The sequence below is a fragment of the Vidua macroura genome, chromosome Z (genome assembly GCF_024509145.1).
Source record: "Vidua macroura isolate BioBank_ID:100142 chromosome Z, ASM2450914v1, whole genome shotgun sequence".
NCBI lineage: Eukaryota > Metazoa > Chordata > Aves > Passeriformes > Viduidae > Vidua > Vidua macroura.
Window position 1 is genome coordinate 72922435 of NC_071611.1, and position 142187 is coordinate 73064621.

The 142187-nt window shown below is 44.6% G+C and overlaps 5 protein-coding genes and 3 long non-coding RNA genes across 8 annotated transcripts in view; 5 read left to right on the top strand and 3 right to left on the bottom strand.

The window, feature by feature from the left end:
• LOC128822338 (serine/threonine-protein kinase PAK 3-like) overlaps positions 1-4171 on the bottom strand; it is a 12572-nt gene extending 8401 nt beyond the window's left edge. Inside the window, exons 1-3 of the mRNA XM_054004032.1 lie at positions 4151-4171; positions 1332-1444; positions 540-657 (exon numbers count right to left, since the gene is read on the bottom strand). Coding sequence (XP_053860007.1) covers positions 540-657; positions 1332-1444; positions 4151-4171 — 252 coding nt within the window. The remainder of the gene's footprint in view (positions 1-539; positions 658-1331; positions 1445-4150) is intronic.
• A 12727-nt stretch (positions 4172-16898) lies between these two features.
• Positions 16899-17979, top strand: LOC128822339 (golgin subfamily A member 6-like protein 22). The gene is made up of 3 exons (XM_054004034.1): positions 16899-17056; positions 17335-17787; positions 17950-17979. The coding sequence occupies exons 1-3, from the start codon at positions 16967-16969 to the stop codon at positions 17977-17979; spliced, it is 573 nt and encodes a 190-aa protein (XP_053860009.1). The 5' UTR covers positions 16899-16966.
• A 647-nt stretch (positions 17980-18626) lies between these two features.
• Positions 18627-19865, top strand: LOC128822263 (uncharacterized). The gene is made up of 3 exons (XR_008441423.1): positions 18627-18744; positions 19051-19114; positions 19822-19865. It is a non-coding gene; the product is annotated as an uncharacterized LOC128822263 (long non-coding RNA).
• Positions 19866-20559: 694 nt separating this feature from the next.
• Positions 20560-22415, top strand: LOC128822340 (serine/threonine-protein kinase PAK 3-like; the record flags this gene model as incomplete). The annotated part of the gene is made up of 4 exons (XM_054004035.1): positions 20560-20571; positions 20621-20733; positions 21362-21479; positions 22323-22415. Coding segments are annotated over exons 1-4 (336 nt in total), but the record flags the coding sequence as incomplete, so codon positions are not given.
• A 6749-nt stretch (positions 22416-29164) lies between these two features.
• On the bottom strand, positions 29165-30066 carry LOC128821815 (uncharacterized). The gene is made up of 2 exons (XR_008441242.1): positions 29548-30066; positions 29165-29311 (listed from the first exon to the last, which is right to left on the bottom strand). It is a non-coding gene; the product is annotated as an uncharacterized LOC128821815 (long non-coding RNA).
• Positions 30067-30547: 481 nt separating this feature from the next.
• Positions 30548-52799, top strand: LOC128821814 (3'-5' RNA helicase YTHDC2-like). Its single transcript, XM_054003139.1, has 25 exons — positions 30548-30636; positions 31009-31202; positions 32816-33015; positions 33600-33766; positions 35508-35610; positions 36827-36983; positions 39164-39271; positions 40365-40513; positions 40895-41030; positions 41387-41513; positions 42494-42559; positions 43329-43507; positions 43659-43755; positions 43832-43919; positions 44020-44100; positions 45057-45139; positions 46024-46129; positions 46265-46384; positions 46739-47011; positions 47508-47634; positions 48082-48287; positions 48975-49170; positions 50277-50386; positions 51840-52129; positions 52529-52799. Exons 1-25 carry the CDS (start codon positions 30548-30550, stop codon positions 52797-52799), a joined length of 3723 nt encoding a protein of 1240 aa, XP_053859114.1.
• A 31366-nt stretch (positions 52800-84165) lies between these two features.
• On the top strand, positions 84166-95163 carry LOC128822341 (serine/threonine-protein kinase PAK 3-like). The gene is made up of 11 exons (XM_054004036.1): positions 84166-84226; positions 85455-85540; positions 86172-86246; positions 87633-87774; positions 89854-89917; positions 90719-90767; positions 92049-92158; positions 92930-93047; positions 93878-93977; positions 94406-94602; positions 94933-95163. Exons 1-11 carry the CDS (start codon positions 84166-84168, stop codon positions 95161-95163), a joined length of 1233 nt encoding a protein of 410 aa, XP_053860011.1.
• A 19294-nt stretch (positions 95164-114457) lies between these two features.
• Positions 114458-115939, bottom strand: LOC128822534 (uncharacterized). The gene is made up of 3 exons (XR_008441478.1): positions 115886-115939; positions 114896-115001; positions 114458-114760 (listed from the first exon to the last, which is right to left on the bottom strand). It is a non-coding gene; the product is annotated as an uncharacterized LOC128822534 (long non-coding RNA).
• Positions 115940-142187: the final 26248 nt, after the last annotated feature.

Below are 142187 nucleotides of genomic sequence, written 5' to 3' on the forward strand. Positions count from 1 at the left end.
AAGGAAGAAAAAGTCCCTCCCTTTGGTGTGAAGTGGATCACTTTGGGGTGGGAGGCTGCATGACAAAGGTTTTGTTGCTGGCCTCAGCACAGACTTGGAAGTATCACAACAGTCACCTTCCTGAAGCAAAGAGCATTTTGGCTGCACTAGTGTCCTTTTCAGTTAAGGACTGAGAGAAATGAGTCTCTCTTTTTTCTTTGCTGATCATTTCAAATGCTGCCACCAGCACCTTTGCTTTTACAGGCAAGGAATGCAGTGCAGACAGGCTCGAGGCAAATGTTTAGAGAGGCAAGGTGGAGAACAGCAAATACAAATACACAAGAGAGAATGACAATACAACAGCAGAAGGTAAGAGTACAGGAACAGAGTACAATGAGTGCAGGGTCACTGGCAGGCATTTCACTTGAGATGCTTTTGCTTGCCCACAGCATACCAGCAACACAGAAACAAAGCTTGGCACATGAAATCACTCCAGGTCGGAGCCCTGTTTCCCAGACAGTCCTGCCCAAGCCCTGGGCAGCACAGGTGGGATTGCTGACCTCCCGACTGATGGCTGCCATCTCGTCTTCAGACAGGTGGGTCTCGCTGATGACATCGCTCAGAGTGCCTCCGTCCATGTACTCCATGACCAGCCAGAGCTGCCCATCCACAAGGTAGCTGAAAGAAGGAAACAAGGGGTGGAGATGAACGTGCTTGTTTGAAAACAACAACATTGCTGTTAGAAAACCACAAGGGTTGTTTCCGGGTGCCTTTGTGACAAGGACAGAATAAAAGGAATAGACATTCCCTCTCAGCTGTGCCTTGTTTGCAATCTGTGCCGTCTCAAGGAGAAAGGTACAGCTGTGAAAAAGGAGATGTCTTAGATGGCCAGCAAGTGAAAAGTGCGGTTTAGTAACAGCCTAGATAAAAAACCTGTCACACGTGCTATTTCTGGAAATAAACACCTTATCTTCCTGGCATGCACAGCAATGGAAAAGGGACATGAATCCAAGGGAAATCCTCTCTAGGATGGTTTATCAGAACTTAAAGGTGCTGAAAAAATTTGAAAAACTCAAGCCTCAAAACAATGTGGAGGCATTGAAGTTATAGGGTATGGAATTAGTCAGATAGGGCTGATCCAGGTTTTTGAAAAATTTTCAAACTGCATTTGCCAGGGTTGTTTAATGCAGACAAAATGCACTCTCTTCCCATCCACTGGAGAGAAGTAGAGAAATAATAATTAACTAATAATTACCAGGTCTATTTTCTGCCAGTGACCAAAGTGGGTTTTTAACTTTGCATGCTTGCAGTATGTAAACAAACATCGCTGGGATAAAACAACAACCACTCACCTCTTTAAATAATTCACAATGTTTGGGTGCTTATTCATTTTCATGACCATGAGTTCATGAAAGGTTACTTCCTTCCTGATCAGTCCTTGAAGATTTATTTTCTTTATGGCCACCTAAAATGACATTGAAAATCAATAACATTAAAAGCTGGTGGCATGAGAACAACTTCTCATATGGAGTGAGTGCTTTTGGAATAACACTGCCAAACTGTGCCAAACTGCCTTGTGATTAGACATCGGAATGGGAACAGAGTTCCAACAGCCCATTTCTCTGCTCCTTGGGGCCAGTTACAGGACACGTGGCCACTGACATTTTGCCTTGACCATTTGGTAACAGTGATTTCTCAACTATCACCCACAAAGCTCTGAGCACACTCCCTGCTGCTTTGTATGGGATTCAGAAGAAGTAATCCATGCCTTAATACTCTGTGGATACATCTTGGGCTATGGGCAGGGCTGAGGGCTTTTAGGGATGCCATGCAGATCTCTCCCTACATGCAGTTCCCCAGTGCAGCACTGCAGGTTGCTAAGGAACTACCAGTAACTTTCAGATGCATTTGCTGGCAGCCAGAAGTGAGAATTCTGAAGCTGTAGCTCCAAAGAGCAGTGAGATGCTCAAAGGCACCACCTTTGTTTTAGCAATGGGGAGCGAGTGAGCGCGTCCTTCTCTGAAAGGAACCACTGCCCTCTGTGCCTTCCTTCTGTCAGCTGAGAAGGACAAAGACTGTCCCAGCTGCAATTTGCACACTGGCACCAGTCTGTGCTTCTTGTGCCCTTTCAGCACAGCTCTATGCAAAGCTCCAGCCCCAGTTTACCAAAACACAGGGGAGAGCCTTTGAGTGCAGCAGAGTCTGTGGCAGCTGTTGACATTTACCTGTCCTCCTGTGGCATTGTTGAGTGCTCTACAAACATCTCCAAAAGTCCTAGAAACAAAATAGTAGCAAAGAAAGGAGAAGCCATTTAGATCTTGCAGTGAAAGCCAGCCCACAGAGATCTCTGCTGTAAATGCCTAAGACCTGCAGGACACTGGAAGCATGGACATGTCTTTGGCAATGCCTTCTGACCACACTTACAAATTCTGATCAGCACTGACAATCTAACCGCAGCGTCTGAATATGTTTGCAGCTTGTCTGACTTCACACGTGATGGATATTCCACCAGCAGGACACCTGGTGCATAGTTTTGTAAAAATAACATTGGTTGGACTCATGCACTGCCAATATTTTCCAGTTCAATATATTTTATAATGGGATTTTCCATCTTCACCATTCTCCCTGAGGGAAACAAAATGCAAGATGCTCACTTTAAAGCAGAGATCCCAGCTTCCAGGAGATACAAAAGGCAGCCCCACTGTCTGGAGCTCTGAGCCCTTTGTGGTCAGCTGGCTGACAACAAGAACAATAATAGGAACATGAACAACAACAAGAAGACAGGCAGCTCCGCAGCACAAGTGGCTGGCACAGAGACTGATTTTCTAGAGTCCTTTGAAGAGAGAAAGCTCTTGAGAGCAGATACACAGGGAAGTACAGGGAGATACATTCAGAGAAGACAGATACCAGAAGAGAACAGCTACTAAGGCAAGTAAGTTTGTCATCTAAAAACATTTAGGAGAGCTTGAAATAAGGGAGCCTTTCTTTTCTTGGGAACAAACACTGTGAGATTCAACAAAAGGTTTCCTACTTGCTAAGATGAAATGCACCTTGATATCTAGAATCCATTCCTCTGAACAGATGCCAAGTTCAGAACAGGAGGAATATTGCCAAGTGTTCCCATCTTCTCCACCTTGCAGCAGTTTGCCAGAAGAATGCATCTGTGTTTGTAAACCAGAGCAGCTCATGCTCTAACCAATCCCAATGGGGCTTTCAGGACCAGGACCCTCACTCTTTATGAGCAGGGTGAGTTCAAAGATGCCCTTGCCTGTACCCCACGTGAAGAACCACACTGCTTCTCTTCACCCTGACAGCAGGCATCAGTCACTCCCATTGGACTCGCCCTCTCGGCACCACACACGTCCCCATCTTCCCAACTCGGCACGGCAGGCAAGGGCAGAGAGGACAGCAGTGCTCCTCAGGTGCCAGTGTGACACAGACAGCTGCCCAGAGGAGATGCTGACCCTCTCGTGGGCCCAGGCCATGCGACGCAGAAGCCGGCCCAGACAAGGGGCTGCTGGCTCAGGCAGCTCCGCGCTGCAGCGGCTGGGCGGCGTCGGGACTCTCCCGGCTAAGGAAGGCTCCAGCCTCTGCAGTCCCACCAGCCCTCAGGGCCAGGGCAGCTACCACAACAAGGCTGGCAAAGCCCAAGCATGAGCACTGACAGGCACTGATGGGAAGAAGCCAGAGCGAGCCTTTTTGTCCCAAGACGTGATGGCAGACACAGCATCAACTAGGCTCTGTTCTCAACCCTACCAGGTCTTATCTGAGAGCACAGCACTGGCAGCTGTTACGGGCAAGAAGCAGAATAAATGCCATGTGCTGCAGAATCACAAAGGGCTTGATGTCTTCTCCTAGAGACTGATCTGAGCAGGGGTTGTGACAACGGCTAGGACTCAAGCAGTCGCAGCCTTCTGCTGATCCAGGAGCAATCCCTGCTTCTGCCTTTGGCACAGAGAGAAGCCCAGGCAAGCTCCAGCCAGTCCAAGCTGCCCTCAGAGGTAGCAGGAACACCCAGAGCGCTCTCTCGCTGCCTCAGAGCACTGCCAGCACTTCCTGCAGGGAGTCCTAAATGTCCCTGTGACACCAAACTGAGGAGGACCATCTGGTACAGCTGTGCTGACACGTGCACACGACACTGTCCCTCAGGTAAGAAAGGCACCAGACGTACTCTGTTGCTCCAGGGAGGCATCGTCGATCTCCTGTTGCTGAGCAGCAGCTGGGTCAGCGTGGGAGGTGAACCAAGTGCCCCGGCTCCACTTCTCCGGCTGGGGAGCAAAGGCTCCTTGGGACGGCGCTGCTGCTGCTGCAGCAGGTTCAGTGACAGAGCCTGTGTAAATCTGAGACAAGAAACGAGTTTGTGTCAGGAAGGTGGCTGGCAGAGAGTGCCCAGAGATCCCTTTTCAAATGCAAGCCCTTAGGAAGCTGCTGTCAGCCACATGCAGAGCTCTTCAACTGGACTGGTTTGGATGTCCACTTGTGAAACCACACGGTCAAAACCAAAGGCTGGTTTTACTCGAGTTCATAGCCAGTTTCATGTTCTGAAGGATGACTGCAGCAACGACCACTCCACTTCCTCCCAAGGACTCCTTCCCCCCTTCTAGGCCTGCAGATGCCTTGCACTCCTCGTTCTAACATTCTTCCTCCTTCCGAGGAATTCTCTTTTCCTGCACCAGCCTCGGGATGTGCTTATCTTCGGAAATACCCCTGTTCCTAAGAGACTTAGAATTTTATTCCGACCAAATATCAGGACATTTCCTAAGAAGATGTGGCTGTACAATTAGAACGACAATTTAAAATTGTGGGTGCTGTATTTGAAGTCAAAGGGGCAACTTTGTGGTGGGGGAGCTGCGTGGGCCCAAAGGACCCAGGGGTGCCGGTCAAGAGCAGCTGAAGGTGGGCCAGCGCGTGGCCAGGGAGCCAGGAAGGCCAAGGGCGTCCTGGCCTGTGTCAGCAAGAGTGGGGCAGCAGGAGCGGGGCAGGGAGCGTCCCCCTGGGCTGGGCAGCGCTGCGGCCACAGCTGGGAGTGCTGTGCCCAGTTGTGGGCCCCTGTGAGCAGAAAGTCCTTGAGGGGCTGGAGCGTGTGCAGAGGAGGACACGGGAGCTGGGGAAGGCTGTGGAGCGCAAGGCCAAAGAGGAGGTGCTGAGGGAGCTTTAGCCTGGACAACGGGAGGCTCGTCAGGGCCCTTCAGGCACACTTCCATAGATCCATAGAGGACAGCGCTCACCCCAAGGCCTGCTTCCCTGCCAAACATCCCCGCTCTGCATCCAAGTGCTTTAGCCACCTGAGCAGGTGACACTTCCAATTTGTGGTTTCTTGGCTTGCTAGGAGGAGAAGCCCTGTAGTAAATGTTCTGCTCCGGGGACTCCCTGGGTTCCCAGCCAGTCCGGGGAGTGATCCTCAACTGACCGGTCCGTAGGGAGGGGTAGGTGAAACCCGGATAACTCCACCAGACAAAGACGAGACGTCTCCCGAGCAGTAGGATCCGAGAGGTTTATTGTCAGGAGAAAGAAGGAGCGGGAGGAGAAGGCAAGGAACAGCAACACTCTCAGAGGGTAACTGGCTCCGGGAGCCCAGAACAAAGGCGGGACCGAGAACGTAAGGGCAGAGGGTTAGGAGCGGCTAGGGTACAAATCAACCAATGGGTAACGGGTAGAGGGGAGGAGACGGGATGGGGTGACATACAATGAACCAATCGGGATACAGGAGAGGAGTGGCATTCCAACAGGGTCCAATGGGGTTAACAGAACAGAGGAACTTTCTAGAACCGGGGAGTGTGTTAACCTTTGACGGGCAGCTTCAACTGGGGAGGGGAGCAACAGGCGATTGACAATTTCTCTATACCGAGGCCGCCTCACAAGGGAGAGCGGGGACCCCTCCCACAACTCCCCCTTTTTGGTTTATTAAAAAAACATTTCCCATTGTTCTAGATAACAATTTCTTAAAGATGGTTAAAGCAACAGAAATTAAGAAAATTATAATCAAAACCCAAACTAAACCTTTAACAATCGGAATGGCCCACCCAGGAACACCCCACTGGGAGAAGATCTTGTTCACAGCGTCCTCAGCCCCAGTTTCAGTCTTTAAGTCCTTTACCAACCCCTGGATCCGCTGGATGCTGGCTTGGATGGATGTGCTCCTCGATGACAAATTGAAACAGCACATCCCCTCAAAGTCCTCGCAACTGTGGCCATGGGCGAGCAGCAGAAAGTCGATGGCCGCTCTATTTTGTAAGGTGGCATGCCTGGTGGTCTCTTCTTCCGCCAAGAGATCTGATAAGGCGGCAGAGGTAGCATTGGCCTGCTTACTCACCCAACACCCTAAGTGAGAAATCTCACCGAGAGCCTTTGCTGCCGCATAGCACGGTAGAAAGATGGATGCGGCGACCCTCTTTCCTTTGCCCCAATCATAAATTTCTGAGTCGCAATTTGGGTCGAATTTCCCATAGGATCTTTTTTGGCGTGCCGATTGACTTCCCCTTTTCCAATCAAGAATTTGTGTCTTGTTGGGGGTTAGGGTAGTAAGCCTGCCAAGGCTACAGGGACCCCCTTTGATCTTAGAGGGGATCCCCGCCCACACCCTGTCCCCACAGATCAAAAACACACCCCGAGGGAGCTCCTTAGGTTATGGGTAGGACTTGGACAGTACTGGGCTCGTATAGTTGCACCACTCATTAATATATTTTTTATCAGTTGGTGTGACCTCTTTGATGTTATGCTCTATTTTTCCTTGAGGGGCCTTAGTATAAAACCTAATGCAAAAGTGAGCCCTCGTGGACCCCAGTAGGTCCAATTCCTGGGGTTCCTGTGGTGCCTGCGGTAGTGTCCTTATCCAACTCCCCCAGGAGTCCGCCGAGTTGGGTTTCATAGCTGTGAGTGGAAAATCGTTTTCCGACAGGGGGACTCCCACCAGGCATGTAGACAACGGGTTGTCTACGCCTCCCAGGGCCATGGAGTGTTGTTCCTGCCCGATGGACTTTGCCAGCGTGACCCAGACGTTCTCTTTGGGCTGTGGTACGATCCAGCTTCCTGCCAGGTGGAGCCACACAATGGTGAAGAGTGCTGCTGCAGGAAGCCGGTCACTGCGGGGTGTTCTGGCTGCTGTGACTGCCATTCTGGGTGGCCCAAAGTCTAATAAATAGATAGATAAAGGAAATGAGGATAGTGACCCCTTTGAATCCCCATCCTCCCCCGTGTAAATCAAAATAGTAACAAAACAGGAAAACAAAATCGGGTCAGGTATGAGGGAAGAAGGGGTGAGGAAAGTGGTAGGACGGGAAAGGGTGAGGGATGGTAGGGGATGGGGTCAGAGAGTAAACAGTCCAAGCCAGCGGGAAGTGTCTGTTAGTTATTAGGGTCCTGACGGCGGTGCTGACTGGTCTGGTCTTCTTCCTCTTCCTTCGACTCCACGCGACGGTGGTTTCTGATGGAGCTGGCGTCTCGGGGGAGTGTTCCGGGGGTTGGCTTTCTGTAGGGATGTCCTCCCGGTACGGTTTGATGAATTTCCCTGGGATCCACCTGGGGCCCTGTTCTGTTGAAACACATCCATACCCTCTCCCCCACGTTATTAGAGGGTATGGACCTTTGATAACTTTGGACTCAGGGTCTTTCACAAGCACAGGAGGTCTCTCCTTCAACTGCGCCCTGGTGTTGTTATGGAAATGGCGCAGGATCGGGGGGTTTGGCTCGCGGTCCGAACAGTTCATGAAATTGAGAACGTACAGGGCCTTGCACAACCTCTCTACAGGGCTCGTGGTGATGGCCAAATCGTTTTGTTGTTCTAATAATTTCTTAATCTCCTGGTGTTTTCGTTCCACGATTGACTGCCCTGTAGGGTTGTGTGGAATTCCGGTAACATGGTCAATGTCCCATAGTTGCACAAATTCCATGAACGGTTTGGACACAAACCCTGGTCTGTTATCAGTTTTGATGGTTTTTGGGACACCCAGAGTGTAGAAAGCCATATACAGATGTTTGATAATGTCTTTGGTTTTTTCCCCCGTATGTGTGGAAGCGAACACTGCCCCCGAGAATGTGTCCACCGACACGTGGATATATTTGAGCCGCCCGAAAGAAGGAAAGTGAGTGATATCTGTCTGCCAGATGTCCAATGCCACCAGTCCCCGGGGGTTAACCCCCGTCGCTACTGATGGTAATGCGTGGGACTGGCAGTTGGGGCAGGTGGCTAAGATGGCTCGCGCCTGCTCCTTAGAGATCTTAAATTGGCGGCATAGCGCTGGAGCATTCTGATGGTAAAAGGCGTGGCTCATCTTAGCCTGCATATGAACATCTGGCAGGGCGGGTGCCAAAGCTGCTGGGTTCGCGGTGTTAGCTAACATGGCCAGAGTGTCCGCTCTCCGGTTGCCCTCGGTGATATCTCCCGGCAGGTCTGTGTGTGACCTAACATGCAAAATATGATAAGGTTGCTCTCGGTGGGAGATCAGCCAAATTAGTTCTGAGAGCAAGCTATAGAGCATTTTGTTTTGAATTTCTTTGAGCAGGGCATGTTCGGCCCGCTCTGCTATCCTGGCTACATATGCCGAATCAGTTACCAGATTGAAAGGTTGTTGGAATTTTTTGAAGGCTCTCACAACCGCTGCAAGTTCAGCGATTTGGGGGCAACCCTGAACTATTTGGACGTCAGATTCCCACTTCTGACTGTCCGGGTCCTTCCAAGTGATTACTGATTTGTGGGATCTTCCCGACCCATCAGTGAACACCATGAGAGCGCCTTTTAGTGGTGTTTTGCTCTTGAAAATTTTTGGAGCCAGATATAAAGTGTCTTTAAATAATTTGTGCTTGGGATAGTGTATAAGAATTTGACCGGGGTAGCTGTCAAGTGATATTTGTAAGTATTCATTTGTTTGTAGAAGAAAGTCCAATTGGTCCAGATTTAGAGGTAGATAAATGCATGTTGGGTCACACCCTGTGAGGGTCCGGAGGCGCTGGCGGGCCTTAATAATCAGTTTTGACATTAACTCTGGAAAGGTGGTGACTGTCTTTGCAGGCTGGTGGGGGAGGAACAGCCACTCGATAACGAGGAGTGGGTCCCTCTGGCTGTTGTCCCACTGGAATAATAGGGCGTGTAAGTTTGGGGACTTACCCAGGATGGCACACTGGATTGGGAGGGACCGCACGACCCGATGTGCCTGGCGGGACTTGATAGCAGCTGCGACTCTCTCCAAGGCCTCACGGGCATCCGGTGTGAGATGGCGTGGGGATGCCAGGTCACCATCGCCTTTCAGCAGGTGGAAGAGTGGCGACAGCTCCTCTGTGGTGAGTCCCAGGAGAGGTCGGATCCAGGTGATGGTACCGCAAAGCTGCTGCAAATCCCGCAGGGTCCGTGGGTCGTCCTTGATGATAAGAGACTGGGGCGCGACGGTCCTTCCCGTGATCAAGAAGCCCAGGTATTTCCAGGGGGACGACAGCTGGATCTTGCCCTCCGCGATCTGAAAGCCCGCATCCTTAACAGCTTTGATTGTCTTGTCCAAGGCTGCTTGTAGGTAGGTGGTACTGGCAGTGCAAATTAAAATGTCATCCATATAATGTAAAATAATGGCTTCGGGAAAGAGGCGCCGAATTGGGGAAAGGACCTGTGCCACAAAGGTCTGGCAGAGCACTGGGGAATTTTTCATTCCCTGGGGCAGAGTGGTCCATTGGTATCGTTTGTACGGCTCGCCTCGGTTGATAGAGGGAACCGAGAATGCGAACCTGGGAGCATCTCCGGGGTATAACGGGATGTTGAAAAAGCAATCCTTGATATCAAGGATTGCGAGCTGCCAATCCCGGGGCAGCATAGAGGGAGAGGGAAGGCCCGGTTGCAAGGGGCCCATGTCCTCAATAACATCGTTAACCCTGCGTAGGTCTTGGAGCAGGCGCCACCCGTCCTTGCCGGGTTTTTTAATAACAAAGACAGGCGTGTTCCAGGGGCTGGTGGAAGGTATTAAATGCCCCAAGTGCACCTGCTCCTCTACTAGTTCATTGAGCGCCTTAAGCTTTTCTATTGGCAAGGGCCACTGGTCCACCCACACCGGTGTATCAGTTTTCCAATTAAGTGGTGGGGAGGTGCGCTCCGCAGTGGCCCAGACTAAAAATCCCACACAGGGCTAGGGATGTCGAGACGGGCACCCCATTGGGACAAAACGTCCCTGCCTAATAATTTGATGTTGGATGGGACTACAAAAGGCCGAATTGTGGCAATCTGGCCCTCCGGCCCCTCTACACACACGAGGTGCTTACTGCGTTGGGAATTGACAGCTCCTCCCACGCCGGAGATTGTGCCACAAGGGGACACCAACTCCCAGTCGCGCGGCCACTCTGCCTGAGGGACGATGGTAACGTCTGCACCGGTGTCTGCCATCAGGTCCATGGAGATGTTTTTCCCCTGAAAAATAAATGAGGTTTTAATAATGGGTCTCTGTTTAGTGACATTCTGTATTAAAAAGGCAGAAGGGTCCTGTTGAAATGGAAAGTCCGGTGAAAGATCGTGGTCGTCTTCTTCTTGGCGGCTATGAAGAATGTAGCACAGGGCTAAAGGAGACCCTTTTGGCAGAGAGAACGGAGGGTGATGGCAAACCACGGAGACGTTGAGCTCCGCCCCCGGCTCGAAGTAGACGACCTCCGGGATGACAGTGAGGTCGTCCGGCGTGCTGATGGAGTCCCCGATGAACAGCACTGTGACAGGGTGGTCGCAGTATGGTGGCGGCAGGAATCCTACCGGGACACGGACCAAGTCCTCATCCGGAAACATGATGTGGATGGAACTCCGGAGGACTTGGCGGCGGGCGCTGTTCAGTTGTTTAGTCCGTCTGAGGAGCCGGAGCCCGTCCTCCTGGCTGCGGATGTCCGGAGAAACGTGCCGTTGGGGCAGTGGTTCTCCGGGAGCGATGGCAGCGCAGGACGCTGGGACGGGCCATTTGTTGTCGTAGCGCGGCCCCTCAGCGCGCTCCGCCTCCCGTTTCCCGGCCGATGATAACGGGGATTCCGGTAAGGTGGTCTCGGGGAGGGGTTGTAATGAGGGTAGGACCTCTCTAGCGGCCAGTGTGGGCAATTGGCTTGTATGTGGCCCAGCTGGCCGCAGCCAAAGCAACGCGTATTCATGAGGTCCACCATCACCTCCCCCACACCTCTGCTCACCGCAAATGCCACAGTCTGTTCCATCGACGCGGCTTTCGTGCACGCCTCGACCATCTTGGCGATGGTCGGCTCCGGATCCTGGGGGAGAGCTCGCAGGATCTTCTTTGTCTCCGGGTTGGCGTTGGTCAAGGCCATCTTGCGCAGCAGTTCTTCTCGGGCCTCGACGTTCTCGATCTGCCGGTCTATAGCCTCCTTTAGCCTGTCTATAAACTTAATAAAAGTCTCATCAGGGCCCTGGAGGATGGATGTAAAGTTCTGGAGGGGGATGGTTCCGTCGGGGATTTTTAGTAGGGCCTCCTTCCCGGCTTCCCGGATGTCAGCTAGCAAGTTGTCGGGAAGGAGGATCTGATCTTCCGGTTTACTAAATTCCCCTTCCCCTGCCAGTGCCTCCAGGCCCTCGGCGCCATCTCCCAGCACCTCCTTAAGGTCATATTTTGTCAAAATAGGTTTTATTAACTTTTCCCAATGGATCTCCCACAGAAGAAATTCTGTGGGAGACAGCAGAGCCTTCGCTATATAGTGAAGGTCATGCTGTACTAGGGTATGTCCAGTGAAAGTAAGGTCCAGTACGTTTTTGAAAAAAGGGGAATTTCTCCCGTAGTCTTTAGCTGCCTTCCTCAACTCCTTCACCTCCGCATATGGCAGTTGTTCCCACTGTGGTTCCTTCCCCCTCTTAAACCTGACTGGTGCCGCAATTGGGCCTAGATCCCTGGCGAGATCTAGGTCCCCATCCCTGATAGCCTTGGCCCTTATCCGGGCCCAGCCCTCCCCCGGCTTGGTTGTTGGCCGGGGGTCGTCACTGTCCTCATCCTCTTCCAAGGATGAGGCAGGACGGGCTAGGGCCCGAAGCCTCTCCCTTGCCGGTGGGTCCTGGTTATGGGAGACCCTGCAGGCCAAGATGACCTGCTTCCGGCAAGGCCTACTTCCGGTTCCGGTAGCATGGGAACCGGAAGTGGCAGGAGAGGGGGCGTGGCCTGACCCACCCACTGGGGCGTGGCCTTCCGGCAGGCCTGTCCCACCCACCAGGGGCCCGCCCAGGGGTGTGGCTAGGGAGGCAGGATGGGAGGGTCCCGACGTCACCGAAATCGACGCAGTTAGGGAGGCGGGACCCGACGCAGGGGCGGCAACCAATGAAGGGGGCGGAGATGGTAAAGTGGCGGGAACCGGAGGGGTTGAGGAGGAGGAGGCGCCATTTTGTGTTCCAGGGCGATCGGCCACGAGGCCGCCGCCATTTTGAGGTGGTGTTAAAACAGAACTGGAACTGGGAGTAAAACTGGGGTTGGGGACATGAGGATCGAGGGAATGGATAGGGCTCGTGCTGGGGTGGCCAGTCCCAGCACAAGAGAAGGACAGAGTGGAACGGGAGGCAGCAGGGAGACGGTAGCAGCCCTGTGCCTCATTTTGGCAGGATCTATCTCCCGTTCCACCCTTAGGGGAAATGGGGTTAGGAGCGAGGGGGGCGGAATAAGGGGTAGGAAAACTGGGGCCTGAACTTTCCCCTTTTTGTTTAACTAAATTAAAAATAACATCATAAATAGGAAAAAATCTCCCGACCCAAAAATTCCCAGAAACTTGTAGATCATAAATATAACACCCAACTTTTCCCCAGAATGAAATGGAAAGGACGTCCTCAGTAGAGGCATCTGGAAAATGATCAAAAATAAAATTAACAAAAGATTTAAGGACCCGCTTATTAAAAGAAACATTCCCCAACCGAAGGGTAGCTTTAACTTGGGAATAAAAGTCTCGTCTTGCAGGGGAGAGGCGGTTACCCATCTCCTCGCTGCAGAAGAGAATCCCCACCAGAGCAAAGGAAAAAGGAAAAGAGAAGAGCCTGCGTCGGCTGCTCTCCTCGAGCAGCTGCACTCACCAAACCACGACGCGGCGAAAGGAAAAGCTGAGGTGGGGTGGTGGAGCTCTGCTGGTGTCGTGGAATCCGGGGCTTCCCTTGAAGCTGCAGGGTTGGATGTCCACGACTTGTCAGCAGGTCCAGGAGATAGGAGTCTTCTTAGAACAGAAGAACAGCTACTCCTGGGATTGGCGGCGAACGGTGCTGTAGTCCCGCAGCGCAGGGTCACAGATCCTCACGCGGCAGGAGACGCTCGCCGGAGACCGGGGCAGCGATCACCGTGTTCGAGGCACCAATTGTAGTAAAAGTTCTGCTCCGGGGACTTCCTGGGTTCCCAGCCAGTCCGGGGAGTGATCCACGGCTGACCGGTCTGCAGGGAGGGGTAGGTGAAACCCGGATAACTCCACCAGACAAAGACGAGACGTCTCCCGAGCAGTAGGATCCGAGAGGTTTATTGTCAGGAGAAAGAAGGAGCGGGAGGAGAAGGCAAGGAACAGCAACACTCTCGGAGGGTAACTGGCTCCGGGAGCCCAGAACAAAGCCGGGACCGAGAATATAAGGGCAGAGGGTTAGGAGTGGCTAGGGTACAAATCAACCAATGGGTAACGGGTAGAGGGGAGGAGACGGGATGGGGTGACATACAATGAACCAATCGGGATACAGGAGAGGAGTGGCATTCCAACAGGGTCCAATGGGGTTAACAGAACAGAGGAACTTTCTAGAACCGGGGAGTGTGTTAACCTTTGACGGGCAGCTTCAACTGGGGAGGGGAGCAACAGGCGACTGACAATTTCTCTATACCGAGGCCGCCTCCCAAGGGAGAGCGGGGACCCCTCCCACAAAGCCCTGCTGATTTTCTTTCTTCCCAGCAAGCAAAGATGCTTCTGCACAAGCTTTCCTGCCCTTTTCCTGCACCGAATGGGATTCTGATCCACTTTTACTTTTCCATGTCTGCCGCAGCACTAGCAAAGGCCTTGCTGGCTATTTCCTACTTTTCCATTTCACAGCTTTCAAGAGCTAAAAGCTCCCTTGTGCAGAGGCACTGTGCCTTGCAGATAGCAGCCAGGGAGGACTATCAAATTCCTAGGCAAACAGAGTTCTCTTGAATTAGCCCATTTTAATCTGGTCGGAGTGACTTAGAATGCCATTGCTAAGAATGCTGATGATTTCTCCTTCGAGGAGGTGGTTGTAGATGCGAGGAGAAAGGAGGTTCTAAACCATAGGTAACGGCCTGTCCCTCATGTTTCTCTCTTGCCACAGATGACAGAAGCAGCAGCAGTCTCCGCCCCGGCTCCCTCTGCTCCTGGAGAAGAAGCCAAAGAGGAGCAAAAGGAGCAAGACGACCACGAGCCTGCAGCTGTGGTCACAGCAGAGCCTGATGGCTCCAAGGGAGTAAGTGCCAGTTGTGGGTGGTGCTGTCTTTAGTGCAAGGCAGAGCTGCAAGTTTCTGAGCAGCCAGCACTTGCTGTTGCTGGCTGAGGATGCTGAGTGCTGGAATCCCGCAGGACGCGGCCATTTCCTGCAGGCAGGGACAGCTAGAAATTGGCCTTTGGCCTGTCACCTTCAGGCACCCAAGAGCTGGGGGCTGCGGCTCAGCTTCTGCCTGCTTGGCTCAGTGAAGCTCTGTCTCTGGGCTTCTGCAGGGCCGTGGCCAAGGGCACAGGTGCTCGTGCTGGAGGTCACAGGGCTTTCTTTGGTTGTTTTCCCTTTGTGCAAAGGTGTGTTTGGCTTGTGGAAGTGTTCTGCAGTTTTCTGCAGCAGTCCTTCACTTGTACAGTCTCTTTTGGCTTTTGATAAGCTGCAAGGAGACGATTGCATTGTCCATGAAGCTGGGGCAGGCCATTCTTGTGGGGTGTGGCCAAAGAAAGCAAGTGCCTTGTAGGGAAGGCTTCTTGTCAGGCAAAAAGCAGAAGGGGCGAGTTTCTGTGGATGCGTTTTGGATGAAGCCTGCAGCTTTGGAAATGGCATTAGTGCCTCGCGTGGGGGTGAAGCTGCAAGTCCTTGACTGCTGTCTTGTGTTGCTGAGAAGAGGAAGGACATCTTGGAATTGTGGCTGCTGTCTTTGAAGTCAAAGGGGCAACTTTGTGGTGGGGGAGCTGCGTGGGCCCAAAGGACCCAGGGGTGCCGGTCAAGAGCAGCTGAAGGTGGGCCAGCGCGTGGCCAGGGAGCCAAGAAGGCCAAGGGCGTCCTGGCCTGTGTCAGCAAGAGTGGGGCAGCAGGAGCAGGGCAGTGAGCGTCCCCCTGGGCTGGGCAGCGCTGCGGCCACAGCTGGGAGTGCTGTGCCCAGTTGTGGGCCCCTGTGAAGCAGAAAGTCCTTGAGGGGCTGGAGCGTGTGCAGAGGAGGACACGGGAGCTGGGGAAGGCTGTGGAGCGCAAGGCCAAGGAGGAGGTGCTGAGGGAGCTTTAGCCTGGACAACGGGAGGCTCGTCAGGGCCCTTCAGGCACACTTCCATAGATCCATAGAGGACAGTGCTCACCACAAATGCTATTTTTTCTGCAAATATCCTCTCACAGCATCCAAGTGCTTTTGACACTTTATTTGTTGACTCTTTCATCTTGTGGTTTCTTCCTTTGTTATGAGGAGATTTCCTGTTCAGTTTCTCACTTTTCAGCAGGGCAAGGCTATTTTCCTCCATCTTTTCTGCCCTTTTCCATCACTTGTCAAGATTCTGCTAGGTTTTTCTTATGTAAGGTGACATTTCTGGAGGATGCAGTATTTTTGCATGAGAACACATTGTTTGGGGCAGTGAGCTTGGTGCAGAAGGAGCTGTTCTGCTGCCAGGCCAGTCAACAGGGCCTTGCACTTTGCGTTCATATTGACAGTACCTCTGCTTTTTTGCAGCCCAGGGAATCAGTAAATGTGGTGTTTTGGAAATTGAGCAGGAAATCAATGCTCTTGCATTCCAGCTGGTCCTCAGAGATCAGAGGAGCTGGAAGGGGCTGGGCTTTATTTCTGATTACAGCCCCTTTAGCACTCTCGGTGTCATCAAGTCCAAGAGAAGCACTTGGCTGAGCACAGATGCTGCAAGAGTGCCATTCCCAGTGCAATGCTCTGGATCTGATTGCATTCCATAAGGACCTAAATGCTCCAGATTCCCCGGGAGTGTGGTTTATTGAAGCAATAGGAGAACAATCTCAGGAGTGCTGCTGATCAGGGCAATGGCTACCAAGTGTGTGTAGCAACAGAAATGATAGGAAAGAGAGATTATAAGAGTGAGTTCTATCTTTCTCTCTATCTGTATCTATCTATCTATCTATCTATCTATCTATCTATCTATCTAATCTATCATTTGCATAATTGTATCTTCTTGGCTCTGGTCCAAAGCAGTTGGAGGTGCAAAGTTCACCTAAAGCATCCCTTTCAGGAGAGGATTAGAGACACGTTCTGTTGACCGATTCTGAGCAGGCAGAGCTGTTTCCCCCTCCAGATATGGTGGGGTTTTTTTTTCCCCTCAGAGCTGTTTTCCTCCTCTAGCCTCTTCTTCCTGAAGCCCCCAGTTAATTCTTTAATTTTCTGCCTGTCCCAGAGAGGTGGAAGAATTCCATGTTTTAGGTGGTGAAGAGAACATGAACTCCAGAAGTGTCTCTCATAAAGGGTGAGCTCACCCAGGAAGCCACCTGCAGAGCAAGGATGGAGCTGTGGGACTGGGCTGGGTGTCAGTCACTACTGAAAGACAAACAGGACATGGCAGGAGCAGAGGGAGGCCCTCACCAGACCCTTGAGAAATGCCACACCTTCCCTGTCAGCTGCCTGAGAGGCTGATGGAGCTTCAGCCCCAGATGGCCCCTGATTGTAGTGCCAGGGTCACTTTGGAATCTGTGCCTCCCCACGGGCAGAGAATGACCCAGGAGAGCAGCAGCACAGTGCTCGGGGAACGTGTGAGCCCATCAGTCCTTGAGTCTTAGCCCACAAATGTCCTATGGAAAGTTGAAACCCATCTTCTCTTGCTTTCTGTGCAGATCCTTCCAGAGAAAGAGCAGGAGCAGATTGCCTTATCAGAGATGCCATGCCAGACTCAGGGAGAGCTGAGAGCCCGAGAGCAGGAAGAGCAGCTCAGGCAGCAGGTGGAAGAGCCACAGGAGAATGGCCAGGTAAGCCTGACTCGCCAGGTGTCAGAGGGAAAGGGCAGGAAGAGGGGCATAAAACAGAGCTCTTGGGACTGAGGAGGCCAGGAGTCCCAGAGGCACTGAAAGCACAGAGCCTTGGAATCTGCAGAGATCAGCACTGGGACAAGAGGGTTCCATTGGAAGCAGGTGTGGGTAGGGAAGCAGAAAGAAGGGGCTGAATAAATGTGATTTTGAGGCTGCAAGAGGAAAAAGCTGAGCCTTATGGCAGCTCCCAGTCACTTGCTCTGCATTTGTGTGTACAGAGCATCAAGGCAGAGCCACAAGCAGAGCTGCCCGAAGCTCAGAGTGCCATCACAGAAGTGAAGAAGAGGAACCAGGAAGAGACAAGAAGAATTCAAAAGGAGATGAATCTCCATCAGCAGAGGGGTGATCAACAAAACCAGGTGACTGAAAGAGTGGCAGTCACTCCACTTGTGAAAGATCCTCTCTCTCGTATTTTAGAGAAATTGAAGGAACAGCTGGACACAGACTTTCAGAAAGCTCACGCTAAGATCATGGCAAGGGAGAAGAGGCAGGAGGAAGAAATGAAAATCATCAGAGAAAAACTTAATCCCCTCCCTCAGGCTCTACAAAAGCAAGTGAGTGAAAGAGGGATAGCCACTGCAGTCACCAAACTGGTGGTTTCTGCCCTTCTGGCCTTCCCAGTGCAGAGCAGCAGGGAGCGGGGTGATGCCTCTGAGTGCCATCCTGCTCTAGTGTGTATCAAAGTCACTCAGAAGGACATTTCCTGGTGTGCTGAATCTCAGCTGCTGCCCTGGACAGTGGGACTTGTCCTTTGGCCTTTTGGCCAGCAGTCATCCAAATTGATTCCTGCTGGCCTGTTCCTGCTCTCCTTGTTTCTTGAGGTGTTTTTACAGAGGAATATGGTGACCCAGATGGAGGATTGAAACAAGCTGTCTGTATCCCTTGTAAATCTGTTCTTTCCTCACAGTCAGTGACTCTTGACTGACAGGGACAAGCTGTAGTCTCTGACTGCTTTGTTCTGTTTGACTCGAGGTGCAAGTGTTGACGTCTCACCGGGCAGCCGGCAAAGACTTCCGGCAAATGAGTGGCACTGAAGAGCCCCGAGGCGAGCGTGAGGCACAGGAACTGTCCCCACCTAAGGTGCTACAGGTTGAGCATGACCTGAAGATGGTGCAGGAAAAGAGGACACAGTGGGGGGAGGCCGAACACTTGAACAAGGAGCTGCAAGTGTATCTGAAGCCCTTGGAGGGGGAAAGGAATCCTTGAGAGGAAGTAGAATGGTCATTGTGGCAGTGATCCTTCAGAAAATCCATGAAAATGGACCATGAATCTGGCCATCCACTCGAGTAGAACTAGCCTTTGGTTTTGACCCATCCAGTCTGAGAAGTGGACATCAGAAAAAACCCACTTAAGAGCGCTTCATGTTGCTGACAGCACCTTCCTAAGGGCTTGCATTTGAAATGGAATCTCAGGCTAATCTCTGCCAGCCACCTTTCTGACATAAACTCATTTCTTGTCCCAGATCTACAAGGGCTTTGTCACCAAACCTGATGCAGCAGCAGCATGGTCTAAAGGAGCCTTTGCTCTCCACCCTGAGAAGCGGAGCCGGGGCGGTTTGTTCATCTCCAGTGCTGACCCAGCTGCTGCTCAGCAACAGGAGATCAAGGATGACTCCCTGGAGCTACGGAGTACGTCTGCTGTATTTCTTGTCTGAGGGACAGTCTATTGTGTGCAGATGTCAGCATAGCTGTACCAAATGCTTTTCCTGAGTTTGGTGTCCCAGGGACATTTAGAGACATTTCCCCACAGGAACTGCTGTAGAAAAGCAGTCTCTGTGCTGGCCACCTGTGCTGCAGAGCTGTCTGCCTGGTTGTTGTTGTTACCCAGCCGAACACAAAGGGTTCAAAGCTTCAGGCTCTGGGTCTGCCTTTTGAATCTCCTGGAAGCTGGGATCTCTGCTTTAAAGTGAGCATCTTGCATTTTGTTTCCCTCAGGGAAAATAGTGAACATGGAAAATCCTGTGATGAAATACACGGAACTGGAACATATTGGCAGAGGGTGAGTCCAACCACAGTTACTTCTATATAACCATGGGCCAGGTGTTTTTCTGGTGGAATATCTATGCAGTGTGAAGTCAGAACAGCTGCAAACAGACATCTATCCCCATGTTCAGACACTGGGGATAGATTGTCCCATCTCTCAGTGCTGCTCCGAATTTGTGAGTGTGCCCAGAAGGCATTGTCAGACACACCTCCATGCTGCCAAGTTCCTGCCTGCAGCAAGGAACAGGACCTGGAAGATTTCCTTGTCTCACAAGTGTGGGACAGTTCTGTGTTAATTTCCTGAGCATTTTTGTATATCTCCAAATCATACAGCCACACTAATAAAAGGGGAAGAAACGTGCTTGCCTGAAAGAGCAACCTACTCCCTGATAGCTGTCAGATAACAGTTCTCAGGAACATTTCTTTCCAAAAGATTGCTGAAGGAAATACTCCATGGTCAGGATAAAAACTGCACAGTTTAGAACCTGAAACCCAAGATGAAAGAAGGAGATCTCCTTAGGAGCTGAGGCAGTAAACGGCAACATTTCAGGGACAGGCCCAGTGCCCATGCACTTGAGAGGAAAATGCATCATCTGCCTTCGGGCAGAGCCCGCCTGCATCCAGCAGGTTTTAGGCATTTGCAGCAGAGATCTCCTCTGTGGACTGGCTTTCACTGCAAGATCTAAATGTCTTCTCCTTTCTTTGCTGCTTTTTTGTTTCTAGGACTTTTGGAGATGTTTGCATAGCACTTGACAATGCCACAGGAGAAGAGGTAAATGTCAACATCTCCCGCAGGTCCTCTGGTGTGAGCAGCTGTGGCTGGAGCTTTGAGTAGAGCTGTGCTGAAAAGGCACAAGAAGCACAGACTGCTACCAGCCTGCAAAATACATTTGGGACAGTCTTTGTCCTTCTCAGCTGCCAGAAGGAAGGCAAGGAGGGCAGCAGTTCCTTTCAGAGAAGGATGTGCTCATTCGCTCTCCATTGCTAAAACAAAGGTGGTGCCTTTGAGCATCTCACTGCTCTTTGGGGCTACGGCTTCAGAGTCCTGAATTCTCACTTCTGCTTGCCAGCAAATGTATCTGAAAGTTACTGGTAGTTCCTTAGCCACCTGCAGTGCTGCACTTGGCAACTGCACGTAGGGAGAGACCTGCACGGCATCCCTAAAAGCCCTAAGTCCTGCCCATAGCCCAAGATGTATCCACAGAGTATTAAGGCATGGATTACTTCTTCTGAATCCCAGACAAAGCAGCAGGGAGTGTGCTCAGAGCTTTGTGGGTGATAGTTGAGACACCACAGTTACCAAGTGGACAAGGCAAAACCTCAGTGGCCACGTGTCCTGTAAGTGGCCTCCAAGGGAGCAGAGAAATGGGCTGTTGCAATGTCAGTTCCTAATTACTGCAATGCCCAATCACAAGGCAGTTTGGCACAGCTCGGCTGTGGCATTGCAAAATCACTCGCTCCATGTGCCTTGCGGTCTTGTGCTGCCAACTTCTCAAGTTACTCATTTTCAATGTCATTTTAGGTGGCCATAAAGAAAATAAATCTCCAAGAACTGAGGAAGAAGGAACTAAAAGTCAATGAACTCATGCTCATGAAGCCAAATAAGAATCCCAACCTGGTCAACTATTTAGACAGGTGAGTTGTTGTGAATGTTTGTTTACATATTGCAAACATGCAAGGTAAAATTCCACTTTGTTCACTGGCAGAAAATAGAGCTGTGATTATTGGTTAAATATTACTGCTCTGCTCATCTCCAGTGGATGGGAAGAGAGTGCATCTTGTCTGCATGAGTCTTCCCTGGTACACAGAGTTTGAAAATGATTCAAAAACCTGCATCTGTCATATCTTACTGAATCAATAGCCTGTAAGTTCACAGCCACCACATTGTTTTGGGGCTTGATTTTTTTCAAGAGTCCTCTTACGTCCAGATAAACTAACATGGATTTCCCTTGGATTGTGTCCCCTCTTTTCCATTACTTTGCATGCCAGGAAGATTAGGTGCTTATTTCCAGAAACACGCAGTTTGACAGGTTTTTGATCTGTTCCTAACCTGCAGTTTTTACTTGCTGGCAATTGAAGACATCTCCTTTTTTCACAGCTGTGCCTTTCTTCTTGAGACAGATTGCAAACAATGCACAGCCTAGAGGGAATGTCTATTCCTTTAATTCTGTCCTAGTCACAAAGGGACTTGGAAACAAGAATCAATCAAGAAAACAACCTAGCCATGCATGTTTATCTCCATGCTCTTGTTTCCTTCTTTCAGCTACCTTGTGGATGGGCAGCTCTGGCTGGTCATGGAGTACATGGATGGAGGCACTCTGAGCGATGTCATCAGCGAGACCTACCTGTCTGAAGACGAGATGGCAGCCATCAGTCGGGAGGTCAGCAATCCCACCTGTGCTGCCCAGGGCTTGGGCAGGATTGTCTGGGAAACAGGGCTCCGACCTGGAGTGATTTCATGTGCCAAGCTTTGTTTCTGTGTTGCTGGTATGCTATGGGCAAGTAAAAGCCTCTCAAGTGAAATGCCTGCCAGTGCCCCTGCACTCACAGTACTCAGTTCTTGTACTCATATCTCCTGCTGTTGTATTCTCGCTCTGTCTCTTGTATTTGTATTTGCTGTTCTCCACCTTGCCTCCCTAAACTTTTATCTCCAGCCTGTCTGCACTGCATTCCTTGCCTGTAAAAGCAAAGGTGCTGGTGGCAGCATTTGAAATGATCAGCAAAGAAAAAAGACTCATTTCTCTCAGTCCTCAACTGAAAAGGACAGTAGTGCAGCCAAAATGCTCTTTGCTTCAGGAAGGTGACTGTTGTGATACTTCCAAGTCTGTGCTGAGGCCAGCAACAAAACCTTTGTCATGCAGCCTCCCACCCAAAGTGATCCACTTCACACCAAAGGGAGGGACTTTTTCTTCCTTGGCAAAACCCTCACTTGTCCTCTGCATGGAGAAAGCACATCCACAGCAGCAGCAGCCATGCTGGCTGGTTTGCAGGGGACAGTCTACAACAACAGCAGCTGCTGTTGCTCTTTCAAAGGCTGACATGCCTTTCCTTAGAAAGGTCCTGCTCTGCAAGTGGTGGAGCAGCAAGCTCTTCCTCACAATCGCACTCTGTTCTGCCATTACTCACCATTCCCCTGCAGAGGCAATCTGTAGAGCTGTTTCCTTTCTTGTGTAATGAAATCACATCGCTAATTTTTGCCCTCCTGTTTCTGTTTTCTCTCTCAGTGCCTGCAAGGCCTGGATTTTCTTCACTCGAACCATGTGATCCACCGAGATGTGAAGAGCAGCAACATCCTTCTCAGGACCGACGGCTCTGTCAAGCTGGGTCAGTGTATTCTTGGTCAGGTGCAGCATTCCAGGGACGTGGGCTGTGGGGCTGCTTTGAGTGACTGCCAGCTCCCCAAAAATGGTGCTGGTGGCAGTGCAGGGAACCCTGCCACAAACTGTGGGCACAGTTGCAACATGCACAGAAGTATGACAAGGAACAAGGACTCAAGAGAACAGCTTCATGTGGTTTTTTGGGGCATTGCCCCAGTTTTGTGGATTCTTCCTTCCATTTTGGGATATCGCACCTCCGTTTTGGGGGTCTCCACCCAGCGACTTTGGCTTCCACTCCTTCCACTTTGGGGCCCCCCTTTAATTTTGTGCACCCCATCCCCATGTTCCACACATGCCCAGCGTCCCCAGTGTGCACTGAATGGCCAGCAAGGGACTGGGGAATGCTGGGACCCACAGTGATGTCAGCCATCCCTCCTGGTTACACACAGGACTCCTCGGCCCTTTTTGGGCTGCCCTGGAGTGCCAAGGCCACGGTGAGGAAATGTCTTTGCTGCCATGCTGTGCAGGATCTTGCTTGGCTCATTATGGCCTCATGTCCCCTGTGAAAAGAAGTGATACAGCACCAGCACCAATCTGTGTTATCTCTAACTGGAAACAGCTATTCTGAAACAGTCTACAACAGCATTTCAGTTTACATAACACATTATGTTTCTTACTCCATCATGTCACATGATTAATTTGGGTGAACTAAGTTTTTTCCTAACCTATTTCTGTGTTTGAAAAAAAGACCTTGTTATTAAGGACATATGAGTTTCCCTCATAGCATCAGGTATTACTCCTTTCCTATTAATGAAGTCTTTGAAGATATCCAGTTCATGCCACAAAACATCTTGATCTTCCTTGTTGCTGTCAGGGATTAATGAATATATAAATCCAGCAAAGTTATCACACTTGTTGCACAGTGCCTTTAAAGTACATTAACTGATGGCAACAGTTCTAATTGTTAATATTTATTGTACCTTGATTATGTAAGTCATTACAAGGTAAAGAGTTCCTCTGGCATTTTATTAACTGAAACTGCTTGCAAGTTAAGCATGCATACACTCACTGGTCTCATATGGTCTCAGTCTCTGCAGATTTCCAAATTACATCGCTCACATTAGTTCTTGCTGGATGACCAGGGCACTGTAGTATGGAGCCAACACACTTCCATACTCTTCCAAGGCATTTAAAGCAGAAAATATTGCACCTATCCTTTCAGATGCTATCTGCTAAGCCTCACAGTTGGCCAGTTCTCACAATTTTTAAACTAATCTCCCACTTCTCGTCTAATCTAGATAACACTTTATCTTTTGTTCTCATCTTAGATGCATGCTGCACACACTAGCTTTCTTTCTGGATCAGAAATTCACCCATTCCTTATCTTCTCCCTGCTCATTGTGAACAATTTTTGGTTTGGTTGAATTGAATTTTTCCTGCTATCTTTTCCTTCTGGGCATCAGCTGTAGTTAACTTTTTTTTGCATTTGTACCAGTCCTAAGAAAACCTGGTGCAATGGTTTCTGACTTTCCCTGATAACAAAGCAAAGAATGTGAATTGCAGATGGCAAAACCCCCACATTTAAAAGACAAACTATGCTGTGCAGCAGAAAGTACAATTCCGCCTGAAGCATCCCTGGTGGGAGGGGTATGTGGTGCCTAGAAAGTTGTGAGGAGGGCAAGGAGTGAGAGTTCTGTACTGCTGTGAGTAGCAAAATAGATTTGATATTTCTCAAAAGAAATATTAAAAAAGTTTGTATGGTTTCTGTTTAAGACTGGGGGCTTTAACTGTCAAGCCGTTGGGTATTTCTCTTCTTATGTAAGTTAAATAAATCTTTCGTTTTTCAATATAATTTATATTGCACAATATAAATTTTCCATAATGCCCTGATTTCTAAATTCAAATAAGCATATACAAGACAGTCAATGCCAACGTTAATAACAATGCTGTAGCACTACTAGCTGCACTTAATCTCCAACATTGATATACCTAAAATCAGACATCTCTGAAAGATGAGCAAGAGACACCTGATTTCCAGAGATGCTGGACTTTCCGGAGTTTTCACCAAATCAACAGCACACCTAAGTTCTTGTGATCTCTGAAAGTCAAGTCTACCTCAAATCAGATGTTGAACAATAGAAAAAGAAAAGCACTGTAAACCTCTCCAAATTTACCTAGAAGTGGTTTTGCAGTAGAAAACAGCTGAAGTCACTGCATAAAAAGATGCCAAATGACCAAAATCAACTGACCAAAAAAATGGAAGAACTTCCTTCTAGATAACATTCAGCCCTAGCATTTTCAATTAATCTCTTTCAAAACCCACTAACAAAACAGTAAGTTAATTTGCAAGCAGAAGTTTTAATTTAATAATATTCCTTTGAGCAAGGTAGCCAGGGTGTGCAATGCAGGACTTTCTCAGCATCCAGAGCCCAACTGTCCAGAATACCATCTCTTTCAATTTCCTAAATACTACATCCAGCCCTTTTCACACACTTGCTAAAAAGTTCCCTGTTGCTCCATGAGGTTCTGGTTAATAGACATGTCAGGGTTATCCGAGTGACACTGTCACCCAGCACAGATGGGTTCTCTTGGGGATATTGGCAGAGTGAGGATAGCACTAAACCATAGGTACAATTCAAACTTTGTTTTCTTCACAGGATGTTATGATTGATACAGAAGAGAATTTATTATTAGAATGGCACAGGATTTCTACAAGCAGAGTCAACATAGTACAATCTGTAACTAGCACGGTAGGGAATTTATAATACAATTTAACTTATAATTTCTCATCACCTGAATCTCTGCAGCTCAGGTCAGATCCCAATCCATGGTTTGCTGTATCAGTATTACAATGACAATCTCGAGGGGCTGGGGAGCCAGAAGTTGCAGGGGCTGCCTGGGAAGTCAGAGCAGGGCCTGGCAGCCAGGACCACCCAGCCATGGCAGCCAGATCAGCCCAGGGTATCAGACACTTCCCTGGGACAACAAAGGGCAGGCTGGGACACGGGACCAGGGTGGAGCTGGCTTGGCCACCAGGCACTCACATAACGTGACTCTGCACACGTATACCAAGCTACTAAGATGCAGGTATGCTCAGATCTGAATCTGTGCCTAGCCTATATAAAGCATGCCCAGGTAATATAAGGGCTAAATAGAAGTAATTTCCTATGTGAACCTACTTCTTCTTTTTATTTTTTTTTTTTTATTTTTTTTTTTTTAGGGAAATGAAATTAAAAACATAATTTATTTTCTATAATGCAACTTACAAACCACATATTTTTTGATGTTGCTGTAAGATAGATGGGAGAGTTAGGTATTCTAATTGCTGCCACTGCTTAGGTATTCAGACTGAAGATCTTTATGTACACTATGATCAAAAGCAATGCCTGATGGTGTCAAAAGAGAGATTATACCGTGTTTCAGTTGGCTTCAGATAAAGACCATCTTTGTTTACTGACCTTCACTGTAAAAAGATTTTAAGTAACAGACATATAATGTGAGTTCAAATTAATGTTATAGAAAACATCACTGTGTACAGCAAACTGCATCTGCTGCTAACAGAGTAATGGTTTAGCTAGGAAATTGCTAGGTTAAATTCTCATCAAAATCTTGTGTCTGAAGTCAGTGTATTACCCTCTTCACATTAGTTTGTTTAGATCCACTTCTCATCACAGATCTATGATTTAAAGCTCCATCTAGAAATATAAGTCTTGTGCAGCCTTTGCTGTGGAATTCTTAGCAAGTAGAGCTGTTTGAAAACTCTTACAACAGTATATTCAAAAGAATTTTTTTTTTCAATCTAGGATTAAAATACTTTAGAGAGAATATTAGTTTTTAGATAGAATATTAATGCCTCTTTTGAGAAGCTTCCTAATAATTTTTCACCTTTATAAATGCTCAACCACCTTGTAAAACTGTTCTGAAAAGTGTACTTTTTTGTGATGATGATGATTAGTAGAAATGAGAACAGATTTGCCCCTTTTTCCAAAAATATCCTAAACTGCTCTCCTACGCAGACAGGTTCCTATTCCTGGATCTTACATAAGGATCCACATTTTGGATACAGAAAGTTAGAAGTTCATTTCCTCATTTCTTGTATATACATGTAAACAAAGATATTGAATAGTCCCACTATTTTTTTGCCAAAGTATGTTATTTGAAGCTGTATTTCTGTTAACAAAATACCACTTTGGTCAAAAAAAGTGGGGGCACATGTCAAGATAAATGGTCTTTTTGTAAACTGTGACTAGGAGGTAACCTCAAAACCTTTTGCTGCAAGCTACTGATGACTGCGATAGGTAAATGTGTTCTGTGCTCCAGAAAATTTCTGCAACATAGGTTTTGTTTTCATCAAAATATTTCAGTGAAACAGTATTCTAGTAGGAAATTACATTCTGGATAAATTAATCTCCCTAGGGAGCACATCAGTTCCCGTTTCAGCAAAGACACAAGCACATGAATGACGGGGATGAAATCCTTCTGCCTTCAGTCGACTCCTAAGCTCACAAGACATGGGATCCCTGCAGTTTTCATGCTGCCTTGATAACATGTTGTAGACACAGAAAGATCTGCTAGCACAGGATCATTCAACTCTCCCTCCTGTCCTCTGTCATTTGCTCACCCTGGAAACTAGAGTTTCTCAATTTAGGAGTGAGGAGTAGTGGAGAAAGCTGTGGGAAGACCTGGGGCATATCTGACCCTGTTGGGAATCACGCTCTTCCCAGCCTTCGTCCTGGAGTCGTTGCTGAACTCTCTGGATGCCTTGAGGGCACTGAAGGGTTGCGGCTCAGTTCAGTTCAGCAGTGATGTGGGAAATGGATTTGTAGAGACAAAGACCAAGTTCTGCACTGTGGCAAGTGAGCACCTGAGAGAGGTTGTTTTACAAGGACAGAACTGATCAAAAGGCTTTTTCCTTGATGTCTCAAAAATCAATAAGAACTGAAGTAAGGGAAGTGGAAAAGACAGAGAAGTAAGGAATGATGTGTCAGTAGATGATAGGAGAGGTTCCAGAAATGGGGCAGAGGCAATCACCCGCATCAGCAGCCAAAGGTCTGGGGAACTATCAATGGATCAGCGTATCCAGGAGTGTGCAGTAGAGCAAGAAATGCCCATTTTCACTGCAGTTAATTTATTAAACAAATATCTCTCAACAGAATTTGACATCAGTCTTACTTCCCTAAATGTGTATAAATACATAACTTACTTCATGGCAACATTAATGATCACAGCAGCCAACAGCTGTCTGCTTACAAATTTACTATAATGCTTAAACCCCTACATACTGGAATTCCTTTTTTTTTTTTTTTTTCTTTTTTAATAATCAAGGAACTGAAAAGAGAACTAAATCTTGTGCTCTTTCATTAACTTGGTCTTGAAGAATTGGCTCACCAGTGATCCTTGCATCATATTTCAACAGCTAAGAAGTCTTACAGCACTTAAAATCTTTAAAAAATCCCAAACAAACAAAAAACAGAAAGACTAATTATTTTGCAGCCAAACCTGACACAATCGAACACAGTACAGAATTGATAATACTGTTTCACTCACTTCCTTTGCAGTTCTTTTTCTGGTAGAACTGGCATCTTTTGTGGAACATAAGAGTGTTTACAAGAGAGAAAATGTTCTGCAAACTGAAAAGAAGCCAGCAAAAGTGCCTCTAGGGAGGGTAAAATAAGAATACCTAATTGTATTTAAACATGCAGATGTATTTTTGCATAAAACTGTGCTGCTTCTTAATTCTTCTTATAAAAAATACATGGGTATTTGGACATATGTTAATACAAGGAAATCATTCTTATTCCAGGGGTTATTTGTTTTGAGTCAACATTAGCCCGAAGGTATTTCTGAGGCCAATCATGAAAACAGAATTTTTAAATCCTTACAGATTGTTATTTTTAATATGAAAAACCACAGCTAGTGATTTTTATTAAGAGAATACGTATAAAGAATAAAACCTCCATGTCTAAGAGCCTGGGTAAGCACAATTCTTTGCTTATTCATATGCTGAGTGCAGACTGCAACTCAGTATTTAGCAGGCCTGCAGGAGGCAGTGCGTGCCTGACCACACTCTCCTCTTTTTTCACCCTTCTAATAGCATTGGACAGTCAAAAAAGCAGTGAAGAAGAAAGGCATGTATTAAGGAATTTGTTATGCAGGATGCACTCAGGCTTGACGCCAGTCTCAGCCATGTAGATGAGACTTAACCCAACAGTTAGTTATCTCTGTGCCCTGCTGTATTTACAGGATTGCAAACTGAGAGCAGAATTGAACCTGAGGAATCATTTTTCAGAATCATGGGGCTTTTTGTCTATAGAAAGGCAAGATGATGCTGTTAAGAGGCAAAAACTGTTAAGAGATCTGGGTTCATAATTAAATATTTCTGATGTGACTCTTTCAAATTAGTTATGAACTCTCATTTTTTACTCTTGATCCCAAGGATGATAAGAGGAATGCTCATCTTATTCAGCTGAAGTGTTTAATTTTCCATAATAACTGTGATCTGCTTTGCGGTGGCAGTACTGAATGTCACAAAAACAGCTATGAGGACCTAGCATTATGTACTTTGATTGAAGATACACAGTCAGATAGCTGAACTGAAAACTGAAAAAAAGTTTAAAAATAACCTTAGAACAGATCAATTGTTCCGCTCCAGTGTGATCTCTCAGTGCAGAATTATGCTGAAGTTAGTCTTGTAAAAGCTTTGGTAGAGGTGGCTTAAGAGCTGTTTTTCAGTCAGCTGCATCAGACAGTGAGTGTTTATCTTCTATTTATTTAATTGCTCACTTCAGTTCACAACTGAGGATGTTTGTTCAAACGGAGGAGTAGTTTGTTCTTCTTCCAAGTACTCTCCTTCTGACCGATGATGTTTCCAAAGCAGCAGCCTTCAATCCCGAGCCCTGTGTCAAGCCCAAGAGGATTGGGTTTAGTTTCTACCTCGTGTCCTCAGCGTGGAGTCAAAGGACAGCAGGAAAAGACGATCCAAAACCAAGGGCAAGTAACACTTTACAGAGTGAGGAGGCCGAGGGCCGAGATGACCCTCACCACAGCTACGTTTAATACCATGAATTAAAGCACGTGATTTATGACCGGACAGGGCACCAGTGCCACGTTTTGGCCACAGCCATACACATACCTCGGTACTAGGCAGGCTTGGCCCTACCGTCGGGAAAAGAGCCAATTTCCTTCCCTTCGGGCCGACGGGGCTGTGGGTGACTCCACGCAGGCCCCGCCCGCCGCCAGCGTCGCCCCTCGGGCCGAGCAGCTGCGGCCCCCGATCCGTGTGGGGCCGTGTGGGGCCGTGTCGGGGCCATGTCGCGACACAGGCGGGTTCTGCGGCGGCAGCCCGGCGGGGCTGCGGGGGACTGGGCTGCCGGCGCCGCGGGGCGCGCCCGGGCCGAGGCCCTCAGGGAGGTCGGCGTGGACGAGGTGGTGGAAATGGCGGTGCAGCTCGCCCTGGAGCGGTTCCGGAGCGGGGACGAGGCGGGTGCGCGGCACAGCCCGGCCCGGGGGCAGCCTGCGGCTGTTGGGAGGGCGCTGGCAGCGGGTCAGGGAGGGGATCCTGCCCCTCTGCCCGGCCCTAGTGAGGCACGGCTGGGGTGCTGTGTCCGGCTCTGGGCTCCCCAGCACAGAGACAGGGAGCCACTGCAGGGGTCCGGCAGAGACCACCGAGATGAGATGAGAGGTCTGGAGCATCTCTTATCAGGAGAGGTGTGGGAGTTGGTCCTGTTAAGCCTAGAGGAGACCGAGAGGGGATCTCACTAATGCATACGAAGATCTTCAAGATGAGTCCCAGGAAGGCGGTGCAGACTTTTTGGTGGCAGGACAAGGAGCAGTGGCCATAACTTAAAACACAAGAAGTTCCACCTGAACATGAGGGAGAACTTCTTTCCTTTGCGAGTGGCAGAGCACTGAAACTGCTGCCCAGGGAAAGTGCTGAGTTTGCCCCTCTGGAGACATCCCAAACCCTAGATGTGTTCCTCTGTCAGCTGCTCCAGGTGACCCTGCAGGGGGTTGCACTGGCTGGTCTCCCTTCCAATCCTAGCAATTCTGTGGTTCTGTAACACTGAGTTGTCAAGATTAGTGCCTGTTGCATTGTTACTGTTTTCTCATTATTATTTATCATTCTTCTAGAGATGGAATTTCCTTCTAGCTTCACTAGTACTGAAAGAGCATTTGTTCACCGGCTCTGTCAGTCTCTTGGACTGGTATCTAAAAGCAAAGGGTGAGTCAGGGTACAATTTTCAGTTTTTTGGTGCAGACCAATAGAATTTCAAGACTAATGATAACCTGACTGATGTTTTCAACATACTCAACTGTGTTGCAAGGAATAGTATTAGAGAAAAAAGTGTAAAAGAGAAATGAGCATCTGTGTTCATTGCTGTATGCATGCTTGGAAAAGCTTGTGACATGCCTTTTGGGACAGCTTGCTTTTATACTTTGTGGATTTAATGGCTCCATTAAAAAAGCTTCTCACTGTGATTTCTGGTTTTTTTTTTCCCAAAGATTTTGCATAGCATCTCCTACCTTGACAGATCAAAGTCAACCTAGAGTAGGTTCCTTTTTCCTAAAGTATGTTTTCTTCTCCCGCTGACAGAAAAGGAGCCAATCGCTACCTGACTGTAAGGAAGAAGGATGTATCAGAGGCACACGCAGGCATGACTTGTGGCTTGGCTCTCCGTACGAAACACGCTGTTCGGAGTCTGATTCAGCGCTTTCCCGTCACAAATAAGGAAGGCACGGAACTCCTGCCAAGGACAGAGCGAGGAAATGCCTGTGCTGTTGAATCTGGTACGTTGGGCGTGTGTTCTGCTTTGGACTTGTCCATCGCCACCACTTGGAAAAACCACCTGCAGCCCAAAGACAAAAGAAACCTCTTTCTGTTCTGTCCCCTCTCGTGTCCTAACAGACACCTTCTTGCAAACGCATTAATTTTCCTTACTTTTAAGGTCTTTTGGAACTGGTGCTGTGAGGAACTTGGGAAGTCATATCATGCACATGGTGATGTCCACCTTGTGTTGTGTTACTTTAGAATCTTTGAGGCAGTTCCAGCCAAACCTTTTTGGAAGCACATTTTGAAATGTGGCTCCATAAAAGTTCTGTGAGGTGGGATTGAAGAGTCAGTGTTCCCCTGCTGCTGTAAGAATACCCATATGAGAAAATGAAGTTGTCTGTTCTGCTTGTAGAAATTAATGTCCTTGATAAGTGAAGAATTTTAATTTTTATTTCTTCATCTCTACAAAATAGATTTGGTCCTGAAGAGACTACTGTCCAGACTTCTTGATTTCTTGAATATGGAAGAGTTCACTGAAAGACAAACTTCTGATAAAATGTTGGGTTTTTTTTTTAAAAAAAGCAAGGTTTTAATCTAGATTATTGCTTTAGCAGCTACAAGTGGAAGAGTTACAGTGTGTTTCTGTGTGCAGAGATGGGTGTAGTGAACAGAAAACACTTGTACCAATATGCCTTGTTTAATGGCATGGTTCTGATAGGTGGTGTCTGTTCTTGAAGTGCTTCCTTTGCTGTTCTTTCCAATTGTTTCAGTTGTTTAATAGGATTGTTTAATGAACAGAGGGAAGCTATAATGCAAGGACTGAAATGCAATGTCTTAGGAATGTAAGGGATAAGTTAATGAGCAGTCTAATATTTGCCTTTCTCCGCATCTCAAGAATGTATTTTTAGTTCTCCCGATCTCTTAGTCTGTGTTTGTCTTGGTACAACAGAGGTTGAAATTTAGTATATGAATCTGTTACTGACATTAAATATGTATCCTTGACTTTACAGCAAGCTTTTCATTCTTCTGGAAGATAATTCTCAAGGAATTAGAGAGTAGCACTTGCAATGATGGATGTGAAGTAGCTGCCTCAGAAGATGTGCCCGTTTGTTGGCTACTTAGGCACTGCTTTGTAACACATCACACTGCTGTGTGGGGGCCAGGACTCTTGATACAGCATGCTTGCATTAGTATGATTTCAGGCAAAGGCATGGAATAGCTTCAAGGCTTACCCCTGGAAGTGTGTATTTCTAGGGAGAACTGCAGGTGTGAAATGTGGGCGCAGATACAAGGGCCACCAAAATCCACCGGGCTGTGTTCTCTGGTTTAGTTTCTGTTTCTCCTTTTGCTCTTTGTGGGCTTTTTTGACTTGGAGCAATGCTCTGGAAGAGTCTGGTTTTGTTCAAAATACCTATGAAAGTAATAACTGTTTTGAAAGATATTTATTTCAAGCACTGCAGGAGGACATGTTGCTATAAATATGACTTCTAAATGTGTGATGGGTTTGTCACTTTACCCACAGGGATGCATCAAAAGTCAGCAATGTTAATTTTTCAGTACAGTTTTTGAGCAGTGTTTTTGTGACCTTCCTCTGTATCTGCATAAATAAACTTTTACCTTGTCTTCACAGAAAACAAAGAAGTAAACAAGATAACTTTTCGACTTAATGATGGTATCCCCCAGGTCCCAGTGGAAAGAGGGGAATCAGAGTTTGATTCCTTCAGGCAGTCACTACCAGTTCTTGAAAAACAGGAAGAAATTGTCCAAATAATAAAGGACAATAAAATTGTTTTGATCATAGGAGAGACTGGATCAGGAAAAACTACGCAAGTATGTTTCTTCAATTAAATAAAAACTGTAACAGTATTTATGACAATTGTGTAATATTTGTGATACAGGATATTTTGATGCTATTTTAAGGCTTTCCTTTTCCTGTATGATTGAAAATCTTGTTCCAATTCACTTTCTTGCTTTTGAAACACTAAGCCAGTAGATAGGTACTAAAAGCAAAAATGATTCCTCACAATTTTCTGGTAGATACAATTTTTTCATTAAAACAATACAAAATATTGAAGGGAAAGTATCTGTGATGTTTGTATAGGCCTTTTTCTTCTAAGGTAGTTCTGTTCTTAGTACCCAGAGTATTTTTTGTGTTAAAATGAGAGATTATCTACCGGAGTTTTATTTTAGATTTCTCTGAAGCAGGAGGGAGACACTGCAAGTTTTTTCTTTAAAAAAAGCCTAAAGAGTTTATACGTAGAAATTTATTTTCCACTGCTTCGGGTATGCTTGCCATGATAATCCTAATGAAAAGTCTTTTGCAATGTGTAATACTGAGATGCAGTTAAATTGTTTCCCTGTGCTAACTAAGCTGTGACTTTCTCAAAAAGTAAATTTGAGCCACTTCTTTACAGATTCCTCAATTTATCCTTGATGACTGCTACAAGAATGGAACTGCCTGTCGTGTGTTCTGTACTCAGCCCAGACGTTTAGCAGCTGTTGCTGTGGCTGAAAGAGTGGCAGCAGAAAGAAGAGAGAAGATTGGCCAGACAATTGGTTACCAGATCCGGTTAGAAAGCAGGTACTAATGGTATTTCTGAGTGCCAGTTGATCTTGTGTTGGTCTTGTGCATCTTGTGCACAGGTAAACTGCAGTGTGTTTGGGTTGCAGCCTCCCAGGTGGGATATGTTACTGCAGGTAAGGAATACGTAAGAGGGAAAAGGATGGCTTTCTTGCTGTGTTTTGCAGTTTCATGTAGTAGGTTGTCTTATAGAACTGAATCTCAGGTATTTTCTGTTGACTTCTTCTGCGGAGTGTATGCATGGAAATCCTTGTCTGATTTTCAGATCAAGTCTACACTTTTTTTATTTTTTTTTCTTCCCCCCTCTCTACTTGTAACAAGTGTGGATCCAAAAGTTCCGCAAGCTTTGAAGGTAGGTGTGAAGACCAGCATGCTGTAAGAAATGTTATGTAGTGTGAGTTGATAGGAGTCATAAAAGGGAAAACAACAAAATTGGAAAGTGACTGATGGAGATGAGCATTATTTATTAGTCTAGTTTGGGCTAAATTTACTCTTCTTCAGCTTCTGTGTTTAAAACATGAAGTGAAGTAAAAGTAGAGATTTCAGTATCACTTGATGAATTTGTCTGTAAAGCAGAGCATGAATGGATTGTGTGGGGTTTTTACATCTTTGCACCGTGTAGCCAAATGACATTTCAGGGAAGGGCCAGCAGTTGGGATATGAGTGACCAGAAGATGGCAAAAGGTTGTGTTGCTTGAGTGAACAAAGATAACACACAGCTGATGAAAATGAATGCGCTTGAACAACAAAGCCGCAGTAAGAATTCAAATGTGTGTACGAAAGCTCACAAGGATATAAAGAGATTAGAAGAGCTGGTGAAGATGTATCGCCAATAAGCTGGATAATTAATATATGGAAGTACTATGCTGGCAGAAGAAGAGCAAAGTCAGGTGAAAATGGAAGAATTGCTGGAAGCAGTGCAGGAAATCCAGCTTGAGAGGAATCAATACAATTGCTGCAGAGAAACACTAAAAGGGAGAAATAACAATATTTTGAGCTGTGGACAAAAAAAAAATCTGGAATGGAGATGTTTAGAGGTGTTTATAGTAAGACAGAAGTACAATTTTTAAGGTTTTCTTTTAGGATGGCAGTACCAGAGGGAGTAGTGACAATTGCTGTTTTTTATTGGGACAGCTTCCCTCAGTATAGAATTGTAACATTTCAGTAGTTTGAGCTTCTGAAGGAGCAGAGGATGAAGCAGATGACTTTGTGATTTAGTCAGCTGTACTGTATTGTGTCCTCAAGGCAAGGCTTTGGGAGCTGTGGGGAGGCTTCTGTGAGGAGGTGCCAGAAGCCTCTCCCGTGTGTGACAGAGCCGGTGCCAGCCAAGACAGACCTGCCTGTGGCCGAGGCTGAGCCCATCTGTGATGGTGGCAGTGCCTCTGGGACAGTGGGGAACAGGGGAGGAAAAGCTGCACAACAGAGGCAGCAGTTCAAGAAGAGCAGTGAGAGCATGCAGAATTTCTTCATGCTTCTCTTTTACTTCCTTATTTATTAAAATCTGAATCTTATTTTTTCAATTAATCTGTTGTCCAAAGTTTTGGGGCGCAAGCACTACAAATTGTTAGGAAATGTGCGGGAAAAGGCACCGGTTAAAAACAAGTGGTGTGCAGGAGTCTTTTGGGGAGAGAACTGTAATTCCTCTTGTGGTCAGCAGCTGCTTTAATTTTTGATCCCTGGAAAGCTAGCTGCCTTTAAATGGTGCAAAGCCCCTGAGCTGTCTGTGTGATGTGTTCCATAGGGTTTCTCCAAAGACACTGGTAACATTCTGCACTAATGACATGCTCCTTGGCACGCTGATGGCAGGAGACAGCACCCTCTCCACCGTGACCTATGTTATTGTGGTGAGCATCCTGTGGTCTTTCATGTGGGGTGGGGCAATATGTATTGCCTTGGAAAATGAGGTCCTCATTTGTTTTATTTAGATTTGCTGAGCACTTCAGGTGTTTTTGTTTGGTAGAAGATGAATCAGCTTCAGAGACTTTCTGAGTCCTTAGAGTAGCATGATTGTTTTGTGGAGTTTGGTGTTTTTCTGCGTGTTTGTGTTTTTTCCTGTAAGCAATCCTGTAAGCAATAAAAGTATTTTATTTTCATGGCAATGATTAATTGTGGAATCAGGAGGAGTGGAGAAAGACAGAAGTGTAAATTTTTTGGAACTTCCCCTGTCAGCAGCAAATCCTTAGGGAGGCTTACATGGATGTGGTTCAATGTGATTGTCTCAGAATTCCTGTTATCATTTGTTTTAGCAATAGCAGGTTTTCAGTCCATTTGTTTGCCCAGAGTTTTCTAGATAATGTGGAGTCTAATGGCTAACAAATGATTCAGATGTGTTCATTTATGAGTATGCTAATATTCCTATTGTGGAACTTAATAAGGAAGGGGAACTAGAATGCTTATGGCAAGATTGAAGTCCTGAAGATTAAAAGGTAAGTTTAGGTGCCTGCCTGTTTACCAAAGTTAAAAAGGCATGAGAATGATCTATACATTCTTGATGTCAGCCTACAAGCCTTGTATTTTGAGTCCTTGTTTCCTTCATTCATAATAGAAATCAAAACAGAAGAATGACAAAGATGATGAATCAGTTAGGTGCCTTAATTTATAGGCTTTGTGTGGCTTTGACTTGTCTAAGCAATCTGTCTGTTTTTCTGATTATGTGGTGTCATCCATTTCTTTAAATGCTCATCAGTGGTGAAGTGAGAATTTATGAAAATAAGATTTGTAGGATTTGTGGTTTGTGGCGTTTTCTTGAAATTTGGCTTCAAATACAAAATCAGAGAGGTCTCAGATATTCACTTTAGCCTCTAAAGTTAAGGTGTGTACAGCTTCAGCATGGCAACGCACTCAGCGCTGATAAAAACTTTTTGAAGTGGTTTTTTTTTTGCTTATGGATAGTTTTTAAATAAAACCCTATTACTTAAACTAGACTTACACATTTTAAGGCCTCTGTAATGTGCCACCAAATCATGTATTTTATTTTTTTAGAAAAGTTTGTTTTTGTCAGAAGTTGTGATCCTGAATCTATGATGGCTTTTTATCTCTTTTTTTTTCCTTTTGTTGCAGGATGAAGTACATGAGAGGGATAGGTTCAGCGACTTCTTGCTAATAAAACTGAGAGATGTGCTGCAAAACCAGCATCATTTAAAACTAATTCTTTCTGGTGCTGCTGTAGATACAAATCTCTTTATTAGGTATTTTGGAAGCTGCCCAGTAATACATAGTAAGTCTTGATCTTAACTCTTAAATCTGAGTATACCTGCCCTGAGACTCAGAGATCTTAGTAAACTGTAGCAAACTATTCTGAGTAAAGGCAGGTGCTGAATACACTGAGAGTTCCAGGAATCCTTGTTCTTTGTGTATTCAGGTTTCTTGTTTCTTGACTATTTGCACCTCGTTCAGAGTGAAGTGTTTTAGTCACTGGGAGTTCTGTACATGCAGGTACATCCTGCCCCCCTCCACTGTTAATTGAAGAAGTAGGAAGAGGTTATTGAAGTGCTGTCTTCATGCTGATACAGGACTTAGGAGCTACATGAGTGTGATACATATGAATACATTCCAGTAGAATCTCACTCTTCAGGCTTGGTGAAGGTTGTTACTGGTTACTGGATGAAACACAGCTAACTGTGTTTCATCAGTTCAGAAATACAGGCTCAGGCAGATTGGGTTTCACATGAAAAAAGAATGACATGATTCTTTGATTTAAAGAAAATTAGTAGCCCTTCATCTAGGTGAATATTCAGAAAAGGCATCCAGTTTCTCTTCGTTTGTGTTCAGACTCAGTTACCTGCAGTTAGATTACATTCAAATGCAAAGAAAAGTTACCATTATTGCTGTTTTAACTTCATGTGACTGATCTTTAGTAGAGGCAAAATATAAATGTGTGGGAGATGGGGGGTTTTTGTGGGTTTGCGTTTTTTTCCCCACGCTCCTGGCTTGAAGGTTTTCTGCATGGGCGACCTGCTCTGGCACCTTGCAATCCTCTTACTTTTTCAAAAATAATGTCCCAAGTTTAATGTAAGCTGTTAAGCTTACATTACTTTACTTAATGTAAAGTAGCTTTTAAGAGAAATGCTTTATTTGACAATCAGGTAGATGCTCTGCATATCAGCCTTTTTAAAAAAAATCTCAACAATTTTAGGAAGTGGGATTGCTTACTGGTTTATTTTATCAAATGTTTGTGAGAGGAAACCTCTTTTTCCTAATTTTTTTTTTACAGATGGAAGTGTTTAGTTCCCAGTTTTGAATTTCTGCCTAGTAAAATAAGACTTGCAACTTGTTGGAGACAGGAATCTGGAAATTACACATGCTTTCATGTTTTCTGAATTTTTTTTGCAAGCGAGAGCCTCAGTTGTGATTGTTGTGTGGCTTTCCAGTTTACTCTTTTTGCAGCTTCCTGTTCTTTCAGATCGGTCAATTTGTGTTGGAAATTCTGATGGCAATCTCTCCAGTTTACCACAGTGCTTGTGCTGGTTATGTAACAGGCCAATAACAATTGAAAAGATGGTTTCCCCCCCTTTTTTTTTTTTTTTTTTTTCTTTTTTTGAGAATTTAAGAACTAAAAGAAGCATCTTTGTCTGTTCATGTAATGTAAAAGGTTTGATTCTCCTTCAGCATTATGGCTGACAAAATCCTGACCACAGAAACCAACATTTTGTAGCTGTGGATTGCTGTAGTACACAGAGCTTGTGCTTCCTCTGTGGCAGCTTCTAAAAGTGTGTGAATTGTGGATTGTTCCTTCTGAAGGAAAATGCAGAGTGATCCTGAGTCAGCTTAAGGGACAAGAAATCAAAATGCAGAGATTTGAATTCTTCATGCAAAAAAGCATCCTTTAATGTCCACAGATAAGGTCTAGAAAACAGTCTTGTTGAAAAAGAAATCAGGATAAATTATGAGAAGGGAGAGGCCACTGGGATGTCTCATCTGTCAAGAAGTATTCAGTAAAGAAAGCTCAGCTTTGCTGAATAAGTTGAGGACATGGAGATAAGAATCTCTTCTCACATACTTCTGATGAAAAGAAAGTAGTTCAGTGCAAAGATGTACTGTCTCCGTGTGGAACCTTGCAAAAAGCTGTATTAATTGCTTATTAATTCATGAAATTTTAAATCCAGGTGGCAGACTTACATGGTGAGTTCTTGTTTGTAACCCTAAACAAAAACGGCTGTTCTCTTTTTCTCATTAAAAACAAATTAATAACTGTCAGTCTTATGAACATCTCTTGCTGTAACACTTGATAAAATTGAAGAGGTTGAGGAGAAACAAGGTGGCATTTTACTTTGGAAATGTTTTGTTTTGTATAATTCTGAGAAAAATAAACTCCAGTGAAGATAGTTTTTGAAAAAATGAATGCTGTAAGTGAAGCTAGTGAATATATAATCTTTTATGGATTTTTTTCTATTTTAGTCCAAGGGAGGCCTTTTGAAGTTAAAGAGTTGTTTCTGGAGGACATTTTACGAAGCACTGGGTATACAAACAAAGAGATGGTGAAGTACAAAGAAGAGAAGCAGCAAGGTCGGTGGACTTGTTAATTGTAAGGGTTGGCAATGAGAATCATTGGTTGATTGAACAAACAATTAACAGGATTCTTTTCTGTTAAAATTCCAAAGTCAGGGGATTAAATGAGATGTGATTAGATGACAGCAAGTATTTTTAAGCTCTCAGTATTTACATTACTGAAATAGTTTATGCAATTAATGAAAAAAAATCACTTTGATTTGGTGGTTGCATTCTTTTTTCTTTCAGTTGATAAATGTCATCTGTTTTCTAATTATTACGCTGTAGAGTTATAGAGAACTGGGGGCTGTGCCCACATGAATACTAAAGAAGCATAGGATGCTCTGTACCTTTGGGTGCAAACTAAAGTGCAGCTATTAAAGCAGGCAGGATTTTGTACAGTCTTGCACTAAATGGACAAGTTGTTGCCTTCAGTAACATTTTTCACTGCTTTCTTCAGGCATGGATGTATTTTTTGTGTTAACACTCTTGAGCTAAACATCATTGGTTTTCAGTTGATTAAGTAGATACTGCTTCAGAAGTTTTCCTGGCACCTGAAAGTAATGATCCCAGTGATTATTTAAAGAAATTAAAAAAAAAAAAAAATGCAAACCCCAAAGCTATAACATACAGTCCTAACTGGATATTTATCACAGTGCTCATCTCTGATCACTGGGGGCAGAAAAGTTCAGTTAAGAGACTGGTGTTTTCTAATGTTTCTTCCACTTGTGTAGAAAAATAAGTTGTTACGTGCAGGGACTGTCTCGCTTGTCTTCAGCATTCCATTTCTGGAAAAAGATCTGGGCTGAGATTGTGTGGAAGGTGATTACTTAAGGAAGACCCTTTGAATGCAGTAGTTTGAAATAATGGAGGCTTGGGGGGTTCAACACCAAAGTGGTGGGTTTTACCTCGTTCTTATAGCCCTTGTTTGCAGTGTGCACTTCGGGTACCCTTAAACATGTCATTTATGTTGGACTGGTAGTAGCATTCTAGATTAAATAAGAGAGGTTGAATAGGTAAAACTTGGACCTGCTGGAACTGTCTTTTTTAGTAGAAAACAATGGATAATAAAGATGACTCAAACTTTCTTGGGGAATATTTTGCATTCTAGAAGAGAAACAGAAGTACACTCTTGCTGAGTGGTGTTCAGCTCAAGACAACAGTAACAAAAGGACATCTCGGAGACAAAAATCGGTTCCAAGGGCAAATGAGGAGTACAAATGGTTGGATGATGGTGGTGACACAGTATTTAATCAACTGGTAAGTTTTTTCTTTAGTTGGAAGAGACATTTGTATTTGTGTTGTATTACTAGCCATTTAAAATCTGTTTTCTACAGGTAGTTCTGTAGAGTCTTTGGGGATATTAACCTATTTTAAAGATTACTTGATTGGGGTGAACTGCTGTAGCTGAAGCGTGCTCTTCAGTTAGGGTGGTTGTACACAGCTTTTCCTCAGATCAAATGGCTCGACTGCCATTGTGTTAGTACTTGCATCTGACAAAATCAATGCATTGATACCTGAGTGCTGGATTTCTGGTTGCTGCTGGGAAAAATTACCATTCAAATTCTTTGTGGGTAATGTATGAGAATGAAGACAACTCTTGGAAGAGACTAATCTTTCAGTATTGTTTTTTATCTTCAGACTGAAAAAGATGTGAATTGCCTTGAACCGTGGATAGTAAAAGAAATGGATTCCTGTCTTTCTGACATCTGGTTGCATAAAGATACTGATTCGTTTGCTCAGGTGTTAAATCTTATTTTAACTGAAAATGTCAGTGGTAAGTTTCATGTGCTATTACATAAGAAAAAAGCAACCTCAACTTTACTTTGATTTTTATGGCTACTTTTCTCTCCAGTTTCAAATGTTGTTACCTTTACATTCTGATGCCTACTGAAAAAATGGATAGGGCTAGCAGAATTAATGAGTTGTTTAGTTAGTTGATGATGTTGTTTTCAAGTATTGACAGAAGTGTGTTTCTAAAAGAGTGTGGAATTGACATGAAGTGACTGCAGAGATAAAGTGAGGAAACAAATTCTCTTTGGGCTGGAATTTGAAAGCAATATTTGTACTATATTTAGATGAAGAAATAAGATTTCTATGGGGTTTGCTGGATTTTTTTGTTTTACTTCTCAGTTGATTATAGGCACAGTGAAACTGGTGCGACTGCTCTGATGATTTCTTCAGGGAGAGGCTTTTTGAGTCAAGTAGAACAGTTGATCAGCATGGGAGCAAGTATCCACTGCAAATCATCTAATGGCTGGTAAAAACAGAGAAACCAAAAGATAGATTTATTTGTCAATACAGGAGAAAGAAAGAAAATTCTTTAACATCTAAATTAATTTGCTAACTTATCACACTGCTGTAAGAACTGTAGATTTTGACAGCCTAAACAGTTTCTAACTCCTGTTAATCACATTGTTTTCTGTAAATTCTAAATTGAATTCTTAATTACATGGTCTTGATTATGAGCTATAAACTTTGTTTCAGGAGGTCTTATTTAAGACACTGCTTAGCAGAACAACTGTAATCTACTGAATTGGACCAAAATGTTTGGCAGTTTGTATTTTCATGGAGTTACCTATATCAGAAGATCTTTCTGTTATGTTTCTAAATATGTTGTAGCATGTAAAAATATTTGTGAATCTGTAGAAACTCAAGTTCTGTGGTCATGGAGTATGTCTTCATCTAAGCAGGGAAGTACAGTTTGTAACTGTAGTATGGAATGATAAGAATTAGGATTCCAGGGGTCTGATATCTGGTACTAACATTTGAAAAACTTGGGAAGAAATGCAATTTAAAGGTGTAAAACAGTGAAGTGCATTGTGAGGAGGACAGCTTCTGAAAGACCTGAAATAGCCAAATGTTAAGCCTGGGGTGTGACTTTTGGAGATGACTTCAAGGGTACTGCAAACAGGCAGGTCTGATCTCTGCACGTTGTTGTGGGCTTTTTAAAGGAATGGCACCTCCTTCCTCCTCATTTCCTTGTGCATGTTTGCCGGTGCTCCTGTGTACAAGGACATTCTTTTGTGGTAAAGAACTGTAGTTACCTAAAAGTCAGATAGCTGTTAACACCTATTTCAAATGGGAAGTCGAAGATCCAGCAATAACTGAGAGATAACTGAGAGATAACTGAGAGAAATGGGTACAAAAGTCTGGTATCAATTGCCTCACCTGATGTGCTCTTCATCTTCATCTTTTGAAGTGAAAAATCTAATGAAACGACTTGTGCAACTCTTTCAGGATGGCTGTGGACTGGGCTAGGCACTTTGGACAGACAGAGGTTGTTGATCTGTTGGAATCCTACAGGTAAGCTGTAGCTATTTTGCAGAAGGAGTTGTATATGATAGTGATGGGGAATTTGAGGTTTGTGTTCTTTGAATCAGAACAGGTTTTAGCTTTTCATGCTGTAAAATCTGGACTGAATAGCAATACCTATTTTTTTAAGAATAAGAATTTCAAAACCAAACAACTTTGTACTCAGTATCGTATTGTTTATGTTTGCACAACTTGCTAATTGTATGCTATGTGCCATTTTCTTTTCACATGCTTACTTTGCAAACAAATCTGTCATGTGTTTTTATTTGTATATTTTTTATACGCAATAGGCATGTTAAAGAAAATTGACAGAAGTAACGTGTACACTAGGCCATTCAAGAATGCTTTTCTGATTAACTGACAGTTATCATAGTTGAGGTAGTGTTTTGTAAAGATTATATTTATTATAATTTCTCTTAGTGCAGTTTCTGCTAGTGGGAAATTTTTGGAGAATACGTATCTCTTAAATATTTTTCCTTGAACAGATGAACGAGAAGTATCTTTACACTTTCATTTGCTTATGGTTCTGTTTCAATGAAGTTGAAGAAACCTAAAGTTAGCACTAATAAATGAAGGGGCATCCTTTGTTGGGTTAACATTGAAATCAGTGAACAGCAATAGTATGGTGGTTCCCTTCTGCTACACTTCAGCATTAGAATTCAAGACCAATAGTCGTGTTGGTCTTGATCTAAGTTTGAGCTGATGGCTCAATGCAAACCCGAAGGGGCAGCCTTGACTCTGGTGTATTTTTCTGTTACAGCGCTTCATTTGCATTTGGAAATCTGGATGAAAGTTCCCTGGTCCAAAATAGTGGTAGTGACCTTAGTGCAGAGGACAGAGAACTACTGGCAGCTTATCATCACAGTTTTGATGATGAAAAAGTGGATCTGGATCTGATAATGCACTTACTTCACAGCATCTGTCATAGTTGTGATGCAGGTAGGTAAATACTCAACCAGCTGTTGTGGCTTTGGCTTCTGATGAATCGTGCTCTTCTTTCAGCAATCCCTAAACGTTAAAACCTTCTGAGTGCTAGTCGACATGTATTTGAATTTTCTGTTTAACTTTGCAAACCCACTTCCTTTTTTAGGAGCAATTTTAATATTTCTTCCTGGGTATGATGAGATAGTGAGCCTCAGGGACCGCATTCTTTTGGATGACAAGAGATTTGCTGCTAATGCTCACAGGTAAAACCTTTAGTTGCTGTGGCTTTTCATTGCTTCTTTTAAGGAGCCTTAAAATGTTCCTTTTGTCTTGCATTAGATACCAAGTTTTCATGCTTCATTCAAGTGTGCAGACTTTGGATCAGAAGAAAGTGCTTGAAACTCCACCTTTTGGCATCCGCAAAATTGCAAGTATTAGAGGACTTTGTCCGATGCTACAATGATCTGTTTTGCCTTTGCTTTTACAGTGACTCTAGTTCCGGTGGTTTTGGTTTTTTTTCTTTGCAGATTCTTTCTACTAATATTGCAGAAACCAGCATAACAGTCAATGATGTGGTGTTTGTCATTGACTCAGGCAAGGTGAAAGAGGTAGGATTGCCTTAAATTTTCCTAGTGCAATTCTAAAACACACAGTGCATAAACTTTGGGGAACTTGGTTTTTTTTTCTTTTTACTTTACATGAAAATGAAAAAAAGCTTTTACATGCTGAGATCTACTGCCTGTCAGGCAACAGTCCTCGCTGAAAAGTTTCAACATCCATTTGTTTGAAGACAAATACTGTAAATAGCTAGCTGTCTAAAAAACCTTGTAAAAGCTAATCTAGGTTGATGTATTAATGGATCTTTCTCTTTTGCAATTTAGTATTTCTGCTGGATTTTTAAAACAAGTCCTCAGTTTAGACCACCACCTTCCTGAGACTTAGGGAGCACTGGGAGTTCCTTTTGTCCTACTATTGTATCAAGTCCAAAAATAATCCATGAAGTTTTTAAGCAGTTTTTTTTGCTGTGTTCAGTGCCCATTCCTAATTACTTGTTCAAGAAAAGTGAGAACACACAATGAGGCAATTTAAGACCTAGTGTACAGCTTTGAAAATGAAATTGGATTTCATAGGTGATATGCACACCAAATTTCTGAGGTTCTCATAAAGTGTTTTTTTTTGTAATTGTACATCAGTCTTAAGAAAACAAGTAGGTAATTTCCAAGTGAGATAAAAAGGAAAACTTTATTTGGTATAATAATGTAGTTTTACCTGCTTTGTGATATCTCAGAACACAGATTTGACATAGCTTTTACTGACTTGCAATTACCTATTGACTAGAAAATGGTGACTTTCACAAACTGTGGAGCATTAAGGTACTACAAAGGAGATACCATCATAAATTCACTTGAAACTGAGAAGGTACCTTTGTTGCAGAAGCTACTGTATCTCTATTAGTGTTTCATTCTTTTTAGGAAACTTCTGTTGGTAATCTAAATAACTAGTAACTTTTATTTCATGTACCCTATTGAGTTTTCAGTTTATATTCCTTTCTTTGTTTTTCTAGAAGTCTTTTGATGTGCAGAGTCGTGTTCCAGTGCTAAAAATGGGGTGGATTTCAAAAGCCAGTGCTGTCCAGAGAAAAGGCAGGTAATAAATGCCTCATACTGGTTTCCATTTTGCAGATATCCACAATCTGTGTTTCGAATAAAGCACACAATGTAGTAACTGTTTCTAGCCTAGTCCAGTGTGTAGGGTCAGTATGTATTTCCTTGGAATAATTTCCCAAGTTGTAGAAGAGTGATGCTCAGGCATTTCCCAAAGGTCTGGGTTGTTTTCCCCCCATTAATTTGTTCTCCTTCCTCTTTCTCCCATGTAGCACCAGCAGTCACAGTGTCCAGTGGGGTCTTTTCACATCTTGTCTGTGGGCAGAGGACTGCCTGTTTCACTTTCTCCAAGCTATCCATGACTTAACAGGCCATGATTATATTCTTCCCAACACTGTGGGTGAGGGCTCAGAAGTTTGTGTAGCAACAAATGCCTGTTTAATCAGTCATACTGGCATTAAGCTGCACATTTGCACATAGATGTATATCAATGAGAGAACTGGCTGTCTCTCATTCACTCACAAGTTATTTAATCTTTATTCAGCCTTTTACTCCAAGCATCACTTCTGTTTGGGGGATGTGAGAGGAAACAATAAAGTTTGCAACTGATTCCTTACAACAAAGGATGATTGAGATTTGGACTGGTCTTAAGTTAGCAAAAACCCCACAGCACTTTACATTAGATAAGCCTTGTTTTTCTTTCTCCAGATTTCTCAGTGGTGGGTTAAAATTACCGTAAAAAATTGCCACACTCTCAAAGATAACTCACGATTGGAAAACTCTCACTTTGCGTGTGACTGACAACACTGTCTTCATAGAACTGCTTCTTCTTTTCCATTCTGAGTTTCTGTGTCTCTTTGTTGGCTTTAGGTTTTGTTTTTAGAAAGAAATCCTCATTTTCACCACTTCCCATATTTTATTTTCAAGGGCTGGGCGCTGTCAGCCTGGAGTCTGCTTTCGTCTCTTCAGCAGGCTGCGATTTCAGAATATGTTGGAATTTCAATCTCCAGAACTTCTAAGAATGCCGCTTCAGGTGCATGTTCAGTTAGAAACTGTAACTTTAAAAAATACAATGTCCTCAAACCATACTATTAATTGCAACAAATCATGGGTTTGGGGTTGTTTCCAAATCTTGGTAATCTTTTTTGTTCTGCCTTTTACCTTGCAGGAGATTTGTTTGTTCACAAAACTTCTGACTCCAGTTAATTGTCCAGTTGTAGACTTTCTTATGAAAGCTCCAGATCCTCCGCCTGCTGTAACTGTGAGAAATGCTGTGCATATGCTTAAGGTCAGAGAAGGAATAGGTTTAGATGGTAATTGTGTTTGATCCCAAATTTGTGGTGTAGCAGTCTGTCTTACTGACTTCAGTTTGTACTGAAGCCGTTTTTAATTACCTAAGGATGTTCTGAGTTTTTGTTTATTGTCTGTTTTCATTTTGTGTGTGGGGATGTGGTTTTCCATGTCAAGGGAAGAGAGTGCTTTGAAGTCTTGTCTCTGTTAATAGTTTCACTTGCTTTTTTAGTGTTTGGAAACAAGTCTAGTTAATGTCCAGTATTCACATCCTTTCTGCTTTCTCTGTAAAGTGATTTTGTCCACCCTACCCGTCCCCCTCTCCTTTGTTTGTTCGTTTGTTTATAAACAGACCATAGATGCCATGGACCCTTGGGAAGATCTCACTGAGCTTGGTTATCACCTCACTGAATTGCCTGTAGAGCCACACCTCGGTAAAATGGTGTTGTATGCTGTAGTTCTGAAGTGCCTGGACCCCGTTCTGACCATTGCCTGTGCTCTTGCCTGCCAAGACCCTTTTGTGCTGCCCACGCTGGCCTCCCAAAAGCGAGCAGCCGTGCTGTGCAGGAAGCGTTTTGCTGCCGGGACGTTCAGTGACCACATGGCCCTGCTCAGGGCTTTCCAGGTAGAATTTCATTTCAGAGAGTTCTGATCACAGCACATCAGCCAAGCAATGCAAATGTACCAAGCCACTTGGATGTAGAGTGGTGGACTGTGCTTAAGTCCTCGGAGAAGACTTTCTTTTTGCCTAGTGGCTTTCCTGGGTATTGGACTCATAAATTTGTGAGGGAACCCTTTTTGTAGTATGTTTTGTTGATATTTTCAAACCTTATAAAATTCTAAATGTTCTAACCATGTGCCTCTTTATATCCTACTACACTGAGCTTCAAATCATGATCTTAATGTAATGATCTTTATTTCTTGTTTTAACTTGACATAATCATCATTCTAGTGAACACGTAAAGAGAATCTAATTCTTGAACAGAAAAAAGTATCTGGTTTGATACATTAACTTTTGGAGTGGGTTTTGCATTTTATTGACATAAATGTAATCTTTTTTTAAAAATGCAGTTTTAGTTTAAGCCCTTCAAATTAATAGGCAAATGTAAAAACGTTGTCAGGCATGGCAGAAGGCCCGCAGTGATGGCTGGGAGAGAGCCTTCTGTGAAAAGAACTTCGTATCCCAAGCCACAATGGAAATCATTGCAGGAATGAGAACACAGTTGCTTGGCCAGCTTAGAGCCTCAGGTAAAGAAGTTGGAAACTTCTTTAACCTTGTTTTAAAGTCAGGCATTTAGAAATTGTAACAAAAGTCACGTTCACTGGTGTAATTTTCCTTACTTAATTTGAAATACACCTCCATGTACACATTCATGCAGGGTATGGTGTAGATGAGGAAGTGTGGCTGATCTAACTGAAAGCACCCTCATCTCCACATGCCACTGCATTTCATGTTTTAATAAATTATTCCCAGAGGAAATGTCTTTAAATTGTAGAAAATAGCGATATTCTGTGTTAGTATGAAACCCCTTATCAGGAAGGATTTCAGTGTAATGGTTTCTTCTTGCTGCTGTTAAGGTTGGCAGTGGTGAAAAATGAAACAAATAAGTCGTTTATTTCACCTTTAGTTTCTAACTCCTTTTGAGAACCAAAGAGAAGCTAACGTGGCGCTGTTTTGTCTTTTTCATTTGTCAGGTTTTGTGAGAGCCAGAGGAGGAGCTGATATTAGAGATGTTAATGCTAACTCTGAGAACTGGGCTGTGATTAAAGCTGCCTTAGTGGCTGGGATGTATCCCAATCTGGTGCATGTAGACAGAGAAAGCCTGCTGTTGACTGAACCAAAGGAGAAGAAAGTGCGATTTCATCCTACCTCTGTTCTTGGCCAGTCTCAGTGTAAAAAGGTAAAATCACTTGGAATTCATAGTTCAAAAAACACAGCACTAAAATCTCTCACATGTTTTAGAAATGTCTTTTCCTAGTTGTCAGTACGTTAAAAGCACTATGGGCATTTAACACTACAGCTTTAGAAAATACTGTTCTACTCAGCTGATAGAATTGAAATTGTTTCATTTTTCCATTGTTTCAATTAGTCCTTTCTCTAGATGGAACAAGGTAAAATGGCAAAAAAAAGGTCCCAATTATAAAATTGTTTTAAAGATATAATGATCCCTACTCTTAAAAGCAAGTTTTTCTCTGAAACTTTTTTTTTAACATTTCTTTTTAAAGCAAAATATTTTGTTTTTTCATGGTAGGATAATTTGTGAATCTGGTTGAATTCTCTCACGCTTTTTTATTTGCATGTATATTTTTATATGTATCTAATTATACATGTATTTATTTCTCAAAATACAGAATCATAGAATGGTTTGGGTTGGAAGGGGCCGTAAAGCTCATCTCATTCCAACCCCTGCCACGGGCAGGGACACCTTCCACTAGTCCAGGTTGCTCAGAGCCCCCCCCAGCCTGGCCGTGAACACTGCCAGGTTGAGGCATGCACAATGTCTGTGGATAAAATGAGAGATACGTTCAAATTTACATTCATTACAGGTAGAGGGTATAATAGCCTGGTCTTACCTGCTCTTGCACAGATTGCCCCAGCAAATGGACAAGCTGCAGCCATCCAGGCCCTCCCTACAGACTGGCTTATATACGATGAAATGACGGCAGCTCACAGGACAGCAAACATCAGGTGCTGCTCTGTTGTGACACCTGTCACCGTGTCCCTCTTCTGTGGACCAGCCAGACTGCCAAGTAATGCCTTGCAGGCATCTTCATCCTTTCGAGGTACACCGGAGTCTGGATTTGGAATGTTTCCGTTGGTGTCCATCAGTGTGTGACAAGGAAAGCTTACTTTTCAGTAATATTTAATACATATATTGGCTGATTCTGGAAACAGCGCTGTTATAATTCCTGTAGTTATTCAGGAAGAGTTTGTTGGTCCTGTAAGAAATCTCTCCGTTTTGGGTTTCCTTACATATTCAAGTCCATAAATGATACAGTTCCAGGGTATCAGAAACTGCAGTATAGTTCATAAGGAAAGAATGCAGCCACAATGTCTAATGATCATACTGGTACTGAGAAGTGTAGTATGTGTGTTCTTTTTCTACAGACCACTTTATTTGATACATTGAACCAGATTATTGAAACTGCAAGAATAATTTAGAAACAATCAATATGGCAAACAAGTCATGTTGCTTCTAGCTGACACATACATTTTCAAGATAGGTTCTATTGATAATTTTTAATGTCAGGTAACTGCACTATTAACTGTAAGTAATAGAGAAGATATAGAAATTTCCCTTTTTTTCCTCATTTCAATTGAGTCCTGCTGGAATGGAAGCAAAAATAACTGCAGCTAGTTGTCATAGTTTGAATCAAACTAAAAGTCCAACTTATTTCTGAAGCTTTCCTGTCTTGCTTTTAAACTGTGAACCTTAGAGTAGTGTTTATGCTGATTGAATTGCATTTTAGAAAAATCAGGAATCCTAATTAATAGCCATATCTGTATATATGTATTTCCTTACTAGGTCTTTAAATCTGCTGTTTTACTAGGAAATAGAGCCACGTGTGGTTTTGCAAACAGCTTTAGGCAAAAGTTGGATAGTGGCCTGTGAATACTGGGGAAGGTACATGAGTTGAGTCACATCATATCAGTACAGGTTTTTACATAGCAGGACTTTCAGCAGGTCTGGCTACTTGATTGCTGCTATCTGGAGCAAAGACTTTCCAGTGTATTTGCAGAAAAGAAGAGGTAGTTTTACAAATGGTTACATTTAAAAGTCAGTTTTAGAAGGAAAAATATTATTGCTGGTAACACAGTAGTATGCAGGTTTTTGTGTGTAAGCAGAAATAATATAGAGATGCTAATGCACCTTTTGTCTTTAATTCAGGGGGATGGGTATCTAATGATAGCAGTGACAGTGAGATGGAGGACAAAACAGCTGCTGATCTGCCACTGCTGAAGCTGGATGAATGGCTCCATCTCAAACTGGACCCTGAAGTAAGAAAGAAATTGCTCCTGGGCTTGCTTCATGTAGAAGAATTGTAAAAAGATGTGAAAAGGTGTTTGTAACATTTGAGTAGCCCAGAATTTTCTCCAAGAACGTCATGGTCCATTTGGGTCTCTCAAACCATGTACTCTGTGATTTAACCTTTACTTGACGAGCTCGTCAGGAATTGAAGGGCTTCAATCCCCTTTGGCACAGAGTTGTCTGTCACGTGAATTCGTGTATTCAACATCCGGGCTGCAATGCTTCATCACCTATCACCCATACCTTTCTGTTCTTTTACCTGTGAGCAAAAAGAAAGAAAATAATTAGTCACCTAAGTCAACAGTGAGAATGCTCACCCCTCTTCCTCCCTCTTGGTGTGGGTGTCCTGTCTCTCACACAAGGGAGCAGGAAAGCCTCTGCAGTCCAGATGCTGTTGGATCTGCTTCACAAACTTTCTGGGCAGTGCGCTGTTTTAAATGTCTGAGCTTGGCAGATTTGTCCCTTTCCACAGGTCAGCAGATTCTGAAGAGATTCTGCCAGACAAAAGATAATGGCTGCAAGGGACAGCAAGCTGCAGGTGACAGTGGCTGCGTAAGGGCCCTTCTGCTCCTTCTGGCCTCCTGTCCTGCCTGCATGGTGCTCCATCAGGCCATAGCATGAGCTGGGATAGCCAAAATCTGAACAAGAGCTGAGAGAACAGCCACATTGGCATATTGTGCTCTTCTTTCTCTGAGAGAATAACCAAAATCAGATCAAAAAAGGAGCACTTGAAGCTGGAGTTGCTGAAAGAAAGTTGCTGTCAGATTTTGGAAGGAGAAATTTCAAAACCTCTTTGAAATAGAAGTCTTTATGTCATTGAGGAGCTGTGGCGATGGTAGGAGGTAGTTTATGGGTCATGAAACATACAGCTTTACCAGCTCTAATAATAACACTGTCTCTCCTAGACGTGTCCAAAAGTGTAATTTTTAAAAACTGATTTCAATGGAAGCATTTCGGATAACATGGGAATTAGACTATAGTCTTCTGAACTTAGTCATCACACTTGAGCAGGTGTCTCTGTAAGAAAAATGTCACTTAGAGCTCTTTTCCCTCAAGTATGACTGAAGAGTGCATGAGTAGAGACTGATTTGAGAGGAAGGGCATAAAGCATGAAAGGATTGGGGTTTCTCAGAAGATAAAAAGGAAAAAAAAAGTCTGTGGGTTTACAGTACAAAGCTAAGATTAATACAGAGCTAAATGAAATGTTTCAAAAATTACCTTGCACCCAAGGAAAAGAAAGTAAGTCAGCATCTTAGTTTAAATATGGATTATTCCCCTTCCCCAAGACCTTAGTCTTGCCTTTCATTGTGGGCCCTGTTTATATTAGAATGCCAGGTGCTGCCTGCTGTGAAAAAGACAGGGTCCTCTTACCTGTGTGATCTAATTTTCATCAGTATTTAACAGAACTGGAATTCACTGCAGGCTGCTGGTATGCTGCTGCAGCTCAGGCAGAAGTGGCACAGCTTGTTCCTGCGTCGTATGCGAGCTCCTTCTAAGCCGTGGTCTCAGGTTGATGAAACAACTGTAAGAGCAATTACAGCTGTTCTGAGTGCTGAAGAACAGTCTGCAGGTCTGCAGCAGCCTTCAGGAATTGGCCAGAGACCAAGACCTGTGACTTGTGAAGAACTTCCTTTGGCATCTACATGGAAGTCAACCAACAGCAGAAAAAGCTCAACAGAAACTGAATTGTCTGCCTCCTCTCATGCTGAAAAGTAAGATGTTGAGGTCTTCCTCTCACTGTAGGTTGCAATTGATGTATACAAGCTTCACTTAAATTTCTGCTAGTCATAGGAGGTGGAAACCGTGGAAGTACAGTTGAAAGGTGTTATACTGTTGTGTGCTGCTTTGTAATCCCATAAAGAAGTGTTTCATACCTGGGCCTGCTGTTTGAGAGAGCTGTCAGGAATATTGTCCGTGAATTGTGATGCTTGAGAAGTAGCAGAAGAGGTTTAACAGTAGCATTAAAAAGCAATGCATGATCAGTATGGGATTTTTAGTTAGGGTTTAATAGATTTTGTAGTTGCTGCAATACGTGTGGTCATGCAGTAGCTGACAGGTCGATGTAAAATGTTCAGTGACTGCTTGTGAAACTCAAGGTATGTCCTTTTTAGGGTTTCAGTGAAATCTGCTTCTCCTGCACTCCGCCAGCCAAAGAAGTACAAAGAAAAAGACATTTTGCTGTCCAGACGATCCTCAGCTGACAAACCAGCTCAGTCCTCAGTGAAGCCTGCAGAGAGCAGTAGCTGTTCCAGCCCCTGTGCTAGTCCTCCTTCTCCAGTGTCTGGAAAGGTAGAGTTCTCTAACATATCACCCTGCTCTTCCAAAGTAATAGAATTTCTTGCTGATCTCATTCTGCAATTAGGTATTTTACTGATAAATTAGGAACATAACTTAACTTTCCATTTATAACAGCTGCATAATACTTCCTTCTGGAACTTAAAATCTAGACGAAATATCCTTGTTTCACTAGTTTAATACAGCAAAAATAATTTGTGGACTGCTGAGGTAAAGCTATGCAAAGTAGAAAAAATGAGATTTTAAAACAAAACTTGTTCTAATAAACGTGTATTAGTTTTTTCCAACTACATGAGTATATTATACGCACACCTGAAGTTTTTGGATTCTGCCTTTCTCGGCTTCTCTAATAGATTTTCAGTATCAATACTGATTCTGTCTTATCTGCCTTACTATGACTGATTGGGGTTTTGGTGATGGTTATTTTAACAAAGCACGCATTTTTAATGAGAGTATTGTGGTAGTTGTCCCTGTATACTTGAATAGTAGACTGCAGTAGTACTAAAGAGATCATTGAGAGGAAACTTCATGGACTCATTGGAGGATTTAGTAATTCCTTTTGAATCTTTCAGCTTTTCAATAGACAGTGTAAAAGGAAGAAACTATGTTTCCTGAATGCAGAAATGCGGGTAGTGGGCTGTAGGCTGCACTCTAGGATGATTAATTTTGGTGTCATCTCAAGGTGTGTCAGACTTAAACCAAGTCTAATTAATCACCAGACTTTTTAATCCTATTCTGTTCTACTTGTTTTCTGCCCCTCATGGATGAATTACTGCGGAAGGGGCTAACGGCGGGCCTGTCAGCTAAAGGAGCGAGGAGAAGCTGAGAAGCAAGAAGCTGATAAGGAGCTCTCTCCAAGGCTGTTACCAAGGAGACCGAGAGAAGAGAGGAATTGAAGAAAGATAAGGAGAGAACTTCGTAGCTGGACAACGTAGTTTTAGAAAGTTAGCTGAAGTCACTGTTACTTTTCACCAGTGGTGTTATGTTGATTTATTGATGCCAATAGTTGGGGCAGAAGAAGTATAAACAATTAGAAAGTATATAAAAGGTCAGCCACTGTCGATAATAAAGAGTTGCCATCTGAGACTGCGTGTGGTCTCTGCTTTGTGTCGCGACCACCTCGAGAGCGACATGTGGTGATCAGCGAGTGGAACAGCCCAGTGTGAGTGCTCAGTCGAATCCATTTACAAGCAGTGCTTGAAATAATGTCAAATCAAACTCTGACCATGGATCTCTTAAACAGCAGCAACAGCAAACACGATCAGTAATTTACCAGATTCGATTGGCAGTAGACTACCTCCTCGCAGAGGAAGGAGGGATCTGTGGAAAATTTAATACTTCAGAATGCTGCCTAGAGATCGATGACCACAGTCATGTAATTAAAAACGTTACTCAAAATATTAGAAAACTAACCTGTGTTGGAACACTTGTTTGGAGAATCTGATTAGTGGGACAACTCGTTCACCTGGAATGGCAAATTGTGGAAGAAATTGGTCTTCTTTGTGGTGTGTGCACTAGCAAGTGTAATATTTCTACCATGTGTAATTCCATGTCTAGTCCAGATAGTAACCAGCATTGTCCAAAGCAGCATCATGCTGCAAGGTAACGTGGAAGGGAAAAATGGTGAAAAAGTAACCGTAATAAAAGAACAGAGTGATCAGAATGCCAGAGATATGCTTGAACATCTCATTTTCCACAAGCAACTGAGAAAAGTCGAAGTGGAACTTTAAAAGGTTGATGCAGGCTAGAAGCCTGATCAAATAGTTAGAGGGGGGAATTGTTAACAATAGGTTAGAAAGGGTTGTAAAATAGTTGATAATTGTTAAGCAGGTGCTGTTAGTTTGGTTATGGTAAAAGGGGTTAAAAGGGTATTTATAAGAAACTCGGTACTCAACATACTGTATTACACCTGTGAAAAACGCCAATCACTTGTGTTAAAATTTTAGAAGTTTAATAGTAAAGAATAGTAATAAAAACAGGACAATAAGAATTTGGAGAATCAAAGTTAGGACAACAAAAGACAATAAAAAGCAAAGAATAACAGACATCCGTATGCTCTTGGGCACTAAGCCACAAAAGCATACCTCGCTAACAAAGGATTAACCCTTCAAACCCAATATGCCTGTTGCATATTTATCTATCTCATACATTATTCACAAATTCTTTCCAAACAAAGGGTATTTTCTGGTTATTGTCAACTTCCCCCCTCATCTTGTAAATCAGTGTTTTGGCTCCAAGAAGTCTGGAAGAAGTCTGGTTCTTCCTGATAAGGAGGCAATAATTCCTCTTTTGAAATTTTGGTGTCTTGTTGCTGTTATTTCTGTGCAAAGAATTTCTTGATGATCTTATCCATTCCTTGAGCTAGTTAAAAAAAGTATCTTACATCGCATCGTTTCTATTTTAATATTATCTTAGAGCCTAAAACTATATTTACCACACTACTTAAAAGGATTAATACAGCACTACAAAAATTAATACAAAATTAATAAGTTAATTAACATAACTTTCCAGCATAACATGTATAGTATTCATTTTGATATTTGTGAAAAGACAATCACATAATATGCATTTTTCATACACCTGAGTAAAGTGCACCACCCCCCAAGTGAAACCAGCCAGCCTGGACAGAACTGTAATGGGCCAATGAAGCCCCTTAAACTTTCATGCAAATGAAGGATCCAAAAAGAAACAAATCCAAAGGGACAAAAAACAGGATAAAAAGGGGCATCTGACCCACTGAATTCGTGCCGCTCCACCTGGAACATTGAGGACATGGCTGTTCAAGAAGACCCATTGCCAGCGCCGCGGCATCCTCAACGGGAACCCTCCTGCTCGGCCTGCGGGCCCCCTTGCTTTAGGCCTTTTTATTATAATAAATGCTGAAATCACTTTTAGTACCGGGAGTGGGGTCCCATTTTTAACTGTACTATATCAGAAGAATTTACTAAAGCCAATAATAGTGGAAGTCAATAACTACATCAATTATTCATAACAATCAGTTAACAATAGTTTTCTGAATATGGGACTGGGAAGGCAGTGGACTTGGACGGGCGTCCTGGTTGGGAATGGGAGGAAATTCAGGGAAGTGATGCAAAGCTTTTTTGTAAGTGACAGTCTGTTGAACCACTGAGAAGCTGGACACGGCTCTGTGAAACACGCATGTTAAAGACAAAAAAACCCGGGAACTGTCTCTTGCGATGGGTGAGGAGGTGGAGGGCCCTGGCCCCCGTCTCGGCCAGGCCGGGCCGGGCGGTCCTGCCGCGAGCCAGGCCCCTTTCCCCCTCCCCGGCCACCCGCCGGTCGCCTCATCGGCTCCGCCCTGGCCAGGCCAGTTTTGGATTGTTTTATGGGACTTTTTCTATGTTTGTCCCCATTTATGAAGGGATTAAACCAAAGCGTAAACATAAATGTTAAAAACAGGCAAAATGAGGCTAGGATCTTTTAAAAAGCTCCGGCCTGTTTATGAAAAATCAAAGCAACTGAAGACGGGAGCCCAGGGTAAGCCTGTGGCCTACGCAGCAAGTCAGAGATACAAGTGTCAGCCTGTAGGCAGCACAGGCTGCTTCCTTGGACACTGGCTCCGCAGAAAGACCCAGGCGCTCAGCACCCGGGGGTTTTAAAGTCTCTTAAAGCTGCCGGATTGGTGCGCTCTTGATCCTTTCATAGATTGGCCTTTTTCCGGTCACCGGTTGGTCCAATTTGCGGTGCGTTCCTGGCCAGTCATTCTGGGATGCTTCGATGTCACTGGCTGGCTCGTTGTCCGATTACAGTCCGGGCTGCTGTCATCAGGCCGTGAGGTAACCTTCTGGAAAGTTCTTACCACCCTCCTCTAGCGGGCACATGCTCATGCTACAGTACATTTAACTTCAGAACTTACTGCATTAATTAGGCCTAACAATTCATTACATTCATTAACAATTCATAACAACATGACATCATTAACAATTTATAACCCCACCTACGAAAGCCAATTTTATTTATAACAATAACGTTGAAAGAAATGGGGGAAAAAAGGTTCTCTAGACCAGACTGCAGTCCTACAAGGGGATATTGTGAAAAACACCGATCACTTGTTTTTTAAAATCTTAAAAGTTTATTAGTAATAAAATAGTTATAAATAATTAGTAATAAAATTAGAGTAATAAAAATTTGGACAATGAGGATTAGGACACTACAAGACAATAAAATAAAATATTAAAAATTAAATTAAATTAATTAAATTAAATTAAAATTAAAAAATAAAAATAAAAAATAAAAAGCAAAGAACTACGGATGTCCAGATCTTTTTGGACACTAAACTGCCAAAAACATGCCTTGTGAACAAAGGAATAGCCCTTAAAAGCAACAGCCTGTTGCATATTCATATATCTCATACATGATGCAGAAATTCCTTGCAAATTAAGAATTTTTCTGGTTTTTGTCAACTCCTTCCCCTTAATCCTGGTGGCTCCATAAAGATGGAGAGAAGGTGGAAGAATGTTTGTCTTTTCCCTTAAGGAGGCAGTAACTCATTAGGTGTCCTGTTGCTGTTATCTCTGTGCGAAGAGCTTCTTGATTATCTTATCCCTTTCTTGAGCTAGTAAAAAATATCTTACATCGCAGAGTTTCTATTTTACCATTATGTTGTAACCTAAGACTATATTTAACACACTACTTAGAAAGGATTAATACAGTATTACAAAATAACCCTCCATAATACATATAGCATTCAATTCAATATTTGCCAAGAGCCAATTATAAAATACGCATTTTTCACAGATATTTACTCTGTGACCACTGAGCTCTGTATAATGGAAGTCTCTACGGCACTATATGGGATCTTGCACGTTTGCCTGATTATCAGCACAAGAGACAAATTGTGTAACTCAGCAGACAAACTCTTAAACAGAGGAAGACAGGCAAGGAAGTCCTACCAGTGTAGAAAACATACCAGACTCAAAAAAGTGTCATCCCTCATGCACAGGTGTCTAAGCTACTTTTTAAGAATGCCACAACCTCCACGTGTGCTCTGTCCTAGCACTTCACTGTTCTCTTCTGCAAGTTTCCTAATTTCAATTTTCCCAGATACAATTTGGATTGCTGCTTCAAAAAGGAAGTTAACACACTGTTTTCTGCCATTAGAGTGGGTAAGAAAAACAGTCTTTACATATTTAAAGCCCAGAATGAGATGTTCCACCTTCTTTTGAGTAAAGAACCCCATGTTTTGTATCTCCAATCATCATAAGCTGCTCTTGTCTTTCTCTAAATGATCCACCAACTGAATGGATGACAGCACACAGAACTAGACACCAGCTTAAAGCGTCACTGAAAAGAGACTGGAAGGCAAAAGCAGAAGTCCCGCTCTGCAACAGCACAATTCTGTTAATTCAAGTTTAACTTGAGAACCACGATAAATCTCATAAAGTTTTTCATCCAGCTCACATCCTGTATGTCTACCACCAAATGTGCTAATGTCTGCTTATCCCTACTTTATGTCACTTGATTTTTTTCAAGCAACAGCTTCATCTGTCAGCACCAATTGTGACTCTTATCCCACAGCAAGCCTCCAATTTTCCCTAGCTTGATGTCATCTCAGATTTAAGAAAGTTTCCCCCTTATTATGTCATCCAGATCATTAATCCTTTGGTGGTTGCATTCTTTTTTCTTTCAGTTGATAAATGTCATCTGTTTTCTAATTATTACGCTGTAGAGTTATAGAGAACTGGGGGCTGTGCCCACATGAATACTAAAGAAGCATAGGATGCTCTGTACCTTTGGGTGCAAATTAAAGTGCAGCTATTAAAGCAGGCAGGATTTTGTACAGTCTTGCACTAAATGGACAAGTTGTTGCCTTCAGTAACATTTTTCACTGCTTTCTTCAGGCATGGATGTATTTTTTGTGTTAACACTCTTGAGCTAAACATCATTGGTTTTCAGTTGATTAAGTAGAGAGGTGCCAGCTGTGTCAAGGTTCAGTAACAACTAGAAGTCATGACTGGCCATGCCTCCACAGACGTGTCTCTGGGGTTTGCAGGATAGTAGTGACATCAGAAAATTATAAAAAGGGCCCGCCAGAAACTGCTGCAGCCTGCAAATGCCTCAGGCATCTGTCTGGGACAAAGCTGTAGCATCCCATCAACTCTCCTCTCTCAGTCAATTCCCAAGTCTTCTGCCCTGGCCATGGCAGTGACTAGCTAGCATAGAGTAGTCCTCCTGGGAGTAAAAGACAGATTCCCCCATGGACTTCTGGCTCTTTGACCCCTGGTTTCTCCTTTCCCTCTTCCCTCATGGGTTGGATATATTGTTGCCCATCTACCAATTGTAAAATATCAAAGATGATATTTTTACTAATTTCTTTACTTACATTCATACCAATACCTTACTTTGCCTGATCACCTTTTCCCTTTTCTCCTAGTTTCACTCAGTTTTAGCCTTCCATATGTTTTCCCCTGACCCCTTCCTTGTTTTGTTAAACTAATAAAATGGGGAAAGCGGAGTGGAGGAAGGGGGAACAGGGGAAAGTGGAATAGAGGCATGCACATAGAAAAGGGGAGAGAGAGGGATTCATGTAATTGTTACAATAAATAAGGTGCCTTATTTATTGTAACAATTTTTAGGTTACAGCCCAGTACCCAGACAAACATCAAGATGCTCTCCAGCATGATTGTGAGGCTGCCCTGGATCATTGTCGGCACCAGCACTGCCTGGATCATCCAACAGCCCAAGCAAAATATATGGGTCACTCTTGTGAAGTCTTTACAACAGGACAGTTTCTGCATGGCCATGGGCAGCGTGGAAGAGCCTTTATCCCCATGCCTGCTGGGAATCCCTTTGGCATCCAAAGATTATCCCTATACAGGTAAGAGGCCCAACCCTGTGGGCACCTGGGATGAGTGGACAAAGATTTTACCACATGCACCACAAGAAGCCCAAGAACTGGGGTCTTCCAAAGCAACATTGTGTGTTCAGTTTTACTATAAGCAATCTAATCAGCTATGGTCTAAAGCCACGCAGGCCCAATTAATTCCTAGAAGAGATGTGACACCAATTTGAAAAGAACATAATTCGGCCAACTGGTGCAATTACACCAGTCCCATATTGTCTACATCCTCTCCATACCCCAGAGTGCTCCCCAGGGGAGTGTTTCTTATCTGTGGGGATGGAGTGTGGGCAGGGTTCCCCTCACGACTCCAAGGGCAGCAGTGCCCACCATCCACCTCCCCCCATTTTTAGTGGTTCCCTTATGAAATCAGGTATTTATTGCCTTCGATGGGTTTGTATTTTTCCCAAAGCTGTTTGTATTTGTTTGGGAAGCAGGAGTGCCTGTATGTGATCCTGTTTACTCCATTGAGACAGCTTTGATTTTGCTTCCCAAAATGAAAAAGCAGAAGACTGGAGCAGGAACTAAGTATAGATAACATTTAATATATTGCTGTTGGTCTTTGCTATACCCGTGCCAAAATTGTGTGAAAATGTCAGTGTGTTCTCTTCCCTTCATTTTCACTTCCTGCTTTCCTGACCTATACAGTATTTTTTCATCTTGTATACCACTTTTATGCTCCCTGAATATGTTCTTTCCACTCTAGTCTGAGAATCTTATCTTGATCTCTGACTGTACTGATACGGTAGTTTACATACTTTGTCCTCATGGCATTTGAGAAACAGCTTTCTATTAGCTTAATCAAAGTTTCTAAGTCACTTGTATGTTCTAAAATTAATAAGAATTGAATTTCTACTGCGTGCTGTTGTAGCTGAAATTTATTTATAACCTGAATCCATTTATTCTGCCACTGATTAAAATCACTGTAAAGCAATGAGGCATGGCTTGTGGAGTTTGACTGATGGAGCTGTAGGCCTGTTTTGGCCAGCTATTTAATCGTATATAATCCATGCAAAACCAATTTTTAAACAAATTTAGAGTGTGTTGTGCTGCCCAGCCAACTGGACCATTTTCTGTGTGCTGTGCAGTTGTGTGGGGGCACAGTTGGAATGCACCTCACAGTATTAACAAGGGAGAATGAATTGCATCCACTAAGAGCACGGAAATTTTTATCTGTGCCAGGTCACGGCTGTGGCCCCGACAGCACTGGGATTTATTCACATACTTTATAGACATACTGTGTCTAATTAGATAAATTTTGTGAAATCTCTTTTCTTACTCTGCTGTAAGATTATGCAATTTTATGGCTGCAATCATTAGAAATGAACTGAGGAATTTTGTAAAGCTGTGAGAATGAACTTTGAGGGCTTGTTTTCAGCTGCATGCAGCACCGCTACTGCACATATGATGCATCTCTCTTGATTTTAACATTGCCCAGCTACAGCAATTAATTTTTCTTTGTGTTCCAGAGGGAGCTGTCCATCCTCCTAAACTTATACCAGAGCATGGCAAACGCCCATGTGCCTGCCAAACATTCAGACGTCGCCCTGGAAGAGTTACCTTGGACAGGGCTTTGTGCACTCTTGCGTGAGAATGTTGAAGCCCTGATCTTGAACTTCCACAAGGCTAACGGGAGGCTGAGTGTCCCCAGGCATCAGCTGCCTCTGCTGAGCTCAGGGACATTTGTGCACACTGCAGTCTCGTTACAAAGGAGAAGAAGGAGTGGTATTCATCCCCCCAAGAGGATTTGGACATTAACAAATGAACACCATTAATTATGGCTGGTCCACTGCTCAGTTTGATGCTGTTGCTGTGAGCATTTAGATGGGACTGGAGTGTGCATCAAGTCTCTCAGCTCCACTTTCTGTGCAGGACATTCTGAAAGGACTGTCTGATACCCGCCACAGGCACCTAATTCAAGGATAATAAATTCATCTTACTGATGAAGAAACTCACAGAATGTAGTCATTTCCAGTCATAAAGCAAGTCTTTATTTTACCATAATCCATAGGCAAAATACACTTTCTCCAGGAATACCATCTTTAAATGATGTGTTTATGACTCAGATGCACTATTTGAAAGATTGCCAGTCTGGGGTTTTCTGTTTAATTGCAACTTTCGGATTATGGCATTTTTATTCAGAAACACAATAGAAATACCTGACATCTAAAAAATGTCAGTATTTGTGTGAAGGAGGAGCTGTACTTTTCTGAGTGATATTAATGCAAGTGAGCTTACGTGGCCTTTCTTCCCAGAAAACCTTATATTTTTAGGGAAAAAAAAAAAAAAAAAAAAACCCTTTCTAAATAGATCAGCTGGGTCCAGAGACTAAGCTAAGAGTGGCTAAGCCACTCTTCAGGGTTCCACTTTGTTTTCTGGTTTATTTCTCTTTTGAAGTAAAAGAGGAAAGGGAGAAGGAAAGACATGGGAAGGGAAGGAGATGGATATTGTTGGCAGTGTTTGTGGGGATTGTGTCTTACTGTTCTTGCTTTTTGATTAAACCTTGTTACTGAGACTGATTGTGAGGTCTCTAGGGATCTTCTCATGTACTTAGCAGCTTTTCTGGGATTTTAGACTGTGTTGCACCAAACGTTTTTCCTACAGCTCAGCGTGATCTATCTGGAAGTGTCTTGCTGATATTTTCTAGTAACAAAGTGCAGGTGTGTGCATTTGGAGATCATTGTTGGCTTGGTTCATTCCTCCATTTAATTTGCATGGGAGGTGCACTGTTAAACCACAAGAGTGAATCCCTTCATGCTTGTTGAAAACGCATCGTAAACTTATGAGCTATTGTAAGGAAAACATTCTCTATGCTAGAATTCCCTGAAATTGTTTCAAAACTTAATAATAATCTGGAATGTCTTGGCTTTTCAACAAAACAAAAAAAACAAAAAACAAACAAAAAACAAACAAACAAAAACCAAACAAAGACAAACAAAAACCACAAATAAAACAAAAAATTAAACACTGTTTTTTAATTATTGCTTGCAATCATCACAAATTTCTAAAGGATATACTTGATTATTAATTTACAAATATACTAAATTTTAATACAGTTCTTTAAAAAAATGTTCGAAGTGTCTGGCTTAGGTTTCCTACAAAGAAGGTGACAAATATCTGCAAGGTGGTAAAAGGATGGCAGAACCCAAACCAAATAAAATATTTTGTTTCAAAATATATTTCAGTTTTGTTTTGAGAACCAAGTAATTCATCTGCTGTGCAAGGGTTTTACTTAGTTTTAATGAAAATTTTGAAGAAATTACAGTTTAGATTTTATGCTGGAATAGTCTGTGCTTGACTCAAAGTGAAAAGGTAAATAATAATTTCTTCTTAAATTCTTGTCACACAGATATCCCACCTAGAATACATTTGCAAGCACAAGACTGACACTATGAACAACCTTCAGCAGAAGCAGGAGGAGGCTTTTGAGAAAATGTCTGAACAGTTAAAAGCACAGGAACATTGCAGGCAGAAAGAAAAGCAATATCTTGAAGAGCAGGACTCAAATATCCTTGTAGAAGTTCATGCAAGAGCACAGGTATGGTGCTGGGAACTTCTAATTTTTTTTCTTGTACCATTTAATGGATTCTTTCAGTAGTTTAACACCCTTAGCAGTTTAAGGTCATTTGGGAATGTTAGTATATTTTTAAAGTAAAAAAAAAACCCAAACAGCAAACCAAGCCATCACTGTGCTGATATTAACATCATTTAAAATAAGGCCTGAGGGTGTATAGGACTTTTATTGTGAGCCCAGCTCCAAGCTGCCTTTGAAGGAAGTAATCCTGAAGTGGTCCTGGTCATCTCTTCTGCTTCCTCGATTGCTTCGCTGCAAGTTTCCTTCCTTTTCATTTGAAAAGCCCTTAGAGTTGGGATTTAGATGGCAGGGGCCCATGTGATCTGGAGAAGGAATAATAGAAGTACCAACAGTCATAGAAACAGCAGCAGTATGAAACCAGCCCTACAGCCAATCAATTTCTCTGAAGTATTTTGTCTCCAAAGACTGGTGACAAGTCTGGAGTCTAAAGGGAATCCAGGAAGCCAAGTGTTCTGATCAGTGTGGCCAGACTAGCACACACACCTTCTCTGAGTCATTGGCTAGGTCACAGCCATCTGCTGCTCCCAAAACAATCCCTGCTTTTGTCTTTACTGTAGAGGGAAGCTCAGGCAAAGCCCACCCACTGCCAGCTGCCCTCAAAGGCAAAAGGAATGCCCCAAGTGCTCCCTGCCTGCATCCAAGCGCCACAGTGGCTTCTGTAGGGAGTCCAAAATGTCTCTCCCAACACCAAAGGAGGAGGAACGTGTGTTACAGCCCATGCTGAGGCACACACACTATAATACACTGCTCGACTGGACAAGGAATGCACAGGACGTACTCAGCAGCTTCAGGCACCTCCTCAGCAGCCTGACAGCCAGCCCTCTCCCACAGCTCCAGCCTGGCTCTGCAGGGGCTTCCCGTGGCACCTCCCTCCTTCTGAGGGGAAGCTCTGGGCTTCCCTTTCTCTTTGGGCCTGCAACGCCATTCCTGCCTTCCTCAAACCTGCGCTCTGGTAGCCTCTCACCAGACCGCTCCCTGAAGACACAAAAATCTCTCCAGCACTGTTTACCAAGGGCCAGCTAAGAGACAATGCCACCCAGACAGACAGTGTCCAGAGAAACAGTGCCCAGAAGGAGCCCAGAGGAGTCCAAAACAACACACAAACTCTCTTTTCACACTCTGTGCCTCTTGACTGTCTCTGGTTCTTATCTTTTCTCGCCCAGGCTGCATGATGGCAATTTACTGCATCATCTCAAGCAGCCTGTTCTCCTGCTCCTTCTGTACCTCTGCCAGGAAATTCTCCCCTTGTGCCAGCAGCTGCTGTGCCTCCAGATGCTGCCCTTCTGACTCCTGGTGAGGGGAGGAAGACACTTCCACATGAAGTGCCAGCCAAACTCCCCAAATAATCAGTGGACACTTCATGCCTCACACCACCCCCCACCTGAAAAGTGCACGTCAGTAGTGACTTTGTGCCTTCCAGCAATGCTGTCCCAGGCAGAAATTCAAAAGCAGGACCAGCAGGTGTGAGGAAAAGGAGATGCCACCTTCCTTTCCTGCTCTGATGGCTGCCTGTTTCCTGGCCCCTCTCCCCTCAGGATTTCTACCTGTTCTCACAGGTTCAGTTCTCCAAGTGCTGAAGTGGTCCTTGTCATCTCCTTTGCTTCCTGCATGACTTGGCTGCAGGGATGACAGCGATCAGGCTGTCAGAAGAGGCTTAAGAGAGGCTCCGCTGACTGGAGAAATGGATGCTGCCCAAAGGGGAAAAGGAACAAACCAAATCAAATTAAAAGAGACAAAGGAAAAAGGAACCATTCTTTTCCAAACTGACTTCCTAACAGGGTCAAGCTGGATTCCTCTAGCCCCCAGAAATACACAAACATAGGCGGCCTGAGGTCACCATCAGCACATGAGCCTTCATGTCCAGGATGCTGCTAGCACAGGCAAACATGGCCCAGAACTGCCCTAGTCCGTTCCTCAAGGTGTCATCACTTGCTGGCATTTTTGTCCTGACAGCACTGTGGGATTGCTGCTTGCTGTCCAAAGGTTTTGTTCCTTTCGGGAAACTCAACACACTTATTCCAGCTCCTCTTTTCTACTGACATGGGCTATTTGAGTGCCCAAAGGAGATGTGGGGCATTGGGCAGTCCTCAAGAGACTCCCAAGGGCTCTGAAATTATTGACCGCACGTGTTGTTCTCAGGAGCGCTGGACACGCAGGTTTTCAGCAGCAAGCCAGGAGCAAGGACACAAGCAGCAGGGCATAGATGGGCTGAGCTCTGGCTTGCAGGAAGAGCAGTGTCTGCCTTGGCATGCCCCCCGCTCCTGTGCTGGCTGGCATCTTCCTTCTCAGCAGGAACAGCCAAGGAAATGGCCTGGTCACCAGCTCCTTGTCTGCCACAAAACCTGGCAGCAAAGCCGCAGCAATTCTCATCTACTTGAGCGGGCCAGGCAGCACATGGGGCTGGCACAACTCCTGCTCAGCTGTCCCCGTCTGCCTGGCAGAAACCTCTAAGGCTGGGGCAGGAGGGACAAGCTGAGTGCCCTCGGATGCTCACAGTGAGCTCCCCCACAGCCCCTGCCTTCCCACAGACCAATCTAGAACCGCTTGGTTCTAGACTGCTTTTGTTGTGTTCTTCAAGCCCCCGTCCCTGGCATTGCAATACTTCAGTTCCTTTGCTACCAGGTAAACATGAATACACCACCTGAGAACAAAAGAGGGTCACAGAAATGACCAGAAGCTGGGAGCTCTCCTCTGAGGAACGGCTGGGAGAGTTGTGCTTGTTTAGCCTGGAGAAGAGCAAGCCCCAAGGAGACCTTTCAATATTCGTAGGGCCTTCTAAGAAGAATGGGGACAAATCTTTTAGTAGGGCCAATTGTAAGAGGACAAGTGTAAATGGTTTTAAGCTACAAGACACTCGATTGGCTCTAAGGAAGAAAGTGTTTACGAGGAGAGTGCTGAAACACTGGCACAGGCTGCCCAGAGAGCTGGGAGGAGCCCCAGACCTGGCAACATTCAAGGTCAGCTTGGATGGGACTCTGAGCAACCTGATCCACTTGAAGATGTCTTTGCCAGTGACTGGGGTTTTGGACTAGATGACCTTCACTGGTCCCTTCTAATCTCAATCAGTCTTGGATCCTGCTTGGTTTTCATTGGAAAAGCACCCAGAGTGGATATTACTATGTGGAGGGGCCCATCGGAAGCCCTGGAGTTTGGCCGAGGAACAAACCCTGACAGGGAACAGCTCTTTGGGCTGCAGCCGCTTTGCCTTGTACCTGCAGAAGTTCCTTGGCAGAGCCTCGCCTGTCCACATCCATCTGCAGGCAGCAGCCCAGAAATTCACACAAGCCAGAGGGCAGCCTGAGCTTGTGCAGGTCTGGTACCCCTTGCTTGCCTATCAGGTAGTTAGCCTGAAGCCAAAGGAAACATGAGACTCTATGTGATTCTTCCATATCCTTCAGTGCTCACCTCGACCCCATCTTTTAAGCTCCAGCCTGCAGTGGCAATTTCTTGCCTAGCAGATGCTTAGAGATGAGCCTTCCCTCCCAAAGGAAAAAAGGCTCCAGTGCAGCCCCAGCTCTTCCAAGCTGCAACAGGTCTTGCCTTGACAGCTGATGCGAGCCCCAAGGACGTTTTTACAAGTGGGCCTTGGTGGAAGCACTTTAAGCTGTGGGCATGGGATTTTGTCTAATGGACACAGAGGAGAAGGACACCGCTCTCTGAGCGTATTTGCACCTTACCCTCTCACTGGTTTCCCGAATATAAGGAGCCTCTCCTTTGGCCATTTCTATTCCCACGATGCCAAGGGACCAGATGTCCACTTTGGGGCTGTATGGCTCTCTTCTCACCACCTCGGGTGCCATCCAGCGAGTGGTCCCGACCATCGACCTCCGTTTACTCTGCTCAGGGCTGAGCGGAGCACAGAGGCCAAAATCGGCTGAGGAGAAAAACAAACACTGCTTCAAGTAGGGAACCAAGGAAAAGGCTTCCTCACTCTACGTCTCAGAATGCAGTGCTGAATCGAGCTGGAAAAGCAGCTGGGCTCTCATTCCTCAGGGCTGCAGCCAAGGACATGGGCAATTGTCCACTTAGCAACCCCCCTCCAGGATTCCCACCCTGGCTTTTCCTCAGGCACTGGAACGTTTACACTGTAACTCTCTCCCTTTGGAAGGAACACACACACAAACCAAAGTTACTCTTGCTACCTTCTTGCTCTCTAGACCACTCAGCCCCTTACAGCTGCGCCCTGGGCTCCCAGAGTGCTCCCTGCCCTCTCACCAGCGCCACTGCTGGGCACCCGGCAGCCGCTCAAAAGCAGCCCCACACCGCCTCCCCGGAGCGCTGCTCCTCACCCGGAACACCCACCCAGCTTGACGGAGCCATCCCGGCCCAGAAGGATGTTGTCACTTTTGATGTCTCTGTGGATCACCCGGTTGGCATGAAGGAAAGCCAGGCCTTGCAGGCACTGGGAGAGAAAAAAGAAACAGGAGGCCAAAAGTTAGCCTGATCTGATTTCATCACATCCAAAAGGACACTGCTCCTGAAGATTCACAGATCTCAAAGGAGCAGTGAGCGCTGGCAAGAGGAAGTGCTTGCTGCTGCAACACTAGGAGGAGAGCAGGATCTTTCCAAGGCAAGGCATATTAGCGCTTGAGAGGGAAACATCAGTCCTTGCTCAAGACTGTCCCCTGCAAAGCCAGTCAGAGTGATCCCTGCTGCACTGGATGCGCTCTCCCTGTCTGGAGGACAAGCAATGGTTTGCCAAAAGAGAAAAAGTTCCTGCCTTGGGTACCAAGGGGATCACTGTCGGGTGGGAGGCTGGAGGACAAGGGTTATAGGGCTTCCTCGACAGCAGACTTGGAAGGAGCTCATTTGTCAGTTTTCAGCAGCAAGCAGCATGGTGGGTGCCGTGCCATCCTTTGAAGTTGGGAATGTGACAGATGAGTCTCTCTTTGGCTTTGCCGCTGGTTTAAAACTTGGACACCAGCACCTTTGCACTTACAGGCAAAGAAGGCAATGCAGAAAGGGTTTGGGCAAAGGCTTGGAGAGGCAAAGTGCAGAACAGAAAATACAAATGAAAACGAGACAGGGAGTTCAGCAATGGTCTAGAAGAGTAAAGAACAGACTATAGTAAGGGCAGGGACACTGGCAGGCAGTTCACTCCCAATGCTCTTTCTTCTCCAAAGCATAAGAGCAACACAGAAAGAAAGCTCTGAACATGGAATCACTCGCTTTGCAGCGCTTTTGAGGGATGAGCCTGTCCAAGCCATCCCAAGCACAAGCAGGACCCCTTACCTCCCGACACACTGTTGCTATGTGTCCTACAGCCATCCTTTTCATGCTGACCACATCAGCTAAGGAGCCTCCATCCATATACTCCAACACCACCAGGACATCCTCATTGACAAGGTAGCTGCAAGATGAAAGCAACAGCGCGGAGCTGAATGTGCACAGCTGAATTGCCGGATGAAGGAAAGACTGCAGCTGAGTTTTGTTTCCAGGTCACTGGTAAATGAAGACAGAATCAAATGAAGACACACTCCACCCAGGCTATCCACTGCTTGCCATCTGTGCCGTCTGAATGAGGAAGGCACATCCGTGAAAAGGAGGCGGCTTAGGTGGCAAGCAGGGGAAAAGGGCAGTTTTGTGATGGCGAAGATTAATCTGGAAGCAGACACATCCCGGCAGCTGCTTCATCATCTTCATACACAAATTGCACCATTAAGTCCAGCAGCAAGGAGGCACAGTCTTCACAGCTTTTACTGTGAAGGGCAGGTGGGTGTGCAGCACTGCCAACACCCTTTGGAAAACCTTGCAGAAAGGACAGTCACAAACAGGAAAAACAATTTCAAACCTGGCAAATTATGTTTCTCCTAGCCTAGTCTTTTGGCATGCAAGGCAATGGAAACCAGTGGGAATGGCGCAAGGGAAATCCTTTCTGTGATGCTTTCTCGGCACTTCTCCTCGACGCTTGGAAAAAAATCACACCCCAAAAGAGCAAAACAACATGCAGAGAGTGAACATGCATGCTGCTGGCTTAGTAAGAGAGACAGGTTTCTGAGATCAATCTTCAAGCTATTTCTGCCAGGAAGCATTCATGGGAACAAAATGCAATCTCCTCCCATGCCTTGTGCAGGACTAGATTGATGTTGAAAGATCCATTTTCTGCCAGAATATTTACCTTTCTAGGTAGGTGACAATATTGGGGTTCTTATATTCTTTCATGACCAGGATTTCCTTCAACACATCCTCGCAGCCCTGGCGCTGGAGATTAACTTGCTTTATGGCCACCTACAATGACATTGAAAAGCCCTCAGGAGCGGACATTACGAGAGCCTCTTTCTCCATGCACTCACGGGCCTGGATGCCTTGTCACCTCGGTAGAAATGGACGCTAAACCATCAACCACAAAGCGCTAACAGCACTCTCTGCACCTGCAGACTTCTCAAACAGACTTTGTTTATCACTACTATTATCATTCACACATGTTTTGCAAGCCAAAAGTAATTTTGCTCCTGTGAAGGTAAATTGAAACCACTGGAAATACGTTAGCATTTCTAGGGGCTTTCACCAGCCTTTTGGAGATGGCTGCCATTCTTGACTGGGTGCCAAAGGAAACACACACCTACATGACGGGGAACATGCTGTCCAAAAAAGAACTCCAAGGCGACTCAAAGTAAAGTTACAATCCTAGCACATCCTAACTTCTTCAGTTTGGATTTCGCAACTCTGAAAACAATCTTGAACACGGTTTACACCGTGGAATTATTGTCATTTGTAATTCTTTAGTGGCTTTAAGAATGAATAACCCTTTATGTGGTACCCTATGGATGCACGGCAGGTCATAAGCAGGGCTTCGGGCTTTCGGACGCCTCCTCCACCTCCCTCCAAGTGCAGTTCCTGAGCGCAGCACTGCAGGTGGATAATGAACTACCAGAAAGATGCAGTTGTATTTGCCGAGAGCCAAAAACAAGAATCAAGGACTATGAACTTATCGTCCCAAAGAGCAGCGGCACTCTCCAAGACACCATGTCTTCAACACAGGATCAACACAAGGTTGTATTATTTAAGGCTCTTCATCGATTTCTTCTCATTGATCTGTTCCTGTGTGTGTGTGTGTGTGTGTGTGTGAACTAGGTTCCCTAGGACTGAAAGGCAAAACTCTGCTCCAGGCAAGATCTCTCCTTCTTTAGGACTTGCATTATATTTTCAAACTGAACCACGTGATGGAAAACAATGGGAAATCCTATCTGTGTCTGAACCTGGGCTTAAGAGGAATTGGGCTGGAATGACGGCTCTTGCCATCTGCTAATCTATGCATGTTCATCCAAGAAGTCCAAGCCAGCGTGTCCTTCTCTGAAAGGCACCACCGCCATCCTTGCATTCATTCAGGTAGGGAGGGAGGACAAAGTCTGTCCCAAATGCATTTTGCAGCCTGCCTCTGGACAGGCTGCTTCTGTGGGACAGCTTTGCAGCAAAGAGTCAGGCAGCCCAAAGCTTTGGCCACGGATCACATCACAAGGGAAAGCACTCAAGGGCTGCAAAATCTGAATGGGCTGTTGGCACTTACCGCTCGTCCTGTGGCAGCGTTGAAGGCCTTATAAACGGTTCCAAACCCCCTGGAAACAGAACAGTGGCAAGAAGAGAGAAGTTGGTCAGTGCTGAGAAGCAAAAGGCAGCCCAGGCAGGAGCTCTCTGCTGCCTGCAGTGTCTCAAAACCACCAGGCTTTGTCTACTCTTCAGCCAAAGGCACAGCAGCCCAGCAGCCCTCTGCCACGCAGAGTGTCCAAGGGAAAAGCTGGGTGCAACCAGAAGAGAAAGGGCTGCTACAAATCTCAAATGTACACACTAGACTGTGCATGCGGGTGTTTTCTTCGCCTTTTCCTTCTGGCAGCTGTGCCTGTGGCATGCCTTTCCAGGCACTGAAACATACAGTCCTGCTGGGCCTTCTCACCACTCTCTTTTCATCCTACCTGCCAAACTCAGGCAACACCACACAGCCTTCCTTATTTTCCTGACCACGGAATGTTGTTTTCAGCAAAATACTACTAAGAAATGCTACTGACAGCTGCTATCTGACAGCTATCAGGTGGGACGCTGCTCTCTCAGGTTCTTCTTCCTTCATGAGTGTGGCCAAATTACTTTGAATCGTACAAAACCATGTCTCCTGGGAAAATAGGCAAACTGGCGCCACATGTTTGAGGGACAGGAAGGCTTCCAGGTCCTGCTCCTTGAGGCAGGCAAGCATCCAGCGATCTTTCATGATGCCTTGTACTGCCTCAGCACTGAGACAGGGACAGACTAAAGCCAGGGCCTGAAGATGCTTGCAGCTTGCCTGACTTCCCACGTGATATTGCAGCACCAAAATACCTGGCCCATGGTTCTGTAGAAGTAAGCGTGGCTGCACTCACCCACTGCCAATAGGTCTCCATCCAGTGTACTTCTTCTCTGGATCTCCCACACTCACCTCACACCCTGAAAAACAAAATGCAAGAAGCACACTTCAAAACAGAGATCCTGACTTCCGGGAGATCTGAAACCCAGCTCCACTCACATCAACAAGAACAACAACAGCAGCCCCAGCAAGACAGGCAGCTCACCTGGCCTGCACAGAGCCTGATTCTCCACACTCCATTGAAGGGTTGCCTTGAGAGGAAACTAAGCCCATGGGAAAAGCATCAGAGCAGACAGAGACCAGAAAAGAACAGGCACCAAGGCAAGTGGTTGTCATCCAGAAACAGGAAGGAGGGCTGGAAAATCAGGACACTTCATTTTCTTGGGAAGAAACACTCTCTTGTGAGATTCAACAAAAGCTTTCATACTTCCAAAGTTTCAATGCACCCTCAGATCTGGGATGAATTTTTATCAATTTTTTTCTGCTGTTTTTTCCAGAGCAGAAAGAATATTGCAAAGTGAATTCTGGCAGAGGAGGGCACCTTATCTACCTCTCAGCAGTTTGCCTAAAGAATGCCTTGACATTTTTAGAGAGCAGCAGCTCATGCTATAACCAAGAACAATGGCTCTAAGAATTAGGACCCTCTTCATTGATGAGCAGGCTAAGTTCTGAAGATGACTTTGCCCATTCCCCATTTAGTGAAGAACTACAAGTCCTTGTCTTCAGCCTGGCGTGCAGCAGTCACTGGCACTGGACTCAGCCCCTTGAACACCACCCACGTGCCCCATCTTCCCAAATGGGCACAGCCCAGACGGGGAACAAGGACAGCGCCGCTCCTCAGGCGCTGCCGTGACACAGACACCTGCACAAATGAGATGCTGATCCTTTCATCAGTCCAGGCAAAGCTGCAGCAACGGGTCGGCAGCTGCAACCTCACAGCTAAGGAAGGCTCCAGCCTCTGCAGTCACACCAGCTGTCAGTGGCAGGGCAGGTATGACAAAAAGCTCGGCAAAGCCCACAAATGGCCACTGACAGCCACTGTGAAGAAGACAGAGCCAGACTGAGCCCCGTTACAAGCTGCTGACCTCACTCAAGACAGAACATGATTGTCTTTGACTTCAGACCCACGGAGCAGTAGATCAATCCACCTTTTGTCACAACAGCTGGTGGCAGACGCTGAGTAAACCAGGCTCTGTTCTGTACCTGACCGCTTATTCTCTGACAGCACTGCACTGGCAGCTATTACCAGTGGCAAGAAGCAACTCAGTTGTACTGCAGAATCAGCAAGGCCTTGATGTGCTTTCCTAGAGTACGATCTGTGCAGGGATTGAGGCCAATGCTTAGTATTCCAGGAGTATTTACCAGCGGGCAGTAGCGGTACAACGTGCCTGGTACCAGAGGAACATGCAGCAGAGGCTTCCTTCTTTGATGCATCTTCCTAAGCATACAACTAAGATATCAAAGAGGGACTGTAAAAAGAGTATCCTGTTTTGCTTCTTTTGGGGCACTTTGAAAAGAACTCTTCCTCTCTGATTCCTCAAGATTCTTCTAAGAATATCATTTTTTAACTTTTAGGGCGTACTGAAAAGACCTCTTCCTCTCTTAATTGTGCTGCCACCTGATGTTCATTTCAAGGAGGTCAGGCTAACCAAAATGGAGGATTCTTATCAAAACCAACTGTGGAAGGAATAGGAGACATACTAAGAGTCATAAAAACAACACCAGCACTAAACAAGCTGCACAGCCAATCAAATTCACTGATGTATTCTGTCTCCAATGACTGGTGACAAGTCAGGAGTCTAAAGGGAATCTAGGAAGCCAACTGTTCTGATCCGTTTGGCCAGACTAGCACACACATGTTCACTCGGTCACTGCATAGGTTGCAGGCTACTGCGGCTCAGGACACAATCCCTGCTTTTGTCTTTATTGCACAGGGAAGCTCAGGCAAAGCCCACCCACGCCCAGCTGCCCTCAAAGGCAAAAGGAACGCCCCAAATGCTCCCTGGCTGCCTCCGAGCACAACAATGGCTTCTGTAGGGAGTCCAAAAGGTCTGTCTGACACCAAAGCGAGGAAGAACATGTGCTTCAGCTCATGCTGAGGCACACACTATAATGCGCTGCTCAATGGCACAAGAAATCCCCAGGACGTACTCAGCAGCCTCAGGAACTGCTTCTCTTTCTCCCGGCTTGAGAGGGCCGAACTGCTCACGCTCGGGTTTTCGGGCTGCGGAGAGGAGGCTTCTTCGGAGGATGCTGCTGCAGCGGCAGCTTTGATGGCAGATCCTGCATCCATCTGAGACAAGAAATTTGTGTGTGTCAGAAAGGTGCCTGGCAGAGATGCCCCAGACAGAGCATTTCAAAGGCAAGCCCTTAGGAACAGCACTGGTGCTGTTAGGCTGCAAGCTGAGCTGCCAACTCTTCCACCTCCAGTCAAACCCAAACGAGCAGTCAGAGACCACAGCTTGTCACAGTCAGCCGTAGTAGAGAGTGCAAAAGGGAAAGAACAACTTCACACTTCACCCCGTTCTGAGGACTGCATTCACCATGGACAGGGACAACTTGCTCAGAATCTGTGTGGGTCACCATGCTCGCCTGAGCAAACCCCTCAAACAACAAAGCGAGCACTAAGAGGCCAGCAGAAATACATTCAGAGGATTGCTGGCCCACCGGCCAAAGCACTAGCCCTGCTGCCCAGGGCAGCAGCTGAGATTCAGCGGCCCAGTAAGTGTCCTTCTGACCAGCTGCCATGGAGACCACAGAGCATGGCGGTCAGAGACATTGCCCCCATCCACCTGCTGCTCTGCAGGGGAAAGGCAGCAAGGGCAGAGACCACTTGTTGCACCACTGCAGTGCCTCCTGCTCTTTCACTCACCTGCTTTTCTTCAGCTGGGCTGTACTGCAGCAGGACCTTATGCATCCTTTCCATTTCTTCTTTGTGCCTCTTCTCCATGGCCTTCATCTTCCTCTGAGCGTCCTGCAGCTCTGCCTGCAGCTTGATATTCTGTCAAGAGGAATCTTACTGGCATCTGCAATCTCGCTCAGGTCTCCTCTTTTGCACTCTCAAAAGCACTTGTGTTCAGCCACTTCCTTCTGCTTCTCTACCCAGCTCTAACCCTTCCATCCTAGCTCTTCTGCCTGCTGCTCAGCACTGGAGCCTGCCAGGCTCTGTGCTTCCAGTGCCTGCAGTAGTCCTTGCTTCCCCTTTCCTGACATCTCCAGTTCATGCCCCCATCCCTGTCCTTCCCTCTGCTACCTGGCTAGTCAGGCTCACCTGCCCTTTCTTCAGCTTGTTCAGCTCCTGCCTCAGCTGGCACATGTTATCACACAGAGCAGCATTCTGGCACTGGAGCTGCACAGAAACAAAGAGAAGACGGCTTTAAACGTCCCACACATCACTTGTGTGGCAACCAAGATTGACGTGCTGACGCTTTCCAAAAGCAGTTTGTTCTCTTTCTTCTATTTACCAAGGGCCAGCTAAGAGACAATGCCACCCAGACAGACAGTGTCCAGAGAAACAGTGCCCAGAAGGAGCCCAGAGGAGTCCAAAACAACACACAAACTCTCTTTTCACACTCTGTGCCTCTTGACTCTCTCTGGTTCTTATCTTTTCTCATCCAGGCTGCATGATGGCAATTTACTGCTTCATCTCAAGCAGCCTGTTCTCCTGTCCCCTCTGTACCTCTGTCAGGGCTTTTGCCAGCTGCTCCATCTTCTTCTGCGCCTCCAACCTCTGTTGTTCCAGCTGTTGTCTCGCCTGATGAGGGGAAGACACACTTCCAGATGAAGTCCCAGCAATGCTCCCCAAAGAAAAAAAATAGAAGCTTCATCCCTCCAACAACCCCCGTACCTGAAGAGTGCACACTAGTGACTTTGTGCCCTCCAGCACTCCTGCCCTAACAAGAAACCTAGGAGGAGGCCCAACATGTGTAAGGAAAGGAGAGGTCACCTTCCTTCCCTGCTCTGATGGCTGCCTGTTTCCTGGCCCCCCTCTCTTCAGGATTTCTGTCTGTTCTCAGAGACTCTGTTCTCAAATTCCCCCTGCCCTTTGATCAAGGAAAAGCTGCAGATGGACTGCAGGACGAGGACGAGGCCAGCACCTCGATGACCCAGTCACAAGACAGGCCACCAGCTGAAATACCAGCAACACGGGGCCTGTTGCAACTGCTTCAGGCTCAAAGGGAAGACTTCTGTCCACTGTGGAAGGACAGAAAGCAAGGAAGCCAGTTGCTGGCACTGCACTTGGCAGCAAGGTCAGCAGCAGTCTGCTGCATGGCACGAGGCTGTGGGGAAGACGCTGCCCCTTCGCTGCCATGCTTTGGGTGGCGACCACCCAGCCTCCTGGGGAACTTGGCTTATGCCCGTGCTCAACCTGTGGCTGCATATACTGTCCCAGCATTGTCCTCTGGGTCTTCACAGGCCTTCAAGTAGGAGCCCTTGAAGCCCTCTGCTGCCCGGCCCAGCAACGTGTAGCCTACAGCAGATGCTTGCGACCATGTCACAGACTCAGGCTGCTCTTCTGCTAAGCCAGCCCTCCAAACTTGCCTGAAAACTTCCGGAATGTATTGTTTCTTACCAGTTTTTGCATGATCTTTCTTTCCTTCACTTTCTCAGCAGATTGCCAGAGTCTCACAGCCTTGCTGCACTGCTCTTCTGCCCAGCGGAGCTGTTGAGCCATGTCTTCACATTGCTGCTTGCTGAGAGATCTTACAGCCAGCAGCTCACGACGAAGGCCCCTCACATCCTCTGCAAACATGACACACGGCAACAGTCAGGGACTACACAAGCAGAGGAATCTGCTGACCTTAAGCCCTTTCAGTTTCAGGCCAGGAGGAACCTGCCCTCAGCTCCTTCACTCCTCAGAAGCCCTGCAGACAGAGCTGGCTTCGCAGCAGCTGCACTAGGCAGGGCGATCCCCAGAAACAAAGCGCACGAGCCTCTCACCCAGTATCGCCTCCTTGGCCTGCGTGGCTGTGCGCACTTGGGCTTCCACACGGCTCCTGGCTATCTCCAGCTCTGATACGTGCTGCTGAGCCTCCAGCAGGCTGCTTTGCAGGCTCTCCTTCTCTGACCTACAAGTTGTGAAGACGAAGAGCAATTGTTCCTGGCACACAGGGGCAGTTTCTCCAGTATGATGTGCCTTAAGAACCCTACACCTTAGTATGGAAAACAGCTTGCATGGAAACTCAGGTACAGCAGGACAATTTTACCACTTCAAATAGCAAAGCAAGCCCCTCCAGGTGACTGGGCAGCCTTTCCTCATGATCTAGCCCAGCACAGAAAGCCCAGCTGAGTTTGAGCTCAGCGGACAAAGCTCAGATTGCCGTTGCCTGACTTATCACACACAGGTGGCTGTGCCCACAAAGTCTCTGCCAACGAGCAAAAGCCCAGCCTCTGCTCACAGCCCTCAGCTCATCAGCACTTCCAAGTCCCTCTGCAGGGGGACAGAACAGTGTTCTCCTGCCTGACCCGTCAATGTTTCATGCTATCCACGGTGTACGTATAGGTACTTTGTTTGCCAGGCACTCTCTAAGTAAAAGGGACTGAAGGAATTCACCAAACGATATTATTGGAGTGAAACCTCCAGCTTCTAGCAACATGAGTAGGAAACCAGAACTGTGTAGGAAAAGGAGAGATGGACAAGTATCCTGCCATTTAAATCACTGGAAGTTTGTGAACAAGAACACTTGCTACCTTTATTTATGGCTAATTAAGCCAGTAGTGCCCAAATGACTTGGCACTCTTTAAAAAGGAAGAGGGACCAGCCAAAGGGACCTTGACAGAGGTTACAGAGGTGGGTGGACAAGTGGGCAAGTATCAGTGCTCAGCAAGAATCCCTAGAGACTGTTGAGAAGTCACAAGACCTTTCCCTGCTGCTGCTGCTGCTGCTGCTATTAAGCTACTCTAGGTCCTGCATCATACTCCACAAGAGTGAGCTCTGAAGAGTCTCAAGATTTTTTTTCAGCATGACCTTCCATCTTCAGCTGAAGCATCAGCACCCTACTCACAACATTCCCATGTAAGAGCCTTGAATTCTGAAAATCCCATGTCAAACCACTTGGCAAGGAAAAATTGATGTTCAGATGCACCGAAGGAGAAAGCAAAACCAGAGGGAAACCTCTGGTTTCAGGAAACATCTGCACGGTTTCCGTGGTACTCAATTCAGTGCCAAGTTGGTTTTCTTTGCACTTTTCACAGGAATGTGCAAGAGGTCCCAAGCAGGCACCCAAAAGAGCTTGGAGAGCTTGAGTTGGCAGAAAAATAACACTCAGATCACAGTATCCTTTACTTTTTTCTCATGTCTCTTTGCCTCCCTGTCTGAGAAACATCAGGAGAGCACACAGGAGGCAGTAAATCCTGACATAATGCTCACCACCTTTGTAATTCCAGACCTTCAATCATGTCCCCTCCCTGCCTTTACCTGGCCTCTGCCAGCTGCTCTGAAACGCCTCGTAGGTCCCGCTCCGTGGCTGCCAGTCGGGCTTCCAGGGCAGCGTTCTCTTGCGCCAGCACCGCCTTCTCTCTGCACACCTGGGACAGTGCGTGCCCTTGGCGAGAGAACTCCTGGAGCAGCTTCTCCAGACCCCTGTGGGCTGGCCGCTGCGGGCGGCAAACCTGCAAGTGGGGGGGCACCATTTTTCAAGAGGAACAACAACAACAACAACAACACAGTCTCGCTCTTAGCTTGCTGCCAGAAGCAGCATTCAGGGGGGCCTGGCTAGGACCAATCCCTCTCCCACAGGTGCTGCCTAGGATTAAGGTGAGTGTACCTTTGGCGCTGCCAGAGGAACTGCTTCCTTCAGCAGATCTCTCTGAGGCTGTGATTCCTCCGCTGTCTGTGCCGCCACTTCAAACGCCCTCTCTAGTGAGGAGTGGTGCTTTCCCTCAAATGCAGACAACTGCTTCCATCTACAACAAGGGGACGGACAAACAAGCCTTTAATTGCAACACAGTCTCCTTGCAAAACCAGCACTACGTACCATGCCCCACATAAGGCAGTCTCGGGGCCTTCCAACAGCCCTCTACTTCCACCTCAAGAGAATGTTGCAATTCCCTCTCTAGACCAGCATCTCTCTTTGTCATTCGTGCAGGTGAAAGAGTTGCCACTGAGGAAGTCAAACAAGCTTCCAGAAGCCACAGAACATTTGCAGAAAGCTCTGGTACTCTCAGCGTAACAGCTTCCTGCCTGCTAGGTCTAACGCTCCTTTCCCATACAGTGGATACCGGACTTGCAAAAGCTTTTCTTTGGCTAAGACCCTCTTGGTAAGTCCAAATGAGTAGTCCCACAATTACTCTTGCTTTCACTAGTGAAACAAGGAAAGAGCCTGCAAGTTGCAGCTTGGGGAGGTGGTGGGTACGATTTTCCAATTCAATAATCACAGGATCCCAAGATGGTTTAGGCTGGCAGAGACCCCAGGAAGCCTCTAGCCTAGTCTTCAGCTCCAAGCAATTGGGGTCAGCATCTGGACAGGCTGCTCAAGGCTCTATGCACCTGGGGCCTCCAACTTTCAAGGGGTGGAATCTGTACATGCTCTCTGAGGCACTTGTTCTGCTGCATGATTGTCTTTCCAGGTCAATGCTTTGCTTTCCTTAAGCTCAGCCTGAACCTCCCTTGTTTTAACTCTCGTCTAGTTCAGAATGCTTTTAGTCAAGGTTTGAGAAGTGAGTCCCAGGAGGCAGCTATGCTCTAGGTCAGTCGGCATCCAGACCTGCCCTGGGCTGCCTTCTCCTGGCTGTGCTGAGCAAGTCAAACTATGAGAAAGCCAAATTTGTTCTTCGACCCTGGGCCTCCGAAAGCCCAGCAATGCCCACCCCTGCTCAGAGAAAGCGAGAAAGCTTAACACATACCTGAACTCCTGAGCGCCGCGCACTCTATCCGTGCTCTCCTGCCGCTCCGCCTCTCCTGCCTGGACCGAGGAGTCCTGACTGGCAAGGACCTCTCCTTGAGGGACCTGCAAGGAATGGGCAGGGAAAAACCACAAAGCAGCAATAAGGAGCAGGGAAGTTGGCTCCTGAGAGCTGGCAGAAGCAGCAAGCAGAGACACAGCTCATGTGAAGGCAAAATCAGTTGTGTGTGGGGCTGTTTAGGTGGTGTTTAGGTGGTGTTTATGTCCCAACTAACCCTTGAGTTGCTCTGGAAGTGTCTGAGTAGAAGCAGGGAATACTTCCCTGCTCAGCTCTGGTCAGCTGGCTTCCCCTCAGGATTTCAGGCCTTGGAGAGCAGCCAATAGGAACTGCATTCCAGCCCTTCACAGACAGACCTTGTCTCTGCCATGCAGAGCAGCTCAGGATTCTTCTCAACAAACTTGGCTCATGTCACAGTTAAGGGTGTAGTCGAAGCAGTGACTGTAGCTACCTGGACAGGGCATGGAGAGGGGTAGGTCCCTGCAGGCAACAGTGGCTCCTCCGTAGCCCACAAGGCGGTGAACTGCGCCTTGGGACCTCTCCCTCTGCTGACAACAGGGAGCCTGCACAGGCTCTGTGCACAAAGGGGCTGACTTTTGCACCAGTAGCACTAAGGGACATCATGCTACCGCTTATCTCACAGCAAGGGAAGTTCCCAGTCCCTGTGAGAATGCCAGGAAAATGGTGCCTGCATGGGAAAGTTCAGATCCCATTTCCCACGGGTCAGTGGCTGGGCTGAAGAGCTAGGTCATGGCAGGACTCCAGCCCACAGCATCTTCAGCCACAAAGGGCAAGTGCTGCCTGCTCACAACCTTGTAGCTCTGCACTGCACCAAAGCTTTGCACTGACCCAACCAAAGCTGCCACTCCTTGGTGCAGGATGCTCAGGCCCTGCACTGACGACACGTGGAGGTTAGAACCTTTAGAACCTTATGTCTCCTGAGCTCTATCCTCAGCTCTCTTCAGCAGAAGTCATGAATTTGGAGACAAGTGGGATGCTCAGTCATTCAAACTCAATTCAAGTGCACTAATGAGACTAATGTTTGGACAGGATTGCATATGCTTCTGAAGGAGATGTTTCAGCCTGCCTACAATCAGCATGCAGCCTTCTGTCTGCAAAGCTTGACTTTCACTAATTATAACCTCTTCCGTGGAAAAGGAGGAAATGGATGGAATCCTTTTGGTAGTGTTCATGCACACATCGACTTAGTGGACTTTCTTTCGTCCTGCCAGGCTGGCACTCTACTGCAACAGGCCAAGGCCACAGCTTTCTCCACAATCCTCAGACACCAGGAATGTCAAGGGTGCCCATCCCACTCACCAAAACGTGCACTCGATTCCTTCCACGTCTGAGGCGACCTGCCGGGGACAAGGGAAAATGAACCAGGTGCTGTTAGAAATCTGTTTGTGCTGAGGAATCCCACAGAACAAGTCCACCCAAGCAGAAAGCATTTTCCTTTCGCAACCAATCCCTCCAGGAGCAACACTTCTTTAGCACAGCAAGCGAGACTGCAGGCCAAAACCCAAGGCTGTGTCTACCTTTTGCTCGGCTTTGCCACTAAGGACCGAGAAACTTGGCTGAGAAGATGCAAATTGTTCCTTAGCAGTCAGTGCCTACATTGAAGCTCATTGTGCAGCCTGCAGCTAAAGGAGCTTTTTTCTCCTCTCTTTTCTGGATTTGCTCTTTCTTTTTGTAAATTGCATGCAGCATGTCCCACATGCTTGCTGTAAACAATTCCCCACAAAAGCTCCCACCAAGCCCCTCTTAGCGCTTGCACTTCTGTTGGGACACAGCACAGGCCAGGCCCAGCTCCGGGGTTCAGGAGCACACACAAACTGCTCGGCACTTTGCCCTTCAGCGCAAAGCCAGTCGCTCTGGTAGCACACACAGGGGGCCCACTTAGACAGGCATGTCCTTGAAGGATGGTATGCAGAAAAAAGATGCTTTTCCTCAGCTCTGGAGAGAACCAAACAGTTTCTAGAAGGACACCTGCAAAGCTCCCCCAGTCTGCATTTGGGAGGTTCCCACACCCTGCTGGGCAAGAGACACCCCCTTTTTAGGTGAAGCTGTTGACAGGAGCTTTACCAAACACATGGCATCTTTATGCCATTTTTGTTTCAACGTGCTGCCCCAAGGAAAATCTTCTATTTACCAGTCAAACGATGAAAAGCTTTCCGAGAAGCCGCCAATGAAAAGGCGCTGCTGACTGCTCTACGGACTCGCTCCATCGTTTGAGCAGTGCTGCTCGAGTCCGTAGGCCAGGAAAAAAAATAGAAAAAACCCCCCTCTTGCACAAGTCCCCAGACTGTGCAAGGAAAAAGGGGAGCAACAGGACACTTGCACGACTCTACGGACTGTGCAAGAAAATACAGAAGCAAAAGGACACCCGCTGTAATCTGAGAACAGCACAGTCGAGGTGATCCTCCTGCCACGAGCGTGCCAAGGGCTGCTCTGGACGCTGAGGCCTTGCAGGCACCAGGAAACCTCCTGCTGACAGCGCTGTGACGTGGCAGCCCTCTGCTGACATCACAATAGCAGCTGCTCTGGGTTGGTCTGTGAATTCATGCATGGCAACCCAACCTTCTCAGCAGCTAAGACAGAAGAAAAGCCCGGAAAGTTCTCCTCTGCCCCAAAGCAGCACAAAACCCCCTTGCAGTCCAAAACCCACAGCTCAAAGGAACCAAGAGTAACACAAAACAGGCACCAAGCACATACACCCACCCTGTACACCAAGCTGAACACTGAGAGACAACCAGGATGTGAGGAAACCAAAGGCCCCGTGCCCTTTTGGCCAGCAGTGCTTCTGACTAAAGCCAGTTTTAAATTTGCTTTTAAATTCTGTGGGTGAAATCGTGCTTTGCTAATATCCCAGAGAGTTCCCTAGATTGGAATGCCTGCCATTCCTGCCCATTTACTGCATGGCTGACATCAACCAGCAAATTGTAGGGCTCGCTGAAGGAAGAATGACACCTAAGTGGGGAGAAAAAGCCAAGTAACCAACCTGCTGCACACACAGCACACTGCTGCTGAACAATCACAGCACCTCAAAGAAGCCTTTGGGGCCTGTGACTCACTTCTGGCAGCTTTCTTGGGCACACATCTGGGAGTCACAGAGATCTGACTCTAATGGACACACAGAAAGAAGGAACAGGAAATCAAATCCCAGTGCGGGACACCGGAGAAGCTGGTGGGGGGAGGAAACCAATGTGCCAAAATGGGCAAGTCCCACCGAAAAAGGAGGAGACCCTGAGGCAGAGACCAAATAGCTCAGCTGGTGGGCACACCTTAGGAAGGCAGGCTCAGAAAAACAGAGCAACCACAAGCCTTCCAAAGTTCAGAAGCTTCCTTCCAGGCTGCATATTGTCCTGATGCAAATTCCCTCTGTGTGTCAGACTGGAAGTCAGGACAATTCTCAAGAAATGACTGATTAGATGACGAATGCCTTTGCATCTACAGACACCACATTTGCACCGTCCTAGTGTCCTAATCCCAAAGCTTTAAAATGTTGGTGGGTGACCCTCATTTCCTCAGGGCTAGAGATCAGGGAGTAGTTTCAAGCATGCACTTCTTACAGAACAGTCCACAGAGCTATGCATACCGTTTTCTGCCCCCCAGTCACAAAACACTGCTGTTTCCTCAAATGAAAGCAACAGAAAGCTCTGGCAGCCTGCCCCCACCCCAAGAGTTTCCAACCAATTTTTTCCTCTACTTTCTACGTCCTACGTCTTAGCAAAAGTGCTTTCTGCCAGCACAGTGAACTGGAGACAGACCATTTGTTCATGTGCAACAGCACGGGTTGGTGCTCCAGCCTGAGAGCTGGAACACAGGAGCTTGGGCAACTGAGCTTTGAGATGCAACAGAGCCAGAGAACGAAGCTGGGGTGACTGCTTGGGGAGGAAAGTGGCCCAGCAATGGTACTGCACACAAGCTGTGGAGGAGGCACTCACTATCAGCATGACAGCCCTCATAATAGCACACAAACCCCCATAGTTTTACACATGTATGTCTATACTGCTGCCTTTATAACCTTTTGGAAGCAGTCAGAGCTAGCAGGATTCACCCAGCATCAGGAGCCGATGCAGCCTGGGAACCTGCTGATTTATGGAGGCTTCTGGCTTCCCAGGTGAAGCCAAGGCAAGCCCTGCTGCTGCTGCTGCTGCTGCTGCTCTGCCAGAGAGCTCCGGCTGGGCAGGGATGGCACCACTGTGCCGCGGGCTGTTTCTCCTTCCAGAGCTGGGTGCTGCTTTTGAGCCAGTAGTGGCAGCTGGTGGGAGAACAAATGGGCCTTTTCCTGCGTCAGCACTTATGGACGCACTAGGCCCATCTTCAGGGGAGACTTTCGGCCCCCTCAAAGGAAAGCAGAGGGACACAGTTGGAAAAGGCTTCCTTTCAAGCCGCGCTCGCTCTTGGAAAAGGGAGCCGAGCGCCAGGACGAGCAGCAGGGCCCGATCCCGCCCCCGTGCCTGCAGTGAGGGGCGGCTGCCGCTGGGGGGCGCCATGGGAAGGGAGCGCCCCTGCGCGGGCCGGGCGGGGCGGGGCAGCCGCCAGGGGGCGCCTGGGGCGGGGCGGGGCCCCTCTGTGAGGGGGGAGAGCCTCGGGCAGCTGCGAAGCAGCGCGGAGCCACAAACGGGACTGACCGTCCGTAAGGACAGCGCCAGGGCAATGGACAGCGCCCGGGCACAGCACAGCTTAAGCGCAGGCTGACCGGGAAGGCAATCTTCCCATGCACTGCAGGATTTAGGCGTTTTGATGCCACAGCCCTGCCATGAGCTGGCTGGGCACAAAGCCGCCCCGAGCACCGGTGCCCCCTCTCCAGGCTTGCCAAGGTACGAAGTGTTCTTGTTCACAAATTTCCAATTATTTAAATGGCAGGATACCTGTCCATCTCTCCTTTTCCTACACAGTTCTTGTTCAGATAAAAACCTGGTTCTGGTTTCCTACTCATGTTGCTAGAAGCTGGAGGTTTCACCCCAGTAATATCGTTTGGTGAATTCCTTCAGTCCCTTTTACTTAGAGAGTGCCTGGCAAACAAAGTACCTATACGTACACCGTGGATAGCATGAAACATTGACGGGTCGGCCTGGAGAACACTGTTCTGTCCCCCTGCAGAGGGACTTGGAAGTGCTGATGAGCTGAGGGCTGTGAGCAGAGGCTGGGCTTTTGCTCGTTGGCAGAGACTTTGTGGGCACAGCCACCCGTGTGTGATAAGTCAGGCAACGGCAATCTGAGCTTTGTCCGCTGAGCTCAAACTCAGCTGGGCTTTCTGTGCTGGGCTAGATCATGAGGAAAGGCTGCCCAGTCACCTGGAGGGGCTTGCTTTGCTATTTGAAGTGGTAAAATTGTCCTGCTGTACCTGAGTTTCCATGCAAGCTGTTTTCCATACTAAGGTGTAGGGTTCTTAAGGCACATCATACTGGAGAAACTGCCCCTGTGTGCCAGGAACAATTGCTCTTCGTCTTCACAACTTGTAGGTCAGAGAAGGAGAGCCTGCAAAGCAGCCTGCTGGAGGCTCAGCAGCACGTATCAGAGCTGGAGATAGCCAGGAGCCGTGTGGAAGCCCAAGTGCGCACAGCCACGCAGGCCAAGGAGGCGATACTGGGTGAGAGGCTGGTGCGCTTTGTTTCTGGGGATCGCCCTGCCTAGTGCAGCTGCTGCGAAGCCAGCTCTGTCTGCAGGGCTTCTGAGGAGTGAAGGAGCTGAGGGCAGGTTCCTCCTGGCCTGAAACTGAAAGGGCTTAAGGTCAGCAGATTCCTCTGCTTGTGTAGTCTCTGACTGTTGCCGTGTGTCATGTTTGCAGAGGATGTGAGGGGCCTTCGTCGTGAGCTGCTGGCTGTAAGATCTCTCAGCAAGCAGCAATGTGAAGACATGGCTCAACAGCTCCGCTGGGCAGAAGAGCAGTGCAGCAAGGCTCTGAGACTCTGGCAATCTGCTGAGGAAGCGAAGGAAGAACTGGTAAGAAACAATACATCCCTGAAGTTTTCAGGCAAGTTTGGAGGGCTGGCTTAGCAGAAGAGCAGCCTGAGTCAGTGACATGGTCGCAAGCATCTGCTGTAGGCTACACGTTGCTGGGCCGGGCAGCAGAGGGCTTCAAGGGCTCCTACTTGAAGGCCTGTGAAGACCCAGAGGACAATGCTGGGACAGTATATGCAGCCACAGGTTGAGCACGGGCATAAGCCAAGTTCCCCAGGAGGCTGGGTGGTCGCCACCCAAAGCATGGCAGCGAAGGGGCAGCGTCTTCCCCACAGCCTCGTGCCATGCAGCAGACTGCTGCTGACCTTGCTGCCAAGTGCAGTGCCAGCAACTGGCTTCCTTGCTTTCTGTCCTTCCACAGTGGACAGAAGTCTTCCCTTTGAGCCTGAAGCAGTTGCAACAGGCCCCGTGTTGCTGGTATTTCAGCTGGTGGCCTGTCTTGTGACTGGGTCATCGAGGTGCTGGCCTCGTCCTCGTCCTGCAGTCCATCTGCAGCTTTTCCTTGATCAAAGGGCAGGGGGAATTTGAGAACAGAGTCTCTGAGAACAGACAAAAATCCTGAAGAGAGGGGGGCCAGGAAACAGGCAGCCATCAGAGCAGGGAAGGAAGGTGACCTCTCCTTTCCTTACACGTGTTTGGCCTCCTCCTATGTTTCTTGTTAGGGCAGGAGTGCTGGAGGGCACAAAGTCACTAGTGTGCACTCTTCAGGTACGGGGGTTGTTGGAGGGATGAAGCTTCTATTTTTTTTCTTTGGGGAGCATTGCTGGGACTTCATCTGGAAGTGTGTCTTCCCCTCATCAGGCGAGACAACAGCTGGAACAACAGAGGTTGGAGGCGCAGAAGAAGATGGAGCAGCTGGCAAAAGCCCTGACAGAGGTACAGAGGGGACAGGAGAACAGGCTGCTTGAGATGAAGCAGTAAATTGCCATCGTGCAGCCTGGATGAGGAAAGATAAGAACCAGAGAGAGTCAAGAGGCACAGAGTGTGAAAAGAGAGTTTGTGTGTTGTTTTGGACTCCACTGGGCTCCTTATGGGCACTGTTTCTCTGGACACTGTCTGTCTGGGTGGCATTGTCTCTTAGCTGGCCCTTGGTAAATAGAAGAAAGAGAACAAACTGCTTTTGGAAAGCGTCAGCACGTCAATCTTGGTTGCCACACAAGTGATGTGTGGGACGTTTAAAGCCGTCTTCTCTTTGTTTCTGTGCAGCTCCAGTGCCAGAATGCTGCTCTGTGTGATAACATGTGCCAGCTGAGGCAGGAGCTGAACAAGCTGAAGAAAGGGCAGGTGAGCCTGACTAGCCAGGTAGCAGAGGGAAGGACAGGGATGGGGGCATGAACTGGAGATGTCAGGAAAGGGGAAGCAAGGACTACTGCAGGCACTGGAAGCACAGAGCCTGGCAGGCTCCAGTGCTGAGCAGCAGGCAGAAGAGCTAGGATGGAAGGGTTAGAGCTGGGTAGAGAAGCAGAAGGAAGTGGCTGAACACAAGTGCTTTTGAGAGTGCAAAAGAGGAGACCTGAGCGAGATTGCAGATGCCAGTAAGATTCCTCTTGACAGAATATCAAGCTGCAGGCAGAGCTGCAGGACGCTCAGAGGAAGATGAAGGCCATGGAGAAGAGGCACAAAGAAGAAATGGAAAGGATGCATAAGGTCCTGCTGCAGTACAGCCCAGCTGAAGAAAAGCAGGTGAGTGAAAGAGCAGGAGGCACTGCAGTGGTGCAACAAGTGGTCTCTGCCCTTGCTGCCTTTCCCCTGCAGAGCAGCAGGTGGATGGGGGCAATGTCTCTGACCGCCATGCTCTGTGGTCTCCATGGCAGCTGGTCAGAAGGACACTTACTGGGCCGCTGAATCTCAGCTGCTGCCCTGGGCAGCAGGGCTAGTGCTTTGGCCGGTGGGCCAGCAATCCTCTGAATGTATTTCTGCTGGCCTCTTAGTGCTCGCTTTGTTGTTTGAGGGGTTTGCTCAGGCGAGCATGGTGACCCACACAGATTCTGAGCAAGTTGTCCCTGTCCATGGTGAATGCAGTCCTCAGAACGGGGTGAAGTGTGAAGTTGTTCTTTCCCTTTTGCACTCTCTACTACGGCTGACTGTGACAAGCTGTGGTCTCTGACTGCTCGTTTGGGTTTGACTGGAGGTGGAAGAGTTGGCAGCTCAGCTTGCAGCCTAACAGCACCAGTGCTGTTCCTAAGGGCTTGCCTTTGAAATGCTCTGTCTGGGGCATCTCTGCCAGGCACCTTTCTGACACACACAAATTTCTTGTCTCAGATGGATGCAGGATCTGCCATCAAAGCTGCCGCTGCAGCAGCATCCTCCGAAGAAGCCTCCTCTCCGCAGCCCGAAAACCCGAGCGTGAGCAGTTCGGCCCTCTCAAGCCGGGAGAAAGAGAAGCAGTTCCTGAGGCTGCTGAGTACGTCCTGGGGATTTCTTGTGCCATCGAGCAGCGTATTATAGTGTGTGCCTCAGCATGAGCTGTAGCACATGTTCTTCCTCGCTTTGGTGTCAGACAGACCTTTTGGACTCCCTACAGAAGCCATTGTTGTGCTCGGAGGCAGCCAGGGAGCATTTGGGGCGTTCCTTTTGCCTTTGAGGGCAGCTGGGCGTGGGTGGGCTTTGCCTGAGCTTCCCTGTGCAATAAAGACAAAAGCAGGGATTGTGTCCTGAGCCGCAGTAGCCTGCAACCTATGCAGTGACCGAGTGAACATGTGTGTGCTAGTCTGGCCAAACGGATCAGAACAGTTGGCTTCCTAGATTCCCTTTAGACTCCTGACTTGTCACCAGTCATTGGAGACAGAATACATCAGTGAATTTGATTGGCTGTGCGGCTTGTTTAATGCTGGTGTTGTTTTTATGACTCTTAGTACTTCTCCTATTCCTTCCACAGTTGGTTTTGATAAGAATCCTCCATTTTGGTTAGCCTGACCTCCTTGAAATGAACATCAGGTGGCAGCACAATTAAGAGAGGAAGAGGTCTTTTCAGTACGCCCTAAAAGTTAAAAAGTGATATTCTTAGAAGAATCTTGAGGAATCAGAGAGGAAGAGTTCTTTTCAAAGTGCCCCAAAAGAAGCAAAACAGGATGCTCTTTTTACAGTCCCTCTTTGATATCTTAGTTGTATGCTTAGGAAGATGCATCAAAGAAGGAAGCCTCTGCTGCATGTTCCTCTGGTACCAGGCACGTTGTACCGCTACTGCCCGCTGGTAAATACTCCTGGAATACTAAGCATTGGCCTCAATCCCTGCACAGATCGTACTCTAGGAAAGCACACCAAGGCCTTGCTGATTCTGCAGTACAACTGAGTTGCTTCTTGCCACTGGTAATAGCTGCCAGTGCAGTGCTGTCAGAGAATAACCAGTCAGGTACAGAACAGAGCCCGGTTTACTCAGCGTCTGCCACCAGCTGTTGGGACAAAAGGTGGATTGATCTACTGCTCTGTGGGTCTGAAGTCAAAGACAATCATGTTCTGTCTTGAGTGAGGTCAGCAGCTTGTAACGGGGCTCAGTCTGGCTCTGTCTTCTTCACAGTGGCTGTCAGTGGCCATTTGTGGGCTTTGCCGAGCTTTTTGTCATACCTGCCCTGCCACTGACAGCTGGTGTGACTGCAGAGGCTGGAGCCTTCCTTAGCTGTGAGGTTGCAGCTGCCGTCCCGTTGCTGCAGCTTTGCCTGGACTGATGAAAGGATCAGCATCTCATTTGTGCAGGTGTCTGTGTCACGGCAGCGCCTGAGGAGCGGCGCTGTCCTTGTTCCCCGTCTGGGCTGTGCCCATTTGGGAAGATGGGGCACGTGGGTGGTGTTCAAGGGGCTGAGTCCAGTGCCAGTGACTGCTGCACGCCAGGCTGAAGACAAGGACTTGTAGTTCTTCACTAAATGGGGAATGGGCAAAGTCATCTTCAGAACTTAGCCTGCTCATCAATGAAGAGGGTCCTAATTCTTAGAGCCATTGTTCTTGGTTATAGCATGAGCTGCTGCTCTCTAAAAATGTCAAGGCATTCTTTAGGCAAACTGCTGAGAGGTAGATAAGGTGCCCTCCTCTGCCAGAATTCACTTTGCAATATTCTTTCTGCTCTGGAAAAAACAGCAGAAAAAAATTGATAAAAATTCATCCCAGATCTGAGGGTGCATTGAAACTTTGGAAGTATGAAAGCTTTTGTTGAATCTCACAAGAGAGTGTTTCTTCCCAAGAAAATGAAGTGTCCTGATTTTCCAGCCCTCCTTCCTGTTTCTGGATGACAACCACTTGCCTTGGTGCCTGTTCTTTTCTGGTCTCTGTCTGCTCTGATGCTTTTCCCGTGGGCTTAGTTTCCTCTCAAGGCAACCCTTCAATGGAGTGTGGAGAATCAGGCTCTGTGCAGGCCAGGTGTGCTACAGAGCTGCCTGTCTTGCTGGGGCTGCTGTTGTTGTTCTTGTTCATGTGAGTGGAGCTGGGTTTCAGATCTCCTGGAAGTCAGGATCTCTGTTTTGAAGTGTGCTTCTTGCATTTTGTTTTTCAGGGCGTGAGGTGAGTGTGGGAGATCCAGAGAAGAAGTACACTGGATGGAAACCTATTGGCAGTGGGTGAGTGCAGCCACGCTTACTTCTACAGAACCATGGGCCAGGTATTTTGGTGCTGCAATATCACGTGGGAAGTCAGGCAAGCTGCAAGCATCTTCAGGCCCTGGCTTTAGTCTGTCCCTGTCTCAGTGCTGAGGCAGTACAAGGCATCATGAAAGATCACTGGATGCTGACGACATCTTGCCTGCCTCAAGGAGCAGGACCTGGAAGCCTTCCTGTCCCTCAAACATGTGGCGCCAGTTTGCCTATTTTCCCAGGAGACATGGTTTTGATTGATTCAAAGTAATTTGGCCACACTCATGAAGGAAGAAAACCTGAGAGAGCAACGTCCCACCTGATAGCTGTCAGATAGCAGCTGTCAGTAGCATTTCTTAGTAGTATTTGGCTGAAAACAACATTCCGTGGTCAGGAAAATAAGAAAGGCTGTGTGGTGTTGCCTGAGTTTGGCAGGTAGGATGAAAAGAGAGTGGTGAGAAGGCCCAGCAGGACTGTATGTTTCATTGCCTGGAAAGGCACGCCACAGGCACAGATGCCAGAAGGAAAAGGTGAAGGAAACACCCGCATGCACAGTCTAGTGTGTACATTTGAGATTTGTAGCAGCCCTTTTCCTTCTGGTTGCACCCAGCTTTTCCCTTGGACACTCTGCGTGGCAGAGGGCTGCTGGGCTGCTGTGCCTTTGGCTGAAGAGTAGACAAAGCCCGGTGGTTTTGAGACACTGCAGGCAGCAGAGAGCTCCTGCCTGGGCTGCCTTTTGCTTCTCAGCACTGACCAACTTCTCTCTTCTTGCCACTGTTCTATTTCCAGGGGGTTTGGAACCGTTTATAAGGCCTTCAACGCTGCCACAGGACGAGCGGTAAGTGCCAACAGCCCATTCAGATTTTGCAGCCCTTGAGTGCTTTCCCTTGTGATGTGATCCGTGGCCAAAGCTTTGGGCCGCCTGACTCTTTGCTGCAAAGGCTGTCCCACAGAAGCAGCCTGTCCAGAGGCAGGCTGCAAAATGCATTTGGGACAGACTTTGTGCTCCCTCCCTAGCTGAATGAATGCAAGGATGGCGGTGGTGCCTTTCGGAGAAGGACACGCTGGCTTGGACTTCCTGGATAAACATGCATAGATTAGCAGATGGCAAGAGCCGTCATTCCAGCCCAACTCCTCTTAAGCCCAGGTTCAGACACAGATAGGATTTCCCATTGTTTTCCATCACGTGGTTCAGTTTGAAAATATAATGCAAGTCCTAAAGAAGGAGAGATCTTGCCTGGAGCAGAGTTTTGCCTTTCAGTCCTAGGGAACCTAGTTCACACACACACACACACACACACAGAGGCACAGATCAATGAGAAGAAATGGATGAAGAGCCTTAAATAATACAACCTTGTGTTGATCCTGTGTTGAAGACATGGTGTCTTGGAGAGTGCCGCTGCTCTTTGGGACGATAAGTTCATAGTCCTTGATTCTTGTTTTGGGCTCTCGGCAAATACAACTGCATCTTTCTGGTAGTTCATTATCCACCTGCAGTGCTGCGCTCAGGAACTGCACTTGGAGGGAGGTGGAGGAGGCGTCCGAAAGCCCGAAGCCCTGCTTATGACCTGCCGTGCATCCATAGGGTACCACATAAAGGGTTATTCATTCTTAAAGCCACTAAAGAATTACAAATGACAATAATTCCACAGTGTAAACCGTGTTCAAGATTGATCTTCAGAGTTGCGAAAACCAAACTGAAGAAGTTAGGATGTGCTAGGATTGTAACTTTACTTTAAGTCGCCTTGGAGTTCTTTCTTGGACAGCATGGTCCCTGTCATGTAGGTGTGTGTTTCCTTTGGCACCCAGTCAAGAATGGCAGCCATCTCCAAAAGGCTGGTGAAAGCCCCTAGAAATGCTAACGTATTTCCAGTGGTTTCAATTTACCTTCACAGTAGTAAAATTACTTTTGGCTTGCAAAACATGTGTAAATGATAATAGTAGTGATAAACAAAGTCTGTTTGAGAAGTCTGCAGGTGCAGAGAGTGCTGTTAGCGCTTTGTGGTTGATGGTTTAGTGTCCATTTCTACCGAGGTGACAAGGCATCCAGGCCCGTGAGTGCATGGAGAAAGAGGCTCTCGTAATGTCCGCTCCTGAGGGCTTTTCAATGTCATTGTAGGTGGCCATAAAGCAACTTAATCTCCAGTGCCAGGGCTGCGAGGATGTGTTGAAGGAAATCCTGGTCATGAAAGAATATAAGAACCCCAATATTGTCACCTACCTAGAAAGGTAAATATTCTGGCAGAAAATGGATCTTTCAATTAACATCAATCTAGTCCTGCACAAGGCATGGGAGGAGATTGCATTTTATCCCCATGAATGCTTCCTGGCAGAAATAGCTTGGAGATCGATCTCAGAAACCTGTCTCTCTTACTAAGCCAGCAGCATGAATGTTCACTCTCTGCATGTTGTTTTGCTCTTTTGGGGTGTGATTTCTTCCAAGCGTCGAGGAGAAGTGCCGAGAAAGCATCACAGAAAGGATTTCCCTTGCGCCATTCCCACTGGTTTCCATTGCCTTGCATGCCAAAAGACTAGGCTAGGAGAAACATAATTTGCCAGGTTTGAAATTGTTTTTCCTGTTTGTGACTGTCCTTTCTGCAAGGTTTTCCAAAGGGTGTTGGCAGTGCTGCACACCCACCTGCCCTTCACAGTAAAAGCTGTGAAGACTGTGCCTCCTTGCTGCTGGACTTAATGGTGCAATTTGTGTATGAAGATGATGAAGCAGCTGCCGGGATGTGTCTGCTTCCAGATTAATCTTCGCCATCACAAAACTGCCCTTTTCCCCTGCTTGCCACCTAAGCCGCCTCCTTTTCACGGATGTGCCTTCCTCATTCAGACGGCACAGATGGCAAGCAGTGGATAGCCTGGGTGGAGTGTGTCTTCATTTGATTCTGTCTTCATTTACCAGTGACCTGGAAACAAAACTCAGCTGCAGTCTTTCCTTCATCCGGCAATTCAGCTGTGCACATTCAGCTCCACGCTGTTGCTTTCATCTTGCAGCTACCTTGTCAATGAGGATGTCCTGGTGGTGTTGGAGTATATGGATGGAGGCTCCTTAGCTGATGTGGTCAGCATGAAAAGGATGGCTGTAGGACACATAGCAACAGTGTGTCGGGAGGTAAGGGGTCCTGCTTGTGCTTGGGATGGCTTGGACAGGCTCATCCCTCAAAAGCGCTGCAAAGCGAGTGATTCCATGTTCAGAGCTTTCTTTCTGTGTTGCTCTTATGCTTTGGAGAAGAAAGAGCATTGGGAGTGAACTGCCTGCCAGTGTCCCTGCCCTTACTATAGTCTGTTCTTTACTCTTCTAGACCATTGCTGAACTCCCTGTCTCGTTTTCATTTGTATTTTCTGTTCTGCACTTTGCCTCTCCAAGCCTTTGCCCAAACCCTTTCTGCATTGCCTTCTTTGCCTGTAAGTGCAAAGGTGCTGGTGTCCAAGTTTTAAACCAGCGGCAAAGCCAAAGAGAGACTCATCTGTCACATTCCCAACTTCAAAGGATGGCACGGCACCCACCATGCTGCTTGCTACTGAAAACTGACAAATGAGCTCCTTCCAAGTCTGCTGTCGAGGAAGCCCTATAACCCTTGTCCTCCAGCCTCCCACCCGACAGTGATCCCCTTGGTACCCAAGGCAGGAACTTTTTCTCTTTTGGCAAACCATTGCTTGTCCTCCAGACAGGGAGAGCGCATCCAGTGCAGCAGGGATCACTCTGACTGGCTTTGCAGGGGACAGTCTTGAGCAAGGACTGATGTTTCCCTCTCAAGCGCTAATATGCCTTGCCTTGGAAAGATCCTGCTCTCCTCCTAGTGTTGCAGCAGCAAGCACTTCCTCTTGCCAGCGCTCACTGCTCCTTTGAGATCTGTGAATCTTCAGGAGCAGTGTCCTTTTGGATGTGATGAAATCAGATCAGGCTAACTTTTGGCCTCCTGTTTCTTTTTTCTCTCCCAGTGCCTGCAAGGCCTGGCTTTCCTTCATGCCAACCGGGTGATCCACAGAGACATCAAAAGTGACAACATCCTTCTGGGCCGGGATGGCTCCGTCAAGCTGGGTGGGTGTTCTGGGTCAGGCGCAGCGCTCCGGGGAGGCGGTGTGGGGCTGCTTTTGAGCGGCTGCCGGGTGCCCAGCAGTGGCGCTGGTGAGAGGGCAGGGAGCACTCTGGGAGCCCAGGGCGCAGCTGTAAGGGGCTGAGTGGTCTAGAGAGCAAGAAGGTAGCAAGAGTAACTTTGGTTTGTGTGTGTGTTCCTTCCAAAGGGAGAGAGTTACAGTGTAAACGTTCCAGTGCCTGAGGAAAAGCCAGGGTGGGAATCCTGGAGGGGGGTTGCTAAGTGGACAATTGCCCATGTCCTTGGCTGCAGCCCTGAGGAATGAGAGCCCAGCTGCTTTTCCAGCTCGATTCAGCACTGCATTCTGAGACGTAGAGTGAGGAAGCCTTTTCCTTGGTTCCCTACTTGAAGCAGTGTTTGTTTTTCTCCTCAGCCGATTTTGGCCTCTGTGCTCCGCTCAGCCCTGAGCAGAGTAAACGGAGGTCGATGGTCGGGACCACTTGCTGGATGGCACCCGAGGTGGTGAGAAGAGAGCCATACGGCCCCAAAGTGGACATCTGGTCCCTTGGCATCGTGGGAATAGAAATGGCCAAAGGAGAGGCTCCTTATATTCGGGAAACCAGTGAGAGGGTAAGGTGCAAATACGCTCAGAGAGCGGTGTCCTTCTCCTGTGTGTCCATTAGACAAAATCCCATGCCCACAGCTTAAAGTGCTTCCACCAAGGCCCACTTGTAAAACCGTCCTTGGGGCTCGCATCAGCTGTCAAGGCAAGACCTGTTGCAGCTTGGAAGAGCTGGGGCTGCACTGGAGCCTTTTTTCCTTTGGGAGGGAAGGCTCATCTCTAAGCATCTGCTAGGCAAGAAATTGCCACTGCAGGCTGGAGCTTAAAAGATGGGGTCGAGGTGAGCACTGAAGGATATGGAAGAATCACATAGAGTCTCATGTTTCCTTTGGCTTCAGGCTAACTACCTGATAGGCAAGCAAGGGGTACCAGACCTGCACAAGCTCAGGCTGCCCTCTGGCTTGTGTGAATTTCTGGGCTGCTGCCTGCAGATGGATGTGGACAGGCGAGGCTCTGCCAAGGAACTTCTGCAGGTACAAGGCAAAGCGGCTGCAGCCCAAAGAGCTGTTCCCTGTCAGGGTTTGTTCCTCGGCCAAACTCCAGGGCTTCCGATGGGCCCCCCCACATAGCAATATCCACTCTGGGTGCTTTTCCAATGAAAACCAAGTAGGATCCAAGACTGATTGAGATTAGAAGGGACCAGTGAAGGTCATCTAGTCCAAAACCCCAGTCACTGGCAAAGACATCTTCAAGTGGATCAGGTTGCTCAGAGTCCCATCCAAGCTGACCTTGAATGTTGCCAGGTCTGGGGCTCCTCCCAGCTCTCTGGGCAGCCTGTGCCAGTGTTTCAGCACTCTCCTCGTAAACACTTTCTTCCTTAGAGCCAATCGAGTGTCTTGTAGCTTAAAACCATTTACACTTGTCCTCTTACAATTGGCCCTACTAAAAGATTTGTCCCCATTCTTCTTAGAAGGCCCTACGAATATTGAAAGGTCTCCTTGGGGCTTGCTCTTCTCCAGGCTAAACAAGCACAACTCTCCCAGCCGTTCCTCAGAGGAGAGCTCCCAGCTTCTGGTCATTTCTGTGACCCTCTTTTGTTCTCAGGTGGTGTATTCATGTTTACCTGGTAGCAAAGGAACTGAAGTATTGCAATGCCAGGGACGGGGGCTTGAAGAACACAACAAAAGCAGTCTAGAACCAAGCGGTTCTAGATTGGTCCGTGGGAAGGCAGGGGCTGTGGGGGAGCTCACTGTGAGCAGACGGGGACAGCTGAGCAGGAGTTGTGCCAGCCCCATGTGCTGCCTGGCCCGCTCAAGTAGATGAGAATTGCTGCGGCTTTGCTGCCAGGTTTTGTGGCAGACAAGGAGCTGGTGACCAGGCCATTTCCTTGGCTGTTCCTGCTGAGAAGGAAGATGGCAGCCAGCACAGGAGCGGGGGGCATGCCAAGGCAGACACTGCTCTTCCTGCAAGCCAGAGCTCAGCCCATCTGTGCCCTGCTGCTTGTGTCCTTGCTCCTGGCTTGCTGCTGAAAACCTGCGTGTCCAGCGCTCCTGAGAACAACACGTGCGGTCAATAATTTCAGAGCCCTTGGGAGTCTCTTGAGGACTGCCCAATGCCCCACATCTCTTTTGGACACTCAAATAGCCCATGTCTGTAGAAAAGAGGAGCTGGAATAAGTCTGTTGAGTTTCCTGAAAGGAACAAAACCTTTGGACAGCAAGCAGCAATCCCACAGTGCTGTCAGGACAAAAATGCCAGCAAGTGATGACACCTTGAGGAACGGACTAGTGCAGTTCTGGGCCATGTTTGCCTGTGCTGGCAGCATCCTGGACATGAAGGCTCATGTGCTGATGGTGCCCTCAGGCCGCCTATGTTTGTGTATTTCTGGGGGCTAGAGGAATCCAGCTTGACCCTGTTAGGAAGTCAGTTTGGAAAAGAATGGTTCCTTTTTCCTTTGTCTCTTTTAATTTGGTTTGTTCCTTTTCCCCTTTGGGCAGCATCCATTTCTCCAGTCAGCGGAGCCTCTCTTAAGCCTCTTCTGACAGCCTGATCGCTGTCATCCCTGCAGCCAAGTCATGCAGGAAGCAAAGGAGATGACAAGGACCACTTGAGCACTTGGAGAACTGAACCTGTGAGAACAGGTAGAAATCCTGAGGGGAGAGGGGCCAGGAAACAGGCAGCCATCAGAGCAGGAAAGGAAGGTGGCATCTCCTTTTCCTCGCACCTGCTGATCCTGCTTTTGAATTGCTGCTTGGGACAGCATTGCTGGAGGGCACAAAGTCACTACTGACGTGCACTTTTCAGGTGGGGGGTGGTGCGAGGCATGAAGCTTCCACTGATTATTTGGGGAGCTTGGCTGGCACTTCATGTGGAAGTGTCTCTCACCAGGAGTCAGAAGGGCAACGTCTGGAGGCACAGCAGCTGCTGGCACAAGGGGAAAATTTCCTGGCAGAGGTACAGAAGGAGCAGGAGAACAGGCTGCTTGAGATGAAGCAGTAAATTGCCATCATGCAGCCTGGGCGAGCAAAGATAAGAACCAGAGAGAGTCAAGAGGCACAGAGTGTGAAAAGAGAGTTTGTGTGTTGTTTTGGACTCCTCTGGGCCCCTTATGGGCACTGTTTCTCTGGACACTGTCTGTCTGGGTGGCATTGTCTCTTAGCTGGCCCTTGGCAAACAGTGCTGGAGAGATTTTTGTGTCTTCAGGGAGCGGTCTGGTGAGAGGCTACCAGAGCGCAGGTTTGAGGAAGGCAGGAATGGCGCTGCAGGCCCAAAGAGAAAGGGAAGCCCAGAACTTCCCCTCAGAAGGAGGGAGGTGCCACGGGAAGCCCTGCAGAGCCAGGCTGGAGCTGTGGGAGAGGGCTGGCTGTCAGGCTGCTGAGGAGGTGCCTGAAGCTGCTGAGTACGTCCTGTGCATTCCTTGTCCAGTCGAGCAGTGTATTATAGTGTGTGTGCCTCAGCATGGGCTGTAACACACGTTCCTCCTCGTTTGGTGTTGGGAGAGACATTTTGGACTCCCTACAGAAGCCACTGTGGCACTTGGATGCAGGCAGGGAGCACTTGGGGCATTCCTTTTGCCTTTGAGGGCAGCTGGCAGTGGGTGGGCTTTGCCTGAGCTTCCCTCTACAGTAAAGACAAAAGCAGGGATTGTTTTGGGAGCAGCAGATGGCTGTGACCTCGCCAATGACTCAGAGAAGGTGTGTGTGCTAGTCTGGCCACACTGATCAGAACACTTGGCTTCCTGGATTCCCTTTAGACTCCAGACTTGTCACCAGTCTTTGGAGACAAAATACTTCAGAGAAATTGATTGGCTGTAGGGCTGGTTTCATACTGCTGTTGTTTCTATGACTGTTTGTACTTCTATTATTCCTTCTACAGATCACATGGGCCCCTGCCATCTAAATCCCAACTCTAAGGGCTTTTCAAATGAAAAGGAAGGAAACTTGCAGCGAAGCAATCGAGGAAGCAGAAGAGATGACCAGGACCACTTCAGGATTACTTCCTTCAAAGGCAGCTTGGAGCTGGGCTCACAATAAAAGTCCTATACACCCTCAGGCCTTATTTTAAATGATGTTAATATCAGCACAGTGATGGCTTGGTTTGCTGTTTGGGTTTTTTTTACTTTAAAAATATACTAACATTCCCAAGTGACCTTAAACTGCTAAGGGTGTTAAACTACTGAAAGAATCCATTAAATGGTACAAGAAAAAAAAATTAGAAGTTCCCAGCACCATACCTTTGCTCTTGCATGAACTTCTGCAAGGATATTTGAGTACTGCTCTTCAAGATATTGCTTTTCTTTCTGCCTGCAATGTTCCTGTGCTTTTAACTGTTCAGACATTTTCTCAAAAGCCTCCTCCTGCTTCTGCTGAAGGTTGTTCATAGTGTCAGTCTTGTGCTTGCAAATGTATTCTAGGTGGGATATCTGTGTGACAAGAATTTAAGAAGAAATTATTATTTACCTTTTCACTTTGAGTCAAGCACAGACTATTCCAGCATAAAATCTAAACTGTAATTTCTTCAAAATTTTCATTAAAACTAAGTAAAACCCTTGCACAGCAGATGAATTACTTGGTTCTCAAAACAAAACTGAAATATATTTTGAAACAAAATATTTTATTTGGTTTGGGTTCTGCCATCCTTTTACCACCTTGCAGATATTTGTCACCTTCTTTGTAGGAAACCTAAGCCAGACACTTTGAACGCTTTTTTAAACAACTGTATTAAATTTTAGTATATTTGTAAATTAGTAATCCAAGTATATCCTTTAGAAATTTGTGATGATTGCAAGCAATAATTAAAAAACAGTGTTTAATTTTTTGTTTTATTTGTGGTTTTTGTTTGTTTTTTGTTTGTTTGTTGTTTGTTTTTTTGTTTTGTTTGTTTTGTTGAAAAGCCAAGACATTCCAGATTATTATTAAGTTTTGAAACAATTTCAGGGAATTCTAGCATAGAGAATGTTTTCCTTACAATAGCTCATAAGTTTACGATGCGTTTTCAACAAGCATGAAGGGATTCAGTCTTGTGGTTTAACACTGCACCTCCCATGCAAATTAAATGGAGGAATGAACCAAGCCAACAATGATCTCCAAATGCACACACCTGCACTTTGTTACTAGAAAATATCAGCAAGACACTTCCAGATAGATCACGCTGAGCTGTAGGAAAAACGTTTGGTGCAACACAGTCTAAAATCCCAGAAAAGCTGCTAAGTACATGAGAAGATCCCTAGAGACCTCACAATCAGTCTCAGTAACAAGGCTTAATCAAAAAGCAAGAACAGTAAGACACAAACCCCACAAACACTGCCAACAATATCCATCTCCTTCCCTTCCCATGTCTTTCCTTCTCCCTTTCCTCTTTTACTTCAAAAGAGAAATAAACCAGAAAACAAAGTGGAACCCTGAAGAGTGGCTTAGCCACTCTTAGCTTAGTCTCTGGACCCAGCTGATCTATTTAGAAAGGGTTGGTTTTTTTTTTTTTTTTTTTCCCTAAAAATACAAGGTTTTCTGGGAAGAAAGGCCACGTAAGCTCACTTGCATTAATATCACTCAGAAAAGTACAGCTCCTCCTTCACACAAATACTGACATGTTTTAGAATAGGTATTTCTATTGTGTTTCTGAATAAAAATGCCATAATCCGAAAGTTGCAATTAAACAGAAAACCCCAGACTGGCAATCTTTCAAATAGTGCATCTGAGTCATAAACACATCATTTAAAGATGGTATTCCTGGAGAAAGTGTATTTTGCCTATGGATTATGGTAAAATAAAGACTTGCTTTATGACTGGAAATGACTACATTCTGTGAGTTTCTTCATCAGTAAGATGAATTTATTATCCTTGAATTAGGTGCCTGTGGCGGGTATCAGACAGTCCTTTCAGAATGTCCTGCACAGAAAGTGGAGCTGAGAGACTTGATGCACACTCCAGTCCCATCTAAATGCTCACAGCAACAGCATCAAACTGAGCAGTGGACCAGCCATAATTAATGGTGTTCATTTGTTAATGTCCAAATCCTCTTGGGGGGATGAATACCACTCCTTCTTCTCCTTTGTAACGAGACTGCAGTGTGCACAAATGTCCCTGAGCTCAGCAGAGGCAGCTGATGCCTGGGGACACTCAGCCTCTCGTTAGCCTTGTGGAAGTTCAAGATCAGGGCTTCAACATTCTCACGCAAGAGTGCACAAAGCCCTGTCCAAGGTAACTCTTCCAGGGCGACGTCTGAATGTTTGGCAGGCACATGGGCGTTTGCCACGCTCTGGTATAAGTTTAGGAGGATGGACAGCTCCCTCTGGAACACAAAGAAAAATTAATTGCTGTAGCTGGGCAATGTTAAAATCAAAAGAGATGCATCATATGTGCAGTAGCGGTGCTGCATGCAGCTGAAAACAAGCCCTCAAAGTTCATTCTCACAGCTTTACAAAATTCCTCAGTTCATTTCTAATGATTGCAGCCATAATATTGCATAATCTTACAGCAGAGTAAGAAAAGAGATTTCACAAAATTTATCTAATTAGACACAGTATGTCCATAAAGTATGTGGATAAATCCCAGTGCTGTCGGGGCCACAGCCGTGACCTGGCACAGATAAAAATTTCCATGCTCTTAGTGGATGCAATTCATTCTCCCTTGTTAATACTGTGAGGTGCATTCCAACTGTGCCCCCACACAACTGCACAGCACACAGAAAACGGTCCAGTTGGCTGGGCAGCACAACACACTCTGAATTTGTTTAAAAATTGGTTTTGCATGGATTATATACGATTAAATAGCTGGCCAAAACAGGCCTACAGCTCCATCAGTCAAACTCCACAAGCCATGCCTCATTGCTTTACAGTGATTTTAATCAGTGGCAGAATAAATGGATTCAGGTTATAAATAAATTTCAGCTACAACAGCATGCAGTAGAAATTCAATTCTTCCTAATTTTAGAACATACAAGTGACTTAGAAACTTTGATTAAGCTAATAGAAAGCTGTTTCTCAAATGCCATGAGGACAAAGTATGTAAACCACCGTATCAGTACAGTCAGAGATCAAGATAAGATTCTCAGACTAGAGTGGAAAGAACATATTCAGGGAGCATAAAAGTGGTATACAAGATGAAAAAACACTGTATAGGTCAGGAAAGCAGGAAGTGAAAATGAAGGGAAGAGAACACACTGACATTTTCACACAATTTTGGCACGGGTATAGCAAAGACCAACAGCAATATATTAAATGTTATCTGTACTTAGTTCCTGCTACAGTCTTCTGCTTTTTCGTTTTGGGAAGCAAAGTCAAAGCTGTCTCAATGGAGTAAACAGGATCACATACAGGCACTCCTGCTTCCCAAACAAATACAAACAGCTTTGGGAAAAATACAAACCCATCGAAGGCAATAAATACCTGATTTCATAAGGGAACCACTAAAAATGGGGGGAGGTGGATGGTGGGCACTGCTGCCCTTGGAGTCGTGAGGGGAACCCTGCCCACACTCCATCCCCACAGATAAGAAACACTCCCCTGGGGAGCACTCTGGGGTATGGAGAGGACGTAGACAATATGGGAATGGTGTAATTGCACCAGTTGGCCGAATTATGTTCTTTTCAAATTGGTGTCACAGCTCTTCTAGGAATTAATTGGGCCTGCGTGGCTTCAGACCATAGCTGATTAGTTTGCTTATAGTAAAACTGAACACACAATGTTGCTTTGGAAGACCCCAGTTCTTGGACTTCTTGTGGTGCATGTGGTAAAATCTTTGTCCACTCATCCCAGGTGCCCACAGGGTTGGGCCTCTTACCTGTATAGGGATAATCTTTGGATGCCAAAGGGATTCCCAGCAGGCATGGGGATAAAGGCTCTTCCACGCTGCCCATGGCCATGCAGAAACTGTCCTGTTGTAAAGACTTCACAAGAGTGACCCATATATTTTGCTTGGGCTGTTGGATGATCCAGGCAGTGCTGGTGCCGACAATGATCCAGGGCAGCCTCACAATCATGCTGGAGAGCATCTTGATGTTTGTCCGGGTACTGGGCTGTAGCCTAAAAATTGTTACAATAAATAAGGCACCTTATTTATTGTAACAATTACATGAATCCCTCTCTCTCCCCTTTTCTATGTGCATGCCTCTATTCCACTTTCCCCTGTTCCCCCTTCCTCCACTCCGCTTTCCCCGTTTTATTAGTTTAAGAAAACAAGGAAGGGGTCAGGGGAAAACATATGGAAGGCTAAAACTGAGTGAAACTAGGAGAAAAGGGAAAAGGTGATCAGGCAAAGTAAGGTATTGGTATGAATGTAAGTAAAGAAATTAGTAAAAATATCATCTTTGATATTTTACAATTGGTAGATGGGCAACAATATATCCAACCCATGAGGGAAGAGGGAAAGGAGAAACCAGGGGTCAAAGAGCCAGAAGTCCATGGGGGAATCTGTCTTTTACTCCCAGGAGGACTACTCTATGCTAGCTAGTCACTGCCATGGCCAGGGCAGAAGACTTGGGAATTGACTGAGAGAGGAGAGTTGATGGGATGCTACAGCTTTGTCCCAGACAGATGCCTGAGGCATTTGCAGGCTGCAGCAGTTTCTGGCGGGCCCTTTTTATAATTTTCTGATGTCACTGCTATCCTGCAAACCCCAGAGACACGTCTGTGGAGGCATGGCCAGTCATGACTTCTAGTTGTTACTGAACCTTGACACAAGTGGCACCTCTCTACTTAATCAACTGAAAACCAATGATGTTTAGCTCAAGAGTGTTAACACAAAAAATACATCCATGCCTGAAGAAAGCAGTGAAAAATGTTACTGAAGGCAACAACTTGTCCATTTAGTGCAAGATTGTACAAAATCCTGCCTGCTTTAATTGCTGCACTTTAATTTGCACCCAAAGGTACAGAGCATCCTATGATTCTTTAGTATTCATGTGGGCACAGCCCCCAGTTCTCTATAACTCTACAGCGTAATAATTAGAAAACAGATGACATTTATCAACTGAAAGAAAAAAGAATGCAACCACCAAAGGATTAATGATCTGGATGACATAATAAGGGGGAAACTTTCTTAAATCTGAGATGACATCAAGCTAGGGAAAATTGGAGGCTTGCTGTGGGATAAGAGTCACAATTGGTGCTGACAGATGAAGCTGTTGCTTGAAAAAAATCAAGTGACATTAAATAGGGATAAGCAGACATTAGCACATTTGGTGGTAGACATACATGATGTGAGCTGGATGAAAAACTTTATGAGATTTATCGTGGTTCTCAAGTTAAACTTGAATTAACAGAATTGTGCTGTTGCAGAGCGAGACTTCTGCTTTTGCCTTCCAGTCTCTTTTCAGTGATGCTTTAAGCTGGTGTCTAGTTCTGTGTGCTGTCATCCATTCAGTTGGTGGATCATTTAGAGAAAGACAAGAGCAGCTTATGATGATTGGAGATACAAAACATGAGGTTCTTTACTCAAAAGAAGGTGGAACATCTCATTCTAGGCTTTAAATATGTAAAGACTGTTTTTCTTACCCACTCTAATGGCAGAAATCAGTGTGTTAACTTCCTTTTTGAAGTAGCAATTCAAATTGTATCTGGGAAAATTGAAATTAGGAAACTTGCAGAAGAGAACAGTGAAGTGCTAGGACAGAGCCCACGTGGAGGTTGTGGCATTCTTAAAAAGTAGCTTAGACACCTATGCATGAGGGATGACACTTTTTTGAGTCTGGTATGTTTTCTACACTGGTAGGACTTCCTTGCCTGTCTTCCTCTGTTTAAGAGTTTGTCTGCTGAGTTACACAATTTGTCTCTTGTGCTGATAATCAGGCAAACGTGCAAGATCCCATATAGTGCCGTAGAGACTTCCATTATACAGAACTCAGTGGTCACAGAGTAAATATCTGTGAAAAATGCGTATTTTATAATTGGCTCTTGGCAAATATTGAATTGAATGCTCTATGTATTATGGAGGGTTATTTTGTAATACTGTATTAATCCTTTCTAAGTAGTGTGTTAAATATAGTCTTAGGTTACAACATAATGGTAAAATAGAAACTCTGCGATGTAAGATATTTTTTACTAGCTCAAGAAAGGGATAAGATAATCAAGAAGCTCTTCGCACAGAGATAACAGCAACAGGACACCTAATGAGTTACTGCCTCCTTATGGGAAAAGACAAACATTCTTCCACCTTCTCTCCATCTTTATGGAGCCACCAGGATTAAGGGGAAGGAGTTGACAAAAACCAGAAAAATTCTTAATTTGCAAGGAATTTCTGCATCATGTATGAGATATATGAATATGCAACAGGCTGTTGCTTTTAAGGGCTATTCCTTTGTTCACAAGGCATGTTTTTGGCAGTTTAGTGTCCAAAAAGATCTGGACATCCGTAGTTCTTTGCTTTTTATTTTTTATTTTTATTTTTTAATTTTAATTTAATTTAATTAATTTAATTTAATTTTTAATATTTTATTTTATTGTCTTGTAGTGTCCTAATCCTCATTGTCCAAATTTTTATTACTCTAATTTTATTACTAATTATTTATAACTATTTTATTACTAATAAACTTTTAAGATTTTAAAAAACAAGTGATCGGTGTTTTTCACAATATCCCCTTGTAGGACTGCAGTCTGGTCTAGAGAACCTTTTTTCCCCCATTTCTTTCAACGTTATTGTTATAAATAAAATTGGCTTTCGTAGGTGGGGTTATAAATTGTTAATGATGTCATGTTGTTATGAATTGTTAATGAATGTAATGAATTGTTAGGCCTAATTAATGCAGTAAGTTCTGAAGTTAAATGTACTGTAGCATGAGCATGTGCCCGCTAGAGGAGGGTGGTAAGAACTTTCCAGAAGGTTACCTCACGGCCTGATGACAGCAGCCCGGACTGTAATCGGACAACGAGCCAGCCAGTGACATCGAAGCATCCCAGAATGAGTGGCCAGGAACGCACCGCAAATTGGACCAACCGGTGACCGGAAAAAGGCCAATCTATGAAAGGATCAAGAGCGCACCAATCCGGCAGCTTTAAGAGACTTTAAAACCCCCGGGTGCTGAGCGCCTGGGTCTTTCTGCGGAGCCAGTGTCCAAGGAAGCAGCCTGTGCTGCCTACAGGCTGACACTTGTATCTCTGACTTGCTGCGTAGGCCACAGGCTTACCCTGGGCTCCCGTCTTCAGTTGCTTTGATTTTTCATAAACAGGCCGGAGCTTTTTAAAAGATCCTAGCCTCATTTTGCCTGTTTTTAACATTTATGTTTACGCTTTGGTTTAATCCCTTCATAAATGGGGACAAACATAGAAAAAGTCCCATAAAACAATCCAAAACTGGCCTGGCCAGGGCGGAGCCGATGAGGCGACCGGCGGGTGGCCGGGGAGGGGGAAAGGGGCCTGGCTCGCGGCAGGACCGCCCGGCCCGGCCTGGCCGAGACGGGGGCCAGGGCCCTCCACCTCCTCACCCATCGCAAGAGACAGTTCCCGGGTTTTTTTGTCTTTAACATGCGTGTTTCACAGAGCCGTGTCCAGCTTCTCAGTGGTTCAACAGACTGTCACTTACAAAAAAGCTTTGCATCACTTCCCTGAATTTCCTCCCATTCCCAACCAGGACGCCCGTCCAAGTCCACTGCCTTCCCAGTCCCATATTCAGAAAACATTTGTTAACTGATTGTTATGAATAATTGATGTAGTTATTGACTTCCACTATTATTGGCTTTAGTAAATTCTTCTGATATAGTACAGTTAAAAATGGGACCCCACTCCCGGTACTAAAAGTGATTTCAGCATTTATTATAATAAAAAGGCCTAAAGCAAGGGGGCCCGCAGGCCGAGCAGGAGCGTTCCCGTTGAGGATGCCGCGACGCTGGCACTGGGTCTTCTTGAACAGCCATGTCCTCAATGTTCCAGGTGGAGCGAATTCAGTGGGTCAGATGCCCCTTTTTATCCTGTTTTTTGTCCCTTTGGATTTGTTTCTTTTTGGATCCTTCATTTGCATGAAAGTTTAAGGGGCTTCATTGGCCCATTACAGTTCTGTCCAGGCTGGCTGGTTTCACTTGGGGGGTGGTGCACTTTACTCAGGTGTGTGAAAAATGCATATTATGTGATTGTCTTTTCACAAATATCAAAATGAATACTATACATGTTATGCTGGAAAGTTATGTTAATTAACTTATTAATTTTGTATTAATTTTTGTAGTGCTGTATTAATCCTTTTAAGTAGTGTGGTAAATATAGTTTTAGGCTCTAAGATAATATTAAAATAGAAACGATGCGATGTAAGATACTTTTTTTAACTAGCTCAAGGAATGGATAAGATCATCATGAAATTCTTTGCACAGAAATAACAGCAACAAGACACCAAAATTTCAAAAGAAGAATTATTGCCTCCTTATCAGGAAGAACCAGACTTCTTTCAGACTTCTTGGAGCCTAAACACTGATTTACAAGATGAGGGGGGAAGTTGACAATAACCAGAAAATACCCTTTGTTTGGAAAGAATTTGTGAATAATGTATGAGATAGATAAATATGCAACAGGCATATTGGGTTTGAAGGGTTAATCCTTTGTTAGCGAGGTATGCTTTTGTGGCTTAGTGCCCAAGAGCATACGGATGTCTGTTATTCTTTGCTTTTTATTGTCTTTTGTTGTCCTAACTTTGATTCTCCAAATTCTTATTGTCCTGTTTTTATTACTATTCTTTACTATTAAACTTCTAAAATTTTAACACAAGTGATTGGCGTTTTTCACAGGTGTAATACAGTATGCTGAGTACCGAGTTTCTTATAAATACCCTTTTAACCCCTTTTACCATAACCAAACTAACAGCACCTGCTTAACAATTATCAACTATTTTACAACCCTTTCTAACCTATTGTTGACAATTCCCCCCTCTAACTATTTGATCAGGCTTCTAGCCTGCATCAACCTTTTAAAGTTCCACTTCTACTTTTCTCAGTTGCTTGTGGAAAATGAGATGTTCAAGCATATCTCTGGCATTCTGATCACTCTGTTCTTTTATTACGGTTACTTTTTCACCATTTTTCCCTTCCACGTTACCTTGCAGCATGATGCTGCTTTGGACAATGCTGGTTACTATCTGGACTAGACATGGAATTACACATGGTAGAAATATTACACTTGCTAGTGCACACACCACAAAGAAGACCAATTTCTTCCACAATTTGCCATTCCAGGTGAACGAGTTGTCCCACTAATCAGATTCTCCAAACAAGTGTTCCAACACAGGTTAGTTTTCTAATATTTTGAGTAACGTTTTTAATTACATGACTGTGGTCATCGATCTCTAGGCAGCATTCTGAAGTATTAAATTTTCCACAGATCCCTCCTTCCTCTGCGAGGAGGTAGTCTACTGCCAATCGAATCTGGTAAATTACTGATTGTGTTTGCTGTTGCTGCTGTTTAAGAGATCCATGGTCAGAGTTTGATTTGACATTATTTCAAGCACTGCTTGTAAATGGATTCGACTGAGCACTCACACTGGGCTGTTCCACTCGCTGATCACCACATGTCGCTGTCGAGGTGGTCGCGACACAAAGCAGAGACCACACGCAGTCTCAGATGGCAACTCTTTATTATCGACAGTGGCTGACCTTTTATATACTTTCTAATTGTTTATACTTCTTCTGCCCCAACTATTGGCATCAATAAATCAACATAACACCACTGGTGAAAAGTAACAGTGACTTCAGCTAACTTTCTAAAACTACGTTGTCCAGCTACGAAGTTCTCTCCTTATCTTTCTTCAATTCCTCTCTTCTCTCGGTCTCCTTGGTAACAGCCTTGGAGAGAGCTCCTTATCAGCTTCTTGCTTCTCAGCTTCTCCTCGCTCCTTTAGCTGACAGGCCCGCCGTTAGCCCCTTCCGCAGTAATTCATCCATGAGGGGCAGAAAACAAGTAGAACAGAATAGGATTAAAAAGTCTGGTGATTAATTAGACTTGGTTTAAGTCTGACACACCTTGAGATGACACCAAAATTAATCATCCTAGAGAGCAGCCTACAGCCCACTACCCGCATTTCTGCATTCAGGAAACATAGTTTCTTCCTTTTACACTGTCTTTATTGAAAAGCTGAAAGATTCAAAAGGAATTACTAAATCCTCCAACGAGTCCATGAAGTTTCCTCTCAATGATCTCTTTAGTGCTACTGCAGTCTACTATTCAAGTATACAGGGACAACTACCACAATACTCTCATTAAAAATGCGTGCTTTGTTAAAATAACCATCACCAAAACCCCAATCAGTCATAGTAAGGCAGATAAGACAGAATCAGTATTGATACTGAAAATCTATTAGAGAAGCCGAGAAAGGCAGAATCCAAAAACTTCAAAGTGTGCGTATAATATACTCATGTAGTTGGAAAAAACTAATACACGTTTATTAGAACAAGTTTTGTTTTAAAATCTCATTTTTTCTACTTTGCATAGCTTTACCTCAGCAGTCCACAAATTATTTTTGCTGTATTAAACTAGTGAAACAAGGATATTTCGTCTAGATTTTAAGTTCCAGAAGGAAGTATTATGCAGCTGTTATAAATGGAAAGTTAAGTTAGGTTCCTAATTTATCAGTAAAATACCTAATTGCAGAATGAGATCAGCAAGAAATTCTATTACTTTGGAAGAGCAGGGTGATATGTTAGAGAACTCTACCTTTCCAGACACTGGAGAAGGAGGACTAGCACAGGGGCTGGAACAGCTACTGCTCTCTGCAGGCTTCACTGAGGACTGAGCTGGTTTGTCAGCTGAGGATCGTCTGGAGAGCAAAATGTCTTTTTCTTTGTACTTCTTTGGCTGGCGGAGTGCAGGAGAAGCAGATTTCACTGAAACCCTAAAAAGGACATACCTTGAGTTTCACAAGCGGTCACTGAACATTTTACATCGACCTGTCAGCTACTGCATGACCACACGTATTACAGCAACTACAAAATCTATTAAGCCCTAACTAAAAATCCCATACTGATCATGCATTGCTTTTTAATGCTACTGTTAAACCTCTTCTGCTACTTCTCAAGCATCACAATTCACGGACAATATTCCTGACTGCTCTCTCAAACAGCAGGCCCAGGTATGAAACACTTCTTTATGGGATTACAAAGCAGCACACAACAGTATAACACCTTTCAACTGTATTTCCATGGTTTCCACCTCCTATGACTAGCAGAAATTTAAGTGAAGCTTGTATACATCAATTGCAACCTACAGTGAGAGGAAGACCTCAACATCTTACTTTTCAGCATGAGAGGAGGCAGACAATTCAGTTTCTGTTGAGCTTTTTCTGCTGTTGGTTGACTTCCATGTAGATGCCAAAGGAAGCTCTTCACAAGTCACAGGTCTTGGTCTCTGGCCAATTCCTGAAGGCTGCTGCAGACCTGCAGACTGTTCTTCAGCACTCAGAACAGCTGTAATTGCTCTTACAGTTGTTTCATCAGCCTGAGACCACGGCTTAGAAGGAGCTCGCATACGACGCAGGAACAAGCTGTGCCACTTCTGCCTGAGTTGCAGCAGCATACCAGCAGCCTGCAGTGAATTCCAGTTCTGTTAAATACTGATGAAAATTAGATCACACAGGTAAGAGGACCCTGTCTTTTTCACAGCAGGCAGCACCTGGCATTCTAATATAAACAGGGCCCACAATGAAAGGCAAGACTAAGGTCTTGGGGAAGGGGAATAATCCATATTTAAACTAAGATGCTGATTTACTTTCTTTTCCTTGGGTGCAAGGTAATTTTTGAAACATTTCATTTAGCTCTGTACTAAACTTAGCTTTGTACTGTAAACCCACAGACTTTTTTTTTCCTTTTTATCTTCTGAGAAAACCCAATCCTTTCATGCTTTATGCCCTTCCTCTCAAATCAGTCTCTACTCATGCACTCTTCAGTCATACTTGAGGGAAAAGAGCTCTAAGTGACATTTTTCTTACAGAGACACCTGCTCAAGTGTGATGACTAAGTTCAGAAGACTGTAGTCTAATTCCCATTATCAGAAGTGCTTCCATTGAAATCAGTTTTTAAAAATTACTCTTTTGGACACATCTAGGAGAGACAGTGTTATTATTAGAGCTGGTAAAGCTGTATGTTTCATGACCCATAAACTACCTCCTACCATCGCCACAGCTCCTCAATGACATAAAGACTTCTATTTCAAAGAGGTTTTGAAATTTCTCTTTCCAAAATCTGACAGCAACTTTCTTTCAGCAACTCCAGCTTCAAGTGCTCCTTTTTTGATCCGATTTTGGTTATTCTCTCAGAGAAAGAAGAGCACAATATGCCAATGTGGCTGTTCTCTCAGCTCTTGTTCAGATTTTGGCTATCCCAGCTCATGCTATGGCCTGATGGAGCACCATGCAGGCAGGACAGGAGGCCAGAAGGAGCAGAAGGGCCCTTACGCAGCCACTGTCACCTGCAGCTTGCTGTCCCTTGCAGCCATTATCTTTTGTCTGGCAGAATCTCTTCAGAATCTGCTGACCTGTGGAAAGGGACAAATCTGCCAAGCTCAGACATTTAAAACAGCGCACTGCCCAGAAAGTTTGTGAAGCAGATCCAACAGCATCTGGACTGCAGAGGCTTTCCTGCTCCCTTGTGTGAGAGACAGGACACCCACACCAAGAGGGAGGAAGAGGGGTGAGCATTCTCACTGTTGACTTAGGTGACTAATTATTTTCTTTCTTTTTGCTCACAGGTAAAAGAACAGAAAGGTATGGGTGATAGGTGATGAAGCATTGCAGCCCGGATGTTGAATACACGAATTCACGTGACAGACAACTCTGTGCCAAAGGGGATTGAAGCCCTTCAATTCCTGACAAGCTCGTCAAGTAAAGGTTAAATCACAGAGTACATGGTTTGAGAGACCCAAATGGACCATGACGTTCTTGGAGAAAATTCTGGGCTACTCAAATGTTACAAACACCTTTTCACATCTTTTTACAATTCTTCTACATGAAGCAAGCCCAGGAGTAATTTCTTTCTTACTTCAGGGTCCAGTTTGAGATGGAGCCATTCATCCAGCTTCAGCAGTGGCAGATCAGCAGCTGTTTTGTCCTCCATCTCACTGTCACTGCTATCATTAGATACCCATCCCCCTGAATTAAAGACAAAAGGTGCATTAGCATCTCTATATTATTTCTGCTTACACACAAAAACCTGCATACTACTGTGTTACCAGCAATAATATTTTTCCTTCTAAAATTGACTTTTAAATGTAACCATTTGTAAAACTACCTCTTCTTTTCTGCAAATACACTGGAAAGTCTTTGCTCCAGATAGCAGCAATCAAGTAGCCAGACCTGCTGAAAGTCCTGCTATGTAAAAACCTGTACTGATATGATGTGACTCAACTCATGTACCTTCCCCAGTATTCACAGGCCACTATCCAACTTTTGCCTAAAGCTGTTTGCAAAACCTCACGTGGCTCTATTTCCTAGTAAAGCAGCAGATTTAAAGACGTAGTAAGGAAATATATATATATATACAGATATGGCTATTAATTAGGATTCCTGATTTTTCTAAAATGCAATTCAATCAGCATGAAACCAGTATGATCATTAGACATTGTGGCTGCATTCTTTCCTTATGAACTATACTGCAGTTTCTGATACCCTGGAACTGTGTCATTTATGGACTTGAATATGTAAGGAATCCCAAAACGGAGAGATTTCTTACAGGACCGACAAACTCTTCCTGAATAACTACAGGAATTATAACAGCGCTGTTTCCAGAATCAGCCAATATATGTATTAAATATTACTGAAAAGTAAGCTTTCCTTGTCACACACTGATGGACACCAACGGAAACATTCCAAATCCAGACTCCGGTGTACCTCGAAAGGATGAAGATGCCTGCAAGGCATTACTTGGCAGTCTGGCTGGTCCACAGAAGAGGGACACGGTGACAGGTGTCACAACAGAGCAGCACCTGATGTTTGCTGTCCTGTGAGCTGCCGTCATTTCATCGTATATAAGCCAGTCTGTAGGGAGGGCCTGGATGGCTGCAGCTTGTCCATTTGCTGGGGCAATCTGTGCAAGAGCAGGTAAGACCAGGCTATTATACCCTCTACCTGTAATGAATGTAAATTTGAACGTATCTCTCATTTTATCCACAGACATTGTGCATGCCTCAACCTGGCAGTGTTCACGGCCAGGCTGGGGGGGCTCTGAGCAACCTGGACTAGTGGAAGGTGTCCCTGCCCATGGCAGGGGTTGGAATGAGATGAGCTTTACGGCCCCTTCCAACCCAAAGCATTCTATGATTCTGTACTTTGAGAAATAATTAGATACATATAAAAATAATAATTAGATACATATAAAAATATGTATTAGATTCATATAAATTAGATACATATAAAAATATACATGCAAATAAAAAAGCGTGAGAGAATTCAACCAGATTCACAAATTATCCTACCATGAAAAACCAAAATATTTTGCTTTAAAAAGAAATGTTAAAAAAAAAGTTTCAGAGAAAAACTTGCATTATATCTTTAAAACAATTTTATAACTCGGGCGGTTTTTTTACCATTTTGCCTTGTTCCATCTAGAGAAAGGACTAATTGAAACAATGGAAAAATGAAACAATTTCAATTCTCTCTCAGCTGAGTAGAACACTATTTTCTAAAGCTGTAGTGTTAAATGCCCATAGTGCTTTTAACGTACTGAAAACTAGGAAAAGACATTTCTAAAACATGTGAGAGATTTTAGTGCTGTGTTTTTTGAACTATGAATTCCAAGTGATTTTACCTTTTTACACTGAGACTGGCCAAGAACAGAGGTAGGATGAAATCGCACTTTCTTCTCCTTTGGTTCAGTCAACAGCAGGCTTTCTCTGTCTACATGCACCAGATTGGGATACATCCCGGCCACTAAGGCAGCTTTAATCACAGCCCAGTTCTCAGAGTTAGCATTAACATCTCTAATATCAGCTCCTCCTCTGGCTCTCACAAAACCTGACAAATGAAAAAGACAAAACAGCACCACGTTAGCTTCTCTTTGGTTCTCAAAAGGAGTTAGAAACTAAAGGTGAAATAAACGACTTATTTGTTTCATTTTTCACCACTGCCAACCTTAACAGCAGCAAGAAGAAACCATTACACTGAAATCCTTCCTGATAAGGGGTTTCATACTAACACAGAATATCGCTATTTTCTACAATTTAAAGACATTTCCTCTGGGAATAATTTATTAAAACATGAAATGCAGTGGCATGTGGAGATGAGGGTGCTTTCAGTTAGATCAGCCACACTTCCTCATCTACACCATACCCTGCATGAATGTGTACATGGAGGTGTATTTCAAATTAAGTAAGGAAAATTACACCAGTGAACATGACTTTTGTTACAATTTCTAAATGCTTGACTTTAAAACAAGGTTAAAATTGTTTCCAACTTCTTTACCTGAGGCTCTAAGCTGGCCAAGCAACTGTGTTCTCATTCCTGCAATGATTTCCATTGTGGCTTGGGATACGAAGTTCTTTTCACAGAAGGCTCTCTCCCAGCCGTCACTGCGGGCCTTCTGCCATGCCTGACAACGTTTTTACATTTGCCTATTAATTTGAAGGGCTTAAACTAAAACTGCATTTTTAAAAAAAGATTACATTTATGTCAATAAAATGCAAAACCCACTCCAAAAGTTAATGTATCAAACGAGATACCTTTTTCTGCTCAAGAATTAGATTCTCTTTATGTTTTCCCTAGAATGATGATTATGTCAAGTTAAAACAAGAAATAAAGATCATTACATTAAGATCATGATTTGAAGTTCAGTGTAGTAGGATATAAAGAGGCACATGGTTAGAACATTTAGAATTTTATAAGGTTTGAAAATATCAACAAAACATACTACAGAAAGGGTTCCCTCACAAATTTATGAGTCCAATACCCAGGAAAGCCACTAGGCAAAAAGAAAGTCTTCTCCGAGGACTTAAGCACAGTCCACCACTCTACGTCCAAGTGGCTTGGTACATTTGCATTGCTTGGCTGGTGTGCTGTGATCAGAACTCTCTGAAATGAAATTCTACCTGGAAAGCCCTGAGCAGGGCCATGTGGTCACTGAACGTCCCGGCAGCAAAACGCTTCCTGCACAGCACGGCTGCTCGCTTTTGGGAGGCCAGCGTGGGCAGCACAAAAGGGTCTTGGCAGGCAAGAGCACAGGCAATGGTCAGAACGGGGTCCAGGCACTTCAGAACTACAGCATACAACACCATTTTACCGAGGTGTGGCTCTACAGGCAATTCAGTGAGGTGATAACCAAGCTCAGTGAGATCTTCCCAAGGGTCCATGGCATCTATGGTCTGTTTATATACAAACAAACAAACAAAGGAGAGGGGGACGGGTACGGTGGACAAAATCACTTTACAGAGAAAGCAGAAAGGATGTGAATACTGGACATTAACTAGACTTGTTTCCAAACACTAAAAAAGCAAGTGAAACTATTAACAGAGACAAGATTTCAAAACACTCTCTTCCCTTGACATGGAAAACCACATCCCCACACACAAAATGAAAACAGACAATAAACAAAAACTCAGAACATCCTTAGGTAATTAAAAACGGCTTCAGTACAAACTGAAGTCAGTAAGACAGACTGCTACACCACAAATTTGGGATCAAACACAATTACCATCTAAACCTATTCCTTCTCTGACCTTAAGCATATGCACAGCATTTCTCACAGTTACAGCAGGCGGCGGATCTGGAGCTTTCATAAGAAAGTCTACAACTGGACAATTAATTGGAGTCAGAAGTTTTGTGTACAAACAAATCTCCTGCAAGGTAAAAGGCAGAACAAAAAAGATTACCAAGATTTGGAAACAACCCCAAACCCATGATTTGTTGCAATTAATAGTATGGTTTGAGGACATTGTATTTTTTAAAGTTACAGTTTCTAACTGAACATGCACCTGAAGCGGCATTCTTAGAAGTTCTGGAGATTGAAATTCCAACATATTCTGAAATCGCAGCCTGCTGAAGAGACGAAAGCAGACTCCAGGCTGACAGCGCCCAGCCCTTGAAAATAAAATATGGGAAGTGGTGAAAATGAGGATTTCTTTCTAAAAACAAAACCTAAAGCCAACAAAGAGACACAGAAACTCAGAATGGAAAAGAAGAAGCAGTTCTATGAAGACAGTGTTGTCAGTCACATGCAAAGTGAGAGTTTTCCAATCGTGAGTTATCTTTGAGAGTGTGGCAATTTTTTACGGTAATTTTAACCCAACACTGAGAAATCTGGAGAAAGAAAAACAAGGCTTATCTAATGTAAAGTGCTGTGGGGTTTTTGCTAACTTAAGACCAGTCCAAATCTCAATCATCCTTTGTTATAAGGAATCAGTTGCAAACTTTATTGTTTCCTCTCACATCCCCCAAACAGAAGTGATGCTTGGAGTAAAAGGCAGAATAAAGATTAAATAACTTGTGAGTGAATGAGAGACAGCCAGCTCTCTCATTGATATACATCTATGTGCAAATGTGCAGCTTAATGCCAGTATGACTGATTAAACAGGCATTTGTTGCTACATAAACTTCTGAGCCCTCACCCACAGTGTTGGGAAGAATATAATCATGGCCTGTTAAGTCATGGATAGCTTGGAGAAAGTGAAACAGGCAGTCCTCTGCCCACAGACAAGATGTGAAAACACCCCACTGGACACTGTGACTGCTGGTGCTACATGGGAGAAAGAGGAAGGAGAACAAATTAATGGGGGGAAAACAACCCAGACCTTTGGGAAATGCCTGAGCATCACTCTTCTACAACTTGGGAAATTATTCCAAGGAAATACATACTGACCCTACACACTGGACTAGGCTAGAAACAGTTACTACATTGTGTGCTTTATTCGAAACACAGATTGTGGATATCTGCAAAATGGAAACCAGTATGAGGCATTTATTACCTGCCTTTTCTCTGGACAGCACTGGCTTTTGAAATCCAGCCCATTTTTAGCACTGGAACACGACTCTGCACATCAAAAGACTTCTAGAAAAACAAAGAAAGGAATATAAACTGAAAACTCAATAGGGTACATGAAATAAAAGTTACTAGTTATTTAGATTACCAACAGAAGTTTCCTAAAAAGAATGAAACACTAATAGAGATACAGTAGCTTCTGCAACAAAGGTACCTTCTCAGTTTCAAGTGAATTTATGATGGTATCTCCTTTGTAGTACCTTAATGCTCCACAGTTTGTGAAAGTCACCATTTTCTAGTCAATAGGTAATTGCAAGTCAGTAAAAGCTATGTCAAATCTGTGTTCTGAGATATCACAAAGCAGGTAAAACTACATTATTATACCAAATAAAGTTTTCCTTTTTATCTCACTTGGAAATTACCTACTTGTTTTCTTAAGACTGATGTACAATTACAAAAAAAAACACTTTATGAGAACCTCAGAAATTTGGTGTGCATATCACCTATGAAATCCAATTTCATTTTCAAAGCTGTACACTAGGTCTTAAATTGCCTCATTGTGTGTTCTCACTTTTCTTGAACAAGTAATTAGGAATGGGCACTGAACACAGCAAAAAAAAACTGCTTAAAAACTTCATGGATTATTTTTGGACTTGATACAATAGTAGGACAAAAGGAACTCCCAGTGCTCTCTAAGTCTCAGGAAGGTGGTGGTCTAAACTGAGGACTTGTTTTAAAAATCCAGCAGAAATACTAAATTGTGAAAGATCCATTAATACATCAACCTAGATTAGCTTTTACAAGGTTTTTTAGACAGCTAGCTATTTACAGTATTTCTCTTCAAACAAATGGATGTTGAAACTTTTCAGCGAGGACTGTTGCCTGACAGGCAGTAGATCTCAGCTAGTAAAAGCTTTTTTTCATTTTCATGTAAAGTAAAAAAAAACAACAACCAAGTTCTCCAAAGTTTACGCACTGTGTGTTTTAGAATTGCACTAGGAAAATTTAAGGCAATCCTACCTCTTTCACCTTGCCTGAGTCAATGACAAACACCACATCATTGACTGTTATGCTGGTTTCTGCAATATTAGTAGAAAGACTCTGCAAAGCAAAAAAACCAAAACCACCAAAACTAGAGTCACTGTAAAAGCAAAGGCAAAACAGATCATTGTAGCATCGGACAAAGTCCTCTAATACTTGCAATTTTGCGGATGCCAAAAGGTGGAGTTTCAAGCACTTTCTTCTGATCCAAAGTCTGCACACTTGAATGAAGCATGAAAACTTGGTATCTAATGCAAGACAAAAGGAACATTTTAAGGATCCTTAAAAGAAGCAATGAAAAGCCACAGCAACTAAAGGTTTTACCTGTGAGCATTAGCAGCAAATCTCTTGTCATCCAAAAGAATGCGGTCCCTGAGGCTCACTATCTCATCATACCCAGGAAGAAATATTAAAATTGCTCCTAAAAAAGGAAGTGGGTTTGCAAACTTAAACAGAAAATTCAAATACATGTCGACTAGCACTCAGAAGGTTTTAACGTTTGGAGATTGCTGAAAGAAGAGCACGATTCATCAGAAGCCAAAGCCACAACAGCTGGTTGGGTATTTACCTACCTGCATCACAACTATGACAGATGCTGTGAAGTAAGTGCATTATCAGATCCAGATCCACTTTTTCATCATCAAAACTGTGATGATAAGCTGCCAGTAGTTCTCTGTCCTCTGCACTAAGGTCACTACCACTATTTTGGACCAGGGAACTTTCATCCAGATTTCCAAATGCAAATGAAGCGCTGTAACAGAAAAATACACCAGAGTCAAGGCTGCCCCTTCGGGTTTGCATTGAGCCATCAGCTCAAACTTAGATCAGGACCAACACGACTATTGGTCTTGAATTCTAATGCTGAAGTGTAGCAGAAGGGAACCACCATACTATTGCTGTTCACTGATTTCAATGTTAACCCAACAAAGGATGCCCCTTCATTTATTAGTGCTAACTTTAGGTTTCTTCAACTTCATTGAAACAGAACCATAAGCAAATGAAAGTGTAAAGATACTTCTCATTTATCTGTTCAAGGAAAAATATTTAAGAGATACGTATTCTCCAAAAATTTCCCACTAGCAGAAACTGCACTAAGAGAAATTATAATAAATATAATCTTTACAAAACACTACCTCAACTATGATAACTGTAAGTTAATCAGAAAAGCATTCTTGAATGGCCTAGTGTACACATTACTTCTGTCAATTTTCTTTAACATGCCTATTGCATATAAAAAATATACAGATAAAAACACATGACAGATTTGTTTGCAAAGTAAGCATGTGAAAAGAAAATGGCACATAGCATACAATTAGCAAGTTGTGCAAACATAAACAATACAATACTGAGTACAAACTTGTTTGGTTTTGAAATTCTTATTCTTAAAAAAATAGGTATTGCTATTCAGTCCAGATTTTACAGCATGAAAAGCTAAAACCTGTTCTGATTCAAAGAACACAAACCTCAAATTCCCCATCACTATCATATACAACTCCTTCTGCAAAATAGCTACAGCTTACCTGTAGGATTCCAACAGATCAACAACCTCTGTCTGTCCAAAGTGCCTAGCCCAGTCCACAGCCATCCTGAAAGAGTTGCACAAGTAGTTCTATTAGATTTTTCACTTCAAAAGATGAAGATGAAGAGCACATCAGGTGAGGCAATTGATACCAGACTTTTGTACCCATTTCTCTCAGTTATCTCTCAGTTATTGCTGGATCTTCAACTTCCCATTTGAAATAGGTGTTAACAGCTATCTGACTTTTAGGTAACTACAGTTCTTTACCACAGAAGAATGTCCTTGCACACAGGAGCACCGGCAAACATGCACAAGGAAATGAGGAGGAAGGAGGTGCCATTCCTTTAAAAAGCCCACAACAACGTGCAGAGATCAGACCTGACTGTTTGCAGTACCCTTGATGTCATCTCCAAAAGTCACACCCCAGGCTTAACATTTGGCTATTTCAGGTCTTTCAGAAGCTGTCCTCCTCACAATGCACTTCACTGTTTTACACCTTTAAACTGCATTTCTTCCCAAGTTTTTCAAATGTTAGTACCAGATATCAGACCCCTGGAATCCTAATTCTTATCATTCCATACTACAGTTACAAACTGTACTTCCCTGCTTAGATGAAGACATACTCCATGACCACAGAACTTGAGTTTCTACAGATTCACAAATGTTTTTACATGCTACAACATATTTAGAAACATAACAGAAAGATCTTCTGATATAGGTAACTCCATGAAAATACAAACTGCCAAACATTTTGGTCCAATTCAGTAGATTACAGTTGTTCTGCTAAGCAGTGTCTTAAATAAGACCTCCTGAAACAAAGTTTATAGCTCATAATCAAGACCATGTAATTAAGAATTCAATTTAGAATTTACAGAAAACAATGTGATTAACAGGAGTTAGAGACTGTTTAGGCTGTCAAAATCTACAGTTCTTACAGCAGTGTCATAAGTTAGCAAATTAATTTAGATGTTAAAGAATTTTCTTTCTTTCTCCTGTATTGACAAATAAATCTATCTTTTGGTTTCTCTGTTTTTACCAGCCATTAGATGATTTGCAGTGGATACTTGCTCCCATGCTGATCAACTGTTCTACTTGACTCAAAAAGCCTCTCCCTGAAGAAATCATCAGAGCAGTCGCACCAGTTTCACTGTGCCTATAATCAACTGAGAAGTAAAACAAAAAAATCCAGCAAACCCCATAGAAATGTTATTTCTTCATCTAAATATAGTACAAATATTGCTTTCAAATTCCAGCCCAAAGAGAATTTGTTTCCTCACTTTATCTCTGCAGTCACTTCATGTCAATTCCACACTCTTTTAGAAACACACTTCTGTCAATACTTGAAAACAACATCATCAACTAACTAAACAACTCATTAATTCTGCTAGCCCTATCCATTTTTTCAGTAGGCATCAGAATGTAAAGGTAACAACATTTGAAACTGGAGAGAAAAGTAGCCATAAAAATCAAAGTAAAGTTGAGGTTGCTTTTTTCTTATGTAATAGCACATGAAACTTACCACTGACATTTTCAGTTAAAATAAGATTTAACACCTGAGCAAACGAATCAGTATCTTTATGCAACCAGATGTCAGAAAGACAGGAATCCATTTCTTTTACTATCCACGGTTCAAGGCAATTCACATCTTTTTCAGTCTGAAGATAAAAAACAATACTGAAAGATTAGTCTCTTCCAAGAGTTGTCTTCATTCTCATACATTACCCACAAAGAATTTGAATGGTAATTTTTCCCAGCAGCAACCAGAAATCCAGCACTCAGGTATCAATGCATTGATTTTGTCATATGCAAGTACTAACGCAATGGCAGTCGAGCCATTTGATCTGAGGAAAAGCTGTGTACAACCACCCTAACTGAAGAGCACGCTTCAGCTACAGCAGTTCACCCCAATCAAGTAATCTTTAAAATAGGTTAATATCCCCAAAGACTCTACAGAACTACCTATAGAAAATAGATTTTAAATGGCTAGTAATACAACACAAATACAAATGTCTCTTCCAACTAAAGAAAAAAATTACCAGTTGATTAAATACTGTGTCACCACCATCACCCAACCATTTGTACTCCTCATTTGCCCTTGGAACCGATTTTTGTCTCCGAGATGTCCTTTTGTTACTGTTGCCTTGAGCTGAACACCACTCAGCAAGAGTGTACTTCTGTTTCTCTTCTAGAATGCAAAATATTCCCCAAGAAAGTTTGAGTCATCTTTATTATCCATTGTTTTCTACTAAAAAAGACAGTTCCAGCAGGTCCAAGTTTTACCTATTCAACCTCTCTTATTTAATCTAGAATGCTACTACCAGTCCAACATAAATGACATGTTTAAGGGTACCCGAAGTGCACACTGCAAACAAGGGCTATAAGAACGAGGTAAAACCCACCACTTTGGTGTTGAACCCCCCAAGCCTCCATTATTTCAAACTACTGCATTCAAAGGGTCTTCCTTAAGTAATCACCTTCCACACAATCTCAGCCCAGATCTTTTTCCAGAAATGGAATGCTGAAGACAAGCGAGACAGTCCCTGCACGTAACAACTTATTTTTCTACACAAGTGGAAGAAACATTAGAAAACACCAGTGTCTTAAGTGAACCTTTCTGCCCCCAGTGATCAGAGATGAGCACTGTGATAAATATCCAGTTAGGACTGTATGTTATAGCTTTGGGGTTTGCTTTTTTTTTTTTTTTTAATTTCTTTAAATAATCACTGGGATCATTACTTTCGGGTGCCAGGAAAACTTCTGAAGCAGTATCTACTTAATCAACTGAAAACCAATGATGTTTAGCTCAAGAGTGTTAACACAAAAAATACATCCATGCCTGAAGAAAGCAGTGAAAAATATTACTGAAGGGAACAACTTGTCCATTTAGTGCAAGACTGTACAAAATCCTGCCTGCTTTAATAGCTGCACTTTAGTTTGCACCCAAAGGTACAGAGCATCCTATGCTTCTTTAGTATTCATGTGGGCACAGCCCCCAGTTCTCTATAACTCTACAGCATAATAATTAGAAAACAGATGACATTTATCAACTGAAAGAAAAAAGAATGCAACCACTAAATCAAAGTGATTTTTTTCATTAATTGCATAAACTATTTCAGTGATGTAAATACTGAGAGCTTAAAAATACTTGCTGTCATCTAATCACATCTCATTTAATCTCCTGACTTTGGAATTTTAACAGAAAAGTATCCTGTTAATTGTTTGTTCAATCAACCAATGATTCTCATTGCCAACCCTTACAATTAACAAGTCCACCGACCTTGCTGCTTCTCTTCTTTGTACTTCACCATCTCTTTGTTTGTATACCCAGTGCTTTGTAAAATGTCCTCCAGAAACAACTCTTTAACTTCAAAAGGCCTGCCTTTGACTAAAATAGAAAAAAATCCATAAAAGATTATATATTCACTAGCTTCACTTACAGCATTCATTTTTTCAAAAACTATCTTCACTGGAGTTTATTTTTCTCAGAATTATACAAAACAAAACATTTCCAAAGTAAAATGCCACCTTGTTTCTCCTCAACCTCTTCAATTTTATCAAGTGTTACAGCAAGAGATGTTCATAAGACTGACAGTTATTAATTTGTTTTTAATGAGAAAAAGAGAACAGCCGTTTTTTTTTAGGGTTACAAACAAGAACTCGCCATGTAAGTCTGCCACCTGGATTTAAAATTTCATTAATTAATAAGCAATTAATACAGCTTTTTGCAAGGTTCCACACGGAGACAGTACATCTTTGTACTGAACTACTTTCTTTTCATCAGAAGTATGTGAGAAGGGAGCCTTATCTCCATGTCCTCAACTTATTCAGCAAAGCTGAGCTTTCTTTACTGAATACTTCTTGACAGATGAGACATCCCAGTGGCCTCTCCCTTCTCATAATTTATCCTGATTTCTTTTTCAACATGACTGTTTTCTAGACCTTATCTGTGGACATTAAAGGATGCTTTTTGCATGAAGAATTCAAATCTCTGCATTTTGATTTCTTGTCCCTTAAGCTGACTCAGGATCACTCTGGATTTTCCTTCAGAAGGAACAATCCACAATTCACACACTTTTAGAAGCTGTCACAGAGGAAGCCTTCCAACACTGAGCACAAGCTCTGTGTACTACAGCAATCCACAGCTACAAAATGTTGGTTTCTGTGGTCAGAATTTTGTCCGCCATAATGCTGAAGGAGAATCAAACCTTTTACATTACATGAACAGACAAAGATGCTTCTTTTAGTTCTTAAATTCTCAAAAAAAGGAAAAAAAAAACAAAAAAAAAAGGGGGGAAACCATCTTTTCAATTGTTATTGGCCTGTTACATAACCAGCACAAGCACTGTGGTAAACTGGAGAGATTGCCATCAGAATTTCCAACACAAATTGACCGATCTGAAAGAACAGGAAGCTGCAAAAAGAGTAAACTGGAAAGCCACACAACAATCACAACTGAGGCTCTCGCTTGCAAAAAAAATTCAGAAAACATGAAAGCATGTATAATTTCCAGATTCCTGTCTCCAACAAGTTGCAAGTCTTATTTTACTAGGCAGAAATTCAAAACTGGGAACTAAACACTTCCATCTGTAAAAAAAAAAAATTAGGAAAAAGAGGTTTCCTCTCACAAACATTTGTTAAAATAAACCAGTAAGCAATCCCACTTCCTAAAACTGTTGAGATTTTTTTTAAAAAGGCTGACATGCAGAGAGTCTACCTGATTGTCAAATAAAGCATTTCTCTTAAAAGCTACTTTACATTAAGTAAAGTAATGTAAGCATAACAGCTTACATTAAACTTGGACATTATTGTTGAAAAAGTAAGAGGATTGCAAGGTGCCAGAGCAGGTCACCCATGCAGAACAACCTTCAAGCCAGGAGCGTGGGGAAAAAAACGCAAACCCACAAAACACCCCCATCTCCCACACATTTATATTTTGCCTCTACTAAAGATCAGTCACATGAAGTTAAAACAGCAATAATGGTAACTTTTCTTTGCATTTGAATGTAATCTAACTGCAGGTAACTGAGTCTGAACACAAACGAAGAGAAACTGGATGCCTTTTCTGAATATTCACCTAGATGAAGGGCTACTAATTTTCTTTAAATCAAAGAATCATGTCATTCTTTTTTCATGTGAAACCCGATCTGCCTGAGCCTGTATTTCTGAACTGATGAAACACAGTTAGCTGTGTTTCATCCAGTAACCAGTAACAACCTTCACCAAGCCTGAAGAGTGAGATTCTACTGGAATGTATTAATATGTATCACACTCATGTAGCTCCTAAGTCCTGTATCAGCATGAAGACAGCACTTCAATAACCTCTTCCTACTTCTTCAGTTAACAGTGGAGGGGGGCAGGATGTACCTGCATGTACAGAACTCCCAGTGACTAAAACACTTCACTCTGAACGAGGTGCAAATAGTCAAGAAACAAGAAACCTGAATACACAAAGAACAAGGATTCCTGGAACTCTCAGTGTATTCAGCACCTGCCTTTACTCAGAATAGTTTGCTACAGTTTACTAAGATCTCTCAGTCTCAGGGCAGGTATACTCAGATTTAAGAGTTAAGATCAAGACTTACTATGTATTACTGGGCAGCTTCCAAAATACCTAATAAAGAGATTTGTATCTACAGCAGCACCAGAAAGAATTAGTTTTAAATGATGCTGGTTTTGCAGCACATCTCTCAGTTTTATTAGCAAGAAGTCGCTGAACCTATCCCTCTCATGTACTTCATCCTGCAACAAAAGGAAAAAAAAAGAGATAAAAAGCCATCATAGATTCAGGATCACAACTTCTGACAAAAACAAACTTTTCTAAAAAAATAAAATACATGATTTGGTGGCACATTACAGAGGCCTTAAAATGTGTAAGTCTAGTTTAAGTAATAGGGTTTTATTTAAAAACTATCCATAAGGGAAAAAAAAAAAACACTTCAAAAAGTTTTTATCAGCGCTGAGTGCATTGCCATGCTGAAGCTGTACGCACCTTAACTTTAGAGGCTAAAGTGAATATCTGAGACCTCTCTGATTTTGTATTTAAAGCCAAATTTCAAGAAAACGCCACAAACCACAAATCCTACAAATCTTATTTTCATAAATTCTCACTTCACCACTGATGAGCATTTAAAGAAATGGATGACACCACATAATCAGAAAAACAGATTGCTTAGACAAGTCAAAGCCACACAAAGCCTATAAATTAAGGCACCTAACTGATTCATCATCTTTGTCATTCTTCTGTTTTGATTTCTATTATGAATGAAGGAAACAAGGACTCAAAATACAAGGCTTGTAGGCTGACATCAAGAATGTATAGATCATTCTCATGCCTTTTTAACTTTGATAAACAGGCAGGCACCTAAACTTACCTTTTAATCTTCAGGACTTCAATCTTGCCATAAGCATTCTAATTCCCCTTCCTTATTAAATTCCACAATAGGAATATTAGCATACTCATAAATGAACACATCTGAATAATTTGTTAGCCATTAGACTCCACATTATCTAGAAAACTCTGGGCAAACAAATGGACTGAAAACCTGGTAATGCTAAAACAAATGATAACAGGAATTCTGAGACAATCACATTGAACCACATCCATGTAAGCCTCCCTAAGGATTTGCTGCTGACAGGGGAAGTTCCGAAAAATTTACACTTCTGTCTTTCTCCACTCCTCCTGATTCCACAATTAATCATTGGCATGAAAATAAACTATTTTTACAGGAAAAACCACACACACGCAGAAAAACACCAAACTCCACAAAACAATCATGCTACTCTAAGGACTCAGAAAGTCTCTAAAGCTGATTCATCTTCTACCAAACAAAAACACCTGAAGTGCTCAGCAAATCTAAATAAAACAAATGAGGACCTCATTTTCCAAGGCAATACATATTGCCCCACCCCACATGAAAGACCACAGGATGCTCACCACAATAACATGGGTCACGGTGGAGAGGGTGCTGTCTCCTGCCATCAGCGTGCCAAGGAGCATGTCATTAGTGCAGAATGTTACCAGTGTCTTTGGAGAAACCCTATGGAACACATCACACAGACAGCTCAGGGGCTTTGCACCATTTAAAGGCAGCTAGCTTTCCAGGGATCAAAAATTAAAGCAGCTGCTGACCACAAGAGGAATTACAGTTCTCTCCCCAAAAGACTCCTGCACACCACTTGTTTTTAACCTATGCCTTTTCCCACACATTTCCTAACAATTTGTAGTGCTTGCGCCCCAAAACTTTGGACAACAGATTAATTGAAAAAATAAGATTCAGATTTTAATAAATAAGGAAGTAAAAGAGAAGCATGAAGAAATTCTGCATGCTCTCACTGCTCTTCTTGAACTGCTGCCTCTGTTGTGCAGGTTTTCCTCCCCTGTTCCCCACTGTCCCAGAGGCACTGCCACCATCACAGATGGGCTCAGCCTCGGCCACAGGCAGGTCTGTCTTGGCTGGCACCGGCTCTGTCACACACGGGAGAGGCTTCTGGCACCTCCTCACAGAAGCCTCCCCACAGCTCCCAAAGCCTTGCCTTGAGGACACAATACAGTACAGCTGACTAAATCACAAAGTCATCTGCTTCATCCTCTGCTCCTTCAGAAGCTCAAACTACTGAAATGTTACAATTCTATACCTGGGGAAGCTGTCCCAATAGAAACAGCAATTGTCACTACGCCCTCTGGTACTGCCATCCTAAAAGAAAACCTTAGAAATTATACTTCTGTCTTACTATAAACACCTCTAAACATCTCCATTCCAGATTTTTTTTTTTGTCCACACCTCAAAATATTGTTATTTCTCCCTTTTAGTGTTTCTCTGCAGCAATTGTAGTGATTCCTCTCAAGATGGATTTCCTGCACTGCTTCCAGCAATTCTTCCATTTTCACCTGACTTTGCTCTTCTTCTGCCAGCATAGTACTTCCATATATTAATTATCCAGCTTATTTGTGATACATCTTCACCAGCTCTTCTAATCTCTTTATATCCTTGTGAGCTTTCGTACACACATTTGAATTCTTACTGCGGCTTTGTTGTTCAAGCGCATTCATTTTCATCAGCTGTGTGTTATCTTTGTTCACTCAAGCAACACAACCTTTTGCCATCTTCTGGTCACTCATATCCCAACTGCTGGCCCTTCCCTGAAATGTCATTTGGCTACACGGTGCAAAGATGTAAAAACCCCACACAATCCATTCATGCTCTGCTTTACAGACAAATTCATCAAGTGATACTGAAATCTCTACTTTTACTTCACTTCATGTTTTAAACACAGAAGCTGAAGAAGAGTAAATTTAGCCCAAACTAGACTAATAAATAATGCTCATCTCCATCAGTCACTTTCCAATTTTGTTGTTTTCCCTTTTATGACTCCTATCAACTCACACTACATAACATTTCTTACAGCATGCTGGTCTTCACACCTACCTTCAAAGCTTGCAGAACTTTTGGATCCACACTTGTTACAAGTAGAGAGGGGGGAAAAAATAAAAAAAAAAAAGAAAGTGTAGACTTGATCTGAAAATCAGACAAAGATTTCCTTGCATACACTCCGCAGAAGAAGTCAACAGAAAATACCTGAGATTCAGTTCTATAAGACAACCTACTACATGAAACTGCAAAACACAGCAAGAAAGCCATCCTTTTCCCTCTTACGTATTCCTTACCTGCAGTAACATATCCCACCTGGGAGGCTGCAACCCAAACACACTGCAGTTTACCTGTGCACAAGATGCACAAGATCAACACAAGATCAACTGGCACTCAGAAATACCATTAGTACCTGCTTTCTAACCGGATCTGGTAACCAATTGTCTGGCCAATCTTCTCTCTTCTTTCTGCTGCCACTCTTTCAGCCACAGCAACAGCTGCTAAACGTCTGGGCTGAGTACAGAACACACGACAGGCAGTTCCATTCTTGTAGCAGTCATCAAGGATAAATTGAGGAATCTGTAAAGAAGTGGTTCAAATTTACTTTTTGAGAAAGTCACAGCTTAGTTAGCACAGGGAAACAATTTAACTGCATCTCAGTATTACACATTGCAAAAGACTTTTCATTAGGATTATCATGGCAAGCATACCTGAAGCAGTGGAAAATAAATTTCTAAGTATAACCTCTTTAGGTTTTTTTTAAGAAAAAACTCGCAGTGTCTCCCTCCTGCTTCAGAGAAATCTGAAAAAAAAAGTCCTGTAGATTATCTCTCATTTTAACACAAAAAATACTCTGGGTACTAAGAACAGAACTACCTTAGAAGAAAAAGGCCTATACAAACATCACAGCTACTTTCCCTTCAATATTTTGTATTGTTTTAAGGAAAAAATTGTATCTACCAGAAAAAATTGTGAGGAATCATTTTTGCTTTTAGTACCTATCTACTGGCTTAGTGTTTCAAAAGCAAGAAAGTGAATTGGAACAAGATTTTCAATCATACAGGAAAAGAAAAGCCTTAAAATAGCATCAAAATATCCCATATCACAAATATTACACAATTGTCATAAATACTGTTCTAGTTTTTATTTAATTGAAGAAACATACTTGTGTAGTTTTTCCTGATCCAGTCTCTCCTATGATCAAAACAATTTTATTGTCCTTTATTATTTGGACAATTTCTTCCTGTTTCTCAAGAACTGGTAGTGACTGCCTGAAGGAATCAAACTCTGATTCCCCTCTTTTCACTGGGACCTGGGGGATACCATCATTAAGTCGAAAAGTTATCTTGTTTACTTCTTTGTTTTCTGTGAAGACAAGGTAAAAGTTTATTTATGCAGGTACAGAGGAACGTCACAGAAAAACACTGCTCAAAAACTGTACTGAAAAATTAACATTGCTGACTTTTGATGCATCCCTGTGGGTAAAGTGACAAACCCATCACACATTTAGAAGTCATATTTATAGCAACATGTCCTCCTGCAGTGCTTGAAATAAATATCTTTCAAAACAGTTATTACTTTCATAGCTATTTTGAACAAAACCAGACTCTTCCAGAGCATTGCTCCAAGTCAAAGAAGCCCACAAAGAGCAAAAGGAGAAACAGAAACTAAACCAGAGAACACAGCCCGGTGGATTTTGGTGGCCCTTGTATCTGTGCCCACATTTCACACCTGCAGTTCTCCCTAGAAATACACACTTCCAGGGGTAAGCCTTGAAGCTATTCCACGCCTTTGCCTGAAATCATACTAATGCAAGCATGCTGTATCAAGAGTCCTGGCCCCCACACAGCAGTGTGATGTGTTACAAAGCAGTGCATAAGTAGCCAACAAACGGGCACATCTTCTGAGGCAGCTACTTCACATCCATCATTGCAAGTGCTACTCTCTAATTCCTTGAGAATTATCTTCCAGAAGAATGAAAAGCTTGCTGTAAAGTCAATTATACATATGTAATGTCAGTAACAGATTCATATACTAAATTTCAACCTCTGTTGTACCAAGACAAACACAGACTAAGAGATCGGGAGAACTAAAAATACATTCTTGAGATGCGGAGAAAGGCAAATATTAGACTGCTCATTAACTTATCCCTTACATTCCTAAGACATTGCATTTCAGTCCTTGCATTATAGGTTGCCTCTGTTCATTAAACAATCCTATTAAACAACTGAAACAATTGGAAATAACAGCAAAGGAAGCACTTCAAGAACAGACACCACCTATCAGAACCATGCCATTAAACAAGGCATATTGGTACAAGTGTTTTCTGTTCACTACACCCATCTCTGCACACAGAAACACACTGTAACTCTTCCACTTGTAGCTGCTAAAGCAATAATCTAGATTAAAACCTTGCTTTTTTTTTAAAAAAAAAAACCAACATTTTATCAGAAGTTTGTCTTTCAGTGAACTCTTCCATATTCAAGAAATCAAGAAGTCTGGACAGTAGTCTCTTAAGGACCAAATCTATTTTGTAGAGATGAAGAAATAAAAATTAAAATTCTTCATTTATCAAGGACATTAATTTCTACAAGCAGAACAGACAACTTCATTTTCTCATATGGGTGTTCTTACAGCAGCAGGGGAACACTGACTCTTCAATCCCACCTCACAGAACTTTTATGGAGCCACATTTCAAAATGTGCTTCCAAAAAGGTTTGGCTGGAACTGCCTCAAAGATTCTAAAGTAACACAACACAAGGTGGACATCACCATGTGCATGATATGACTTCCCAAGTTCCTCACAGCACCAGTTCCAAAAGACCTTAAAAGTAAGGAAAATTAATGCGTTTGCAAGAAGGTGTCTGTTAGGACACGAGAGGGGACAGAACAGAAAGAGGTTTCTTTTGTCTTTGGGCTGCAGGTGGTTTTTCCAAGTGGTGGCGATGGACAAGTCCAAAGCAGAACACACGCCCAACGTACCAGATTCAACAGCACAGGCATTTCCTCGCTCTGTCCTTGGCAGGAGTTCCGTGCCTTCCTTATTTGTGACGGGAAAGCGCTGAATCAGACTCCGAACAGCGTGTTTCGTACGGAGAGCCAAGCCACAAGTCATGCCTGCGTGTGCCTCTGATACATCCTTCTTCCTTACAGTCAGGTAGCGATTGGCTCCTTTTCTGTCGGCGGGAGAAGAAAACATACTTTAGGAAAAAGGAACCTACTCTAGGTTGACTTTGATCTGTCAAGGTAGGAGATGCTATGCAAAATCTTTGGGAAAAAAAAAACCAGAAATCACAGTGAGAAGCTTTTTTAATGGAGCCATTAAATCCACAAAGTATAAAAGCAAGCTGTCCCAAAAGGCATGTCACAAGCTTTTCCAAGCATGCATACAGCAATGAACACAGATGCTCATTTCTCTTTTACACTTTTTTCTCTAATACTATTCCTTGCAACACAGTTGAGTATGTTGAAAACATCAGTCAGGTTATCATTAGTCTTGAAATTCTATTGGTCTGCACCAAAAAACTGAAAATTGTACCCTGACTCACCCTTTGCTTTTAGATACCAGTCCAAGAGACTGACAGAGCCGGTGAACAAATGCTCTTTCAGTACTAGTGAAGCTAGAAGGAAATTCCATCTCTAGAAGAATGATAAATAATAATGAGAAAACAGTAACAATGCAACAGGCACTAATCTTGACAACTCAGTGTTACAGAACCACAGAATTGCTAGGATTGGAAGGGAGACCAGCCAGTGCAACCCCCTGCAGGGTCACCTGGAGCAGCTGACAGAGGAACACATCTAGGGTTTGGGATGTCTCCAGAGGGGCAAACTCAGCACTTTCCCTGGGCAGCAGTTTCAGTGCTCTGCCACTCTCAAAGGAAAGAAGTTCTCCCTCATGTTCAGGTGGAACTTCTTGTGTTTTAAGTTATGGCCACTGCTCCTTGTCCTGCCACCAAAAAGTCTGCACCGCCTTCCTGGGACTCATCTTGAAGATCTTCGTATGCATTAGTGAGATCCCCTCTCGGTCTCCTCTAGGCTTAACAGGACCAACTCCCACACCTCTCCTGATAAGAGATGCTCCAGACCTCTCATCTCATCTCGGTGGTCTCTGCCGGACCCCTGCAGTGGCTCCCTGTCTCTGTGCTGGGGAGCCCAGAGCTGGACACAGCACCCCAGCCGTGCCTCACTAGGGCCGGGCAGAGGGGCAGGATCCCCTCCCTGACCCGCTGCCAGCGCCCTCCCAACAGCCGCAGGCTGCCCCCGGGCCGGGCTGTGCCGCGCACCCGCCTCGTCCCCGCTCCGGAACCGCTCCAGGGCGAGCTGCACCGCCATTTCCACCACCTCGTCCACGCCGACCTCCCTGAGGGCCTCGGCCCGGGCGCGCCCCGCGGCGCCGGCAGCCCAGTCCCCCGCAGCCCCGCCGGGCTGCCGCCGCAGAACCCGCCTGTGTCGCGACATGGCCCCGACACGGCCCCACACGGCCCCACACGGATCGGGGGCCGCAGCTGCTCGGCCCGAGGGGCGGCGCTGGCGGCGGGCGGGGCCTGCGTGGAGTCACCCACAGCCCCGTCGGGCCGAAGGGAAGGAAATTGGCTCTTTTCCCGACGGTAGGGCCAAGCCTGCCTAGTACCGAGGTATGTGTATGGCTGTGGCCAAAACGTGGCACTGGTGCCCTGTCCGGTCATAAATTACGTGCTTTAATTCATGGTATTAAACGTAGCTGTGGCGAGGGTCATCTCGGCCCTCAGCCTCCTCACTCTGTAAAGTGTTACTTGCCCTTGGTTTTGGATCGTCTTTTCCTGCTGTCCTTTGACTCCACGCTGAGGACACGAGGTAGAAACTAAACCCAATCCTCTTGGGCTTGACGCAGGGCTCGGGATTGAAGGCTGCTGCTTTGGAAACATCATCGGTCAGAAGGAGAGTACTTGGAAGAAGAACAAACTACTCCTCCGTTTGAACAAACATCCTCAGTTGTGAACTGAAGTGAGCAATTAAATAAATAGAAGATAAACACTCACTGTCTGATGCAGCTGACTGAAAAACAGCTCTTAAGCCACCTCTACCAAAGCTTTTACAAGACTAACTTCAGCATAATTCTGCACTGAGAGATCACACTGGAGCGGAACAATTGATCTGTTCTAAGGTTATTTTTAAATTTTTTTTCAGTTTTCAGTTCAGCTATCTGACTGTGTATCTTCAATCAAAGTACATAATGCTAGGTCCTCATAGCTGTTTTTGTGACATTCAGTACTGCCACCGCAAAGCACATCACAGTTATTATGGAAAATTAAACACTTCAGCTGAATAAGATGAGCATTCCTCTTATCATCCTTGGTATCAACAGTAAAAAATGAGAGTTCATAACTAATTTGAAAGAGTCACATCAGAAATCTTTAATTATGAACCCAGATCTCTTAACAGTTTTTGCCTCTTAACAGCATCATCTTGCCTTCCTATAGACAAAAGCCCCATGATTCTGAAAAATGATTCCTCAGGTTCAATTCTGCTCTCAGTTTGCAATCCTGTAAATACAGCAGGGCACAGAGATAACTAACTGTTGGGTTAAGTCTCATCTACATGGCTGAGACTGGCGTCAAGCCTGAGTGCATCCTGCATAACAAATTCCTTAATACATGCCTTTCTTCTTCACTGCTTTTTTGACTGTCCAATGCTATTAGAAGGGTGAAAAAAGAGGAGAGTGTGGTCAGGCATGCACTGCCTGCTGCAGCCCTGCTAAATACTGAGTTGCAGTCTGCACTCAGAATATGAATAAGCAAAGCATTGTGCTTACCCAGGCTCTTAGACATGGAGGTTTTATTCTTTATACGTATTCTCTTAATAAAAATCACTAGCTGTGGTTTTTCATATTAAAAATAACAATCTGTAAGGATTTAAAAATTCCGTTTTCATGATTGGCCTCAGAAATACCTTCTGGCTAATGTTGACTCAAAACAAATAACCCCTGGAATAAGAATGATTTCCTCGTATTAACGTATGTCCAAATACCCATGTATTTTTTATAAGAGGAATTAAGAAGCAGCACAGTTTTATGCAAAAATACATCTGCACGTTTAAATACAATTAGGTATTCTTATTTTACCCTCCCTAGAGGCACTTCTGCTGACTTCTTTTCAGTTTGCAGAACATTTTCTCTCTTGTAAACACTCTTATGTTCCACAAAAGATGCCAGTTCTACCAGAAAAAGAACTGCAAAGGAAGTTAGTGAAACAGTATTATCAATTCTGTACTGTGTTAGATTTTGTCAGGTTTGGCTGCAAAATAATTAGTCTTTCTGGTTTTTGTTTGTTTGGGATTTTTTAAAGATTTTAAGTGCTGTAAGACTTCTTAGCTGTTGAAATATGATGCAAGGATCACTGGTGAGCCAATTCTTCAAGACCAAGTTAATGAAAGAGCACAAGATTTAGTTCTCTTTTCAGTTCCTTGATTATTTGAAAAAAAAAAAAAAGGAATTCCAGTATGTAGGGGTTTAAGCATTATAGTAAATTTGTAAGCAGACAGCTGTTGGCTGCTGTGATCATTAATGTTGCCATGAAGTAAGTTATGTATTTATACACATTTAGGGAAGTAAGACTGATGTCAAATTCTATTGAGAGATATTTGTTTAATAAATTAACTGCAGTGAAAATGGGCATTTCTTGCTCTACTGCACACTCCTGGATACACTGATCCATTGATAGTTCCCCAGACCTTTGGCTGCTGATGCGGGTGATTGCCTCTGCCCCATTTCTGGAACCTCTCCTATCATCTACTGACACATCATTCCTTACTTCTCTGTCTTTTCCACTTCCCTTACTTCAGTTTTTGTTGATTTTTGAGACATCAAGGAAAAAGCCTTTTGATCAGTTCTGTCCTTGTAAAACAACCTCTCTCAGGTGCTCACTTGCCACAGTGCAGAACTTGGTCTTTGTCTCTACAAATCCATTTCCCACATCACTGCTGAACTGAACTGAGCCGCAACCCTTCAGTGCCCTCAAGGCATCCAGAGAGTTCAGCAACGACTCCAGGACGAAGGCTGGGAAGAGCGTGATTCCCAACAGGGTCAGATATGCCCCAGGTCTTCCCACAGCTTTCTCCACTACTCCTCACTCCTAAATTGAGAAACTCTAGTTTCCAGGGTGAGCAAATGACAGAGGACAGGAGGGAGAGTTGAATGATCCTGTGCTAGCAGATCTTTCTGTGTCTACAACATGTTATCAAGGCAGCATGAAAACTGCAGGGATCCCATGTCTTGTGAGCTTAGGAGTAGACTGAAGGCAGAAGGATTTCATCCCCGTCATTCATGTGCTTGTGTCTTTGCTGAAACGGGAACTGATGTGCTCCCTAGGGAGATTAATTTATCCAGAATGCAATTTCCTACTAGAATACTGTTTCACTGAAATATTTTGATGAAAATAAAACCTATGTTGCAGAAATTTTCTGGAGCACAGAACAGATTTACCTATCGCAGTCATCAGTAGCTTGCAGCAAAAGGTTTTGAGGTTACTTCCTAGTCACAGTCTACAAAAAGACCATTTATCTTGACATGTGCCCCCACTTTTTTTGACCAAAGTGGTATTTTGTTAACAGAAATACAGCTTCAAATAACATACTTTGGCAAAAAAATAGTGGGACTATTCAATATCTTTGTTTACATGTATATACAAGAAATGAGGAAATGAACTTCTAACTTTCTGTATCCAAAATGTGGATCCTTATGTAAGATCCAGGAATAGGAACCTGTCTGCATAGGAGAGCAGTTTAGGATATTTTTGGAAAAAGGGGCAAATTGTTCTCATTTCTATTAATCATCATCATCACAAAAAAGTACACTTTTCAGAACAGTTTTACAAGGTGGTTGAGCATTTATAAAGGTGAAAAATTATTAAGAAGCTTCTCAAAAGAGGCATTAATATTCTATCTAAAAACTAATATTCTCTCTAATGTATTTTTATTCCTCGATTAAAAAAAAATCTTTTGAATATACTGTTGTAAGAGTTTTCAAACAGCTCTACTTGCTAAGAATTCCACAGCAAAGGCTGCACAAGACTTATATTTCTAGATGGAGCTTTAAATCATAGATCTGTGATGAGAAGTGGATCTAAACAAACTAATGTGAAGAGGGTAATACACTGACTTCAGACACAAGATTTTGATGAGAATTTAACCTAGCAATTTCCTAGCTAAACCATTACTCTGTTGGCAGCAGATGCAGTTTGCTGTACACAGTGATGTTCTATATAACATTAATTTGAACTCACATTATATGTCTGTTACTTAAAATCTTAAAAATCTTTTTACAATGAAGGTCAGTAAACAAAGATGGTCTTTATCTGAAGCCAACTGAAACACGGTATAATCTCTCCTTTGACACCATCAGGCATTGCTTTTGATCATAGTGTACATAAAGATCTTCAGTCTGAATACCTAAGCAGTGGCAGCAATTAGAATACCTAACTCTCCCATCTATCTTACAGCAACATCAAAAAATATGTGGTTTGTAAGTTGCATTATAGAAAATAAATTATATTTTTAATTTCATTTCCCTAAAAAAAAAAAGAAAAGAAAAAAAAAAAGAAAAAGTAGGTTTACATAGGAAATTACTTCTATTTAGCCCTTATATTACCTGGGCATGCTTTATATAGGCTAGGCACAGATTCAGATCTGAGCATACCTGCATCTTAGTAGCTTGGTATACGTGTGCAGAGTCACGTTATGTGAGTGCCTGGTGGCCAAGCCAGCTCCACCCTGGTCCCGTGTCCCAGCCTGCCCTTTGTTGTCCCAGGGAAGTGTCTGATACCCTGGGCTGATCTGGCTGCCATGGCTGGGTGGTCCTGGCTGCCAGGCCCTGCTCTGACTTCCCAGGCAGCCCCTGCAACTTCTGGCTCCCCAGCCCCTCGAGATTGTCATTGTAATACTGATACAGCAAACCATGGATTGGGATCTGACCTGAGCTGCAGAGATTCAGGTGATGAGAAATTATAAGTTAAATTGTATTATAAATTCCCTACCGTGCTAGTTACAGATTGTACTATGTTGACTCTGCTTGTAGAAATCCTGTGCCATTTAATAATAAATTCTCTTCTGTATCAATCATAACATCCTGTTAAGAAAACAAAGTTTGAATTGTACCTATGGTTTAGTGCTATCCTCACTCTGCCAATATCCCCAAGAGAACCCATCTGTGCTGGGTGACAGTGTCACTCGGATAACCCTGACATGTCTATTAACCAGAACCTCATGGAGCAACAGGGAACTTTTTAGCAAGTGTGTGAAAAGGGCTGGATGTAGTATTTAGGAAATTGAAAGAGATGGTATTCTGGACAGTTGGGCTCTGGATGCTGAGAAAGTTCTGCATTGCACACCCTGGCTACCTTGCTCAAAGGAATGTTACTAAATTAAAACTTCTGCTTGCAAATTAACTTACTGTTTTGTTAGTGGGTTTTGAAAGAGGTTAATTGAAAATGCTAGGGCTGAATGTTATCTAGAAGGAAGTTCTTCCATTTTTTTGGTCAGTTGATTTTGGTCATTTGGCATCTTTTTATGCAGTGACTTCAGCTGTTTTCTACTGCAAAACCACTTCTAGGTAAATTTGGAGAGGTTTACAGTGCTTTTCTTTTTCTATTGTTCAACATCTGATTTGAGGTAGACTTGACTTTCAGAGATCACAAGAACTTAGGTGTCCTGTTGATTTGGTGAAAACTCTGAAAAGTCCGGCATCTCTGGAAATCAGGTGTCTCCTGCTCATCTTTCAGAGATGTCTGATTTTGGGTATATCAATGTTGGAGATTAAGTGCAGCTAGTAGTGCTACAGCATTGTTATTAACGTTGGCATTGACTGTCTTGTATATGCTTATTTGAATTTAGAAATCAGGGCATTATGGAAAAATTTATATTGTTCATTATAAATTATATTGAAAAACGAAAGATTTATTTAACTTGCATAAGAAGAGAAATACCCAACGGATTGACAGTTAAAGCCCCCAGTCTTAAACAGAAAATATACAAACTTTTTTAAAATTTCTTTTGAGAAATATCAAATCTATTTTGCTACTCACAGCAGTACAGAACTCTCACTCCTTGCCCTCCTTCCTTGTTCTCTTCACAACTTTCTAGGCACCACATACCCCTCACACCAGGGATGCTTCAAGTGGAATTGTACTTTCTGCTGCACAGCATAGTTTGTCTTTTAAATGTGGGGGTTTTGCCATCTGCAATTCACATTCTTTGCTTTGTTATCAGGGAAAGTCAGAAACCACTGCACCAGGTTTTCTTGGGACTGGTACAAATGCAAAAAAAGTTAACTACAGCTGATGCCCAGAAGGAAAAGATAGCAGGAAAAATTCAATTCAACCAAACCAAAAATTGTTCACAATGAGCAGGGAGAAGATAAGGAATGGGTGAATTTCTGATCCAGAAAGAAAGCTAGTGTGTGAAGCATGCATCTAAGATGAGAACAAAAGATAAAGTGTTATCTAGATTAGACTAGAAGTGGGAGATTAATTTAAAAATTGTGAGAACTGGCCAACTGTGAGGCTTAGTTTAAAAATTGTGAGAACTGGCCAACTGTGAGGCTTAGCAGACAGCATCTGAAAGGATAGGTGCAATATTTTCTGCTTTAAATGCCTTGGAAGAGTATGGAAGTGTGTTGGCTCCATACTACAGTGCCCTGGTCATCCAGCAAGAACTAATGTGAGCGATGTAATTTGGAAATCTGCAGAGACTGAGACCATATGAGACCAGTGAGTGTATGCATGCTTAACTTGCAAGCAGTTTCAGTTAATAAAATGCCAGAGGAACTCTTTACCTTGTAATGACTTACGTAATCAAGGTACAATAAATATTAACAATTAGAACTGTTGCCATCAGTTAATGTACTTTAAAGGCACTGTGCAACAAGTGTGATAACTTTGCTGGATTTATATATTCATTAATCCCTGACAGCAACAAGGAAGATCAAGATGTTTTGTGGCATGAACTGGATATCTTCAAAGACTTCATTAATAGGAAAGGAGTAATACCTGATGCTATGAGGGAAACTCATATGTCCTTAATATCAAGGTCTTTTTTTTTCAAACACAGAAATAGGTTAGGAAAAAACTTAGTTCACCCAAATTAATCATGTGACATGATGGAGTAAGAAACATAATGTGTTATGTAAACTGAAATGCTGTTGTAGACTGTTTCAGAATAGCTGTTTCCAGTTAGAGATAACACAGATTGGTGCTGGTGCTGTATCACTTCTTTTCACAGGGGACATGAGGCCATAATGAGCCAAGCAAGATCCTGCACAGCATGGCAGCAAAGACATTTCCTCACCGTGGCCTTGGCACTCCAGGGCAGCCCAAAAAGGGCCGAGGAGTCCTGTGTGTAACCAGGAGGGATGGCTGACATCACTGTGGGTCCCAGCATTCCCCAGTCCCTTGCTGGCCATTCAGTGCACACTGGGGACGCTGGGCATGTGTGGAACATGGGGATAGGGTGCACACAATTAAAGGGGGGCCCCAAAGTGGAAGGAGTGGAAGCCAAAATCGTTGGGTGGAGACCCCCAAAACGGAGGTGCGATATCCCAAAATGGAGGGAGGAACCCACAAAATTGGAGCAACACCCCAAAAAAACCACATGAAGCTGTTCTCTCCCTCCATTGTTTACCATCAAGAACTATCTACCAACTCTGATTTCAGCAAATAGTTTCAAGTGTTTTAGCTGAAAGTCATTCTGAGCAAACTTTGTAGAAGTGATCACAGAATCACAGAGCGTTCTGTGTTGGAAGGGATCCACCGAGTCCAATTCTGAAGGGAATGGCTTGCTGGCAGGGTCAGCACCAAAGACACCCACACCAACTTAAGGAAGAAGTGTCATTTCCTGTAGGGCAAAGCAGCAAAGAAGTACAGAAGGATAAGCTAAGCAATGCACCCGATTATTGCTACAAAAGATTGCCTGTAGGGATGAAGAAAGACACATCACCAGTTACCCTAATACTTGACCATTGTCCTGACACACACGTCAGCTGGGGATGCCCTGTCACACCAAAGGATTGGAGAAGCACTCCCAGTAACGGGGAATTCCTATGTGGTTCGCCCACCCTCAGGCCAGGCTGCCAACTTTGCTGTGAGAGGGCCCAGATTTTATACTGTTGAATAAACAAGCTACCATAACTTCTAGTGCAGGCACATCTGGTTTCATCCTCCTCTTGGGCAGGGCTCAGGGAGGAACCAAGGGAGTTTGCTTTGACCGTCTACCTTCAAACACAGCCAGATGGAGATGTGATAAATGAAGATGATTTGTGCTAATAATTGTAACTATATTGATATTTTAGAAAATATTTGTTAAAAAGTAATAGGGGAAAGGGATATGTCATTAGCATCACAAAACAGATGTTCGCAGATGTTCATAAGATCCAGGATAGAGTATTGAGATATTTTAGCACAAACGGCCTTGGGAAGGACAAAGTTGGGAAAACCTCCAAGAGTGGAATCGACATTGAGACAAATAAAAGTCTAGGCAACTTCTTCTTAGGCAAGAACAGCCTTGAAGACAAAGCAGTTGATATAATTCCAGATAGAGAACCCAAAACACGAACATAATGCTTACTTATGTAACACCAAGCTCCATGTGCATGCGCAACCTGCCAGGTTATTCAGAGGACAGCCAGGAAGACCATCGGCCTTCATCCAAGAAGACCCCTGAAGAGTCCAGAAGACCCCCCAGCAACAACGGGAACATGCGCTGTGTAATATGGTGACTTAGACTTCAAGAATCAAAACTGGGAGGAGATTTACAGGAACTATTGATGAATATGTATTAGCATACAGTATAAAAGTTGTGCTTGGATTCTTTTGCCTTTTGTACGTGCGGCAGGGTGAGAGGTCCTCCCTGTCCCCCGGTTGGTTTTGCTTATGCTTTATCAGAACCACTGCCAAATTTCTCTTTGAAACTACTTCATTATATTTGATTTTATTATTATTTTATATTTTTTTATACCTCAATTAAAATTGCTGCTAAAGTTTAAATCTTGCAGTTTATTGAACTTGACATATGGCACCTCATTCATGACACCAGGAAGAGGCACGCAGGGCCGGGCTGCTGCCTCCTGCAGCTACAAGGGCCTCCTGGCAGCCTGCCTCTGCCGAGGCTCAGGCTGCTCCGGGCTCTGCCGGGGCTCTGCTGCGGCTCCAGCCCGGGCAAGGCCGGGCCCGCTCTCACCTCACAGTCGCTGACAGCTCTGCACCGCAGGAGACCTTTCAGAGCACCCTCTCTGATCTTGCTGCTTTCTCAGCTGAGCAAGGCTCTCCTCCAGCCAGAGACATTGCACTTAGGGATACAAATCCAAGTGGCAAGCGCCCAAGTGCTCTGGAGTCACAGCTGAAGGCCTGCATCAGCACAGGATGGTTTGGCTTCCCCACTCCCCCTTTGGTTTTTCCTGCAGATGCCATTGCCCTTTCTGCCTCAAATAGAAGTACCACAGCTGGGCAAAAACAGACCAGTGGGCCGTATTCCAAAGGCAGCGTGGTCTGGAGAAGATGAATGAAGAAGAGCCTTCCCCACTTTCACACTGTGCCAAAGACTCCATAAGTGTCACTTTCCACCTTTTGGAAACAACTGACAATTCATATGGAAATCTCGAGGTTATTCACAGAGTGAGGAAGAAGGGACTTCAAGGTGAGGTGTGGTTTCAGAAACTTTATTCATTTCCAATCCTACTGTTCCAAGTCCGATTAGACAATCCTACCCTAACTTTACCCTAACCCTAACCCTAACCCTAACCCTAACCCTAACCCTAACCCTAACCCTAACTCTAATCGTAACCCTAAACCTAACCCTAATCATAACCCTAACCCTAACCCTAATCATAACCCTAATCATAACCCTAACCCTAACCCTAACCCTAACCCTAACCCTAACCCTAATCATAACCCTAACCCTAATCATAACCCTAATCATAACCCTAATCATAACCCTAATCCTAACCCTAACCCTAACCCTAACCCTAACCCTAACCCTAACTCTAATCGTAACCCTAAACCTAACCCTAATCATAACCCTAACCCTAACCCTAATCCTAACCCTAAACCTAACCCTAATCATAACCCTAATCATAACCCTAATCATAACCCTAACCCTAACCCTAACCCTAACCCTAACCCTAATCATAACCCTAACCCTAACCCTAACCTACAATCCTACTCTAAGTCAATGGTAATGGTCCTGATGTGATTATCACATTCTTGTCTCCTTCCTCTTCTTCACTGAAACAATCAGTGGCACCAGGCAGGACGCAGGCTCAGCAAGTGTTACAAATGGATGCTGCCCAAAGAAAAAAAAACAACAAAAACCAATGAACCGTGACTTTCCAAGCTCAGTATTTCAGAGGATTCCTCTGGCTCCTAGAAAGATGCAGAAAGAGGACCAATGGGACCATCTGCACCTCCATCTTTTATGTGCAGGACCTTGCCATCACAGGCAAACCTGGCCCAGAATCCCATTCATCTCTTTATTGTGTTGTCTTCATCTAGCTGGGATTTTTGCCCTGCCAGTGCTCTAGAAATGGTGCTTTCTGTCCCTGGGGTTTCTTCCTTTCAGGAAACTCCAATGACCCACATAGGTCCCTGTCTTTGAGAGACAGGCACCATGCTAATTTCCACAGGGAGACAGAGCAGTGTCTACCTTTGCATGCCCTGCCCCTCCTGTGCTGGATGGCACCTTCCTTCCCAGCAGGGCCAGCCGAGTGGCGCTGGCTGCTGCAGTTCCCTCTCTGCCACACAGCCTGGCAGTAAGCCTGGGCCAGTTCCCCTCTGCCTGAGCGTGCCAGGCAGCAGATGGGGCTGGGACAAGTCCCTCTCAGCTGCCCCTGTCTGCGTGCCAGAAACCTCTAAGGGTGGGGTGGGGGGCAGAAACCAGGGCCCCTCAGAGGCTCACAGTGAGCCCCCCACAGCCCCTCCTGCCCACAGCCAAATCTCTCCAGACTGCTCTGCCAGGACTGGCTTCCTTGGGTTCCTCCACCACCATTTCATGGCTGTGTACCCTGCATTGCTCTACTTCAGTTCTTTTGCCATTCGATAAAATGGAACACCCCACCAAATTACAAAACAGGGTGACAGAAACAGCCAGAAAACAGAGCACCTGTCTTCTCAGGAAATGCGGAGAGAGGTGGAGTTATTCAGCTTTGTGAAGAACAGGCCCCAGGGAGACCTTATTGCCACTTTCCAAGACTTCAGAGTGGCTTTGAAGAAAATGGGGGACATCTTTTTTAACATGGCCAATTACAATAGAATGTGGGCAAATATTTTTAAACAAAATGGGGATCAAGTGTAGGTCTAAGGAAGAACTTGTTTACTCAGAGCATGGTGCAACACCAG

Coding starts and splice junctions, on each gene's coding strand:
- LOC128822339 (XM_054004034.1), top strand. CDS start 16,967: ATGCCATGCCAGACTCAGGGAGAGCTGAGAGCCCGAGAGCAGGAAGAG. Junction 17,057..17,334: donor AGCCACAGGAGAATGGCCAG/GTAAGCCTGACT, acceptor TTGTGTGTACAG/AGCATCAAGGCAGAGCCACA. Junction 17,788..17,949: donor CTGAGTGCCATCCTGCTCTA/GTGTGTATCAAA, acceptor GTGTTTTTACAG/AGGAATATGGTGACCCAGAT.
- LOC128821814 (XM_054003139.1), top strand. CDS start 30,548: ATGGAATTTCCTTCTAGCTTCACTAGTACTGAAAGAGCATTTGTTCAC. Junction 40,514..40,894: donor ACACAGTATTTAATCAACTG/GTAAGTTTTTTC, acceptor TTTTATCTTCAG/ACTGAAAAAGATGTGAATTG. Junction 49,171..50,276: donor GGCATCTTCATCCTTTCGAG/GTACACCGGAGT, acceptor TCTTTAATTCAG/GGGGATGGGTATCTAATGAT.
- LOC128822341 (XM_054004036.1), top strand. CDS start 84,166: ATGAGCTGGCTGGGCACAAAGCCGCCCCGAGCACCGGTGCCCCCTCTC. Junction 89,918..90,718: donor TGGAAACCTATTGGCAGTGG/GTGAGTGCAGCC, acceptor TTCTATTTCCAG/GGGGTTTGGAACCGTTTATA. Junction 90,768..92,048: donor ACGCTGCCACAGGACGAGCG/GTAAGTGCCAAC, acceptor ATGTCATTGTAG/GTGGCCATAAAGCAACTTAA.